General features: G+C 34.3%; 1 pseudogene; it reads left to right on the plus strand.

Annotated features, from left to right (window-relative positions):
* The first annotated feature begins 135,285 nt into the window (after positions 1–135,285).
* Positions 135,286–136,591, plus strand: LOC130885093 (alcohol dehydrogenase class-3-like; annotated as a pseudogene).
* The last annotated feature ends 7,588 nt before the right edge of the window (positions 136,592–144,179 follow it).

The following is a 144,179-nucleotide window of genomic DNA, read 5'->3' on the forward strand; positions in this document are numbered from 1 at the left end:
GCATTGATATCAGGAGTTTGGAATCTAGAGTTGCAGCTAAGCAATACAGCCATTCACAATGCAAGCCCCCTCCCAACCTGCTGAGGGTGAGAAACCCTTTTCGGTCACAGGATGTCAAGACTTTATTCCTCTTCCTTACTTTACAGGACTAAGGCTAAAATCGTAGTGTTGGGCTAGCAGTGGTTCTTTGTGACAACAACAAAGAAATGTGTGATCTGTCTGCTTTACAAAGGGTGAGGATGTAGCAGGCTGTAAGAGAAGCTACTGGCTTGGATTTCATGACTGATGTCCAATGTGCTATCCTGAGGCAGTGAGGTAACAACATCTCCAGGGAACTGAATCATCTTGTGGCTGGTACTATATAGCTAATATTTAAAATAAGATATGGTCTTATTGTAATAACAAATAAGTGAATGAGGAAAGTTACATGACAGAATAATAAAAGTTGAGTGGTCACAAAGCATCAGGCAGTTTATGCACATTGTCTAATTTTCACAAGATCTCTGAGGATTGTTCCTTGTTAATACATTACACAATACTGAAGAAACCAGTAGCATCTACCCCTGTATAAAACTCATAATCGAGATGATTTGTCACCTGTCTAAGAATGGTTTTAGACAAAAAAAAAATGGTTTTAGACATTGCTACTTGTCTGTTGGGGGATAAAATTGTCACACACTCACGCATACACACACACACAAGCAAACACCAAGAAATTTTTTATATGTTTCTATAAAATTAAATTGTTACTTTTCTCATTATCAAAGAAACATATTTTACTTCTAATATACCTAGGATTTTGAAAGCTTTCTTTCTAAATTAGTTTTCATTTTTGCCTCCATGTAAGGCTGTACACTACATGAATGCTGTGGCAGCAAAAGTCAGAAGAGGGCATCAGATCTACTGGAATTGGATTACAGAGACCTGGTAGCTTCTATGTGGTTGTTGGGAACTGAACCTGGTTACTTTGGAAGTAGAGCGAATGCTAGTAACTGCTAGATCATGTCTGGAGTTAAAGCCTACTATTATTCTTAAATTATTTTAAGTATCTGTTTCTGAAAATACTGAAAGGTAAGAAAAAATCCCATTAAGTTGTCATAGTTTGCAGAATTTTTAAGTTAGCCTGCATTGGACTGAGTTAGAACTCTGCATATACGTGGCAGTTTTGTAGCTTGGTTCTCTTGTGGGACTCCTAACAGTTGGAGCAGGGACTGTCTCCAACTCCATTACTAACTTTGGGACCCTATTTCTCTTACTGACTTCCCTTGTGCAGCCTTAAAACAAGGGAAGCTGCTTAGTCTTACTCCAATTTGGTTTTCATGTTTTGTTGATATCCAAGGGAGGCCTGCCCCTTTCTGAATAGAAATGGAGGAGATGGAGGAGTGTGTGTGGGGGGGAAATACAAGTGGTTAAAATGGTCAAAACAGCTAACCTTGCTCCGTTTCTTTCATACCCAAAATGCAATGCAAACTTAATGCCAGTTTTATTTCTCATTCCATGTGCTTCAGTTACAGGAAGAGTTCCCAGAAAACTGAGAGTTGTTTTCTGGATGGAACAATAGTAAAGCAGAAGGCGAAGTTACACAGTATCTCACATTTCTCAGGATCACTGTGGAGAAGCTTACTGAGCAATCAGGGTGCACAGCTCCTTCTCTAAATACTCTGCAGAAGAGAGGTTGCTCTGTAAGTGTTTATCAATATTGATCAAATAAATCACATAATCTCTCACTTGGAGAACTTTCAAGAAAAGACGTATGGAGCATGTAATGATGCAGACATGCTTAGAGCTGGCTGGCCAGCTGCCCGGAACAGTCTTCACTCTAAGCCTGAACTTAATCCTTAACCTCAGTGCCGAGTTTATATCAAGCTAAGAGGTATAATTTGTAAATATCAAGTGTCTGTATATCCCCAGAATAGTCACAGATAAACCATTGTCAGATCACTGAACACATATTAATACCATTAGTATATAAAGAGAAATAAAACTACAGAATCTGATCCAGAATCTCTTCCTGGAAGTTTTTAATAGAAAATGCCAAACTTCATATTTGAAGGTTTCTTGGTGACCATAAAATTAAATTAGGAAGGTTAATAATAGAAATTCAATATTTAATGTTGTCATATTAAATTAACCTCAGAAATAGATGATTACAATAGGTTATGATCAAATATCATGGCAGGAAATCTACTCTGCATGTGAGGTAATTTGTAAGATAATTCCATTCAGTTACATTGTACATTAATGTAAAATACTGTCACTGAAACCTCTGAATTCTTATTTTCAGACTGTTAGTACGATGTACCTGGAAAAAAGTATTGATTGGAACACAGAATTTTATCTGTTATTATATTGTTATAATTATATTTTATACTTACAATTTTGAATTCTATACTTACTGCAACTGCTATTTTTCTTCCATAAACAATAATTTGTAACCTGTTCTGATTTCTAGCTATTTAAAATTTGAGCTATAGGCATACTCATAATACACCTACAGAATAAAAATAAACAGAGAATCATTGCTATGCATAGTAAGACACCATTAATTTATGTAAAAGAATATAGAAAATATTGAAATAATTATTTAAAAAGGCTTCATTTAGAGATCACTCCTGTCTTATTTTTTAATGGAAAGTCATGCATTTCTAATTTTGTCATTTATTATCTAAGAAACTATAATTATTTGCAGCTATTATGACCAAGAAAATGGTGACAATGATAGTTTTATAATTTTCTTATTAATTGATCTTGATATGACCCCATGATCAATGTTACTAGGCCTCATTTCACAGATGAGGGACCCGTACTAATCTAAGTTTAATGATGTTCTTAAAATCAGAAAATTAAGAAGGAGAAACTGGATTCAGATTTAGGATTGTCATTATGTATTTCTTTCCTCTAGCAACCACGGTTCCTATTAAGGTTATATAGTGATGAAAAACTGTTGAGGGAGACAAGAGAATCACCAGTACTATAACTGCCTTCGAATTCCTAAAGGAAGTCTAGTGAAGTGGATTTTTTGAGTCCTTATCCATATTGGGAAGGGGCTTTTATTAATACTGCTCTCAAAGTTGATTGACATATTCCTGTATGTAAGCCCTGACCTATATTCCTTTAAATCACAAGACTATTATTGGTCCACCAACTGTACTTAGGTTAAATCTTTTTTTTTGTATGTCATTACCTTCTCTTAATGAAGAAAAACAAACATCTCAGACAAATTTACAATGATAATTAAATTTGTTATATTTCTGTTTGACTTTCTTATAGGGTAAATGACAAACACCAGAGCGCAATATGTTAGATTGTCTTATAAAACATTTTTAGAAAGGATTTTTACTATTTACCTTATATTCTTTAAGCTATGAGAATTGAATTTGTTTTCTGGTTTTAGATTTTAGATCTGTAATTAGATTAGGTACCCAAAGGCCATACAGATCTATATCACAGTCTTTATGAACCACAGTGAGAAAATGTCCAAACATGATATTTACATAAGAATGTGTATACTTAGATAATATTATCTTTACAAGTTATTAAACCATTTTATAATTAATACTAATCAAAATTAGTCAAGTAAAAGCACACATTGAGTGAGGGATAGCAAGAAGATTTAGTAACCTTGAGTAATTGATGCTGAATTTGGGGATATAAGTCAGTAAAGAGAAAGCTGACTTTGTTCTCTGACCTCATCACACTTATCATGGCTCTTGCATAATCATCATCTATATTCAAAGAATATGTATGCTTCTATAAACATACATACAAATATTTACCAACACACAGTTATTTAACACATTTTAATGCTAATAGTCATGAAAAATGGAATAAAAAGAGGGATATTTACCTTATATAAATTCTATATCTTTTGGTTCAATACATATTAATCTATGCTTTTGTTGGTTCAATATAGCATAGAAGAATTTTTTGATTCTAATCAAATGGTCAAAGGAATTGATATACCTTTTCTCTCCTTAATAATATATACAGTACCTAGATATAATACAGCAAAGCAGCTTTGTTAGAGATGTACAATAACAAAATATTCCTACATCCAAATACTAACCTTTGAACAAAACTTTTAGACACAGACATAACTATGAGATTTGGCCAGCAGTTTAGTGGTATGGGCAAATGTTTCAAATCTAGAGAATTGAAAATGGGTTTGTACTGAGCTTCAGTCAGTTCTGTTTTAGACCTAGATGATTTGAGGAAAGGAATTTTAGAAGTGCTTCTATTGAGCCATATAAAAATTAAAGATATGTGTGAAACTTTTCTCCAGATATGTGGACAGGAGTAAACATCCAGAGGGTAATCAGAGATAGTAAAAAGAAATGTGGAATACCCTAGATCTCTGGTTGGTAGGGATGGGGAACCTAGACATAAATAAATTCAGACTCCAGGCAAGTTTCACATCCATTGTTACTTTAAAAATATTAAATGTTCTTCATTCAGAGCAATAAAACCTTAAAATTACCAGAAATTAAACAAGATTGCCAAGGAGCATACTGAAATTAACTTTTATATGCAGAAAGTTCTGAGTACATTTTCTCGAGACAAATATAGTTGAATTGTGGAAAATATTTTGAAATATGATACCCCAAAAAGTTCAGGTATGTTGATCAGATAAGTGATCATTCAGTGATACTCTGAACACTGAGCTGAGCTTCCTACATTAATCTTAGCAATCCACAACCCAGGGTAATGCAACTATTTAAAGTAAAGTTGAATATGGGTGGAAGAGGTCTACACTATATAGCCTGGCAGTTGCTAAATTTTTACTACCGGAGAAAGACAGACCCTGTGCAGTACTTTTGGAAATTTATATAACACACAACTGTGTTATATAAATCTCTGTCTATTCCTGTGTAGACATGATTTATCATTTACTTTTAGTTGCTGTGCAAAAACACCATGACCAAAAGAGTGAAAAAGAGCTTGCGTTTCCAGAGTGGCAGAATGTAATGATAAGGAAGGCATAACAAAGGGCAACTTGCACAGAAAGTTGAGATGACATTTCCATTCACATTCAGGAAGAAGAGAAAGTGAACCAGAAGTGGGATGAGAGTATAATTCTCAAGGTCAGCTCCGAGGGATATACTTCTTCCATCTGTATCATATATCATAAATGTATCATAATCTTCCCAAATAAATCCAACAACTAAGCATCACATCTTCCAGTATCCGAGCCTGTAGGGTAAGCTTCTCACTGAAACAACCCTCTTTGACATATGTGTTTTTAAAACATAAGTCAACATTTGGAAAGTTGAACAAATATAGTTGTTCTTTTCCTGGAGAATCTTCAAATGGGAGACATAGTTTAATAACCTCAAACTTGTAATACTGCCATATATTACTGGACCAGATCTAATGCTTTTCATCGTCACTCTCTGCATACCTCTTAGAATATTTTCTTTATGAAATAAGCATTCTGAATACTGTGTTGGCTAATGTTGAGATGACTAAACTAAGTTCATTTCCTTTAGTCAATCATAAACCAGATTACAGAATTTGTCCAGTTAGCATCAAAACCAGTCAATAGATTACAAGCAATAGAAAATATCTCCTTTGTCATGAGAAATGATTAAAAATCTAGACAGAATAGAGCTGCATGCTGTTAGATTTACATGTTCTGTATTTTGTGGATGGTCAATGTATAGTGGTAATTCATTCACAGCGTACCCTTAGGGAATAGCCCCGCATTATCCATACAGGGTTCATTGCAGGGCTTTTAAAAAACACGCATGCTTCCCTCCTAGGCGTTAAATTCTGATTGTTTTGGTTAATCTAAGGCCAATGCTTTCTATATTTTTATATATTTGACTGAAGGCAAGGCGTCTAAACAATTGTTCTGATATTATAATTTAAGCCTGTAACATTTTGAGCTTATAACTAGATTTATAACTTCATTTCTGTCATCATCATCAAGGTGTCTGATATAATGGCTTGGGATGTCTAAATGACTCATCCTAGATTTATGCTTTTGTCAAGACAATAACAACAAGACTAATGACTTGCAGAATAAGACTAATTAGCAGTAAAAAAATATTTTTTTGAAAGTATATAATCAACTCTCTGTTGTTGAAGGTATGTATTTAATTCAGTATCCCAGATCCCAGAGGTCGCCCTTGTGGTTCTTCTGCAGGGGATTTGTCTATTTTCTTTCAAATTTTGTTAACATTGCTGCCATCACATAGCTTTTTAACAGCTATGTAGGTTATTGAGCCACACAGTTAGGACTCCAATCCTGAATACAAAACTAACACCATCCAATGAATATGAAGAAATCCACTAGGGGCCTTCATAGAGCTTTCACTCCTACTTTCTATCATTTTAGTAAAGGAAAGAATTCTAAAGGCTGTCCAAAGAGAACATAAACATCAAGTCAGTAAGGAACCCTTTGATATAAAATGCTGTCCTCTCTGTAAGATATTGTAGGGCAATGGTGTCATTAAACTTGTAGAAGTAACCAGCCAATATTTAATATTACTTAAGGTCAACTATAGGAAATTGAAACCATTGTCCTCAAAGCTTGGGTACCAAGAAATAGAGAATTCAATGGGTAAAACCAAATGTTACTGTTATAAAAAAGTAATTGCTACAAAATCACTTCCAAGGAAATTCTGCTATACTTATAGATCAGTACCTGGCTCAGCCATTTTCAGAGAAGGTTCCTCATGCAGTAGATATGAACAAAGACAGCGAGTCACGGCCAGATATTATGCAGGGAATGAACTTTGGACACTCAGCCATGAATAGTATGTCTTTTATGAATTCCCTATCTTCGGGACTCAGAGAACCCCAAGGAATGGGAGGCAGAAAACTGTAAGAACCAGAGGGGTTAAAGGACATGAAGAAAGCAAGACCTTCTAAATAAAATTGACCAAAGCACACATGAACTCAGAGACTCGGGCCACATGTACAGGTCCTGCACAGAGTCTGAACCACATCTTCTGCATATATTACCACTTCCTGTTTTGTACATTTTTATGTACTTCCTGATTTGCAAATAAGTGGGACTCTTACTCTTATGCTCTCTCATGGGTTGTCTTCCTTCTGTTTATCTTGTCCAATATCTATGTGTTAGTTTTTTTGTTTGTTGATTTTTCTTATGATTCCTTAGAGGCTTTTTGCTTCTTACTGAAAAACAGAAAGAAAATGCATTTGAATTGGAAGGAAGGTGAGGGAATAACTAAGAGTGCAGGGAAGAGAATCCATGATCATATCATAGTATATGAGAAAACATGTTTTATATGTTTTCTTTTTTAAAATTTTATTGATTTTTATTGAGTTCTACATTTTTCTCTGTTCCCCTCCCTGCCTCTCCCCTCCCCTTCAACCTTCTTCTTAGGTTCCCATTCTCCCAACTTACTCAAGAGTTTTTGTCTTTTTATACTTCCCATGTTTGTTCCTCTTAGGGTCCACATTGATGTCTAGGTTCTCTGGAATTGTGATTTGTAGGCTGGATTTTATTTGTTTTGCTTTATGTTTAAAAACCACTTATGAATGAGTACATGTGATAATTGTCTTTCTGGGTCTGGGTTACCTCACTCGAAATGGTGTTTTCTAGAACCATCTATTTGCCTGCAAAATTCAAGATGTCATTTTTTTTCTGCTGTGTAGTACTCCATTTTGTAAATGTACTACATTTTCTTTATCCATTCTTTGGTAGAGGGAATTTAAGTTGTTTCCAGGTTCTATATATGACAAACAATGCTGCTATGAACATAGTTGAGCACAAGTCCTTGTGGCACGATTGAGCATCCTTTGGATATATACCCAAAAGTGGTATTACTGGTCCTTGTGAAAGGCTGATTACTGATTTTCTGAGAAATCATCACACTGACATCCAAAGGGGCTGTACCAGCTTGAACTCCCAAATCTTTTCTGGAACAAAGAAGATTTATGGAAGTTCTGGTAATTTATAAATAAAGACTGTGTTCTAGTTAACTTTCTATTGCTGTGATAAAGGAAATAACTAAAAACAGCTTGTGGAAAAAGGGATTATTAGCTTACATGTACAAATCACAGTCTATTATAGAGGCAAGTTGAGGTAACTACTCAAGCAGGACAAGAATCTTGGGAAAGGAACTGAAGTACACTGTAGTGAAGAATGCTGTCCATTGGCTTATTCACTATGGTGTGCACAGTTTGCTTTTTTAGACTACCCATGACCACCTAACCAGGAATGAGAGGCTCCGCATCAGTAAGTAATTAGAAAATATGCCAGTAGAGACTTGCTACAACACAGATTGATGGAGACAATTCCTCAGATGAAGTTCCTCATCCCAGATCCCTCTGCTCATGCCAAGTTAACAAAAAACAAACAAAACTACAACTAACCAGCACTGAATGCGTTTTATTAGAGACTGAGACTGTACCTTAACTGGATATATTTCTGCATTCAGGTTCCTAAGACCATGAAAAATGTTTCAATAGAAATCAGATTTGGTACAGCTGTTAGAGCTGATATCACTATGCCTTTTCCTTTCTTTCAGTAATATGTATTAATTCTCCAGAATTCATCAAAGTAGATAACTTCATTGATGGTGAATGAATTATTCATCTCATAAGGAAAACATAATACCTATAGTTTATAGAAATTTCTGGTTATTATTAATTTCAGTCTAATGATTGACCCGTCACTGTGCTGTGATGCTTAGAGTGCTGACATGAGGTTACTTAAACCATCTCAGCTCTCATCTATATACTATTCGTCAGCAGTCCTTTAAAGACCAGGGTGCTCCCTTTACTATCGTGTTCTCACTGGAGGAAATGTCACACATGTCTTTGTGAAAGATGTGGATAAGGCATAATGACTTCAGTTACTCTGATATTACGGCTCCCTTCCTCCAACTGGCTTAGTCTTTTCATTAGTCAATGCTTTACTGGTTCTAAAAGCTGGATCAGACCCAGAAACTGAGAAAGGTAATTATTTTTTATTGCAGCAGCTGCCCTCTACCACCAGATCATCCATAATTTATTATTTTGATTAAATAAATTGAGCAATAACATTTTTGACTGTGCCTATGACATTTTTATTTCTGTAACCTTATTGGTGTCCTCCTGTATGTGTGTCCCCATTGGCTGCCAATTTGAGATAGTTTTTCTTATTGATTATGCATCACCACCTGGCCTCTGATCTATAGGGGATTTATCACCTTCTTAATGTAAGAGAATAATATATTTTACCTTATGACTTAGTTTATGCCTCATCGCAAAGGAGATTCATCATTGGTTTCCTTTAATTTGGTAGGTGCTCCTCTGAATAGGATATATGATACATATTTTACTCACATTAGTTATAGATCACTCATCTCATACTGAGAGCCTTCATTATGTATCTGGTTCTGCCCTTCATGTTTCTGGAACTGTTTGTTCCTTCTTTCATCATATAATATGAAGCAGTAACATTTCTGCTCCATGAAAGAAAAACCAGTTTTTCCCTGAATAAATATATTCATTCTCTTTTTGCTCTAAAATTTGTTCTATATAAAATGAGAATACTTATATATCAATGGTATCCATACCTTGATACTGTAACTTCTGTACTATGTTCCAGAATTTCTTGATACACACAAAATCTCCCAACATTTACCAGGACACAAGAATAATGTCATGTAGATCTTTAAGCCTATAAAACCTTTTTCTCACCTACAGACCCAAATCTCTATAGTTCTGTCACACAGTGCATTTTCCTCATTGTTTCAGATTGACAATAATTCAATTAATTGTTAAAAAGAGATTTTCTTCGTTCTTTTTAACAAAGGTGGGATGTTAATTTTGAGTATAGGAAATGTTTTTTGTTTATCCATAATACTTATCAAAAAAAATGAGTTTTCAAGTGCTGGGGTATGTCATTACAAATGATATCAATCAATGTCCTAAAATCTGTTTCCGTCTCAACCTAATTTTTCATTAATTAATTTATTTTTTAAAAAGCAAAACTAGCCCATTTTATGAACTAATTCCCTCCCCTCCTCCTGTTCCCTTTAGCGTGTCCCCAGCCTACCCCATCCACTCCTCAAAGAGGTTAAGGCTTCCCATGAGGAGCCAACAAAGTCTACCACATTATGTTGACGATGGACCAAGGTCCTCCCCACTATATCTGGGCTGAGCAAGTATCCCTCCAAAGAGAATGAACTCCAAAAAGCCAATACATGCAGTAAGAATAAGTCTTAGTCCTACTGTCAGTGGTCACAGAAACTGCTTCAGTCACACAACTGTCACTCATTTTCAGAGTGCCCAGTTTGCTTTTATGCTGCTTCCCCCACTGTCAGTATGGAGTCAGTAAGTTTTTTAAGGCTTGCATATGGGAAAAGGAAAAGCAGTTTAGGATAAATTAAAAATCGCTATTATATCACATAGGAAAATTAAGAATAAAGAGAATTAAAACACTAGTAAAGCAATTTCTGTTGTGTTGAATTTATAGCTGTAAAATTAAAAGGGAAAGTTGTGAAAACATTAAAAATGAATGCAAGAACAAAATAAAAGTTCTTAAAATATGTAATATAAATGAAGGTACAATAGGCAAAAAAAATGTAACATAAACAAGTAACCAATAAATAACTTTTAAATGACTAATCCTCAATTTCATAGAAAAAGACTCAGATACTAAACTGTCCTTAGGAAATAAAATATAATCTCCTCCAAAAATACTACATTGAAAAGACATAACACTAAAAGAGAAAGAAAATATTACAACTCATGGAGTGAAAAGCTACAATATTAAGAAAATAAAACTAACAACTATTGTGCCACCATTAACAATATAAAATGTAAAAACAAAACCTCATAAAATTGCTGAGAATATACTAAAGATAGAAATGACAAAGTTAGATAAAATATTATCCAGGACTTACTTATGAAACTTTCGTAACAGTATGAAGAAAAAGTTTGGAGTATTTCACAAAGGTGTAAATCTAAAAACAAAGACTTGATGAACAGAATGAGAATTGGTATGTTTATGCCTACATTCACCTAAAAGCTATTATATATTACATAATGATATTTAAGAATATTAGAAAAAATGTAAAGGAGTATCCACATCAAGTTGTGCTTCTCAGATAATTTTTAGATGATTATGTAATGTGTTTATTTTGTATGCCTTTATTGAAACACATAAGAACGTACAATACTTTAATAACAGCTATTTGGAGGATTGAAGGAGAATACAAGTCTGGATGAGCAGAGAAGTCAGGGGTTGCACAAATCAATAGGAACAGCAATACAGGGAAACTGCAGCACCAGCAACAACTTGGTAGAAGAAAAAATGTTCACAGTAAGCAAATGAGTTCAACCTAATCATAGAGGGAAATACTAGCATAATTTATAAAACAATTCAAATTGTTATTCAGTATCAGAAAATTAAGTGTTTGCCTTTTTAAAGTTGATACCTCACATACAATTACACCTACAATGTGATTTAGACAACTTCACAGCTGTATGTAATAAAAAGTTATTACAGGCCACTAAACTATCAAACAGCATTCATTTGAAAAATGGAGAAAAATTGCAGAGTAAAATTTAACTACTACTATGTGAGAACTAAAGACGGAATTGACTAGATAACTATGGTCTCCTTGTAGCCCTATATGTGACTGTGTATGTGATATAATGATTGGCAGGCATTTAGAACACATACTCGAATATTTCTTCAGAGTGTAGGAAGACAAAAATCTACCCTAAATTTCTATGTCCTTTATGCAAGAGAAGTAGTCATATGGAAGACAAAAATTAGTCAAGTTTTGGTTTGCTGCTGAAATTAATTTCTCTCTTTATAAAGTCTGAGAAAAAGTAGATACTATTAGCCACTGGAAACTGTATATGGTAAAAATCAAGAAAGAATTTACTATCCAGCTAATATTAATTAGACAACTTATGCTTGCAGCGAAAGAGAATGAAAACATTGAACAGTTAGAACTTCTTTGTTGTGTATACACTTTGTTATATTGTTCTTTTTTCATTTTCAGTGAATAATAAAAATCTATTTTATTTGTGGAATTATTTTGTTTTATAATCAAACATTTTGTGTGCATGTATAATCTCATAGCGGGTTTCTAAATATACTTGTTTGGAATGTACTTCTTGAAACTAGATCTCAAAGAATGAAATCATCAGAAAGAATGATTGATGCGTTTATAAGAGGGAGTATATAAATTTACAACAGCATGCCGGCTCAAAAAATATTTGCTAGCTGCAATGAAATTAGTCATTTGGTGCTGAAGAGATTCATTCTAAATGTAGCTCATAGCCTTAGAAACCCATTAACTCTTTTCTTTCCACTTAGTGAAACTATAATTTTATACTCATCTGTTCAAAATGTTTGTTAAAAGAAACTAATGCAACTGGAAATCTATTAAGATTCCATGTTTAAACATACATCAAAGAACCCAGCTCAGTTTGATTTATCTTCAGCCAAGGTCAAATTTTTGCTAACAATGAATGGCTTCTCTCCTCCTCATAGAGTTGTATCGATCAAATACATCTCCATGGAGAAGATCTTCATTTCTCATAGTAATTTGTAGATATTCATTACCAGCAGCTCATGATCAAAGTGGTACTTTTGTGATCTGGTTTCTTGTTATAAAACTGTAGCAACTGCACTCTACCTACAGGGAATAGTAAGTCTGTTTTGTAAGATGATCTAGCTAACCTGGTGATATCTAAACTAATAAGGGATCCAGCTCTTTTTGCTTTTTCATTGTTAAAAGAATAATGGTCCAAACACTCAGAATGGGGTCACACTCATTAATGGTACAGAGGACAAGAAATTTATTTATGCAATGCATGTATGCGCATTTGATTTTAGTAATTCCTGAAGTCATAAATATAGGAGGAAATTAAAATGTTAAGCCACTGGATAAACTCTAAAATCACAGGATGACCATCAGCTAATGTGTTAGTCAGAAATGGTGTAACAGCAAAGCTGAGTGAGTTATCTGTTTGTAAAATTAACAAAAAAGAGTTACATTATTTTGATAATAACCAATTATAGAATTTACATATTTAAGTTGAGTAGAATTAAGGGATGAGAGAGCAGAATCATTTGAAAGCTAGTTTGATGAACTGAGCTCAATCTCTTCTATGAAATTCACTTTATGATTTCATACATATATATAAAAAGATAATGAAAAAGCAAGATTACAGGGAACGTGCAAGCGATCTTTAGTTGTTATATTTACTTAACATTGGATCATTGATTCTTATAGTAAACTTTCTACAAATGTCTAGAATATTAAATAGTGATATGTTAGGTAGCCTTGTACTGGGAACTTGAAAGCAAGTACCTATGGGTTATTGAGTCACTTGTCAACCACTCATCATAAGTACGTAATATTTTCTGAAAGGAAACCTTATTTTTCAATAGAAACTTACATCTTTAAAAACATCTCAAGTTTTCAATGAAATAAAACACTATTGGAAAACATTTGAGTTTATTTATTTTCTAAGTTTACAGTCTCTCTTTTTTAAAATAGTTTGGGGTGTTCTCATTTCTAATTGTATAGTATTTATTATTTCTAATCTTGTATGGACTAAATTAATCTGAATATTTAGGTTTCTTTTTGTAGCATGAGCTTGAGTTGCTGTGAGCGGCGTCAAGGGTTTAGATGGCTGGAAATATGCCAAGATTCCAAGAAAAACAGTGTGAATGTCATCCCTGCATGCTCTCTGCTTTAGCTTTGCACTCTCGCTGACTGTATCAGAGGAGTGAGGCAAGCAAAAGCTAGGAATCTAACACCTGAGAACAGAAATGAATAAACAGGACTCACTTTCGTCTAAATAGGTTAGATCAACAGAGTCATACAGAGCAGGCTACTAAATTTGTGGAGTCAATTTGGAATTTAAAAGGGCCAGAAACTCAGAACAGCATACTTGAAAAAAATAGCAGAAATGCTTTTAAAAAAGTAATAAAAGTAAATTTAGATATACTTAAATATAAACCTCTGAACATGAACATATTATTGTCTTATTTGAACAGTATATTGAGGGGTATTTCGTCTCTAAGGAAAACTGGGTGATTAAAAGTCCATTAGCTAGATTCATGGCATGTGGCTAAATACCAAAGGCATGGTGTAGTATTGATGGCACAGTGTTGGTTTCTAATACTGGTACTTACATTTATTTCATCACTTCCACTTAATGAAGATATTTTCCTATACTATAGCCTCATTTCTGTTTCCCAGCTCTCTCCTCCTCTCAGTTCTTCCCTACTCATTCTCATATCTGGATCCATGTACATTTTCTCATTAGGGAAAAAAAGACTTCAAAAGGATAATTATAAAATAAATGCAATAAGACACAATGAGATCAAAATCAAAATTTAACACATTAGATTTGGTGAAAATAAGCAAATGGAAGAAAAAGAGTCCAGAGAAGGCACAAGAAGCAGAAACCCACTTATACACTGATTCAGGCATTGTGTCACCATTGCCCTCAAATATCCTGCAGGTGGTAGGACAGAATTTTATATCAAAGGGTCCATAGCTGGTTTGTTGTTTTTTTTTTTTGGTATCAAAGATGCTAAACATAGAATGAAAACTCTTATGTAAGCATCAACTCAGCTTTTTTCTTATTGAATTAGTGTTTTACGTGTTGTCTTTAGCAATGGGGTTTGACTGCAGTCAAACTGTACAGAGCAGCCTACAGTCTTGGCAACATAATAAATTGCTTGGGATTTCTTGTGAGGCTCCTTTGGCCAACAACTCCATTGGCTATAACCAAACCCTTAAACTGCAAGCTTCATATGGTTGAACATATGATTATTGGCCTACACTATGGTTTGGCAATTTCATTTAGATAATTTTCATATATTTTATATTTTATGAAACGTCTCCTGTCTTAGATTCCAAGCTATTCCTCAAATGACCCTTAATTTTAGTTCTTTTCCAGTTTCACATCCGACTCCCTCCCTGCTTGTTTCTCCCATTCCTGCTATCAAGAAGCCATGCTGAACTCTATTCTTTTCTATCCAGACCAACTTTCCAAGCTCTCTCAGGCTTTGAAGTAGATTTGGTCAGCCCCATGTTGGCATGCCTTTCTGTTGACTGAGGTTTCTGTCCTGCCGGTTGCCGCAGTCATTAAGTCCCAAAGAAACAAACAGACGTAACAGACGTCTATATTAATCATAAACTTATTGGTCTATTAGTTCAGGCTTCTTATTTATTCTTTCGTACATCTTACACTAAACCCAATAACCCATCATTTTTGTCTGTGTTAGCCATGTGGCTTGGAACCTTTTTGGCAAGGCAGTCACATCTTACTTGCTCTGTGTGTGGCTTCCTTTGGTCTGAGTGACAAATGCGGACTGAAACAACCCACTTTCCAGAATACTCATTGCTCCACCTCTACTTCCTGCCTGGTTGCCCTGTCCATATTTCTTGCCTGACTACTGGCCAATCAGCATTTATTTAAAATACAAGTGACAGTGTACAGACCATTGTCACATAACATCTTCTTAAACTCTATCAGTTATATTTTATGTTGTATCTACTATAGAGAATGAATAACCTTATTTTGTTCCTCATATTAATAAAACTCCCTTAATTTCTATCCTTTTACTTTGATGTTGACTGTGTACTGCTGTAAACTGTATTCATTGTGTTGATGGATTGTTGTAATATGAGTGGCGGCAGGGCTGTATCCCCGGCACCCAGCCGCCCACATGGCTAGCTTATGCCCCGAAATAATTACACGGAACCTGTATTCTTTTGATCACTGCCTGGCCCATTAGCTCCAGCCTCTTATTGGCTAGCTCTTACATATTGATCTAACCCATTTCTAATATTCTGCGTAGTACCACGAGTGGCTTACCAGGAAAGATCTTAACCTGCGTCTGTCTGGAGTGGGAGAATCATGGTGACTCTCTGACTCAGCTTCTTTCTCCCAGCATTCTCTTCTGTTTACTCCACCCACCTAAGGTTTGGCCTATCAAATGGGCTAAGGCAGTTTTCTTTATTAGTTAACCAATGAAAGCAACAGATAAAATACAAGAACCACCTCCATCAATGGATGTCACTTGTATCTCTAGTCTCTCCAGGAGTTTTTTCACAAAGTGCTTTTGGATTTTTTCCATGGACTGTTCTTCACCTAGTGATATGATCATGTGGTTTTACCTTTCACTTGGCTTATATGGCTGATTTCATTTATTAATTTATGTTTGCTGAACTATTCCTACATCTCTGGGATAAAGCTTAATTGTTCAAGGTAGATTATCTTTCTGATGTGATTTTGGATCTATTTTCAACTATTTTATTGAGAATTTTACATCTATGTGCATAGACGATGTTGGCCTCTAATTCTTCTTTGTTGTGACTTTATATGACTTAGGTACCAGGATAAACAGGACTTTGTAAATTGAATTGAGCACTGTTCCTCTCCTTTCCATTTTGTGGAATAATTGAAGAGTATTGACATTAACTCTTCTTTGAAAGTCTAATATAAATGTATGCTTAACCATCTGTCCCCGAGCTTCTTTTGGTTGGGAAACATTTAATGGCTGTTTTTTGTTTGTTTGTTTTGTTTTTTTGTCAACTTATGGGTCTGATCTAATTTACCCTTAATAAGTGGTATATATAAAGAAAATCATATATTTCTTTTAGGTTTTCCAGTTTGATGAAGCCCAAATTTTTAAAGTATGTCTGGGTGGTTCTCTGAATTACCTCAGTGTCTGATGTTCTGTCTCCCTTTACCATTTTAACTTTGCTTGACAAACATTGATTTTTGTAAAAGAACCAACTCTTTGTTTTATTAATAATTTCTCTTGCTTTGTTTTCTTTTGATTGCTTTTTCCTATTTTATTGATTTTAGCCCTGAGTTTGGTTATTCACTGCTATCTATTTCCTTTGTGTATGTTTTTCTTTTCCTTTTGTTCTAGAGCTTCCAAGTGTGCTTTTAGGTTATTAGAGTGAGATCTCTGAAATTATTTTTATGCATGCCTTTGCACTATAAACTATCTACTTTCAGTTTGTTCTTATGTCTTAGTTAGAGTTTATAATGCTGCAAGGAGACAGCATAATGACAGGAAATTTTATAAAGGAAAACATTTAATTGAGTGTCTGTAAAGTTCAGAGGTTATGTCAATTATTGTCAAGGGGAAATGTAGTGATATGCAAGCAGACATGGTGCTGTAGAGATAGCTGAGAGTCCTACATCTTCCTTAGACAACAGAAAGTGTTCTGTCTCACAGGGTGCTGCTTAATATATGTGAGACCTAGAGACCACCTCCACAGTGGCACCTTCTTCCAACAAGACCACAACTAATCCAACAAGACCACACCTCCAAATAGTGTCACTCCCTTTGATATATATGGGTATGTTGTGTATTCATCTTTCTTTCTATACTACAAAGTCTTAAATTTCTTTCTTAATATCTTTCTTGACCTAGTTTTCATTGATTAGTGTTTTGTTCATTTTCTGTGAATTTGTAAATGTTTTGTTATTTCTATTGTTATTAACTCCCATATTTAATCCATGGTGGTCAAGTAGGATACATGGTATTATTTCAGTTATTTTTTGTGTGTTATGAGATTACTCTGTGTCTGAGTCTGTTATCAAAGAGAACGTTCTATGAGGCACTGAAACTATGGAATGTTCATTTGAGTTTGGGTGAACTATTCTATAAACATGTCTTGCTTCATTAGATTTACAACAAGAGTTGCCTCCCACATTTCTGCTTAGTTTTTGTTTGGATCGCTTGTCTGTTGGCAAGAGTTAGGGACTGATGACACATACTATCAGTTTCTGATGATAATATGAGACTGAAGCTGTGCTGGAATTTATTTTATGATTTTTATTTCCTCTGTGTTTGGTGCAGTTTTTATAAATGTCAATGTTCTTTTGGTTGAGTTTTTCCTTTAATGACTATGGAATGCCTTTATCAATATCTTTTGATTAGTTTGCTTTTAAGTCTATTTTGTAAGATATCAAAATAACTGTACCAAGCTTCTTCTTAGGGACATTTGTATGGAATATTTTATATCCCTTTATTGTAAGGTCACATACATCCCTGATATTAAGATGTGATTGTGTTCTTAGATGCAGAAGAATGATACATCCTACTTTCACATCCATTATGTTACAGCGAGTCTTTTCATTGGAGATATGAGACCATTAATATTGAGAGATATAAATGAGCACTGTTAGTTGATTCCTGTTATTTGTTGTAATTGTTACTGCTGTTGTGGTGGTAGTGGTAGTTTGGATGTGCTTCCCCCCCTTATTATTTGCTGGCACTGAGTTAATAATTCCCTGCGTTTTCTTGTATGTAGATAAGTTCTTTGGGTTGAAGCGTTTTGTTTTTTTATCCACCTTCTGTTTGGTGGATTTATACATTAGTATTGCTCTAACAGATCTAACTTTACAGGTTATAGCCTAACTGCTTCCCTTGCCTGAGGGGCTTGAGAATTTCTAGTGTCTTAGGGAATGCCTACTGGATTTGGTGCATGGAATAAAACAATATTTGGGACAGGGAAATTTAGAGGGGATCATTGTTGTGAACCACTCGAGATTTTGTCAGAGAAGAAGGGCAGTACTTGTTTTTGTGTTCTTTGCTTATTTCTCTCAACAACACTAAAGTACTGTTATGGTATGACATCAGTATGTGTTACATACTGGAAAATTAATAGTAAAGAAAGCTATATCAAATATCTTCTAAAATATTTCAAAATGTGTAAGAACATGTTCTTAGCAAAACAGGACAGAAAAATCCATAGAAAGTGTAGTTTTTATTGCTATGATTAGTCCCATGACTATCTTGCATTTATATCGACTAACAATTCTCTTTTTTCTCAATACTCAGCATTCACCTCAGCAGGATCTCACTTCCTTATTGAGAAATTTATTCCAGTTCCTTTCTTACCTGAAAATTCTGGGCCATTTATCACATGAGTAGGATTGAGTTGTAAGTTCTCCATTGACCTTATTCACAGATAAGTCAGCAAAAGTAATCCTGCATTTTGTACATCCTTTTCTTTAACTCCTTTGTAAAGTAACAATATAATCTGTCTCTGAAAAAACAGGACCATTTCACACATGTGTTCACAACAGTTCCGACGGAAAGCACAGACACGTATATGAGTAATTCTGATAAAATCATAACAAGAAGTAGGTCATGAATCCTTACTTTAGGTTTGGAATTAATTGCTATAGATAGTAGTCAGTGAGGCAATGTGCTGATTCTGTGAACTCATAACTATATCTGCCACAATTATGTGTTTTCCTGTACAGAATTAACAACCTGTTGGTTTCTGGGACTCCATTTTGGAGGGCCAAACTATTTTGGGGGCAGTCTAGTTTAGTTCTGTTGCTGTGATAAAAATTCCTGAAAAGGGAGCAACATAGATGAGAAAATATTTATTTTAGATTGCAATTCCAGATCTCATGGATGATTATGGGCAAGTCAAGGTAAAAGGAAATTGGAAACAGCCAGTTACCTCACACCTACAGTCAAGAGCAGAAAGCAAGGAGTGCACCTGAGCTTACTGCCTGAACCACTTAATTCAGTGTTCCACAGCACAGGCCCAAACCCAAGAGTTCTATCATACCCAGTCTTTAGTCTGGGTCTTCCCACATCCATTTATGTAATCAAAATAATCTCCCATAGATATGTTCTAGGGTGAACGTAATATACACAATGATATACACAATTGTATCAATGAGACTTGGGGTCAACCTGATCTACACAATGCCTCATTGAGACTCTGAATCAAGCTAATCTACACGATGCTTTATTGAGACCCTCTTCCAAAGATTCTACTTTGTGCTGCCAAAACAAATCACCAAACCTGGACTCGATGTCAATTCAGAATCCATGTCTATTGGATCTCAAAAGATCCGATTAATTTTTTTCCTCAATACACAGTCATGCTTGAAAATGCTCATAGGTCTCTTTGAAGAAGGATGAGAAAAAGAGTACCAGTAAAATTCCTGGTTTTGTGGGAGCATCCTTCCTAAAAAGGCCATGCTTTCTTCTCTTAGTGCAGTGTCTTTTACTTTATAAAGGGGCTAAAGTCTGAAAATTTGGAGAGGATGTAAAATTTTCTGTTGCTATACATTAAAATCTGTTTTTTTGCCGGGCGGTGGTGGCGCACGCCTTTAATCCCAGCACTCGGGAGGCAGAGGCAGGCGGATCTCTGTGAGTTCGAGACCAGCCTGGTCTACAAGAGCTAGTGCCAGGACAGGCTCCAAAACCACAGAGAAACCCTGTCTCGAAAAACCAAAAAAAAAAAAAAAAAAAAAAAATCTGTTTTTTTTTTTTTTTCTGGAAAAAGATCTGAATATAGATTAACCAAAGACATCAGTCATGTTATCTATTTTCTTTTTATGGCCACTGTGATTTTTAAGTTATTGGCAAAGGTCTACCTGAGTTTGTCTAATATGAGCACTGCTTAACCCATGCTATTCTCTACAGCATGTCTTTTGTAATTCACTGTTGATTCTTAGTCCTCGCTAGTCAGTAACCAATTAACCCAATGGAATTTAGAGTATGTAACCGAGAGCTGTGGTTGCCATTGCAGTGTCTAGAACATAAAACAGAGTAATTCCAGAAGCTTTAAAATCTTCAAGTATACTATTCTTTGCTCATAGATTGGTTTCTGGATATATTAGTAAAAAAACACATCACAAGGACCTTCCCACTGGGAAGGAGTACATTCTACACAGAAAATTTACACAATTATACAAGCCAAATCGTCTCTTTAAGGCTTTGAAATTTTCTCTCAATATTAAATCAAGAAATCAAGAGATAACAGGCTACTCCAACTCATTAACAGGCTTTTTTGTTTGTTTGCTTTTTCCCTTTTGTTTTTGATTTTTGTATTTTATTTTTTCGGACAGGGATTCTTTCTGTAGCTTTGGCATCTGGAACTTAATCTGTAGACCAGGCTGGCAAAAAACTCATAGAAATTCACCTGTCTCTGCCTCCTCAGTGCTGGGATTAAAGGCATGCACCACACCATCCAGCTTCATTCACAGATTTTTACCTTCCATGATTGTTACCAAAACTCTTGGTAGATGCCAATAGTAAGTACAGTTCAGTGCTGCTATCTTGTAAACTAAATAAAAAAAAAAGAAACAATTTAGGAGGAATAGATTAAAACATTAGCGCTTTCTAGGTAAAAATCACAGGAGAAGGGGCTTCTTATTAATGTTGTAGTTCACTATTTCTTAGAAGCTATTTGAGGGATTTAAGATCTGAGAGTGAAAGCATTATATTGGCAGTTATAGAGATCAATACAGCAGAAAGGGTACCTATTTGTCTGGATGAATTTCAACAATTTTTCAGGATCTTGTTTCCCAGGCAAAGTTAGAGTTCTAAGCACTAAGTAATCACTATTGTATCTGCCCTCGTATATCTGGTTCTTGCTTATTTTCACATTATTCCTCATCCTCTCAATAGTTCCAGCTCCTCTGGGCTGTAGGTACGTGTTCTCTCTATCAGACTTTGTTTTTAGATTAAGTGAAGCTTTATATCTATGTAAGACTGTCAATACAACATTTCCCTGCTTTGCATCCCTAACTTGTCTAGATTTTCTCTCTCTGTCTCTCTCTCTGTCTCTCTGTCTCTGTCTCTTTCTCTCTGACACACACACACACACACACACACACACACATGAACACACTTCATTCCTGTTACAACATGGTCCAATAATGCAGCTGTGCAAAGAGAATTCTGGGTGCTTTTGATAAAACATCAAGGAAACAGACAAGCATCCTGCAACCTCAGTTTCTTAAAAACACAGAGTTATCTTTGAAACGCACTTTCATGCTACTCCAAGTTATAGCTGATAGGACTGAGTTTATTTCAGCTGTTGTTAGCCATATGCCTCAATAGAAAACAGGTTTTTATGCTGTTTAGCTTATCCTCGTGATTTAATACCTTATCTGTATGATCTTCTTAACCCTCTGAGTTTAAATTTAATTCAATTTAATTCTCTGAATAAAAATGACTATTGAATACGAGTTTAGTCTGCCTCATTTTCAGTTCCCAGTTTCACATGCCAAAGAGAGCAATAAACATTTATCAATCTCAATTTGTGAGTTATAAATCTAGTGATCTTTTAAAAGTATTGTATACATTATTATTTGCTGACCAAACTTTCCCCTTCATCATATGATTGCATCATTACCAACTAACATTCAAACATAGGCATTCTGAGAAATCTATTATGAAGATTTCTAATAGCTATGGAGGTGAATTTCATAGACACATAAACACATAGAAACCCCCAAAGAGTAAAGAAAATTTATGTACAATAATTGCTGTTTTGTTATTGCTTTGTCACAAAGGAGAGTAGCTTCATCAAGAAAACAATATGTCAAGTAATTCTTTTGAAATATGTGATTTAATTTAAAATGAAGCAGCCATATTATTATACTACAAGAATGGTTTGATTTAGATGTGTTAATAGTATAACAAATCGCTCTATTCTATGTGCTCTATTAGGCCAATAAAAAACATCTTAGGGAAGGTCAGTACAATTAATTTATCTTCCATAAGCCAAATAGATACTGGCATATGCTTTTCTCTGTGATTTGATAAATTGTAGTTGACCTCTGAAAGTTAACTATGAATTTTGTATTTATATTCCAGTTCTTTACAAGTAAGAATAATAATATAGGGAAGCCAGAGAGAGAAAGCTGAATTTGATTTCTTCCAGGGCCTATCTTTACTCATCGAATTGGAATATTTCAGTGTGCCAATAACTGATAATTAAGCCACAGAATACTTCTTCCAATATGCTGGGCATTATGTTCTCAATAATTTCTTGAAAATTGTGTGCAAAAAGGTGCGTGCTTCTGTCTATTTAGAGAAAATTATTTATTAAAGAGCTTATGCTATGGAATATATACATATTAGAGTACTACTCAGCAGTAAAAAACAATGACTTCTTGAATTTTGCATACAAATGGACGGAAATAGAAAACACTATCCTGAGTGAGGTAAGCCAGACCCAAAAAGAGGAACATGGGATGTACTCACTCATATTTGGTTTCTAGCCATAAATAAAGGACATTGAGACTATCATTCGTGATTCTAGAGAAGCTAAATAAGAAGGTGAACCCAAAGAAAAACATATAAGCATCCTCCTGAATATTAACCTTCATCAGGCGATGAAAGAAGACAGAGACAGAGACCAACATTGGAGCACTGGACTGAAATCTCACGATCCAAAGGAGGAGCAGGAGAGTGAGCACGAGCAAGGAACTCAGGACCGCGAGGAGTGCACCCACACACTGAGACAATGGGGATGTTCTATCAGGAACTCACCAAGGCCAGCTGGCCGGGGTCTGAAAAAGCATGGGACAAAACCGGTCTCGCTGAACATAACGGACAATAAGGACTACTGAGAACTGAAGAACAATGGCAATGGGTTCTTGATCCTATTGCACGTAATGGCTTTGTGGGAGCCCAGGTAGTTTGGATGCTCACCTTAATAGACCTGGATGGAGGTGGGTGGTCCTTGGACTTCCCACAGGGCAGAGAAACCTGCTTGCTCTTTGGGCTGAGGAGGGAGGAAGACTTGATTGGGGGAGGGGGAGGGAATGGGAGGTGGTGGCGGGGAAGAGGCAGAAATCTTTAATAATTAAATAAATTAATTAATAAAAAAAATTTATTGTAAGTGTGTGAGAGGTAGCATGTGGATGAACCATTGTAAGTATGGAGGTCAAAAGACAACTTTAGTTACTGTTTCTCATGTGCCACATTTTTCTTTAGAATAAACCTCAGGTTGTCAGGCTTAAGAGTGAGTACTTTCAACCTCCACCCCCCAAACCAAGTCACTATCCCAGTGTGTGCCTTCAACACATAATTTTAAGTGTGTGTGTGTATATATATATATATAAAGTTTATCTAGAACAGTTTTAATTAAAACCTAGTGACAAAGTTTAGAGTCATATTAAACATACTCCATTTAACAATTTTGATTTATTAGTCAACAGAAAGAATTTTCATGTCAAAACTGCTTTAGAATACTGTACAATATTTCATTAATGAAATTGATGCTAAATAAAGTGTCCTTTAGAAAGGAGTATATGCAAAAGAACATCTGTGATGGAATAAGTAGAATTTATGAGGAAAAACTGTTTTATGCAATGGAAGCCATCATGAATGGAATCTTCATGTTCAGTCCAATTCAAGGGATTTACAATTATACAAGTTCAGGTTAAGATTAGAAAAATATTTATTTTATTTATTGTTTTTAATTATTTTATTTTAGTTTGGTTTTTCAAGACAGGGTTTCTCTGTAGCTTTGATGCCTGTCCTGGAACTAACTCTTGTATTCCAGGCAGGCCTCGAACTCACAGAGATCTGTCTACCTCTTCTTCCTGAGTGTTGCTATTAAAGGCGTGCACCACCATCACCTGGTTTAGAGAAATATTTTTGCTACTAACATTGCAAAGCTAAAGTTCTTTAAGAAAGGCAGGAGATTTGAATAAAATTTATGGTTATGTATAATTAGGACTGTAAAGCTAAGCATGGCGTAATAGCAGGAGAATAGATCACCGAGAACAAGATACATGATGCTCATTTATTTTCCATAATCACAAGAGTCGTTTGAAGGATAAGTAATCTGTTCTTCAAGCAAAAATTTCAGAGATTAGTACCTTCTCCCTTGTTAATCTTTTTCTTTCTTTCTTGGTATATTTTTGAAATAGTGCAATTTAGAAATTTGTGCTTAGATATGAAGAAGTCTGAGGAAAAGTAGCATGGTATTAGAAAATGATCTTGTGGCGGGATTAAAACGAGTTAAATGATTTTTGAATAGAAGTGTCAAATATGATGAGAATAATTCCCTTTGTGATTTGATAAATGCACTGCATGCTGTCACAACCTGAGACAATTGTTCATTTCCTTCCACTAAGCTCTTTGAAATGACAGTGCACATCGGAACATGTCACGGCTCTGTTACCGAGTAGTAACTACCTTACCATCTGTAAGCAGATTTCAATATACTCTCGAAATGAATGAAGCTAAGGAGACCCAAGCATATACAAACATTGAAAAATAATGAAGACAGAACTGTTACAGTAGTATTTTGACCCTGATGGCTTAAATGAAAAATTACTAACAAGTGAATATTAATTTTTAATGAAAGAACAGCGCAAAAAACACACAAACTTCACGCACTTTTCAGGTGTAGTCATAGAGGACTAATATAATCACCTTCGTACACCTGTCTTAAGAATCTGACAAGGGTTATGGTAAAATTATTGTACCCATTGATATATTAAAAATGTAGAAAAAATATGTTTAAGGTGAAAACCTATGTTAAATATTTAAAGCGTAATTGCTTAATCTGTAACACAGTGGTAGAAAAATATAAAAATCTACAGTGGAAGTATAGTACATCTGACTTGAAGAAAGCCGTACTAGATAGAATGTAAGTATTATATACTTTTTAAAAATTCAAAAGCATTTAACTATAAACGGGGTTCTTAAAACCTTCTAGTTGAAAAATAAACAGAATATAATAAAATGGACAAGCATTATAAATTCATTAAATCTTCCACATTTTTAAGAATTTCATATGTGAATGCGGTATTTACATCATTCCAAGATGTCCTCTATCTCCCTCCGTCTTCTCTCATGTCGCCCACTCCCTCTCATTATTGGCATCTTCCTTATTGTTGTTACTCACACACACACAAAAGCACACTTACACACACGCACAAACACACCCCCCTAAAATAAGGTTTAGTGCATTTTAGCTTTGTGTTATTCTTGTTTAAAACCATTAGAGAGTTTCCTTATGCCATAATTGGAAACAAGATCATTCATTGAAGCACAACTAATAAAAACTCAGACACAGAAACTGGGATTCAACCTGAAGACCCAAAAAGCAAAGAATCCAGGCACTGACTCTTACTTTGACCTCACTTCAAAAACTGTGATCCTGCCTTCAGGAAATCTCAGAATGAGACTATGTTTGAGAGCTATCTCCTCCCATTTTATAATCCTCTCTAGTTCTGGATTAAAGGCGTTCACCACTACTGACTTGTTTCTATAGCAAGCTAGTGTGGTTACTTGGACTAAAGATGCATGTCAGTATGGCTGCTTGGATTAAAGTTATATGTCATTGCTGCCTGGTCTATCTATAAGGCTGGCCAGTGTGGCCGTTATACTTTTCAGATCCTCAGGCAAGTTTTATTTATTAAAAAGCAAGTGAAATATCACTGCAATTCACAAATGATTTGTCATTCCACGGGAAGCTACATTTTTTTCACACTGTTCATAGAAATAAATTCAGTCTATATGAAGTCATTAGATATATAAAACTAAAAGACAAGAAACTGAAAATGGTGTTTATTCTGTAACTGAGACAAGATACCCAGAGATTTCATATCTATTTTCCTTCATCTTCCTGTTGACTAAGGGTGGACTCATCTTTGTTTTCAGCCAGGTTCTCACTTCATGGAATATATAATGTGCTCTGATACATCATTACAACTTCTTACTCATTTGTTTGATTGATACTAATTACAAACATTAAACGTGTAAAGCACACAAGTTTATATGTACATGTATGTCAATTTAACAAAATTTACATAAACACATATTCATATACCCATTGCTTCATATATATCATGTCTTATGAGAAGAAACACACTTAAAATCACCTTAGAAAATTTCACATTTACTGTAGGTTATTATTAGCTGTAGTCAGCATATTGTAGAATAAATCAGCTTTAAATAATTAAACAGTGTCAATTTGAATGTGTTATTTATTTTTAATCTTTGAAAATTCTATCTTCAAGTGAAATTAAAGCACACATTTTGTGCTTAGGTGAACCACGGCAATAATCACTAAGATGTCTCTTTAGAAATGTGCACTACATCTTTTGCACATGGCATTTGGGATCAAAAAGACATGGTGTTAAAATCATAGCTGGTACACTACATTTGCCTTACTATTGTGGATGGTGAGTCTAATTAGAGCGAGAGCTTTGACATATTTTTAGTATCAGACACTTTAAAGAGAAATTGTAGCAATATATGTCATTTTTGAACGAGTGTAAATTGTACCTACACTGTCAGAGTAAACGTCTTGAAAAACTTGAAAGAATTTTAGTAGCATGAATTACCTTTTTATTTGGAGTTAGAGTCATATAAGAAGTATCTCTCAGAATATTTGACCATATGGAAATGCCTTATGACAAATCTAATCAGAAGATTGTTTGCTTAGATAAACGAGTTGCAGAAACAAAACCATAAAGTCTTGCCAACATGATGGCCCAAAAGTGAGCTGAACAAGAGCAACAGCAGTGATCATGTCAAATACACAAGACCTGTAAGTCAATTATAGTTGACTGAGAAAAGAAAGAAGAGGGGAGGGAGAGAGAGGGGGGGAGAGAGAGAGAGATTGTCTTCTTCAGATGGAGCACACCTATTGTTTGACCAGTGTCAAATGGTCAGTATTGAAAATCCTCATAGGAACTGAAACATTATATGAAATCATTTTATAAGCTGAATGGTTATATTGAGGAATATATGTGTATACATACTTGAATGCCATAACATTAGGAAAAGAGAGGCCATAAATTTGAACAAGAGAAGTGAGAGTTATGTAGCAAGGTTTGGAAGGAAGAAAGGGAAGGGACAAATGTTGTAATTATATTATAATCTCAAACAAACAAAAAAACTCATCCATACAGATGTGCTTATCTAAATACCAGTAACAGGGATTGGTAGGTAAAGGCAAATCTGGTGATGTGAATTCAATCATGCGAACCTACTTAAAGGTAGAACAAGAGAAAAGTGATCCTCTGACATCCATAGGCAAGCTATTCATGCACACAGATTTACAATAATTTTTTTTTAAAAAAAATGGCTCAACCTGTAGGAGTGAGATTCAAAAATTAGCATTTTAGTTTTTATTGGTCAGTTGTTTAATACTCTGAAGTTGGGATTATGCATGAGACTGAGAGGCTATGACATCTCTCATGTGAAACGTCCCCTGTGTTTTCATTCCTTGAACACTTGGTTCCCAGTTTTTGGCATCAATTTGACCATTTGAGAAAGTTTTGGCAAGTAAGGGATAATAGAAATAGATAAACCCTTTAAGGCAACACTGTTGGCCTCTGTCTAAACCCTTTGCTTTCTGGTCTAATGGGACAGATGTAACAGAGGTCAAATTGAACGCCCCTTCCTAGCACAGAGCATGGCTCTACCTACCATGCCTTTCTATTATGATAGGCATTATCGCTTTCTTGTCAGATGTTTTACCTATGTGAGAAGAAAAATTAATTATTTATCTTATACCAAAATACAATCAAGAACATGGAGTTTTGAAGATTTGCTTGAACTTTCAATGTAATAAAAATAATTACACTTGCTCATCATTCTTATCTTTCTTACCATGCGTTTTTTTCAGTTCTTTCACTGGTAAAGGACTTTAGAAGCTTGGAAACTCTGCTCGTTTCTTTTTTTTTTTTTTTTTTGAGTGTTTTTTTAAGTTTATTTATTAAAAATTTCCACCTCCTCTCCTCCCCCCATTTCCCTCCCACTCCCCCTACTACCCTTCCCCCTCCCTCTCCAGTCCTAAGAGCAGTCAGGGTTCCCTGCCCTGTGGGAAGTTCAAGGTCCTCCTTCCTTCATTCAGGTCTAGGAAGGTGAGCATCCAAACCTTCTAGGCTCCCACAAAGCCCGTCCATGCAGTAGAATCAAAACCCAGTGCCATTGTCCTTGGCTTCTCAGTCAGCCCTCATTGTCAGCCACATTCAGAGGGTCCGGTTTGATCACATGCTCCATCAGTCCCAGTCCAACTGGCCTTGGTGAGTCTCATTGTCTCAGTGGGTGGACACACCCCTCCCGGTCCTGACTTCCTTGCTCATGTTCTCCCTCCTTCTGATCCTCATTTGGAACTTGGGAGCTCAGTCCAGTGCTCCAAGGTGGGTCTCTGTCTCTATCTCCATTCATTGTCGGATGAAGGTTCTATGTTGATATGCAAGATATTCGTCAGAGTGGCTATAGGATAAGGTCAGTTCAGGCACCCTCTCCTCTGCAGCCCAAGGAACAAGCTGGGGACATCTCCTTGGGCACCCGGGAACCCCTCTAGAGTCAAGTCTTTTGCCAACCCTAAAATGGCTCCCTTAATTAAGATATCTACTTCCCTGGTCCCATATCCACCCATCCTCCATCCCAACCATCCCATTCCCCCAAGTTCTCCCCAATCCTCCCCTTCTCCCTTCTCTCTCCCCGTCTCCCCTTACGCCCATCCCAACCCCACCCCTGTGCTCCCAACTTTTGCCTGGCAATCATGTCTATTTCTAATACCCAGGAGGCTAACTATATGTTTTTCTTTGGGTTCACCTTATTATTTAATTACCTCAAAATCAAGTACAGACCTGTGTTTGACAGCTCTGGTCTGTGATTGCAGTACATGAAAGGCTGAGATAAAGGGATTGCCTCAATTTCTAGTATAACCTGATCTAGTTAGTGAGTTTCAAGAGAACTCTTTATACCATGTCTGTAGATTTTCACAAAGATATGTAATCATAACCAAATTTATAACCAGCTATGTACATGATTGAAATTTTGGGAAAACAGAATATTGTGGAGATTCATCTTCTTTGTAATCTGAATGGGGTTGGAATAAACATATACATCTGTGTTAATGGTTGAGGGTTTTCCCACAAAGGTTTTACTGAAGAAGGAAGACACACACTGAATGGGGCTTCATCCATTGACTGGGGTTTTGAACCCAATAAAAGCAAAAAAAATAAATAAATAAATAAATAAAATAAAATAAAAAAAGGAGATGTATGTGCATTAGTTCCCTCTCTCTGTATTCTGCCAGCAGATGCAGGATGACAAACTGCTTTCTTGTTCTGCCCCATCATTGTAACCCCTCAACCTGTTAGCCAAAATCAAGCCCTTTTTCCCTAAGCCAACTTTAACCAATAATTTTTTTTTCAGTGACAAGAACATTCTCTAATAGAGAACATTAACTATGCTGTTTTAGAAGACAGAAGACAATAGGAGAAGAGTAGGAGAAGCTGATAGAACAGAGGTTAGGCAAGTCAGGAAGCTACTGCTGAGGCATGCAGTAAACTGAATCACACTGCAGAAACTCTTATTAGCAACACTTCCAGAGTGTGGCTGCAAAGGTTGTCACTCTTGGTGTGAGACACCTCAGGCAACATTGTCAATGAACACAGCCTCCAGGGAAAGACTTGAGCAGCAGCAGCAGAGGAGCTTGACAACCTAAAAGAAGCAGTGGGAGTTACAGAATCCCCTGCTAGCTCCTCCTGGCAAATAAATAATTGAAGCAGCCCAGCCTTTCAGGGGCGTTTACCAGGCTGTATTGAGCTTGTCACTCCCACAAGCCCCATTCATCATAAGAACTGCCATATCATGCCAGTGCTTATCAAACTATTTATGACTCAAAACGATGAGGAGGAACTGTCTCTCAAAATCTAACAAGAATCAATATTCTTCTTAAATGCCAAACAAAAATTAGCCGAATTTGAGAAGTAAATGTCAAATACAAGCACCACTTTTTATTACTATTTATTAATATCCATAAAAATGCCTTGTAACTTTGCTAAAAGGGTTCTGAACAGAATTACGTTCTCTTCCTGCTGTATTTCATTGAGGAACAGTACCATATTCAGAGAGATATACAGATTATAATCTACAAATCAACTTTGAAATAGCAGAAGATTTCTACTTCTTAACAGACTTTAGAATTTCAGCTTAAATATTATTTTCAGTCTTCCTAAAACTTCCACATCATCTTTGCACTGTTCTACTTTCCACATTTCATTATTTACCTTATTAGCGAAACAACCCTCAATGTATCATGAACTTTCCCTCCTTTGCTTACCCATTCTCTGAGGGATGCCTCAGAGAATTTTGTTCCCTAACAGTCTCTGAATAAACTTCAAATATTCTTTACCAATCAAGAAGTTCACTTCATGATATTAGTCTAGTTTCTGTCACCCTGAATTAATATTTCTATTTGTACTTTATTTTCATTGTTCTGTACTAGTTATAAGTATTTTTTTAGTATTATAATTTTATATTTGCATTTTGGTGAAAGGCATATCAACTGAACATTACATAGGAATGAAACTGCATTTATGTATTGAAATAGATCAATCCAAGTAGGCAGACCTGTCAAAAATCTAGTTTTTGCTTGGAGAGATTCTCTTCTGATTCAAAAAGACTCCTAAAGTCAGTCTGCAAAAGAATACCTGGTGTTCAATGACTTATTGAAGTAGATTTTTAAAGTGTATTAGGTATATTTCATTTCTTTTTTATTTCAAATATCCATTATTTGGAAACGCACATTAACAGCACACTGACCATTTATTCTAGAAATGGGGATATTTCAGGATTGAGGATATTTGACAGTTATTATATTTCCTGGTCTTTGGAACATTGCCTAAGAATCTTAGTCAGGAGCAAAAAAGTCTCTCATTAATCTATGGAAGATATAGAAAACAGCACATTCATGAGGAAAGTAATTATAACGAAACTCCAGCTGCTGATTAGGCAACTTGATTTCTTATTTCCATTTTGCATGCATGAATATAATCAATATTCTCACTGTAGAGTTAGGGTTGAAAATTGTACCTCAATCAGGACTTGAAAAAAATGCTCTTTTTATTGATTTTACTGTTGAGTCACATGTGAATCAAACCTTTTTTCTATTTTCATAAAAACACTTATTTTATTTGTTAGTACTTTCAAAATATTTATTAAAATAGTAATAAAGAGAATCAGAGATTTAGTGATTACCCCTCACTCCTACCTGGCCCTATTTTTCTGTTTTACGTGTAACTTAGTTCTGATTTTCTCTTTTTGGTTAGTGCACACGGGAAGATGAATGGCTTTTCAAATTGCCCTTCATTTTCTATAATAAATTTAGCTCCCCACAAAGATATATAATTAAGCTGGGCACTGCAATCTGATTGTCTGTCAAATATAAATGAGTTTCCTCACTACATTCAGGTACTAGATCACTGTTCCTCCAATGAATTAAAACACCCCACTCTCAGATGTAAAATTGATAATAACATTTCCATTCAGTCAGCATATATTTATTGAATGCTTGCTGGATGCCAAGTAATCTTGTACTTGAAGAGCAGTTTTCAGATAAATTTTACATATTTTCTTCAACATAGCCTTAGATTCACTCTTCAGTCTACACATATGAAAATGCTGCTCTCCATTTACAGGGGAGACAATGGGTAGGGTGAATTTATAATACCACGTGGTTTGAAATTATGTCTCTGTAAATAAAGCTCAGAACACCTGATTCTGTCAGTTTGTCGTTTCACAATAGCCAGCTTGTTTTCTGCATGGTAAATGGTACTTTGTTAGAATTTATTTTTTATAAAAGTTTTATTATTTTGGAAAATATCTACTTTTCTATTTCTAGATGATTATTCATATGAGAGTCCCATAGCAGTCATATTATCAGTGTGTCTATGCCTCACAAGGTTTTAAAATAAAGTAAGTAGATGTTACAAACATTTCCAGAGAATTATCCACTTGAATCTATGACAAAAAGCTACTTAATGTCACCAACAATTATGCAGCCACTAAGTTGTTAATGTCCCCATGTATTAGCTTAATAAATTACTGCCTGGTCATATCTTCCCTAGTTGTTGCTATACTATCCTTGCCGATCTTCCACTCGCAGAACTATTACCTTATAGAGGTTATGTTATTCTGTGCTCATTGTATAGACACGTCATTAATATCCTATCATTTCCATGACCCCCATCTAGAACCATCTTTTTGTTGAATCCTAGCAATCTCCAATCATAATGAATCTCCTTTGGCACTCAGTATATTAAGGATGCACCTCAACAGGATCTATTTATGCCTGTTCTGCTTCACATTTCAGGGACTCTAAAATTCACTTCATTATGGCTTTTACCCACAACACTGAATATGTTGATTGTTCTATGGTTCTATTGATTTTGTCATTAATCAAATACTAACTGGTTCAACCAATTCTCATTTTTCATTTTATCAAACATCCTTACAGTTGAAAATGTAATTGTGTCTTGAACATTCTTTGTTCTTCATTCGACTTACAATATATTCCTAATTGTCTTCATTTTCAGTACCAATTTCAGCTCACCTTAAATTAATGAAACTAAATTGTGAAGCTCTGAAGCATACTTCTAGAACTTGGTTGGTTCCTTTCTTAAAACAATCCCATACTGAACAAGCAAGTACATTTTTTCATAAATTGTATGAATAATTTTATTGTAGCTATTCCAGACTACATGAATTAATAAGAGTATTTGATATATATATATATATATATATATATATATATATAAAATGATCTCTGCCTAAAACATGTCTTATTCCACTTGAATACACATATTCTAGAATATTTAGCCTTCACTAGAACCAGTTCATCTTAATTTCAATTCTCAGTTCTTTTCTACACCCCATCAAAAAGCATAACATTGGTTTGTTTTGACTATTTGATGAGCTAATTAAAATAATTTTATTCTGTTTGGAATCATGTACTTGACTTTAATAATGGCTTAAACACATATATTATCCTATTCATAGTTGCTCAAGAATTCGGTTGTCTAGCATGCATGGATACCATTGTGTTCCCTACTGAAGAAATACTTTCTTTTAGTTATCAAAATTAAAAATTGTAGGAATTATTCTGTGTGCATCTGCAGTGCTTATTTGGTAAGTCTCAGCACTGTTTTTGAGGGTTCTATAGTTTTTGATTTTCTACATTGAGTATTTTCTAATTATCAGTTGACAGATTTCATTGCTGTTAGGAAATATTTTATACTAGAATTCTTTAAATTCATTTTATAACCTGTGGTTTATTTTTATCTCAATGCACATATTTCAGAACGGGCCTTGGGGATGAAGTCATACTGTATTACCAGCATGACTTTCTTATCTATGGATTCTCCATAGAAAACAGGTGAAGAGTTCAGTAGCATTGATTCTAGATAGCTTCATAGAGGTTAGTTCTTTATAAGGAGTCCTCTGAGCATATTTTGCCTTCAATAGCAGATAAGCCTTACTGACTGATTTGTCCTTCTCATATGGAACTCCATTTAAACTCCAAAGATTCATAGGAATAAGCACTTTTATTATCATATAAATAAGGAACTGATGAGTAAGAGGACTACTGTCCTTGTAAAATGTCAAATGACTACCAAACAGGGAACAGCATGGAGTTAGGCCATGTGATAGCAAATTCCACACATGTAATTAAATTTGATGATATCTTGCCTGCTACAAAGCATGACCACATGAATTAAGGTGAATATTTTACAAATAGAAACTTTTTTTTTTAGTTTTATTGTGAATTTCTCATAATCTCAATAGTAAATTTCAGATGAGATGTAGACCATCACTATCTATATGGCAAAGCACTTAGATCTATATACTAGGTATGAAAATTACATAAGTTTATGGGAATAGTACTAGTCCATTCAAAATTATGGATGTGATATAAAATGTACCCCACAAGAACATTATAATGTTTATGAATTTGCGTTTGCTAGCAATAACCAGAAACTTTTTCGCAGATGCCCTTCTTGATTCTTTCCTTTGAGTCATCATTTTGTACTGAGTACTCACACATCACTTGGTTACATATTTATTTCTTGGATTTCAAAATTTTTCTTAAATAAATAAATAAATTGTTGTCTAGATATCTAACCTAAAACACCTGGTGCTTCAAATGTTATATACATCCCCCAGACTACAGGCTTCATCTGAGGGGAGAAGAGTATTCTATCCCTCCATTAGAAAGAGCCTCACTATTTAGACTTAGCATTGCAGCAAGTTTTTGTTTATGTTGTGCACTTAATGCCATGTGACAGACTACTGCAAACAATAGAATTCAACATTTGTTCTGCACTGTAGTCCTTCTTGCTAAGGTTGTTCCTCATTGATTTCTTTGGTTGATGAAATATTAACACAAGTGATAAAAGAAAATTGGAAAACATGCTTACTTCTTTGGACTTACATGGAGGATATTATAACTTTGAGTTGCTGGATTAACAAACTGAGACTAATCTGTAGGGTAGTAAAAGGCCCAAGTCTTCTTATTCCCTCAGCAAACAACCAATCAATTCAGAGAGACAGGGTGCTGACAATGAGACAGCTGAAGGCAGGTTTAAGTGAGAATCTATCAGAAAGCTGCCAACCTGTTTATCTACTTCACTTGCTGAGCTAAGGGAAAAACGATTTAGCTTCTCAAATAATTGTCAAAAGGGAAAATAAATAAATAAGTAAATAAATACTTTAAAAACTAAACTTGAAAAAGAAAGTATGAACTAAATAAACTGTCATAGTTTATGCTATTAGTTGCTTATTGCTTTTAAGTATGATGTATCTTCATTTATACATGTCTGCATGCATGTTTGTGTTTACACAAGCATTGTGGGTACATACAGACCTGCATATAACATGACAAATGTGTAGAAGTTATAGGATGACCATAGATATCAACCTTCATCTTGTACCTTTTCTGGTGGCTTACTTGTTGATGAGTAAGAGTGGGTGTCTTACTTGTCTTTAATTATTTATGCCATGCTAGCTGACTTGTGACATTCTTCAGATTCTTGTCTCCAACTCCTATCTTGCCTTATGAGCACTGGAATTACAGGTAAGTTCTAATAGTTAACTGTAACTAAACTTATTGATTCACCAATAAATGAAAATAAATAATAAAATAAGAAGACTAGCTGTGTGGGTCAAGAAAGGTAATAAAGGATTGATTAGATTAAAAAACATATTAAATATCACAATGAAAATACTATAAGGATAAAATATATGTTTAGTGACACTTGAGAAAAGACTAAGGAATTGAATATAACATGATAACTTCTGAGGTAAGGATGCTCATTTGAACAGTTCCACCATCAGGTTTAAATTGGAATCTAATCATTTATATATTATTTAAAGCATAATAGATTAAAATATTTTTCACTTATATTTTGTATGTTTAGCAATAAAGTTATACAATAAACCAAGTTTTCTGAAAAGCTACTTCTGTTTAAAATATTCCTTTTCAATTGTCAAACTGCTGTTAAAAACTTTTTATATGTATTTCTTATACAGAACTCAAATATCGTGTAGCAGTAAAAGCTAAATTTGTTAGTGATATCATTAAATAAACAAGACAATGCATATTTTTTGGGGTGTTAACAATAATAAATGAATGGCTTAGATGACCACAATCCTGAGACTAATTAGGAAAGGGATCTAGGTTTAAAACCAAATACTACTTTTGGAAAGAAAATAAAAAGGTAAGTAAGAAAGGAAAGAAAGAGGGTGTAGGAGGAATGACAGAAGGAAAGAAGTAAGGAAGGAACAGCTTTAAAACATATACAAACAATGTTCTCCTTTATTCATAGATCAGCCATCATCAAAGAAGCTTCTGTTGCAGCAATTGGAAATTAATATAGAGACCACATACACATCACGCAGAGAATGAGAGATCTTGGAATTCTGGGTTTGAAAGTGGTGTCTCCATCAAATCCCGCCCCTCAAGGCTCAGGGACTCTGTAAGTAAGAATGTTACTAGCGGGAATTGAGGAAACCAAGAAAACAAAGGCTACTAAGACCAACAGGACTGATGCACATTTGATTACACAGAGACTATTAAAGTAAGCACATGTACTGCAAGGATCTTAACCACATGAGGTCGTAGAGCTGAAAGGATAACTGGTCCAATATCCCCATCCCTAACCCAGTAGCTATCTCCAACTGAAAAGCACTTGCAAATGAAAAAGACGTCTTCTCCAGGGCAGCCTCAGTAGAGAAATAAACTACTCAAGGGTAGGTCTTCGCTTATATCTCTTTCATTTACCTTTCTTGAGCTCAGTTGTTTTTGAACTAAGTCACTATTGTTCTAATTTTCAATAAAAACTAGGGTATGAGATACTGTGCTGAAAACCTGCTAGATCAGAGATTCAGAGAAAGCACCCAGCTGCTTTCTCCTTTGCTGTCATCCAAGAAAGAAAGCTTTCTACTAAGTCATCTCAAACAAAACTCTTCCTACCAGATGTTCTTCCCTTCTATGTTCTTTGCCTCCCTGTCTTCATGCTCCTGACTTCCTCCTTTGCTCTGTGGTTTTTAGTTCCAGTCAACTGCTTGCTTGCTTTGCCTTTGGACCAATGGTTGATTTTTTTTAAAATGCTGTTTACAATATTCAAGTTGAAAGTTCTTGGAATAAAGGTATGTGCTAGGTTTTACCTATACCACAGCTATAAGCAGGCTTTTCCAGTAAACACAATCTTGTGCTTTAAAGTGTGATCAAATATACTGGAAGAGTCTCTCTCTCTCTCTCTCTCTCTCTCTCTCTCTCTCTCTCTCTCTCTCGTTGCTTTCATTTTTTTAAATTGTATTTTAATTCCATTTTTAGATTAATTATTATCTGTTATCAGCATGCTTGTTTTCTTACGACAGACAAAGGGATTTAATCCAGATGGGAGGGAAGGCAACTAGGATGAACATAGAGGAAGGGAAGGAAAAGGAAGAGAAACCTTAATTAGGGTAATCAGGATATATTTCGCGAGGGAATAAAGGTATATTTATAAAAAAAAGTATCCAAAATCAGGAAGTGTTAAATACTGAACATTTACAAGTTCATAAGAAATTTTAATTTGTTTGCCATGTATTTATGTAACCCCAAAATGTGGTTACATAGTTAAAGCTAATTTTTGAAGCATGTTTATTTTCATAATGCTTATAGATACTCTTTTTCACTTCCAAGTATTTACTTCATCAAAATTTATTTTTTTCTTGCAATTAGTACAGATTTGTCTGTCTATGAATGGGACTTCCATAAAGTTACAAATATGCAAGGAATAAAATTTAGTCAAGTGAACCCTCACTTGTGATTATTTGGACAGTAAAAGTTTGCAAAAGTCATAGAATTGAAAAGAAATCATCAAGTTCCAAGACAACTGCTTTTGAAGTACTGAGGTTGCTGGTAGTTGGAATGCATACAACCATATGTCACATGTACTATTCAATGATTATATGAATATGTATGTTTAGAATGACTTAGGAATGGCTTCTATCTCATGGCATAACTAGATAGTGTAACTGATTACATCATTTTATTAGAATCAATTGAAAATATGAAGAATATCCTACGTAGGTACAAACAGCAGACACAGAAGTCTTCAATGAGGATATAGCTCTGGAAGTGTACAGAATTTAAAATTTGAGGTAAAGAAATTGTTGATTTCTGTCAGATCCAGTGCCATAAAATAGCAGTTGACTAAAGATAACACAATATAAAAAATGCAAACTTGGTGAGAATATTTAAAACCCTAACTGATATGGACGAACTCAGAAGGATAGGATAGGAGAGAGAAAAATGATAAACCCACCTCCACATCGAAATGTTATAATAATGTAGCAACACCAACATTTTAAAAATCATGATCTGTGCTGAGGTTCAAATATTCCAGTCATTCACTCTTAATAATGCAGCCTATGGCACGTAGGAGATCTGGCTCAGAGCTCATAAAAGTGGGAGCACTTGGTCGCTGCACCTCGCCTGGGAAACAAACACAGTAGAGCTTACCCCAAAGGTGAAGGTTTGGGACACCGAACCCTGAGCTCCTGAATACAGAACTGGCCCCACCCCTTGATGATCAATGCTAGGAGTGAACTAGCTAGGACAACGCTGGAGAGCTCATCCTGGCCATGAGGATTGTGGAGAACAGTGGGGCTGAAAAGCCTGTAACGTCCCAGGCCCAGATCCAGGGTTATGAGTAGCTCCACCCCAACATCTCCCCATCGAGAACCTGCTGGAGCATATGAAGGGGCACATGGTGCAGACCAAAGCTGCGAAATATCCAGAACACAGAACACAGCAGAAATCCAAGAGACATCCCATTGAGGGCCCAGTATTGATAGTGTAGTAGAAATCAGAGGCCATGAACCAGACCAATGACTCCTTGCAATGAACACTTGCAAGCAAAGATATATGGATAAAAGAGTTTATTGCACGACACCGTGTCACACTTCAACTTCCAGTATGATATTTTTTCCCTTTAAAGTTATTTATGTTGGGAGGGGAGGTTGCAAGGACAGAGAGGATGGATAGAAAGAAATGGACAAGTGGATGGGATTGAGATGCATGATGTGAAAGACACAAAGAATAAATAAAAAAAGAGTTAAAAAAGAAATAAACAAAGTATTAAAAAAGGGGCAGATCTATGAGGAGTTGAGCATGAATGTTATCAAAATATATTGTATATAATTATGAATTTTTTTAAAAAATTAGCATTATATTAAATCAATATATTAAAGCTATATTAGAATTCCATATTTTAAATTAAAAAATAAATAATAATTTTGAAAGAGAAAATCACAGACAAAATCCAGAGATTTGTCTATGTGTGGTTATAAAGATGAAAATGATACTCTAGAAAACAATGGATTGACTTAGACGTAATACATACTCGAATATTATAGAGCATTATTTTATATCATATCTATAAAGAGCACTATTATAAGTATTGAGTTTGTTCTTACTATAAGCTCATGTGTCATGAGAGACAGAAGCTGAGGGCATCAAACAATAGGAAGGAGTACTTGTTATACCCTGAGATGTTGAGTGAGCATTTCATGAGAAGAGTTACTATGGGCAAGGGAGCGTCATTGAAAATGTAAGAAGAAAAAATAAAGTTCACAATTGAACCTCTGTAGAAATTTGAGGGAATGAACAAACCTTGAGGTTGAAATGTTCTAGTGGAGAAAAAGGAGGTTTTAAGCTTCAGAAATGCAAATATGGTGTGAGAATGGATGAAGCAATAATGGAAGATGGAATACGTAAGCATAAAGTAGATATGAATAAAATGCTTGCTTCAATACCTTCTCTTCTTAATGGAAAGTACATCTAAATTCCATTGCTGTGATGCTGAAAAATTTAAAGAAGGGAAACTAGAATAGAGCTGCACATACCGACTGTTAAAACTATTAGATGGAACAGATACTAATTCTGTTCTCAGCTGCTTCTGTGAAAGCGGAGCATTCTTACAGCATTCATGCTGGCTGTAAGACTTTCTGAATCCCTAAAGACATAGATAAAACTTGATTCTTATTAAATCCAGAACCTAAGGACATAGGCTTCTTCACTAAGGAATACTCTGGTACATCTCCTAAAAGCATAAATTAAATGAGTGTTTTTTCACCATGAAAGGTCTTATTGAAACGGAAGTATTACATAACAATGCATATTGTACTTGGAGGAAACCGTGGTGTGTTATTTCAGGAACTGTCTTGATTTACTTGGAGCTTGAGGTGAAATCTGTGACTTTGACAATTATATAAATTCCACCATGTCAGCTGATGCAGAACAGGATTAAAGCCATTTTCCAAAGGCTTGAGGTCCTTTAAAGTGAGCGGTGCTTTTACTTCACAGCAGGACTTCCTTATAGGAGAATAAAATAGAACTTGCAAAGCAACAATAAAAATGATACCAAATAAAAGTCTGTGCTTTGTTGAGTGGGGTAAAAGCCCAGAGCAATAATTTAATTCAAGCATAAAAGTAAAAGTTTCACATTATTGGTCCAACATACCACTTCATGCTCAAAAAGACACATCTCTTCTCTGATGAATATGTGCATAGCAAAGGAGTTTTTCTCTGTTAAGTCTCTACTGCTGAGAAAGAGTTTTTATAATAGTGAAACTTTGAACATATATAGGTTTCTACATAAAGGGAGAAAAGAAGGCATGAGTTTTAGAAAGAAATTCTTCAAATATCAAAATGATGTTCTCTTTAGTGACTAGTAAATAAATTAACAGATTTTCTAATATCACTGTCTTCCAAGATCTAAGTAAGCTTGAAGTCACAATTATGAGAACAACCTATCTGGTAGTGTTGATTTTATTACCACAGACTCTAAAGTCTCTATTTGGTAGTCAAAATTTCCTCCAGAAAATTAGGAAAAAAATCCCTTATAACCATACACTTACATACAGTACTGTCTAAAAAATGAAAATTTAAGGAGTAAAGAAAATTTTTCAATCTTCCAATAGACAAATGGAGCTAGACTGTTGAAACTTAAATATTAGGATTACTTCACAGTTGAGGCAATTTCCTTTAGTCACAGAACAACTGCAAAGTCTAAAACTAATATGTCTTATTAAAGCTTTGGTTTGTTGTCTTGTTATCCAACCCACACATTCTCAACCCACCTCTGTCCTAGTTCCATGCAGGAAGTCTATTATTATCAACTCTAATACTTAGCTGGAGTGTAAAATTGATACCCAACACTTTTCCATAACCCATTTTTTAAAGCAAATGACAGTGTATTTTTCTGAACTATCATTATTATGGAAACTAATGGAAAATTTGTATTAGAAAACACAATTTTAAGCTGTTTTTGTCTGATGTCTAAGATAGTTTTCCAATCAACCACAGCCTAAAATGAGTTTTCGCTATTAATGTATTTAAATATGTGCTAATAATACTGTATACAGGCATGAATTTATGGTTTACTGGGAATGGAACTATGATTTTTATCTTTCTCATGTATTTAACTGCATTCTCTTATGAATTATAAAATATGGACCATCTTAAAAACAGAAATCATCTGGATTGTAGCAAGATAGAGGATTTTCTTATGCAATGTCCTGATAAATAACATTCTCTTTCATTTTTCCCTGCCTCGAATATTCTGTATACCTTATTTAAGAAGTTCTCATAAAAGACCTAGTTACAGAATCAAAGTCAAATAAGTGCTTAAAACTTACAAGTATGAAAAAATTACTGAATTCTGAAATATATCCTTTTATAGAGATAAAAACAATTACACTTTTTTGCTATTATATATTAACATGAATATTAGTGCTTTTGCCAGATACACAGAATATTTTCTCCAGCATTGACATTTTCATTATTTCCTTACAGACTGAAAATTAATATCACCCAGTTGTACTGACATGATGGTTCTTAAAGGCAGATTCTTAGTTCATCTGTATCACAATATGGAATAATTAAAACCCAAACAATGTGTGGCTTTATTTATTTATTTATTTATTTATCATTAAAAATTTCTGCCTCCTCCCCTCCTCCCACTCCCCTCCCCCTCCCTCTCCAGTCCAAAGAGCAGTCAGGGTTCCCTACCCTGTGGGAAGTCCAAGGTCCTCCCCCCTCCATCCAGGTCTAGGAAGGTGAGCATCCAAACAGACTAGTCTCCCACAAGGCCAGTCCATGCAGTAGAATCAAAACTCAGTGCCATTGTCCTTGGCTTCTCAGTCAGCCCTCATTGTCTTCCACATTCAGAGTCCAGTTTGATCACATGCTTCACCAGTTCCAGTCCAGCAGGCCTTGGTGAGCTCCCATTAGATCAGTCCTATTGTCTCAGTGGGTGGACGCACCCCTCCCGGTCCTGACTTCCTTGCTCATGTTCTCTGTCCTTCTGCTCCTCATTTGGACCTTGGGAGCTCAGTCCAGTGCTCTAATGTGGGTCTCTGTCTCTATCTCCTTCAATCGCCAGATGAATGTTCTATGGTGATATGCAAGATATTCATCAGTATGGCTAAAGGATAGGGCCATTTCAGGCTCCCTCTCCTCAGCTGCCCAAGGAACTAGCTGGGAGACTTCTCCATGACCACCTGGGAACCCCTCTAGAGGCAAGTCTTTTGCCAAGCCTAAAATGGCTCCCTTAATTAAGATATCTACTTCCCTGGTCCCATATCCACCCTTCCTCCATCCCAACCATCCCATTCCCCCAAGATCTCCCTATCCTCCCCTTCTCATTTTTCTCTCCCCATCTCCCCTTACCCCATCCCAAGAATTAGATAATCTTGAACATATGTCTCTTCTAAAAGCACTAAAATCTTTTAATTTTTAATAGTTTTTCATTTGTCCATTTTCATCATGAAAATATAGCTATGTGTGTCCCCTTCTCACTATCTTGTTTTTCCCTTATTTTATTTTCACTCTATAAGATTTCCTATGAATAGAGTAACAATTACAGGCAGGTTAGGTTTGGGTGTTTTACTTTGTTCATTCAGCCACAATTTGTATTTTCATGGCACAATTTACATTCACACTAATTCTAGACACATTTCTCTATTTTTCTTGTTGTTGTTACAAAACTCTTGGTTGTTTGCTTCTGTCTCACACCTCAGTTCCCTTCTCTTTAACTTAAATATATATATATATATATATATATATATATATATATATATATATATATATATGTACTGCTACAAAAGCCCTGTTTTAATAGCACCATGGAGGCTTAAATACCCAGCAATCAATGGCCAACAGGTGAAAATCCCATCCTCTGATCCTCTAGGCAAGGCACAGCTTTTAGTAACTCCAATCAGAAGGCTCTAGACAGGAAAGAGCAGCTGAAGGCCAGGACTCCAATTGGTCCCAACACTTAACTAGCAGAAAATATGTTTAAAGTATACTTTGGATAAAGAACTGTTTCTAAAATATACAGAAAGCGAATAGCCAGCATTCCAAATTAATATCACCTTTGGAAATATAGGCAGATATTTCACTAGAGAAATGATGCAGGATTACTAAACATGTGACAACTCATTCATTGTCATTAAACATGATCATCTGTATAATTCACAAAGACTGCTAAGTGATTATCATAAAATCCTTAAGAGAGTTAATATTTTAAAATATTGTTAGTAGTAGTAGTAGTATTTGGTAGCATCACTAATGGGAGCAAATTTCCTGTTGAATTTGAATTAGATGATAACCTGGATATTAATCATACAAGGAACTAATAACAAGAAATCTAAAAGCTATTGGCATATGCAAAACTCAGGGATTTTGCATACATACCTACATGTAAGTTTTTTGAAATAATTTCTCTGAATAACTTTGGTGCCTGTCCTGAAACTAGCTTTTGTTGACTAGAATTACCTTAAACTTAAAGAGATGCACCTGCCTCTGCCTCCCAAGTTCTGGGATCAAAGGCCTGCACCACCACCACCTGGCTATTTCTCTTAAGATAGTAAGCAGTGCCGGGTGTGGTACCACGTGTGTTTAATCCCAGGGCTGGGGGGCCGAGGCAGACTGATCTTTATGAGTTCTAGGCCAGCCTGGTTCTAGGACAGAATTCCAGGACAACCAGAAACCCTTGTCTCGAAAAAAATAAAAAAGAGAATAAACAGTGTCATAATAAAACAAAAAGTGATGTTTTGAATGAATAATTAAAAAGCTGAAGAGTCCATATAAGTTCAAATATTAGTAAACAAAATGAGTATTACTGCTAAACTAAATTTACTCTCTGGGTCACAGTGAGCAAATACTAATATATCTATGATAAATGATTAGAAACTCAAGTCAAAATGGATTAAAGACCTCAATATAAATCTGACCACGCTGAACCCGATAGAAGAGAAAGTGGGAAGTAGTTTGCAACACATGGGCACAGGAGACCAATTCCTACGTATAACCCCAGTAGCACAGACAATAAGAGCAACGATGGATAAATGGGACCTCCTGAAACTGAGAAGCTTCTGTAATGCAGAGGACACTGTCATTAAGACAAAAGGCAACCTACTGAATGGGAGAAGATCTTCACAAACCCCACAACAGACAAAGATCTTATCTCCAAAACATATAAAGAACTCAAGAAACTAGACATAAAAACTCTAATTAACCCAATTTAAAAATGGAGTACTGAACTGAACAGAGAATTCTCAACAGCAGAAGTTCAAATGGCCAAAAGACACTTAAAGTCATGCTCAACCTCCTTAGCGATCAGGGAAATGCAAATCAAAACAACTTTGAGATTCCATCTTACACCTGTCAGAATGGCTAAAATCAAAAACACCAATGATAGCCTATGTTAGAGAGGTTGTAGAGTAAGGGGAACACTCATCCATTGTTGGTGGGAATGCAAACTTGTGCAACCACTTTGGAAATTAGTGTGGCAGTTTCTCAGGAAACTTGGAGTCAACCTACCTCAGGATCCAGCAATTCCACTCTTGGGAATATACCCAAGAGTGCCCAATCATACTACAAAAGCATTTGTTCAACTATGTTCATAGCAGCATTATTTATAATAGCCAGAACTTGGAAACAACCTAGGTGCCCCTCAGTAGAAGAATGGATAAAGAAGGTGTGGCACATATATTCTTTAGAGTTCTATTCAGCCATAAAAAACAATGATATCTTGAACTTTTTATGCAAATGTATGGAAATAGAAAACACTATCCTGAATGAGATAACCCAGACCCAAAAAGATGAATACGGTATGTACTCACTCATAAGCGGATTCTAGCCATAAACAAAGGACATTGAGCCTATAGTTCGTGATCCTAGAGAAGCTAAATAAGAAGGTGAACCCAAAGAAAAACATATATTTATCCTCCTGTATATTGGAAGTTGAAAAGATAGTTAGGAAAAAGTTGAGAACAGGGTGTGAGCATGGATTGGGGGGAAGGGGAGATGGGGAGAGAGAAGGGAGAATGGGAGGGTTGGAGAGAGCTTGGGTGAATGGGATAATTGAGATGGAGGAAGGGTGGATATGGAAGCAGGGAAGAAGTTATCCTAACCAAGGGAGCCATTTTCGGGTTGGCTAGAGTCTTGGCTCTAGAGGGGTTCCCAGTTGTCCAAGGGGATTTCCCCAACTAGTTCTGTGGGCAGCAGAGGAGAGGGTGCCTGTACTGGCCTATCATCCTACAGACACACTGATGAATATCTTGCATATCACCATAGAACATTCATCCAGAGACGGAGGGAGATAGAAACAGAGACCCACATTGGAGCACTAGACTGAGCTCCCAAGGTCCAAATGAGGAGCAGGACAGAGAACATGAACAAGGAAGTAAGGACCTTGAGGGGTTCATCCACCCACTGAGACAATAGGACTGTTCTAATGGGAGCTCACCAAGGTCAGCTGGAGTGGGACTGATGGAGCATGTGATCAAACCGGACTCTCTGAATGTGGGGGACAATGAGGGCTGACTGAGAAGCCAAGGACAATGGCACTGAGTTTTGATTCTACTGCATGGACTGGCCTTGTGGGAGACTAGTCTGTTTGGATGCTCACCTTCCTAGACCTGGATGGAGGGGGGAGAACCTTGGACTGCCCACAGGGTAGGGAACCCTGACTGCTCTTTGGACTGGAGAGGGAGTGGGAGAGGAGTGGGGGGAGGGGGGAGGGGGAAGCAGGGAAGAGGCAGAAATTTTTAATAATAAATAAATAAATAAGCCATACATTAAACAATTATTTTTAGAATGAAATACTCACAGATAACATGAACTATAAAATATTTGAAGTGTTCTTGAATGACTCAGAGCTATAATTGGGGTATTATTTATTTTTAACTTATCTAAATCAAATAATTGCATGTCACTAGAAGACAGTCTTTTGGACAATGCAGATAAGAGTATTTTATTTCTCCTTGCTGTCTTAATCAATCTCAAACTGTCAGTCTCGAGTGCAGAACTGAATATAACATACCAGAACTCTCTGATGGTTTGTGATAGACTTTGGGCATAAGGGAGAACAAAGGCAAGGTGCTTTAGAAAGATTTTGTGGAAGGAATCTTTATGAAGTAATTTCTACCTAAATGATGGATCAGCAAATCATACATAAAAGCAATAGATACAGAATTATATATATATATATATATATGTATATGCATAATGTGTACGCAATGACAATGTTTGTATGTATATTCTATATAACATATAAAGACAGATGTGCATGTATCTGTATGCAGTTGTTTGTAAACATGTACAAAGCATATGCTTAACAAATTATGAAACTATAAATTTAAAGACATTGATGTAGAAATCAAAAGAACTAAAAAATAAGGCTGAAACAGATACTACAGTAACGAAATTGCTGTATCAATTTGACCACCACATTTCTTGTAAAGAAAAGGAGGGAACTTGTAATATAATCCCAGCACTGAGAGACAGAAATAGGTTGATTCCTGGTACTGCTTAGCTAGGTAGGCTGGCCTGCATGATGTCTTTTCAGACAGTGAATGATAAGGTTAAAAAAAAAGTGGTTGATGTCAACTAAAGAACAATAGCCAAACTGTCCTGTGGCTTCCATATGCACACATACACATCTTGCCCAACCATTAACAATCTTGTAGATGTGCACATGCACACAAACATACATAAATTGAAAAATACCTCTTGCTAAAGAGAATATAAATGATAAAATATATATAATCTAACACATAAATATGAGGATATGAGATGAGTAAATAGAATTTATTATAAAGTTAGTATTCATTTATGATAAAGTTAGTATTTATTTAACATTTTTGAGTCTTGGTATGGGTTTTTACTATACAGAACTAACACCTGTATTTAAAAAGCACTTATATAGCTTCTCTAGGATCACGAATTATAGGCTCAATGTCCTTTATTTATGGCTAGAAACCAAATATGAGTTAGTACATCCCATGTTCCTCTTTTTGGGTCTGGCTTACCTCACTCAGGATAGTGTTTTCTATTTCTGTCCATTCGCACGCAAAATTCAAGAAGTCATTGTTTTTTACTGCTGAGTATTACTCTAATATGTATATATTCCATACTTTCTTCATCCATTCTTCCATTGAAGGGCATCTCGGTTGTTTCCAGGTTCTGGCTATTACAAACAATGCTGCTATGAACATAGTTGAGCATATACTTTTGTTGTATAATAGGGCATCTCTTGGGTATATTCCCAAGAGTGGTATTGCTGGGTCCAGGGGTATAGACATCCTCCTGGATATTAACCTTCATCAGGCGATGAAAGGAGACAGAGACAGAGTCCCACATTGGAGCACCAGACTACAACCCCAAGGTCCAAACCAGGAGCAGGAGAGAGTGCACGAGCAAGGAACTCAGGGCCATGAGGGGTGCACTCACATACTGAGACAATGGGGATGTCCTTTCGGGAACTCACCAAAGCCAGCTGGACTGGGTCTGAAAAAGCATGGGATAATACCGGACTCACTGAACATAGCGGACAATGAGGACTGCTGAGAAGTCAAGAACAATGGCAATGGGTTTTGATCCTACTGCACATACTGGCTTTGTGGGAGCCTAGGCTGTTTGGATGTTCACCTTAACAGACATGGAAGGAGGTGGGAGGTCCTTGGACTCCCCACAGGGCAGGGAACCCTGTCTGCTCTTAGGGCTGATGAGAGAAGGGGAGTTGATTGAGGGAGGGGGGAGGGATATGGGAGGCTGTGGTGGGGAAGAGACAGAAATCTTTAATAAATAAATAAATTAATAAAAAAAGAACATATTCCTTACAAAAAAATAAAAAATAAAAAGCACTTATATCACAGCAACTTAACAAAGTTGCTAGCTCTCCAATTTCCTATCGTGGTTCATTTCATGATATTTTTTGGTTGTTGCTGACATTTTGTGTCTTGTATCTTCAAAGATGAAAACACTTTTCTATCTTCTGTTTCTCTGATCATTCATTGTTACACGTTGAGGATCCAGCAATTATTTTCGAGGCAAGTGTTATTGCTTTCCTTACCTTGGTCCATGACTTTTATCCTACAGAAGCCTCATTCACTGATTCTCAGTATAATTGCCTGACACTGAGATGTGGATCTATAATTATTTGTCATCTGGATTAATGTTAAGTGTGGACCACAAATAGCCTCTTGCTGCTTTCAATAGTTCTTATCACTCCACTTTATTCTTAACAGCCAGGCAGTAGGCTTCAAATAATCTACTTAATGTGATAGGTTTTCTCCTGCTCTAACATATATTAAATTTTTGTGTAAGAACTTACAATTCATCAACACTGATCTCATCCTTCTTTGTCATTTACAAGTGATCCTCCATTCTACTGGTTTTATGGTATAATTATCTCTATCCTCATTTAACCTGTGTGAAGACTGAAGATTAATAAGGCTCAGTCTTTGTCACAGATAGAGCTCAGGCTAAAATCAGACTCTGAATCTCAGTGAGTCATTTACAGTGTGACAGTGTATGCCAACCACTAAGAATACCTGTGGCTTAGAATCAGATGTGAAGAAGGGAATAAGAGAACTTGCACTTAAAATTTAAAAAATAGAAGTAAATAAAGAATATTCCCTCTTCAGATAACAGTGAGAATCACTTTTTTGAAGGAAAAAAAACCTAGCAGTTCTGAATAAAATAATACAATAAAAATGGCCAATAAGTTATAAGTAAAAAAATGCATCACTAAAGCCACAAGGAGAATCAAAGCTAAAGGAAACATTTCTGAGAAACACACTGTGAAGAGAGAAACATAGCAGAAGTAAAAACAAGTTGCTGTTATTGAATTTATTCTCTCCATGTGTTATCATTTCAAATGCTGATGTACCTTTAAACTCATGATTTATTTATTAACAATCTTTTCAGTTTTGCCTTTGATCTATATTTCTATCAATACTTTAAAAATATGATTTGAACTACACATGGGTATGTGCGTTCTAGTTTATGTCAAGTTATTTCTAAATTTTCAAATTTTCTAAGAAGGAATCTCTTATTTCTCACAGAACAAGTTCTCAAATGTTCTTTTGCCTTTAAACTGAAAAAATTTTAAATCATTTTTGTTATTTAATCATCTTAACATTTAAAAAGTACTATAGGATTAATTAGTAGTTTATCAATATTGGTTTGACTGAATTGTTTGTATTTATTTTTATTATCATAATCATTATTATATTTGGTAGTATTTTCTTAATTTCATTAAGAATATAATTGTTATGATGTAAGCTTATTGTGTCATTAAAAATATTTATGATAAACTTGTAATGTCAATGTACATAGTTATCGGTGTATTTCAATTCTTCTAACATCAGTGAAATCTGTTGCTTCTGCTCTGTAAACATCTACCCCTTCAATTAAGAAAGGATTTATGGTAAGAGTTTTGAGACAAGATGACATCTTTTTTTTTTTATCTCATTAGATCATTCATATACTAGTATTTTCTCTAATCAGTTGTATGTATAGTATATCATTTTCCAATTTTCTCATTTATTTTAGTTTTCTTAATGAAGTTACTATTGATGTGAAAGAACTTTGTGATAGGCAATCTATTCTGTTTACTTTAGTCAAGGAAAAAAGAGAAGATAGGGAAGCATAGTTGATGTGGGACTCCCCTCTGTGTACTGTGATTACCATTAATAAATAAAGAAACTGCTTTGGATCTACATATATTACATTGCGTTTCAATGTATGTACAGAAATAATAAAGATACAAAATTAATATATAAATGAATATAATCTAGTTTATTCTTCAATTTCTTTGTAGAAACCAGTGGGAACTTCAATTATTGTGACTTACTCTAGAAAAATAACTAAAATTTCAAAATAAAAATACTAAAGAATGAAACATAATATAATCAAACTTTAAAACCAACTGAGAATATTCATAAACTCCATGGCAAATAAATGACATAGATTAGGAATATCTATTTTATTCTATTTACTATATAATTATTCAATGTAGATATCAGAAATAATCTTAAAGGTATAGAAAAATAAAATATAAAACACAACATTGAGTACTCAACATATATACCTAAAAAAATCTTGGCTATGCATCAGTAGACACTATCCTTAACAAGCACATGTTAAATTATTACATGGTTAAAATAGAAAAGAGCATAAAAGAATATGAAATGATAACAGTGAAATGGAGACTGAAAATAATAGAATAAGTTAGGTTAAATACCCAGAAAAAACAAAAAATAAATGTATAATTTTGGTAAAAGGAATTTGGACTGTAGTGAGGGGACACTTTGCATAAGGAATGCTACAAAAAGGAGAAAATAATTTTGCAGTGGAGAAGTTAGTTTTACCCTTAATTCAGGAAGAAAACACCTTTATTTTGTGAATGAAATGCATCCAAGTAGACTGAAGAAAGCAAGAGTAAAGGGATGCCTCCGTCTGAAAGTGAGTCAAATCAACTCTTGGCAGATTCTGAGAGGTAGGCATAAAGAAGAGGTTCTGTGCTGGGCCAAGCAGAGGGTCAAAAAGCCATGGTCCAGGGAGTAAGAATATCTTAATTACATGTTAGTCAAGGTGATCATTTTGTAGAGTTTGATCAGAGGACACAAATGTTCAACTAATCATTTGCAATGTAAAGAATGCCTTTTGAAGGATCGGCTTCTGGCTGTGTTACTGGACAGGCTCTTTGATCCTCATCCAAAATCACTGATGAGCTCAGAGATGGAAGGGCAACTCTTTAATCACCACTGTTTCCAGGGTCATGAACTCCAGAAATGTTCAATGCCATTGATTGTTAAAGCAATCATACAAAATAGGAAGAAAAGTATAAAATAATTCATGTTTTGAAGCTCACATGGACAGTAAAATAAGGGTGTAATGTAAAATGACCCAATATTTACTTTTCACGTGCTGGAGGCCAGGTCTTCAGGAGTATATAAGAGATTAAGAGTGAAATAATGTCTATAACTTCAAAGTACTTCTTATCCAGCAGGGGGAATTAATACTGGCATAGATAATAGCTATGTTACCATAGACCAAACAAATTAAATGTTTTGCTGCCCTAATGAGAAAAAATAAATTCTATTTAGATTTGAAACTCAGTTTGTTTCCTAAAGGGAGTAATTTAGAGTTAGCACAGGTAATAACTTTGTGTATTTCGATTTACTTTTACTTAGGCATTTCTTCTTATGATCATAAAACATTAATGTATCATTACAGGATTTCATTTCTCCATCCCACAATTGGAAAAAAAATGTGGAATTAATTTTGCATGTTCTTTCTATGTGGATCGCTAGTAAAATGTTTGATTTTTTCCCTAACCTTGATTATACTTTAAGTACCTTAGAGGTTAAAGAAAATGCAAAAAAGAATATATTTTATTAAGGACTAATAGAAAACTTAAAACACATGTTGTTATAGAAATAATCAAGGTAAAAATGAGTATCTCTGGCTCTAGGGTTTGAAGAGATGAACAGTGAAGAAATATGGGAAAGTAAGTAAGAATAAATCTGATTCTAGCTTGATCCAGCACTCTGGAGTTTGCCCTTGGTGGAGTGTTCGCATCTCACAACACACATTCTTTTTACTTAATAGAGCTCCAAATCAACTCCTGTTTAAAATTGTTGAGATCTGTCCCTTGGTTCTCACTGTTGTCATTTAACTATAATTTATTAGCAATTATCCCAGTATGAATTTTAAAAGGATATTGATAGCAGTCATGAAATCCGAACAATGATAGACTTGTGTGTTACAAATGTACTCAGAAATAATATAATAAACAATGGCCTAATAACTATTGCAAGCCCAAAGCTAATAGTACTAAATTTCACTCAAATATAATTGTTGAAATTAAATTTTTAAGTAAATTTCATATATATAACTGGCATGTAGCAAATGCTCCAGATTATGTGGAACATTAATCTTTCATAACTTTACCTCTGACTTTTCTCTCTGAATCCTAAAATTTCATGGAAAAACAGAACAATTTTAGCAAGTGGTGAAGTAAATTATTCAAGACTGTGTTCAGGACTTTTCATCATTTTCTTGATTACACCTGAAGGAAGCAAATGTGATTAATAATATTCAAGGCCATGCAGTGTTATTAGATAAAAAGAATCCCATTTTTTTGTAAAATTCAATCAGCCACATAATTGATTTTTGTTTATCAGAAAGGCCTCTATTAAACTAGATGGTTAAGTATAAGTTAATCATATTTTGGTAAACAAAGAATTGTGATGCAAAAGAATACTAATCAAAATATATTTTAATGAGATTGATATTTTTAATTAAATATCATAGTAAACACAGCTTCTCTGACTGCAATAAAGACTAGAAAAAAATTAAAGGTAAAATAGAATGATTCCGTGGAAATCCAGTGCAATGTACAAGGAAATTGAACTGATATTTACAATGAGCTCTGTCTTCCCTATAAAAGATGAAAATAAGCTGCAATAGATATATCGAAGTAAAGTGCTGACATTCTAATTTTCCAAAGGCTTGTGGCAAGTACCCTGGTTCGCGGACTCAATATCACTACTAACTTAAAACACTTCACAAAGATCATACACATTGATCAAGTAGGCTTCATCCCAGAGATTTAGGGATGTTTCAACATATAAAAACCAATAAATGAAATCCACCATATAAACAAACTAAAAGGAAAAAAAACATAATCATCTCATTAAATGCAGAAAAGGCCACAGACAAGATCAAATATGCTTTCATAAAAAAGTCCTTGACAGAATAAGGATAAAGGAGACAATACCTAAACATAATAAATGCATTTTTAGCAATTTTATGAACAATATCAAATTAAATGGAGAGAAACTCAAATAACTCCATTAAAATCAAGAACATTAAAAGGTTGTCCACTCTCTCCATATCTATTCAATATAATACTTGAAATTTTAGTTAAAGCATTGTGACAACTAAGAGATCATGGGGTTACAATTTGGGAAGGAAGAAATCAAAATATAGTTATTTTCAGATGATATGATAGTATACATAAGTTACAGTAAAAATTTCACCAAGGTACTCCCATAGCTGATAAAAAAAAAAAAGTGAAGTGGCTGGACACAATATTTGTTCAGAAAACTCAGTAGCCCTCATTCATATAAATGACAAGTGAACTGAAAAAGAAATCTTGGAAACAACACCTTCCACAATAACCTCAAGTAATATTAAATATCTTGGGGTAATTCTAACTAAGCAAGGGAAAGAAAGATCTGTATAATTAAAACTTCACGACTTTAAAGAAAGCAATTGAAGAAGGTATCAGAAGATGGAAAGTTCTCCCATGTTCATGCATTGGTAGGATTAGCATTGTATGAATAACCATGCTACAGAAACAATCTGCAGATTAAATGCAATCCCAATGAAAATTGCATCACAATTCTTTACATAACTTAAAAGAAAATTTATTGAGTTCATAAAGAAAAACAAAACAATATCTGAGGACAGCAGAAACAATACTGAACAAGAAAAGAACTGCTGTGTTTATCATCACTCCTGATTTCATGCTGTACAACAGAGCTATAGAAATACAAACCACATGACATTGGGATAAAAATAGGCATGTTGATCAATGGAATTGAAAACCTAGACAAAAAATCTACACCCATATGAAGACATAATTTTTGATGAAGAAGCCAGATATGCATACTGGAAAAGGACAGGATATTTCTCAAGCGATGCTGGTCAAACTGGAGGTCTGCATGTAGAATAATGTAAATAGATCCATATCTCTCACCATAAACAAAACACAAGTCCAAGTGCATCAAAGACCTCACCAGAAAACTACATACACTGAACCTGATAGAAGAAAAAGTGGGGAAGATCCTTGAACACATTCGTACAGGAGACAATTTTCTCGGCAGAACATCAATACACAGCCACTAAAATTAAAATAATAAAAATAAATGGGATCTAATGAAACTAAAAACATTTTGTAAGGAAAAGGACATCATCAATATGATAAATTGGCAGCGTAAAGAATGGGAAAATAGTTCTACCAACTCTGCTTTCAATGAAAGAGTAATATCAAAGGTCTATAGAGAACTGAAGGAAAATTAGATACTTTAGAAAAAACTAGAAAAAATACAAATAATATAAATCAAAATGGGAACAGAGGTAAACAGAGAATTCTCAATAGAGTAATCTCAAATGGCTGAGAAACACCTCAAGAAGTGGTTGGCATCCTTAGCCATTAGAGTAATACAAATCAAAACTACCTTGAGATTCCATCTTACACCTGCCAGAATGGCTAAGATCAATAACACAAGTGTTAACACATGCTACTAAAAGGTGTGAAACAAGGAGAACACTCATCCATTGTTGGTGAGAGTGCAGACTTGTACCGTCACTATGGAGATCCATATTGTGGGTCATGAGAAAGTTGGAAATCAATCTACTTGAAGGCCCTGTCCAACCACTTTTGGGTATAACAAGAGGACATACCCAAAGAACACTTCATTCTAAGTCAAGGGCACTTTATCAGTAATGTTCAACATGGCTTCATTCATAATTTCCAGAAACTGCAAGGAACCTTTGTGGCAATCAACAGAAGAAAGGCAAAGACTATTATATAGTATATTTATATAATGAAGTATTGTTTATCTATTAAAAAAATGATATCATAAAATTTCCAGGCAAATGGAACTAGAAAAAAAAAACATCCTGAGTGAGGTAATTCAGACACAGAAAAATGAACATGGTATATATACCTATGTGTATATTAATATTAAGTAAATGATTATCAAGCTACAATCAGTAGACCCAGAGTGGTTAGGTAAAAAAGAAGACAATGGTGGGGGGAGGAGACAAGGATTTCCTTTGGGATGGGAAAATAGAATAGTTTTTATAGGAAAACTGGAGACAGGTGAAAATGAGAAGTAGGGGTAGAAATCCATTGGTGGAAAGATGCAGTGCTCTGGAAAGTGCAGAGAGAGAGAGAGAGAGAGAGAGAGAGAGAGAGAGAGAGAGAGAGAGCTGGAATTAGTGGCCATTCTAGTCTTGGTGTGGAAACAGTGCAGCAGAAACTTCATTGAATCTTTGAAGCTCTTCCTAAAGAGGACTCTTAGTAAAAACAGATGTAGATTCTCAACTAGTCATCTCTTGTTGTCAGCTAAAGCTTCCAGTGAAAGGAAGGGTGTGCATTCCACAGAGTTTTGGACCAAGGAGAAGCCGTGGAAAATCTCAAACAACTCAGGCTGTTTCTAAGACAAAAGGCTGATATCTGCAAACTGACACCATGGTCCTGTTGCTGAGGACAATGCCAGCACAAGTCATTGAACAAGAAAAATTCCTTCTGGCACTTAGGTGAAGCCCTCAGCCTTATGTTCTAGTGTTTTGATTTTGAAAGGTACCCCATAGGCTACTGAAATAGAAACTTGTACACAAATCCACTCCAAAATCTATGACTTACCATCTCATCTGCCTGAAAAAATATGCAAGCATGATGGAGTGAAAGAAGTTGTGGGAGTAACCAGCCAATATCTCTCTTATTTGATCTAAGACACCATCCATGAGGAGAAAATCATACCCAATACTGCTTGGATAACAAAGAACCAGAAACTACATATACCAGAGTTGTATGGTACTACCAAACATCCTGAATCCCCCCCAAAATCAATAAAATTATATTCTGCTATAATCATAGATCAATACTTTATCTATTCATCATGAGAAAGGTTTCATTTGGCAGCAGCTAGGAACAGATGCAGAACCTCAAATTTAGACATTATACACACATACATACTTGCACACAGAGAGAGAGAGAGAGGGAGAGAGAGAGAGAGACTAATTTGGAGGTCTCCATCAAATCTCTACCCTCAGGGTTCACAGACTCCACTCCCTGCTGTGGAATAATGCTTTTGTACACAGTAAAAATTTGTCACTCATATTATTTTAATAAAATGCTGATTGGCCAGTAGCCAGGCAGGAAGTAGAGGCAGGGCATCCAGACTAAGAGAATTCTGAGAAGAGGAAAGACAGAGAGTCAGTTACCACCCAGATGCAGAGGAAGTAAGATAAGAATGATGAGGGAGGGGGACTTGATTGGGGGAGAGGGAGGGAAATGGGAGGCGGTGATGGGGAGGAGGCAGAAATCTTTAAGAAAGAAAGAAAGAAAGAAAGAAAGAAAGAAAGAAAGAAAGAAAGAAAGAAAGAAAGAAAGAAAAGAAAGAAAGCTGTACTTTAAAAACTTACAATCCATGTGACTAAACATAGACTAAATAGAAATCTTACTTCATTTAAGAAGTAAGAACTTGCTAGAAATAAGAATGAGTTAATAGTCCAAACAATGTTATAATTAATATAGTTTCTGTGTCATTATTTGTGAAATGAAATCACAGAATCTATCTACAAATATTGTTTCAAATGTTTGACAAGAATTTCCAAATAAAATCTGAGAAAGTTTTAACAAAAGGATTCTAAACAGATAAAATGAATAAAGTTAAGCATGTTCTCTTGTTAGCAGCATTGTTTTGTGTGGACTCTCTTTGCTAGAAGTGAGGGGAGGCATAGTTCTTTTTAGAGAGGCTTTCTGACTGAGTATCAGCAGCAAAAACCTTGCAGCTCTTTTAAGAGGCCCTGCCACCCAACCCTTAAATGCTGTTTATCATCAGCTGCAGACATGCTTCTTGGTGGTAGCATGAATCTTGAAACTCCACGGAGTTGTGGTAAAAAAACCTGGCTTCCACCAGTACCTGTGCCATGAAGCTAGACTCTCAGGAAACCAAGGAGTGGGGCAGATCCAGCCACAAAAACTGTGGCTTTAATCCTAGCCATACTGCTTAGCAAATTAAAGACTCCTGTGGTCAGAAAATGAGAAATATACAGTAACAACAGATTAAGATAAACAAACAAACAAACAAAAACTCTAAATATTTTTACAGTGTGTTTAAAATATATATTGGCTTGAGAGAGTGAGAAAGGATAGAGAAAGTCTTTAAAATAAAAAAGAAAAGAGTAGTTGGGGGTATTGACACATGTCTTTAGTCAGAGCCCTTCGGTGACAGAGGCAGGCAGATCTTTGTGAATTCAAGGGCAGTTTCATCTACAGAGTAAGTTCCAGGACAGCCAAAGATACACAGAGAAACCCTGTCCCAAAAACAAAAATAAATAAAAATAAAAGAAAAAGAGTTAAAAAAAAAAGAAACTATTAACATTACATCAAGATGGAAAATCCACAGAGAATCTGGATACTGTATGTTATTGTGCTGCCTTTCAGTTGTTTGATTGCTGAGAAAGGGCCAAAACTCCTAAAAGGCATTTGATTATAAATGTTGCTAGATTAATCCAACCTATATATTTTGAAAATGCCTTGACTTCAAAATTTGAGACAAAAGATATCTTAATGTAGAGAAGAGGTTTTGCTTTTGTTTACACTGGAAATGAGAGGCTATGGATTCATTCTGGCTTAAGAAAAATAAGGTTTGATCAAGGAAGTCACCCTGAAAAATACCCATTGAGAACCGATAGACCTGATGATCTAATGTTTCAGAGCACCCTCTCTTGCAGCTTCCTCTGAGTTCTACATCCAGAACAGATAAAAGACTGCTGGCTGAGATGATCCAGGCACACAGAATACACCAGTTAGGACTTGGTCATAATCCTAAATTTTCTTTAAGTCCCTATAAAATTAACAGTATTCTCAATCAGCAGGAAGTAGCCTAGAAAACTGTGCTGTATCCCCAATTCCAACAAAAATGGATTATGGATGGTTTGTCTTTGTTGATAACTAGTGGTTATTGATAATAGTAAAGAGAAAAAATAAACAAAGGAGATTAGATTCAGAGTTCTTGTTTTGGAAAAAAAAGCAGGAAGTACTGTGGAATAATGCTTTTGTACCCTGTAAAGGTTTGTCACTTGTATTATTTTAATAAAATGATGATTGGCCAGTAGATGGCAGGAAGTATGGGAGGGGCAACCAGACTAAGGGAATTCTGGGAAGAAGAAAGGCAGAAAGTCTGTTGCCAACCAGATGCAGAGAAAGTAAGATGAGAATGCTGCACTGATAAAAGGTAACAAGGCACATGGCTAAACAGAGGCTAATAGAAATAGGTCATTTAAGGAATAAGAGTTAGCTGGAAGTAAGCCTGAGCTAATAGGCCAAACACTGTTACAATTAATATAAATTAATTTAGTTTCTGTGTGATTATTCAGGTTTGGGCAGCTGGAAACAAAAGTGCATTCTCCATCTACAACTCTTTCCCAGATTTGGAGATGAAGGACATCATAAGAAAAATGACCTCTGAATCAGCTAAAAAGGAGCATATGAGTTTAGAGAGACTAAAGAAGTAAAAATAGGGCATACAGGGGTCTGCACCAGGTCCTCTGGATAAATTTTAGAGCTATTTGTTGAATACTTTCTAGGAGACTCCTGACTCTGAGAACTGGTAGGTTTCTGACTCTTTTGCCTGCTCTTTGTATACTTTTCCAACTGATAATTTGCTGTGATAGATTTTGCCTAGTCCAATTTCAATATGGTACTTTTTGCTTCATCTTATTGTGTTTTATTTTGTCATTTTTCATTTTTATCTCTTAGAAACCTGTTCTTTTCTACTGAGTGACTAAAATGGAGTGAATCCAAAGGCAAAGAGAGATGGGAGAAGAACTAGTAGGAGTAGAGAGAAAAGAAGCTATAATCAGGACATATTTTATGAGAAAAGAATCTATTTTCAATAAAAGAAAAAAGGAAATGCACATAGATTGATAGTCACATGGTTGGGTAAGTTAAAAACCCTAAGAATTAGTTTCTTATGTATTTTCTGATGGCTAGAGGCAGAGGGATGATGTAAAGGGATAGAAAAATGAATAGGCTTAATTCACATAATGTAAATGTCTCATAGAATAAATAAAAAAGAAATTAAGACCTATATGTGTAAATAACATTTTCCGACTTTGTACATTGTCTTAATAATATAAGCATTCTATACTCTAGTATGTAAATTTAGAATGAGGTAACACAAAAGTTATGTCAATTTATTTTAAATATTTGTCAACAAAAGTTTTCTTAAAAACAAATATGTTCAAAGATCCTTATTGAGCAGATATCCAAAGGCATTTGAACTACTTTACTATCATTATCTATGGAAAAAGAGAAAGGGAGACAGTGCTAACCATATCAACATAACACCTAGAGTTTGATCCTAGAAACCCATTTAAAAGTCTGGTTCAAATACTATTCTTGTAATCTCAAGGTAAGAATGGTGGGAAGTGAATGATCTCTGAGTATCACTGGCCATCCATCCTATGCATCCCACCAGTTTACCAGTAAACAATCAATGGTAATTCTTGTATATTTTCTTTGCTTTGCTTTGCTTCTTCAGATAAAACTGAGATGGGCATTATGGGTCACATATTATATTGGATGAATAGAAAATTACCTGCTCAGTTGCTAGTGCCAGTATTTTTTTTGTGTGTTAAATTTCCTTTTGTGTCATTTAGAGTGACTCAAATATTTCAAAGCAATACAATTTAGGAGACTGTAAATATGCTTCAGTGTCTATAACAGAAAAGAAAATTGTTTTTATATCCCATTTCATAATTACATGTTCAGATTTATATTTTATTGGTATTGTATATACCTTTCATAGTTCGAGAGGATGGTGACAAATATTGTGGTTACAGGGGCAACCTTTATTCCTTTATGGTAATAATGTATTAAAAAGGAATTAAGCACTAACAACATTAAAACTCTGTTTTCTTTTTTTAAAATTTTATGCTTAGAGATCACATGTTTATGACTCTGAAAAGCTTTGTGATTATTTTTTTCAATTATAATCAAAGCCAATTGCAAATTTTGAAAGGAATCAACAAATCTACTATAATTTTATCTTCTATTTACATCAGTGTAAACATAAAGTGTTGTTTAAGACAAAAATATCCCATTCATTTCACAGTTAAGTAATAAAGTCCAAAGATATAAATGTGTTGTTACCATACATGACACACTTTCCGGCACTGGTATCACATAGCCCTCAGTGGAACCATTATCTTGTTTTCTTTACCTGGAATCCTGATTATGAGCTCAAATTCTTTGTTTTTCTTTCAAAATTATTGGTGAATTAGAAAATAGAAACATAAAAGTTATAATTATTATAAAGCACAAGAAATTAGTATTTATCTGTAAATACAGAATATAACAATAGGAAAGATTCACAACTTTGGAGTAACGATTAAGAATTGCAAGTAAATGATGATTTGGAGATGACAACAATACATTTTATAATCAACAACTCAGCAATGTGCTGGTAAAGGTAGAGAGTCTTGAAAAAGGGAAGGAAGTTGTAAAGGAGAAACAAAGGGAATGAAGGAGAAAGATGGTCTCAGATGACTACACCTGTAATGATATAATATGGGATTTATTTGTCATTTAAAATTATTTCCCTTGTATGAAAACAATCTTGAAGTGAACTGACTCTACTATTCCTTCGTAATTAAATATTCAATCTTACTATAAATATTTGCATCTTTACAATTCTAGAATTTCCCTGATGCTTAATAAGGTCAAGAACATACTGTTAGGGGTTATAAGAGTAAAATCTATGAATGACAGTAACTATCATATCAACAGAAAGACTTAGATATGACTCCCAGGTACATTGTAATAAGCTAAAAGCCTGTGTGGTCTTTACCAGATTATAAAATATTTTCAGTAAGTACTCACACTAAAATATTTAAAAGAGAATATCTCACACCAGGCTTTCTGAGGGAGAGGTGAAAGTTACTAATTCCCATGAAATATATTTTCATGTGGTTAGAAAACAAAAGGGAAATGTTTGCTGTTAGTATTACTTACATTAAAAATTGTGTAATCATTCATATAGCTTCACATTGTGTAAACTTCTGTCTTTTTTGATATCTTTTTCATTTCCCTAACATATTGTGCACATATTCACTGAATCAACCTCTCATCTCACCTTTCCTCATTACTTTGTCCCTTTCTTCCTGAATACTTCCTTTCCAAGGTATGATTCTCATGTACTTTGGAAAGTCATGCACAGGCTGCTATGTTTGCAAGTGTTTTATAATAATTTGTGCTTTCCTTAATTCTATAAAATTACATTTTTCAGAAACAGAAAATTATGTTTAAGAAATGATCATTTTTCAATTTTAGAGACAGTCTAATATAGTCCAGGCTTTCCTTAAACTCACTATGCAAAAAAGAGTTTGACTTTAAACTCATGCTTCTCCTTCCTCAACAAGCCAAATCCTAAGAACACAGATGAATGGCACCACACATAGCCATCAAATATCTTTCATAGTCTTTTGATTTTTGGTTATGCAAAATCGAAAACTAACAGTATGGGGAACAAATGTTGAATGTAACCCATTACTTGTCAAATAGAGTCTCCTAATGTTAAGTCATAACGACTAAATTATAAAGATATTTACTAGGAATGCTTATTTTAACCCCAGCCCAGATTTTACACGAAAAGTAAATATAGACCCCATAGAAAGTAAATATAGACCCCATAGAGCTGTTGCTATTACTCCAAGACATACAAAGGTAAGAGAAAGGAAAGCATTTTATGACTCAATTCCTTGCTTGAAATCAACTAAGTTTAATATAAGTATATATTTATTCTATAGCATTTAGATAACAGAAATATCTGCCACAGTTAGGAAAAAATACCTTTAAAAGTAAAATCTACTGGGCAGTGGTACCTTATAATCTTAGTTCTTGAGAGCCAGTAGCAAGAGAATCTCTGTGAGTTTGAGGCCAGCCTGGTTTATAGTGTGAGTTCTAGGACAGCCTGTGCTAGAGAAACCCTGCTTTGAAAAAAGTGTAAAATGTTGAAATGTGAGCGGCAGGGCTGCGTCCCCGGCACCCAGCCGCCCGCATGGCTAGCTTATGCCCCGAAATAATTACACGGAAACTGTATTTTTTTAATCACTGCCTGGCCCATTAGCTCCAGCCTCTTATTGACTAGCTCTTACATATTGATCTAACCCATTTCTAATATTTTGTGTAGCACCACGAGCTGGCTTACCAGGAAAGATCTTAACCTGTGTCTGTCTGGAGTGGGAGAATCATGGCGACTCCTGACTCAGCTTCTTTCTCCCAGTATTCTCTTCTGTTTACTCCACCCACCTAAGGGTTGGCCTATCAAATGGGCTAAGGCAGTTTTCTTTATTAGTTAACCAATGAAAGCAACAGATAAAATACAAGAACCACCTCCATCATTTCCCCTTTTTCTGTTTAAACAAAAAAGAAAGGCTTTTATTTTAACATAGTAAGATTACAAATAGCAAAACAGTTATTAGGCAAAAATTACAGTTATAATATTTATATCTATTTTATCATAACTAAGGAAAACTATAACTATCTATCCATTTTTTAACTCCATCAAAGACTCCAGAAGGATATAATATTACCTAAGCAAACAAGAGATTTAAAACTCTAGAAATGACAGAGACATCTCATTGCCTGGACAGTCACCCAAAGTTCTTTTGTACTGTTGGGGCATCTATCTTTAACCTTTAGGCCCATAGTATTCAGCAGACATTTTTATCAAGCAGGAAATTTTAAAGATAGTTTAGTCACTTTTTGCTGTGTCCTGTAGAATGTCTCGCAGACTCTTTTAGGAGTCAGGAACCCCGAAAAGCCATCTCACCTTTAGGCAAGTTCAGCAGTCCTCTTTCTCTGCAGGTTCTCTGTGTCCAGTTTATGCAACAGTCCAGGCAAGAACAGTTTCTTGCCCAAATGGCTATCAAACTCCATAAGGAGCCTCTTCGATGCCCATCATCCTCTTGAAGTAGATTGGTGCTGCCAGGAGCAGACGTGTCTTATTGTCATGAAAAGCCCTAAGTTATTAAAACATTAAATGCCATATTTTGCAGTCTTTGAAAGATATGAAGAATGCCTATCTAGCTGAAATATATCTATGCACATCTAGAAAATTTAACTAACATGACTAAAAACTTGACAATTATCGATGATTATCCATTAACAACCTATATACATTACATTTTTAAAGGAACTATACAATCACAATACCTTAATCAAGATTAGAAATATGCATATACATATAACAAAATTGACCTTCAAATCCACACCAATGTAAATTATTCATATCTATATCATATCCCCCTTTAAATGTAAAAAAGAACATTTATAAACAATATATGTATTACCACACTGGGCACCACTCTGTTGAAATGTGAGCGGCAGGGCTGCGTCCCCGGCACCCAGCCGCCCGCATGGCTAGCTTATGCCCCAAAATAATTACACGGAAACTGTATTTTTTTAATCACTGCCTGGCCCATTAGCTCCAGCCTCTTATTGACTAGCTCTTACATATTGATCTAACCCATTTCTAATATTTTGTGTAGCACCACGAGCTGGCTTACCAGGAAAGATCTTAACCTGTGTCTGTCTGGAGTGGGAGAATCATGGCGACTCCTGACTCAGCTTCTTTCTCCCAGTATTCTCTTCTGTTTACTCCACCCACCTAAGGGTTGGCCTATCAAATGGGCTAAGGCAGTTTTCTTTATTAGTTAACCAATAAAAGCAACAGATAAAATACAAAAACCACCTCCATCAGTAAAATCTAAATAAAAATATGTTACTGAAAATATTATTCTAAAGCACAAGACTTAGAACACTAAAAAATATAAAGCACATTTAGATTAGTTAGAAATAGAATATTTTGAAAATATTTAAATCTTATAAATGTGATATTTTAGAATGGTCTTTCAGAACTACTCAAAATAAAATTAAAAAAAAACTGTTATAAAAACCAATAATTAAGCAAATCTTAACAGTTAAAGTCTCTTCAGAAAATATAATTAATATTTCTTATGTTAAAATGAATAACTATGATTTCAGTATGTAGAAATATGATGTTTGATATCTTTTACTGAAAATTTGATCTTTTGATTTATTATTGCTGTCAGAATCTGTCTTTAGCAAGCTCTCCTTCTGAATGAACTCTGTAAGTGAAGTTGTGGTCCCATTTCCTCCCGTTAGTCTCATAAGTGGGATAAATGCATGAAAGTGTGAAGAAGACTTGGAGAAGTTCATCTCTCTGATATCTTGATGATTCAATTTTGAAATATTTTCTTCCTGCTAGGACACTGAACATTTCTAGTTTAATTCCTAGGGGAATCGGGTTTTCATCAGGGAGAGAGTTATGGTCTCTCTGTAAGCTGCAGTTGTAATCCACTGAGGTTCGTTACTCCTGCTACTGCAGCAGCTGGAAATGGGGGCAGCATGTCTTGGCTAGAGTGATCCATCCCGTCCCCAGAGAGGAAGTGTGGTAGCTGTGAAACAGTGAGTCCCCATCATCCTGTTATTATGTTCTAGAAACAAGGTGATACTTATAGGGGTCTCACAAGTTTCCTATAACTAATACTGATGAGCAATATTTTCTTTAAAGCATTTTCACTGTGCTACTACCATGTTTCAGAAGGGGAAATTTAGGTCTAGGTACAAAGCCCAAGCCATTGAAATATAAGCAATCAATTCTCTAGATGTAAGAAATCTTTCTGTATTCTGTTAATAAGAAAAGAGGTGAGTGGTAGTTTCCATTGTCTTTAAATTATAGGCAAAGTCTCTCTCTCTCTCTCTCTCTCTCTCTCTCTCTCTCTCTCTCTCTCTCTCTCTCTCTCTGTGTGTGTGTGTGTTTGTGTGATTTGTGTGTGTGTGTGTGAGAAAGTGAGTAGGAGGAGTTCCCAATTCATTATCCACTTTCTATCTGCTTTTTCCCTTTTACTAAAAATAGCTGTTTTTAACATGTAGTGTATTGCTGGATTCTGTGGTGCACTTCAGGGAATCACAGGAAACCACATTAGAGATGCAGGAGTAAAGTCAAGTGATGATGGAGCAGGAACTGGAATGATGTACTTTGAAACTGAGCAAACGGACTACCATGCAAAAGGAAGTAGTCATTTATAAGCAAAGATGGCCAAGAGATGAAATGTTCACCAGAGCATATAAAGGGATGTGGTACAGAGGACACCTGGATCTTCATCAAAAGGAAAAGACTTTTAATTTGACACCCACGACTACTGGAAGAAAGTTGTATTGTTTTAAGCCACTAATTTAGTAGAACAGACATATAAAACGAACATGGTTATGACTCCAGTATGTCTGAAGCTTCTGTGACTTTATATTTATTTTACAGTACATGAACATACTCCTTCAAGAGCAAATAGGAATAAATTATATAATATATAATTTTGCATAATCTTTTATAATGTCTCTAGACCTTAAAGTGATACTCTTCATGCACATTCATTAATTGTACAAAGATCAGCTAGTTCTTCAGGTTAGAACCAGGATTCTTTTTAGTAGATAGAGTACAATATATACGTTTGCTGAAATGAAAATAGAGATACACTGAAATCTAGTGTTTAAATATGATTTATTATTTTCTCTTAAATTTTCAGAGACAGAAATATTAACAAATATATTTTCAGATTAATTATTTTAATTTCTTTGAAGCAACATGAACGTTAAGATGCTTTGTTAAATTATACTCTATAAAATACACGTAACATTTTGAATTTTAAAATAATACTTTCACTAAAAAAAAATTCCAGTAAAATAATAAATAACTCATTAAATAGCTATGTAGTGAGTACCCCCAGCTAAATTACAGGCATATATATATGAAAACACAATATGCAGTAGTTTTAATTTTGTAAAAATAATAAATCTTAAATTATTAAGCATGACATGCAAACTACATTTATCGGATTTAGTGGAGAATGAAGAAAGCTGAAAATTTGAAATGTATCAAGAAGCAGTAAGTGGGAGGGTTTGGAGGCAGGAAAACGAAGATAGGAAAGTAATTGTATTAGAATTTCAAATATAAAATTTAAAAAATGTAATTCATCTATAGAGTAAAAGTATTATAAAAAGTAAACCTATGATATGTTTATTTTTAACACAAAATTGTAACAAACTGAAAAGGTGCAGCAAAAAAAGTCATTCAGTACAAAGTGAGAACATTCAAAATCTCGTCAAAGGATGACAAAGTAATCATTTTCCTCAGCATTCTTATACTCAATGGAAATAAACTATTCTTTTTCTTTAGGAGTTATCAATGCCAAATGAAATACATATTTTGCAAAGAACCTTGAATCTTTACTTTTCATTCAAAGGCATCTTAGATTTATAACATATCCCTTTTGAGCATGTTGCTATGTGAGTAATTCATCATTTATGATGACATCACAGTGTTGTCAAAAATTTGCATTTGAAAAGTGAGCAGAGATGTTATTTAGACAAAAGATCAGGAATGGGTAAAAATATACTTCTAATATTTTTGAAAAACACTCATGCATGTACAAATACTGTAATATTTCATAAACATTCTGGATGAGATCTCTTGGCAATTTGAAAATTAGTTATCCTATTGAAATGCAAATATGTAGACATATGTGTTACATGTGTGTAAATTATGTGCATATACAACAGTTTGCTTGCATATAAATCCATATATGTCTATATGAAAGGAGAGAAAAAAGATAAAAAAGATAATCCCAGTCTATTGATTTACCGCCTTACACTTTACTGTTGTGTGGGAGCTATGCAGTAGGCAGAAAATTCTATTTGAAATCTGATTTTTAAAAGATATTTCATATTGAATTATTATAGTTTCTTTTACCTTCTTCAAATCATTCCCATGTTCCCTGAAACTCAAATGATTAGTTCCTTCTTACTTTGATCACTATTATTACATATATGTACATCTGTGCATAAATACACACACATACATACACACATATAGACAACACAGTGAATCCATGTTTTTGGTGGTATGTACATGGTTTAAAGAATGATGTATTTGTCTGATAACAAATGAGGATGATGATACAGGGAGAGACTGCTCCTTTACCTGACATTCATTACTTCCTTATATTTCTTTGTCTAGTTTTTAGAACTCATACATTTTCTTCATTTCACAATGACATGTCCATTGTATCTCTAGAAGATTGCTGCTCTGTGGAAGTTTTCCTGGCATTCTTTCTCCTACAATCTTTCTGTGATCTTCCCTGAGCCTTAGATTTAAGACTGTGATATAGATGCACACTGGAGATGGTCTCCCAGCAATCTATTGATCTCTATGTTGTATCCAGTTACAGTTTTCTGTGACAATTTCATATGCTCTATAAAGAATTTTCTTTGATGAGGAGTGGTACCAAATCTTATATGTGGGCTTAAGAATAAATTTTCGAATGTGGTAAAGAACTATGCTTGTCTAGCGACGTGGCAGTAGTACAGACATTATTAATTTTTGACCTTGTTATCCCTGAGAAGCTATCAGGGTTCCTGTATAAGACATGATTTCCCTTTTACTGAGTGGGTTTAAAGAGCAATTACTCAGTTGTTGGTTGCCACCAAGATGCAAGTGCAACTGATTATCCTTTAAGAATCCCTTGCCATTCTGGTAATTGTCAAGGCTCATAGATGTGACAGCTTACAGTCAACCATTTGGTAAAACACTTTAGTAGGTGTCGTAGTTCATAGTTGTTAGAGCTCACAACCAACCATTTGGTAAAATGCTTTAGTAGGTGACATTAAAATTATTTTCTGAGGCTAACTTATTATGTCCAGGAGTTTGGAAGTGATTTCTATTTTAAAATCTTTCGTGATATAATTTATCTTTTATGTAGGATCAAACATTTAAATAAACTTGGCATCTGAAAAGTTTACTTTTCATTCTTTCAGTAATTTATTTAGGATGTGATATGAAATCATGTTTATTTCCTGCATTGTATCTCTACACATTAATGAAACGCCATTTAGATGTGGAGGTCTGGCCAGATGATTAGACAGTAAAATGAAATTCTTAACAGTAAAATCAGTGTCTTTATAGAGCAGACTATTTTCCTACTCATATGCTTATGTAAATGAAGAACCTAATATTATGGTATCAGTATATAATATCTTCATTTATAATGAATATATCAAGTCATAAGCCTAATAAATATTTGAATATCTTATACACATATTATATTACAATATAATATAATGCAATAATTGTTCTCATATATGTAATAATTTATGTATTATGTATATATAAACATATATGTAATAATTATCCTAATGTGTATATAAGTTGTTAAGAGTAAAGAACAAAAAATAAGTTAAATGGTATCTTGGGGAACAATTCAGATAAAATGATTCCTATTTGGGAAAAATACTGGGGAATGTGAAAATTATGTTTTCCTTGCAGATGAAAGAAATACATAAGAAAAGCAGTTAGTATATTGTAGGCATTTACTAATTTGAGACAAACACAGATTTGTGTTTGTGGTTAGCCTTCTCATCCTTTTATCCCTATTATTATAGAGTAATGAATTTTTATATCTTGCAACAGGGAAGAAGAGAAACCGTATCTATGCTTAAGAAAATAAGCAATTGAGCCGGGCGGTGGTGGCGCACGCCTTTAATCCCAGCACTCGGGAGGCAGAGGCAGGCGGATCTCTGTGAGTTCGAGACCAGCCTGGTCTACAGAGCTAGTTCCAGGACAGGCTCCAAAGCCACAGAGAAACCCTGTCTCGAAAAACCAAAAAAAAAAAAAAAAAAAAAAAAAAAAAAGAAAATAAGCAATTGGAAATTTTGTATATCTTAGCTATAAGATGTGCTTACTACCATCTGTATTTATACTGTTCCGGTCTGGAAGTATACTCCCGAATCTCTCATTTATAAGCCACATACGATTCTTCTCTGGACACTATCAACTGTTCTGCAAAAGCTTTCACTCTGCCCAGTGTTAGGCAAGCAACAGTGAGCGTCATGAAAAGTCAGTAGTTAAATAAGAAAAGCTGGTATGTTCAGCGAGTCCGGTTTTATCCCATGCTTTTTCAGACCCAGTCCAATGAAGGCTGCTGAGAAGTCAAGAACAATGGCACTGGGTTTTGATCCTACTGCACGTACTGGCTTTGTGGGAGCCTAGGCTGTTTGGATGCTCACCTTCCTAGACCTGGAAGGAGGTGGGAGGTCCTTGGACTTCCCACAGGGCAGGGAACCCTGACTGCTCTTTGGGCTGCTGAGGGAGGGGGAGTTGATTGGGGGAGGGGGAGGGAAATGGGAGGTGGTGGCGGGGAGGAGGCAGAAATCTTTAATAAATAAATTAATTTAAAAAAAGAAAAGCTGGATTAGTCTTGGCACCAATTTCAATGTAAAATTAGAACCTAGTTCTAGACCAATGTGTTATTTCTGGACAGTCCTCTCACAAGCTTTCCCTATTATTGTATGATGCACTGCGTTCACTGTACCTGTGACACTATGACCTCAGGAATGATTTCTTTTACACCCATGTCCATGCTAAATCTTTCAGAATGTACAAGTGTCATTTTTCCTCTTCATTTTCTGACTGAGTGGCTTGTCCCAGACTCTGGGCATCCCCAACCTGTGTAATCTCTTTTGGTGTGTTTCTACACCATGAAATATACCTTTGCTTCAGTGTATATTCTGTTTAGGAAATAAAATCACACAGAAATTATTTATACATTTGAATTAATATTCTCATATTCTTATTTCAAAAACTGCTGCCTCAAAAAAAGATTAAAATAAATATATGTAATATGAACCATTATGAAAGTTAAATAAATATCTAGATATGTGGTCATGCACTTTGCCCAGCTAACCTATTTGACAACCAGTTGAACTTTCTTCATGGCTCACAGGCTGTTTGAAATCTAATTTCCCTCTGAAGGCAAAACAAATTCCTTCAAACAAAGAAACTAGGAAATGAACCATAATGATCCTGCCTGTAAGAGAATTTTCCTATGATTAGTATTTACATATTTTAGAAAAATGTCACTAGATAGAACAGGCACTCTGAACAATTCAAATCATTAATTTTCTCTAGAAGCAAACTGTTTAAAGAGGATTGTATTTCTATAAGAAGGGTAGAGTACATAACACCGCATGTTAGTTTATATAAGTATTGTTTATATCAAGTCTTCTACAATGCCTGGAGCCCAGTTTGGGCATGTGATGAACTTCAGCAAGATAATCTAATGTACTTTGGGTAAAAAGCTTTTCTAAAGGGCAGATGGTGAGAATTCTCAGAAAGCAAAGGCCCTGGCATGTAGGGCACACTCCTGCAAGCAATAAAGACTTATTGTCATTGGAACCAGCTGTCCTGGCATCTGTGCCTGCTTCCAATGAATGTAAAAGATGAGGAAATGGCAATGGTGAGCTCTCAAAGTTGGTACTTTTTCAACAAAGACTACTAGAATTACGACTTTAAGAGTTTTTCTGAGATTCTGTATTGTTAATGACTATAACCACAGAATCAGAAAGAGGAAGGGAAAAAATAAACCCTTTATGACACAAACAATAAGATATTTCCCTACTGCAGAAGATATTCAAATGCCCAAGATGGAATAAAACCTCCCAGTACTTATTAATCATACCACACTCATCCCTAATCAAATATTTTCTAGTGTGGTTCCCTAGGTCTTTTGGGTAAGTCCAGAGTGCTGGCAAGCTTCTCTAAATATGAAGAAATACATTCAACATGTTTATCTTTAACCAAATTCCCAAGATGGCATTTGTCAAATGGCCCCACATTGTGTAACTTCATTTCCTTTCTTTAAATCTCTTTTAGATTGAGATTATATCATTTTCTGAATGCTATTTCCTCTGCAGCAGATTTTTCCTAAATATTATTATATCTATGTCATATTTAATAGCTTCATCTTGAATACAAATTAATTTTTATTTCAGAACGTAGAATAATACACTATAGTATAAAACAAGAAGGATCAGAAATTCAAAGCCAAGATGAAATGGTAGAAATTGAGATTTAGACTTAAAACTAGAAGCAGGTATTTGAAAAATGTGATGATCATGAATAATAATCAGGGAATAATCCAAAGTATATGATTTATGTATCTTCCCACTGTAATAAGAGATTATTGAAGTATATCCTTTGAAACTCCAAGAATTCATGTTGTTTTCAATTATAATGCTTACATAGAATACGATAATTCTTTTGGAATGGACATGTCAAGAGTTTATCAAATATGTACATATGCAAATTGATGTACAGTCATGACTACAACAGAAAACAAATAAAAAACATTCAAATGGTTACATTCTTTAATGTTGGATCATGTTATTGAAAAAACAATTTTAAATTGAGTTTTAGGAAAAGTGAAGAAAAACATTAAATTCTCAAATAAGTAGTACCAGAAGGGATTGGTCTTTTAAAGGTTACAAAGATCTGAACATAACTTTGATCACCTTGTTGTCACATTTATTTTTAAAAAAGGAAATAAAAATAAAGAGACTAGGGCAAATAAAAGAACAAAATCCACATTTTAGGGTAAGTTTCTTACATATGCTCAGTTGCTTTCTGAGGACCCAATAATGGTCTTCTGCCCCATCATTCTGGATCCTGGAAATTCTAAGCATTAATATTTTAAGTAAATTAAATTTCTAACTAAAGATTTAGAGAGTGATTTTTTCTATTTTTTTATAATTTATTTTTTCCAGTACAGATATACTATATTTTCCAACCCTCCTACCCTTCCTCTTTGACTCCCTTCTCTTAGTCTGCTTTGTGTACCTAGATAATCATGTGTATACCTCTGTGTGCTGCATACATAAATCCTTTTATTTTTTTTTTTATTTTATTTTTTTTGGTTTTTCGAGACAGGGTTTCTCTGTGGTTTTTTGGAGCCTGTCCTGGAACTAGCTCTGTAGACCAGGCTGGTCTCGAACTCACAGAGATCCGCCTGCCTCTGCCTCCCGAGTGCTGGGATTAAAGGCGTGCGCCACCACCGCCCGGCCATAAATCCTTTTACATACTCATATAAAACTTAGAAAACACAAGAGGAGATATGATACCTGTTCTTCCAAGAATGATTCTGTGCTCTTAATATAATTATCCACAGACCTATCCATTTTCTTAAGAAAGGAATGACTTAATTCTTCTTTATGGCTAAAGATAAAACATTTATACAACCTGTTCTTTATCAGTTTCTGTGTTCATGGATATCTGTGTAGCTTCCATGATTTACCTGCTGTAAAGGTTGCTGCACTAAACATTGATATGATGTCCAAGGTTCTTTATTATAATTTGATTTGAAGTTCTTTGAAAAAGCACTCAGAATCAACTGGTAGTTTTCACAGGTCAGAATTTATCAGTTGTCATTTTTCTGTGTAATGACTCTGGTTCCTAATGTGCAATGTTCTTTTCTACATATGCATTGCTTTTATTGGGTAATGAATGAAGCTGTTTGGGCAATGGCTTAGCTCAGTAAAGCCAGACAGGTAATTAGAACAGAAATAGAAAGAGACAGAGAGAGAGAGAGTAGGGAGAGTCAGGGAGATGCCATGTTGCTGATGAAAGAGAAAGCTGCTGCCAGAACCTTACTGGTTAGCCATAGCCTGTGACAGTAAAGAGATTAATAGAAATATGTTTATTTAAGATGTAAGTGTTAGCTAATAAGAAGTCTGAGCTAACAGGCTAAAGAGTTTCTGTATGATTATTTGCACCTGGGTGACTGGAAAGCAAACAGTCTCCTTTTATGTAATGGCACCAATGTGGACCAACTACATCCACATAAAACCTGGGTGAGCTCAGGAAGGAATTCTCGACACAAAAGAACAGAGTTAAGTACAACTTCTTGGTAACAGCATTTTCTCAGGTAGGCTCTGTTTCCATGAGGCAAGCAGAGGTGCTGTTCCGTTAAGAGAAGGCTTCCCTGACACAGCATTGGCAGTAAAAGTTGCATGACTACCTTAAGAGATAAGGTCCTGGTTTGTGCTGGTGGCATAAATAGCTTTGGCTCTTTCAGGAGGACCTGCACTTAAATGTGGTTTGTAAAGAGCATGCTAGTAGTTGCTTGATGGTGACATAGACCTGCTACATCCATGGAGCCAGAGCTGGAGCATCAGTGATTATACCTCTGCCATGTTGGACAGGATGATGCCAACAGGCAGGGTCATGGAGTTGGTCCTAGACATGCCTTCTTAGCATATTAAAAAAATGCACTCTTGGTCAGAAAATGATTAAAGGTATATAATAAAGACAGATTCAGATAAAAAAAAAAAGACCTCTAAATGTGTCACAGTATTGAATAAATGTACATGGGATTATAAGAAAAAGGAAAGTATAGAAAAAGTCAAAGATTGAAGGAGTAAAGATAATTACATATTAAAAAGCAATAGAGTAATAAATGAGCCATGTAAAGATGGATAATACACAGAGTCTGGATTATGTACATTACTGTGCTTTCTTTTAATTTTTTAACTGTTAGTGGGTTAATTCCAGAGATGTTTGCTTATTGGGACTGCAAAGTTAAAGGAACATAACAGTATCTTGATTTCAAAATTTGACTCTAATGATTTGTTACTTTGGAAAAAGATTTTACTTTTGTTTCCACAAAAGATACAAATCTATGGATTTCTTTCAGGCTAATGTTGTTTGATGGAACAAGACATTGGCTGAAACAACTTCTTTATTAACCAATGGTAATAAAACATACTCACAGCATACAGAGTTCATGTTACTCATCATCAGATAGTAACAACAATGCAGTCTATATAATAGAAAGAATTAATATGACATATATTCAGAATGTTTGATATATATGCACTTCCAAATAAGACCTACCATTACTTCTACCACAATCGTATGACACAGAATTTTTCTGAGCATTGATGACAGTGGAATGAAGCTGGACATTAGATGTAAGAACTTCTACAATCTTGAATAATTTCTCTTTAAGTGAAAGCTTTAGTAACCTATTATTACCGTTGAGTTAAGTGGGCAGTACTTTTTCCTTTTGAATACAGAGAAAGTTTATTCAACTGTCTTGAATTTTCATGATCAGGTATGACACATATAATTTATATGCAGTCTCTCAGGAGACTATTATGCTTTCTGTCAAAAACTTCTTCATATTGTAAAATAACATTTATATAAGGCTATATACACATTGTATACAATATAAACGATGTAGTTTCTTAATCATGTGTGTTCATAGTGATACGGTTGTAATATATACATCCATAAAATGATACTTTCAAATAAATCCGAATACAATACTTTTATGGTTTAAATAAATATTATGAATCAATATCCAATGTGTAATTATGCTTTCAAAAGTATTTTTTAAAATGTTTATTTTTCCTTCCCCTGAGAATTATGCAAAGAGAAAATTAAACTGAAACACGTTCAATACTGTGTATTTGGTATAGAAAAACCTACAGGCTTCTTATTATTTTTATTCAACTTTTATTCTATGTACTATTTGTTCATCCTCTGTGGGGAAAAAAAAACAACCATCAATCTTAGAAATAATGAAGGTTACAACATTGTGGTCAGTGATTCCACAATATGTGAGATTGCAGAGTTTTACACTGTGCTCTTTGGGGGTCTCTGGTTTTATTTATTTATTTTTCTGTAGTGGCTGTTTTGAATCACCAGACTAACTCACAAATATTTATTTAGATAATGATCAATGGCTCTAAGATATAGACAAACAGTCCCTATTGTTAGGTACTGCTTATCTTATCCAATTCATCTCTGCATTCCTGCGGGGTTTTATGATCCAAACAGTTTTTCTGTAAGTGAAGATTATACAGAGAGATGAAATAGCCTATATAAGGCACCCATCAATCAAGTAGCAGTCAGAATGCATTAATGTTTTCATTTATATCATCCCAGAATATTCTCCATTACAAGAAATTCATTTACAAGTCTGAATATGAAATACTGTACTTAGAGCTACAGGTAATATATAGTAATCCATAAACATAATTCTTTAGCCATGTTTTGAAAACTTTTAAATGGAAGGCCTTGGTAAGACTGTGCCGTAATAATAGCTAAATATACTAATCCTTTAAATGAATGTCTCTTTTTAAACAAATTAAAGATTGGTTCTTAAAATTTCTCTGTGAGACTTATGTTGAGTGAAATAGGCTTCAAATCATAAAAGCAAAAACTCTTAAAATATTCCCCCAAAAATATTGAAGGAAAAGCATCAATTTAATTTTTTTACACTGCCAGCAAATTCTTCAGAGACGTTCTCTGATACATTTACAAACATCACTTACATATATATTCTGTGGGTAAATAAAACCACTACATAGAAACAAAGAATGTGGACAAATTTATCTTCATTATCTTTAGTAACAAACTGAAAGAAAAGCATAATTTCCCATGTAATAATGGGTGACATAGCAACTATTTAAGCGGAGGTGATATTTGGACTTCAACAGTGTCATTTCTTCTATAGGATCAACAGAATGGAATGAACTCAGTCTCCAATGTGCTTCCTCAAAACCATGAAGAGACATGAAGAAGTGGATGAAATAAAAGTTCCTAGATGTACAACTTAAAAAAAAAAAAAGGTAGCCTTAGATTCTGGTCAAAGAAGAAAAATTTAATTCAGAGAAAATATCTTATATATAAAAGTCCAATCACAAATCACCAGAAAGGAACATTCTTTTCTAGACCATTACTCTTTATCCCAATATGTAAATCAGAAAATTTAAGAGATCACTTTTCACATTCTTATCAGTTTTGTGCATTCACATCAGATACCTAAAAAGTCACCAAATAAGTAGCAAAACAGCTTTTTTTTTTGTCATTCACACTATTCAGGCTTTTTGATTATTAGAGGATATTTCAAATATATAATAAGCCTTATAAAAGATTTCTTCTCAATCCCTAGTGTTCAGTAATCTTCATAAAGCAAGCTTTAGAATATCCTATGATGAGTCCTTTTTTACACAAATAAATATTATAATTTTGTACTGGATATGAGAGAAATGAGTCCTTTTTACACAAATAAATATTATAATTTTGTACTGGAAATGAGAGAAAAACCAGAGCCAGGGGAGATAAATTTTAGATTTGAAGGGATAAAAAGCCTAAGCAATATTAGTATAGTTATTTATAATATTTGAAAAACAGAGTGAACAGAAAACATTTGAAAATTTTAACACCCATCAAGGATCATCAGTAATACATACACGAATACATATCGGTATGTGTTGAAGCAAGAAAAACAACACCACGTGAATAGACACAGAGTTAAGAACTGTAGAAGGGTGTTTATGAATTGATGTGACCTTGAGTAAGGTAAGTTGGCAAAGGATTCCGAAGGGAGAGATTCACTTTTGTCCGAGTGATCTGAAAATGTGAATTCATAAGTAAAAAATTAGTTGTATAGAAACGGAAATGAAGTACATTCTTTTGTGATTGGTAAGTAAACTGCAATCACTCACATTTACTGATGGAAATGGGTTGTGTTGTCATTTTTTTCTGGAACGCACACTTTTTGTTGTGTCTGTGTATGGCTCTGTGCAGTGTTCCTTTTCCCCCTGCTCTATCATGGGCACAGATTGACCTTGTCTGATCTCAATGTTCTGTGAAATTGTAGATATTTCAACAGATAAACAACATGGATCAGTCATCCGGGCAATCTCCCAGGGGAACACCATAGCATAATGCTTTTATTTTTCACACAAACTTCCAGGGGAAAAAGCTACAGAGAAAACATACAAGGGAACATGAACAGCGAGAATGGATTGTGACCAAACTACAGAGTTGACAGAATAGACATATCACCTTCTTTTTTATAAAAATAAACTTGCTTGCATGCAACAATAATTAAAAATAAAAATCCATAGATTTAAGTGAGATCAAAATGGGCAATGAGAGGTGCTGGAGCAAGCAGAATGAAAAAAATGAGGAAACCATGTAATTGCAACATAATCTCAAAAAAAAAAAACCCTCAAAATGTATTTGGAAATATGTAAAATAAAAGCAATTATAAAAGCCATAATGAGTCAAGGGTTATGTTCATAATATAAGACAAGATATATATATATATATATATATATATATGTATGTATGTATATATTATAAGAAGCATATACTTGAAAACTCAAGGTATTTTAAGATATATTATGTATCTTGATTGATTTAATGTTGTACTGTTTAAATAGATCTATGAATAGATAAACAGTTTCAAAATAGTTTAAGAAAGGATTCTGTTTCCTTTTGTAAAGTATCAGCAAAAAAGACTTATTTGTTAAATATTTGGGATAAGTTTAGTAAATATTATAAAAATATTTTAAAATATTTAAACACTTTAGTAAAATATTTAAATATAATAGATAGAGTATATTTTTGATGGCTAGCTAAATCCAATTAATTGCTGAAATATTGAGTAATATATATTTATATAAAAATGGTGGGATTTCAATTATAATTACTTTGATTTCTAGTATAATAAAACTAATTATGCTAAAACTGACAAATTTTTCAATAAAATTATAATGCTTATAAATTTATGATGTTGTTTAAAATAAAGTGAACTACAGGTGATACAATAAATTGTCTCTTAAAAGTAAACTCTGGCAAGTATGCACATGGTGATCCTTAGGAAATATTTCATTGCATTATTGTTGAAGAATGGAGAGACTGGAAACAAAATACAAAAATCTAATTATAACCCAGCAAGATGGCTTAGTGAATCAAAGTACTTGCTTCCAAACCTGAGGACCCAGGCCATCTCCAGAAACTACATGGTGTCAGACAACCACGGTCTGCTGCCAGTTGCTCTCTAAATTCCACATTAGCACTGTAGTTTGTGTGCTTGCTCCCCTACCAAACAAGTAAACGGAATCAAAAAAATAACAAAAGCTTAATTGAATGTCTTTCTCTGTAACCATTTATACATACTGAGCATCAATATCCTCAGGTAAGAAAATGTTTTCAGTCATCTGAAAAAAAAGAACACATTTTCAAAGCTTGTGTCTGAAATACTAGTTAATTGATTTCTACAGGGATAAATTTGTACTGAAAATTGCAAATAGGAAAATGAAAAGAGTACTTCTAATCAGAAACACAAATATCATCTAAATATGTTACAAAATCAGCCTCTTTAGATATAAAGGTATAGAATGCAATCACTATCAACAACTGGTCCAAGAACAGCACGATTTGTGGTTGTAAGGCAGCTGCAGAAAAGTTAAGGATGCCTGACAGCAGACTTGATATTTTCCTCAAGAGAATAGGGAAATAGATGGTAATTCATGAAACAGAGACTTATAACTGTGTTCAGCCTTTCCATTTCTCAGACAAATATAGTTATAAATGAAAGCAATGCTATTCATAATAGGCAAGTGCTGTGTATTATAGATCTTCATTCTCTCTGGTCTGTCTCCTGTGAAGTTTACTAACAACGAGATTTGATGGCGAGCTCTGTGTGAAGTGACAACTCTAGGCAACACATGACAGGTACATGTATCCAGTCTCATCAGCTGGGCTTACCTGCACAAGACTTGTATCAGATCAAGCTGGTTGGAAATCCAGCCTTTGCCCTATTCATAGGAGGTATTGGCAGGGCATCAATGTCTGCTAAGGAAGGGTCACTTTCCTGCATGAGCATGAACAAAAATAGTTTTGCTCATAGTCAGGCACAGGGTGCTATTCACAACACTAATCAGATGAAGCAGATTATTAATACCAAAAAAGAGTAGAAAGTTCCAAGGGAGATGAAATAGTAGTCGTGGGAGAATTGGAAGGAGCTAGTGGTAGATGAATATTATCAACATATATTGCAAATATAAAAGAAATTTTCAAGTAAAAAAATCATTACTTATAAAATAATTGACTTCATTATACTTTTAAGATTATAATATTACAACACTTCTCACTTTTCTTTCCTCCCTCCAAACACTTTCATATACCTCTCCCCACTCTCCATAAAATTCATGGCCTTTCTAATCAACTAATTGTTATTGTTAAATATATATGTATATATTTGCACATATTTTTATGATATGTGATTGTAAAATAACTGCAGCATATATATGACATACTAAGGCAAAACTGAACTGTATACAATGTATTCAAATCAGATATACTTCATTATATGAGGATATAAAATATTCATCCACATTTTAACTTCAAAAGAATATACTAGCTATTGAAGAATGTTTAATAAAATCAAAGTATAATATGATAGTTTTCAATATCTCAAAATTGAAATATTTTAATTTAATTCCAAGTCAACTATATGTTCCTTCTGAGTATTTAAATATTGAAATATAATATATAGTCATGTAAGCAAAAAAATTAAATTAAATAATTTAAATATAAGGCTGCTGTTACTTTGGGAATCAATTTGATGACTCGATTTAGGGACTGTTTTACAGGAACAAAAGATAATATAGATGTTCATTTTAAGAAATTTAAGCAAAACATATCTGAGATCAATATATAACTCAGTGTCCACAGGACAAATATAAACAGCATCATTTAAAGCCTCATTTCCATATGAAAAGACTTGAATATATTTAGGCATTAGTTATTTTGTGCAGAGAAGTATCTACCAAATGAAAACAAAATAGATATTTATGTTAGCACTGTTACCTACTTCTTATTACATCATAAATTATTAAAAAATAACATTTTGAATAAAAATGTTTACACACGTAGACAATCCTATGATCTCAGGTGGTATATTTATTGTACTCAACACTACAAATCTAATCTTCAGCTGGTGAATATTTTTGAGTGTATTTGTTTTGGTGTGCTTTCAGTTTTATCATTTCACGCAGTTTCTTTGCTTTGCATACTGGTTTTCTATTATCTGTATGTCTCTGGGGTAAGGAAAACATCTTACTTATTATGGATTATGGAATCAGCTCAGCCCTCCTCCTGAGCTCTTTCCAATGCTACTTCAAGGCAGCGTGTTGATAGCTTTTGTTTAGCTTAGCTGGACAGTTCTTCATCATCTATTGCTCCACCACGCACTTCTAAAAAGAACCACTTGTTATCTAAAATGCAATTAAGCCTGCCTTTCTCTGATGTAATCTGTCCGTTCCCTGCCTTTTTTGCCCCTGAAATTCTGCTGAGTGCTTTATTTACTTCCTGCTGTAAATCTGTTGAAGGCAAAATAGAGATAATCTAAAATCCTCTTATATGGACACGTAATGGGAAAAAGGGGGTATAAAATTATCTAACTACAGGGTCTGTGTAGATAATTTTTTACCACTGTTTTCTTATAGCAGTCTTCAAGTTTCTAAAGTTCACCTTTTATTATAGAAATGCTACAGTTTAACAAAATTATTATGAAACACCATATAGAATTTTTAAAGTTTTCTATTTAATGCTTTTTTTTTACATATGCGTTTTCAAAACACTAATGTCTTACACAAACCTGTGAGGAAGTGTATATTAAGGGTGTTTAGTCATTAATAAATATAAATTATTGCTGATTTGATGAATAGTTTGAAGATCCAGACCATAATCTGTGTTCTTATTTCTGGGAATTGGAGAAAGAAAATTGTTTTCAGTAAATTATTTCTAGAATAAAAGCAGTGATAAAATAGTGAAGTTAAAAAGACAAACTTTGACTTGCACCTTATTAAATAGCTAGGACATTCAAGGGTAAAATTATAATGTTTTGCAAACACCAGAAAGAAAACGTCCAAAGATGTATATTGTTGTGAGTGTGGTAACTAGAAGGGATTATGGATATTCAGTTAAGAGTATAGGAACAGGTCTAAAAATAAGCCCAAGAAGGAATCATTTAGCTATACTGCTGGTTTTGTGATAGAGCTTTTATGCCATCCTAACACATATTTTACAGTTTAGGCATTCTGCACAATCAGAATGAGATTAAACATACCCAGTACTGTAAATTTAATTAAGAGCTCCTGCCCCTATTTATCAATAAAAATAAATAAGATGAAAAAAATCACATCAATGAATGATATTGGAGCCCAAAGAGATGGCACTATAATCAAAGACCCACATGTTAACATACTTGGGTTCCTATAAAAATACTAAACTGAAAGCTATTCTATTTATCAGCAGAGGACTTAATACAGATCTGTGCAAGGTCTGTGCTTGCTGTTTCAGGTTCTGGGAGTCATATGAGCTTTGCTTGATTGATTTGGAGGGCTTTGTTATTCTAGTGTCCATTTTCTTTGACTCTTACACTGTTTCTATTCCTTCAATAAATGACCTGACCTATGAACAGAGAGATTTGATGGAGGCATTCCACTTAGAGTTTGTGTTCCAATGTCTCTCTGTCTATCTCTGTCTCTCACCCCCCATTTCCTTCCATTCCCCGCCTCTGCATAGTGACTCTTTTCTGTTTTCTGCCCTTGTTTTAATCTACTGCAGCACGAAGCTTCACTGATGCTGGCTGAATAAGGCACTGATCTATGAGTACAGTGGAGTACTATTAGGAAACCCTCTTTTTCATGCCTTTTTTATCTTAAGACCGGTAGTATTTGGGTTTACTTTAGGTCTCTGGGCTATCCAGTCTCAAGTTCTTTGTCACTAAAGAAGTGTTGGGTATGGGGTCCTTCTTGTGGATTGGGCCCTACTTAAGTCAAATCAGAAATCAGTTTGTTGCTCCCAAGAGTTATGTGGGATTGTCATACTGAAAGTATATCCATATATACAAGTATCTATAGGTTAAAAATGGTCACTGTAGAAGCCAAGAGTTCTTAAGTGTCCTGAGAAGTTTGGCAATTGATAGAAATGTAACAAAGTCTTTGCTGCTAATGTAACAAGCCAAACATGGTGGTGGAGAAGCTGAAGAAGTTGCATCTAGCAGGGGAAGTCAGACCTCTGGTGGTCACAATGAGAGGTAAGATACAGACCTAAGTCTTGTTGCTGTGGCAAAAGGGCAGAGTGAGAAATAAGTAGATTTTGTTGTAAACTTAAAAACATCATGCTTGTGCTGACCTTCTGTCATGGTGGCTAGTGTTCATAGTAGAGGGAAAGTCCTCAGGATGGAAAAGATGAAAATACCACATAAGCAGCTGTGATCCTTCTGAACTACAAAAGTAACTGGACTAGTAAGATAGTCTTTGTGCGGCACTAAGTCATGCAGGGAATAACTTTCATTACTTTCTGATTGTACATACTCCTTCTTCACACGAAGAAGAATATATCCCCATACCTAGTATAGGAATTCTTGTCAGGAGCTCATTACTTAGGAGATAATGGGCCCTAGGGGTATACCTACTATTTTGCTAAAAAGACACAATTTAAAAATACAGGCTCAGTATGCATCCTGTACCCACGGCATAGTGCATTTCTCAGTTCACACCAGAAAAGCAGGCTTTTACAGGTGACCATAGTTAATCCAGAAATTGACAACTGGTAAGCACAATTGGAATGCTCAGCTGCACATGGGGCATCTATTTAACACACTCTCCTTCAAATGCTGAAGCTATATTGTAGAATATGGGACAGAAAAAAAAGCCAAAGTTCAGGGATGATCATGCCCAAACTGTAATTTCTAAACATACAAAGATTGTTGAACTCATGAACTCACAGAAGCTATGGCAACTGAAATAAGAGCTGTATAAAATTAAGTCATTCAGCATTCCATTATAGATAGGTGAAGGGCATACAGTGCTTGCTCCTAGCTGGGGAGCACTGGCAATAATGGCTGATAGAGTAAATATGTTTTCTTTATGGGTATGGCCCTTGTCAGATTTACCATGAAACAGTCACTGACCTCACATGTACATACCATACGTTGATAAGCAAAACAAATTGTATTCAGTATGTTACAAAGCAAATATGGACATAGAGTCCAGAGGGGAAGTCGGGGAGGAATGAAGGAAGTAGTCAGAATGGAAAAGGTGAAAATACCACATAAGAAGTACACCATTATAGATACACCATTATAGATAAAGGGTTTGTGGATGTCTTGTGAGATTTTCTTGTGAAAGCATGTAGAAGAGTTCTCTGTACCAAAGATGCTGGAACACAGAGGTGATAACTCTATGTATCTCCATCTTTAGTGAGTTGTGTATGTATTTCAAAGCTTCTGGGATTAACCAACCATTAACAAATCCAATTTAAGACACTCTCCACAAGACTGAATCATACCTGGCACTGCTTGGGGAACCAGGATCCTGAGAATATATATCCTAGTTCCCAGGGTGAAAAAAAAAAATGTTACTGACTTTTAAAAAAAAAGAGAAAAATAATGTAGTGATAAAATAACTCCTAGTGATATCCTGCTCTACTCATGATCAGAGTACCTTATTCAGCCATCATCAGAGAAGCTTACTCCTGCGGCATATGGAAGCAAATATAGAGCCCCATGGCCAGAATGATGCAGGGAGAAAGAGAGACTTGGAACATCCAGCACGAATAGATGTCTACATCAAGCATTCCCCTCAACACCTGAGAAACCTCAGGGAAGAAGAGCCAAATGAGGAGCAGAAGGAGGGAGAACATGAGCAAAAAATCAGGACCACGAGGGATGCACCCACCCACTGTGACAGTGGAACCGATTTATTGGGAGCCCACCAAGGCCAGCTGGTCTGGGACTGAATAAGCATGGGTTGATTCCGGACTCTCTGAGCATGGCAGTCAATGAAGGCTGATGAGAAGCCAAGGACAATGGCACTAGGTTTCGATCCTAATACATGAACTGGCTTTGTGGGAGCTTAGCCTGTTTGGACGCTCACCTTTCTGGATGTAGATAGAAGGACCTTGGTCTTCCCACAGGGCACGGAATTTGGACTGCTCTTCAGTATCGAGAGGGAGGGGGAATGGAGTTGGGGGAGGAGAAGAGGAGTGGGGATAGGGGGAGGGAAGTGGGGGGAGGGGGCAATATTTGGGAGGAGGGGAGGGAAATGGGAAACGGGGAGCAGGTGGAAATTTTAATTAAAAAAGAAATAAATAAAAAATATAAAAGAAAGAAAAAAAAAAAGAATATAAGAGACATAAGCCATGGAGGACACCAGAACAAGTCCTTCTCAATAAACATGTAAAAAGATCATAAGAACTCACAGAGAATAAAGCAGCATCTGATGTGGGAGTGTCACATATTAATCTGTTGATTTCATTGGTTAAGTAATAAAGAAACTGCATAGGTTAGAACATAGGTGGGTGGAGTAAACAGAACAGAATGCTGGGAGAAAGAGGAAGAGAGCTCAGACTTGATAGCTCTCCTCTCTGGTGCAGATGCGATGAAGCTCCGACCCAGGATGGACTTGGGTAGAATCTTCCCTGTAAGCGCACCTTGGGGTGCTACACACATTATTAGAAATGGGCTAGTCCAGGTGCGAGAGTTAGCTGAGAAGAGGCTAGATATAATGGGCCAAGCAGTATTTAAAAGAATACAGTTTGTGTGTTGTTATTTCGGGGCATAAGCTAGCCAGACTACCAAGAGCTGTGGCAGCAGAAACACAGCCCGCATCTCCTACTACAAGCATCCACAGGGCCTGCACAGGTCTGCACCAGGTTCTCTGCTTATATATTATGATATGAACTTTTTGTTTAGTGTTTGTAAGGGATTCCCAAATGTGCTAAGGGGGAGGCCTTTGATTTTTGTGACTGCTCCTTAGTTTGTCTTGTAAACCAAAGATGTGACAGCTTTTATTTTATTTTATTTTATTATAGTTTTTAAAAAAAGAATTAAATTCTATCCACTAGGGTAACGATTATCAACTGTACTGTCACTTATACTTCCTGAGAGAGGAAAAATCAATTTCCTCTGATAGAGTTACACTGTATATAACAACTATACTAGGACAAGCCTCATATTCAGGAGTACTGATTACCAGATAATAAGGTTTTTTTGTATTGGTTTATTTTGTTACAATAATATTTTGTGTTTTGTTTTTATTTCATTTGTAGATTTGATTTGATTTTGTTTTCTTGGATTTGTATTTGTTTTGGATTTTTGTTTTTTTCTTTGGAAAGAACTTAAAGTTGGATGGATAGGGAGGGAGATACCATCAAGAAGTACTTTAGGGAGGTGAAAAATATGATCAAAATATACATAAGTTTAAAATTACTTAAATGATAACATATAGTAAAAATTCAAAAACAAATACATTGAATGCATTTATGAAATTCACAAAAATACAATCTTAACTATGTCAGAAATAAAATAGGTTTTTTAAGGTATCCTTATAAAAAGATATCAGTGAAGGTTTTTAAGGGCAACTCTGCTTATCTGAGCTCACATTTAAAGGGTACAGTCTATTATCGCAGATATTCCATGAAAGGCATGACTTGAGGCTGTTGGCCACTTTGCATCCACAGTCATTTACCTTTTACCCTGAGAGCTATGGATTAAATTTTCACAAAATTGTATTTACAATTAATGTTTGCCCTTTGGAGAACTATTTGTCTAATTTATTAACCTATACATTGATTAAATGATTTTTGTATTTAAAGTTCTTTGTGAATTCTCTTGATGAATTCTCTGCTGCATGTATAATTTGAAAATATTTCTCCACTTTTGGGTAATAATTTCTGAGATTTAATAAATAATGAACATAGCTAGATCAGTCTTTTCTCTCAAAGAAAATTACTAACTAAAAGTGGATGGAAGAGAAAGGACAATAAAAATGATCATTAAGTTAACATTTACATTTAAGGGGATTGTGAAAGCTTTTAGATACAAGACAAATAAGTTTTTAAAATAAAAAGTGGCCAATGTTGTTTCAAAACAATTATCATATAAATAAATCCGTGAATCGTTTATTTTCTCTAAATTCAAGTACCAAGTCACCAAGTACTACATAAGGTCTAGTGACAGAGCGGTATAACAGCAAAAATAGCAAGGTTCTTTAATGCATTACACTCTACCTTAAATGTCAGCAAAAATGACAGAAAAGTAATAAAAATGTAAAGTGGAAATAAAGCAGTTTAAGGTTTAGAGAATGATACCAGAATCTTGACTTGTTTCTCTTTGATTTGGAAAGTTCGACAACAAATCTATATCAAATGGAAGTGCTTGGTAATAATGTAGTGGTTATTATCAGAGCAAACTACTTAGTATGGAAAATATATTTAAGAATTTAAGAATTCTTGTTGCTGAATGTCAGTGAATAGCAAGAAGTATCAAATAGTGTATAAAACTATATTCGTACAATGATGGATATATTAATAAAACAATAGCAAAATAGAGTATTGTGGTTCATGTAGATATTTTTCGACACAAATAGACATTTCATTTTGAATAGTGTATTTTTTTGCAGAAGATGCACTGTTCTGTGTATTAATATCCCTGAATTTCAGCCACAGTATATCATTAACCCACCATGTCTTTAAGAATGAAAATATTTCTAGAGATTGCCTAATACTACTACAGAGAAAGAAATTCCCTCACAGCTGATAATCACTCTATTTCTTGTAGATACAAGGGAGACAAAAACATGTATAATAAGTATCTTTCAAAAAATAAGCTGAAAAAGTTTTTTTTCCTAAAATGGATATGGCCTTGGAAAAAGATGATGCCAAGTTCTGGCTTGAACAGCTGGAAGATCAAATTACCATTCCTGAAATCCAAGAGACAAAAAAAAAATGGGATGGAGGACTATATATCATTTTAGGACTTATTAAATTTGAAATGCACTCAGATACAAGATGGAAGCTCAAAGGAAAGGCTTGGTGAGAAGATATAAATTTTTTGGATATATATGTCTAGATAGTATTTAAAGTAGAAGGAATTGATGAGCTTATTTAGAGAATAGCTACAGACGTAAACAAATCTGTCATAAACTGTGGGCAATTCAATGTGAAATATTAGGAAATAAAAAGATCAGCAATGGAGACTTTCTGACATGTGTGTATATTCATGCATTCTCACATGAATGCTCATCAAATCAGTTTTGTTTACAGTTATTATGATAGGAGTGCTCTCTTTTGAGTAATCCTTCTTCCTTCCTCACTAATCTACTAAATTTGAATCTGGTGGTCATTCAAAATTTCTCTCTCTTTACCTATAACGAAAAAGTTCTGATATAATGTTACTGTTTCTAGAGTCACTAATGTATGACAATATTTGTGCAGTAAAACTATGTTTTTTGTAGAAATATGTGCTACCCATTGGTATCCTTCTAGAGCATCTATACTTATGCATATATGTATAATATATAATGTATATGGAAATCACAAGATATGTATGAGAAAAGAAGAATGCCAAAATTTTCCACTGAGTTGCTTATGAAGGTGCTATGCTTAATCCTTCATGTAAAAATTGCTTTTCCCCCATATTTTACCTTGTGGATGAAAAGCCACATTGAAATTGCATTATAAAAAAGTAGTTAGTCTAACCTTTGCACTTATGGAAATTCTGATGCCTTAAGCTTTTGTCTGTAGAACAAGAATAAACCATGAAATTAAGCTGATATATAAAAAATTTAGCCAGCACTTGGGAGGCAGAGGCAGGTGGATCTCTGAGAGTTCCAGACCAGCCTGGTCTACAAGAGCTAGTTCCAGGACAGGCTCCAAAACCACAGAGAAACCCTGTCTCAAAAAATAAAAAAATTAGCCAGGTGAAATTGGCAAATAAAGTGCTTGCCATGGCAAGGCCGCTGATTCAAATACAATCCTAGCACCCCCATAAAGGTGTGGCACCTAGGCAACTTCTTAAAGATTCCTCTAAACGCTGCACAAGCCTATATCCTCTGTAGGCATCATATACACACAGAATAAACTGTTCATAATAAGATCAATCTTAAAAATAAAATTAATAGAACACTTCATAGGGTATTAGTGTGCTTATTTCAGGTCAGTGGTTAAAATTATTAGACATTTGCAATTAAGCTATATAGATTTTTTGAGTTAAATAAAAATTTACTGGTATAAAAACTATTGAGATGTTATGGTGATATGATGGTTTACACTAAATGTTTCTTTGGGAGATCCTATAGTCACCCAGGAACAAACCTTTTAGCGTGTCTGGAGAGAATTTCCAGTCGGAATAAATGATTTTGAATGATTCACTGTCAGTGTGATCTGATTCTAGTACCGAGGTACAGAAATGGATAAAAATGAGAGCAGATTTTGAGCTGAGCCTCCATTTCTCTCAGCCCACACTCCCGCCACAGTGATAGACTATGCATTCACTTTGGAACTCAAAAACCACCCTTCATTCCTGAAGCTGCTTGTGTCAGGCATTTTCTCAATAACAAGAAACTAATACAGATAAAGTAGTTATCATTGTTAGTAATACTCTGGTAACTTAACCTTTAACCTCAAAACTGTGACTTCTTTGTTTTGGGTTTGGGTTTGGTGTTTTGAGAACAGGCTTCTCTGTAACTTTTGAGCCTCTCCTGGAATTAGTTCTTGTAGACCAGCCTGGCCCTGCCTCTGCCTCCAGAGTGCTGGGATTAAAGGTATGTGCCACCAACTCCTGGCTCAGAATTGTGACTTTTTAAACTTAGAATTTGATAGTTATAGATTTACATAAAAATAGCTGAAATGATAATGAAAATAATCATATATTATTAGTTTGTACAGATTTCCCTAAGGATGTCACCTTGCATACACATACACACAAGCACATGCATATACATAAACACATATGTATGTGTGTGTAGTAGTAGTTGCCATGATAGAAATGTAAAACACAAATCTTATTTAGATGTGATTAGGGACATACATTTTCATGTGTTTGACTGTATATGAGTGTTCATATGCATTCTTGTATGTATTGATATAATTCTGTCATATCTGTTTGATTAATGTGAAATTTTCAAAGCATCTGAAATTCTTAGTAGAGACCTGTTTCATCTAGCTACTTAAAAAAAAAGCTCTACTTCTAAGCATTTATGTTCACCAGTCCAGAAAACCCTTTGACCTAAATGAGTTCATAGTTAATTTAAAAGTAATTTTGAATGACTTGAGGTAAGAACTTGGTGGTAGAGATGGAGGACACTCAGCATGCTAGTGAAGTAAGTGGAGCATACGGTAGAAAATAAAATAGCACAAAATCATCAAAGAAAGCATTGCTAGAAATTAGCCAACACATTTCTTACTGTATGGGTAGAGTTGGGTAAAATATAAACCATTAAAATACAGCAAGTAAAATGTCAGTAATGATAATATATTGTCGTGACTGACTAGTACTTGTTAGTGCTTAATAATGATACAATTACATTTATGTCTATATCTACTTCATATTTCTTGTATAAATATATAGTAGGCAATGCAGATAGGTTAAAAAAGCATCTCAAGCTGTTCACATAGTATTAAAAAAACCTGTGTTCATTTCCCCCAAAAGACATATTGATAAGATGTCCAGAGGCAAAGAAAAAGAATATAATTATGTGGCATTCCACAGTAGAGATGGAAAATTGGTTACCCCATAAACATGGGAGGTTACTGATGAAAAAATAAATATAAAAAGAATAGGCTCATAATTTTGCAAGGAACAAAACACTGACTTCTGGGAACTGGGCTGACAGAGAGCAAGATTTGTAGCAGGGAGTCTGAGGAGTTAGTGTCTGTGTCCTAAAGCCTGGGGCTGTACCATAGGATTCTTGATAGAAGTGAGAGACTGACATTGAGTTTCAAACCTATGATCAACACATCAAACTGCCAGAGATGACAGCTATACTCTTGTTTTAATCTTGCATTTCTAGGGAACACTGAAGCTGAAAAAGACATAAATGAATTTCTTTTATCTATACTTTGTAAGATCAAAGAGCTTTCCATTTTTGTAGTTACATTTAACAAGATTCACAAATAATACCTGAACACAGAGGAAACTGCTTGTGCAGGTACTGCTAAATTGCTGTGTAATCAGGGTCTGATTGGGTCTGATTATGGAAGTTCTCCTTAATGAATACAAATGTTTGCTAGACTCTTAATACCTCTTCTTTATTATGCATTCCCTGTGCAATGGGTCTTGGCAAGGCACTAAAGAATGTCTATTATATTGTGAAAATACCACACCTAAAATCTCAGTTTAAACAATGTCAAAATACATGATATTAATGAATTTTTACAGTATCTTTAAAATTAATTAGTAAACTGGGCCATCACTATACATACTAACAGTCACAATAAAAATAGTTGCAAATGCCATCTTAAAATATTTCCTGCAACTTAATCCTGCATATGTAGGTCATCTAATATCACACACAAAGATGTGTAAACATCAGTGTCCTTTTAAGTTGAAGAGATTGAAGCTCTTTAACCTTAACTAGTTCAAATTTCTGGCACACAAAATAAATTTAATACTGAATAAAAGTAATAAATCAAATGAAAATTCTTTTCTGCTGTCGGATAATGCTCTTGTACACTGTAAAGACTTGTCACTCGTATTGGTTTAATAAAATTCTGATTGACCAGTAGCCAATCATAGAATAGACTGGGCAACCAAGCTAGGAGAATTCTGGAAAGAGGAAAGGCAGAGACACAATTGTAATTTAGAATCAGAGGAAACAAGATGAAAATGCCTTACTGAGGAAAGGTACCATGCCAAGTGGCTAAATATAATTAAGACTTATGGGTTAAGTTGTTAGAGCTAGTTAATAATAACTCTAATAGGCCAAACAGTTTATAATTAAAATAAGCCTCTGTGTGTTTCTTGGGACTCAACAGCTGCAGAAAGAGGCAGATGGAAAATTCCACATACACTATGTGGTATGATCATTCTACTAGTTAATACTAAAGGTTTAACTGACAGTGATATGGCAAAGAAGCAACAAGAGTGGTGAGCTCCTAAATTTTATAATCCCTTATTTAAGTATACTAATTTAATGTACTCTATTGTCTCTTTATCATTAATTGCTTTGGTACTTTGTCATCTTTTCTAGCCTTTGGATGCTGACTTTTGAAATTTATGGACTCTCTCTCTAGCAGATTCCTCTAAAGTATGCCTTTAGCACAGGTTTATAAAAGAATTTCTGTTATCTCGATTAAACCATAGAGAATATATTTAAGTTTGTAGTCTAAGTACGGATTCCTATGTGTAGTTGATAACAAGTGTTCTAATTTCCTTTCTATAACAGATAAAATGGGATAGAAGGTAAGCTATTTACATAAGAGGTCGGCTGATACATATATAGCCATTAGTCCATGAACTGGCAAGTAGTAAAATTCAGTTGTACATATAAACAAAGAAGAAAAAAAACATTCATGTATAAAATAGGTAAGTTAAATTTTGGGTTTTATTTCACAAATTCAAAGTTTGAAGTTGTAAACATTTCCAAGAAAATATTCATTATCCCATCTTCTTTGATTAAACATTTTATATTTATATTCAATGCACTTATGATTTTATTGACGTGTGGTTTGCCATGTAACATACTAATTTCAAACTAACTTCATCAGACAGACAAAATGTAGGTTACATTAAAACATTTATTATTTTTGAACTTCAAATTAAAGTTTTAGTTGAATGAATCCTCACTGGACCTATGTGACTCCTTAAGACAATGCATTTTAGTTTTTCTTTCAACTACTACTAAATTTTTCTTCATAATAAAATTGCATATTATGAATGTAATTATGCCATCCAAATTTTAGCAGGTTTTTTTTTGGGAATTCCAAGATACCAATAACAAAAATTAATTGTGTAATTAACTAATATTTAGAATAATTAAAGAAATTGTTTTATTAATCAAAATAAGTGAAAAAGGGGAGGCTTGCTTCTTCTTTCATGCTACCCCTTGTATTCACCTTTTACCTAATTAGGACAGCATTAAATGATACTTTGAATATATTATTAATATATCATTAAAATCAAAACTATAACATATCTATGGTATATGATTTTGGAAATAAATTTATGACAGAATTGAATTTATTCTTTAGATTGTATCTTGGTATTCAAATAAATTGTAATGTTTGTTTTAGTTCAAAGAGAATGCAACATTACTTGATAAAACTCTTTTATTTATAGTTTCATTAAATACGTGAGAGTTTTTATTTTTACACATGATAATAATTGTGTTGGAAGAAAACTGATCTGTTGATTAAAGTATGAATATGTCAATTACAGAAATAATAAAGAAAATTTTAAAAAATTCTACTGGGCATGGTCTATGCAAAGTATCATTTTAAGAAATGTTATCAAATATTTGAAATAATTATGGCTCACCCATTTTCCTCAAAGGGACAAAATCTGACTATGTGAGAAGTTTTTACTAGTTACTACCAGAAATACCAATTCACCAGTTCTAATACAATCAGTAAAATTTGTGCATAATTTTCTATTTATCTAGTCATGTCAGAAGCTACATCCTCAAATTCTAAAGTTTCAATATTACTGACTAATCATAACTGAACAAGAAAACTAAACTGAATAAAAAGGTTGGAAAGTGCTCTATCTAACTTCCACATGAAGAATGAGTAATACTAAACCCTGCACACGGCAGAAAAAAGTAATGACATCTTAAATTTGCAGGAAAATGGATGGAGCTAAAAACATTATTTTGAGTGAGGTAACCTAGACACAGAAAGACAATTATCACATGTACTCTCTCATAAGTGGTTTTCAAACATAACCAGCCTACATATCACAAACCCAGAGAACTTAGACAATAATGAGAACACTAAGAAAGGTCTACATAGATTTAATCTACATGGGAAGTAGAAAAAGACAAGATCTTCTGAGTAAATTGGGAGCATGAAGACCTTGGGGGAGGTTTGAAGGGGGAGAAGAGAGGCAGGGATGGGAGCAGAGAAAAATGTAGAACTAAATAAAAAATCAATAAAAAAAAAAAAACCTGCAGAAGAAATAGTCATGTTCTGAAAGAAGACTTGGAGCAAGATCACATATAGGTAATCACAGAATGTGCTTCAGGTGTTAATTTTCAAGTATGTCTTCATTTTCTAGGGCATGGGACAGAACTGCATATGGAGTATATTAAGTTGAATTACATGTTCTCTAAGCCAGAAATACTATAACACTTCATGATTTTTAAATGGAAGTTACAGTTATTGTACCTCAAACATCATACATTTTTGGTATACAGTAGAAATGTACAGCATTTTTTAAAATTTGTTTAAATTTTAAACAAGTAAAACATGTGCTTTTCTGTATATATATCTACTTAAAAAACAAGCTTACCACATAAAATTGACAGTTGATAAAAGTTATAGCACAGTATTTGGAACAGTGGTATGTCACATTTTTAGCTAAGAAATAGGATGTGAATGACCTGCAAAGGCGATACATTATCATCACCATAAAACTTCCTGAAATATTATCCTTGCTGGGGACCACAGGGCATGCCACCCAAACAACTGCTCAGAAATGAGTTATGTGAGTCCATAGTACAGTTCAAAGACTAGATTATAAACACAAGTGAGCAGATCTCCTGCTGCAAAACTGGCCTCATTTCAACTGTAAAATTATTCATAAGAAAATTTTAAATTCTTGGTTTTTTTTTTTTAGTTTCAAAAACTTCATGTGACTTCATGAAAGTTATTCAAAAGTAAACTACCTGCTATTTTCTACTTTGCTCTATTTATTTTATTTTACCTGGAGTGCTTTCATAGAATAACTGGATCCATAGCAATTTATAAGTCAATTTATTGCAACAATCCAAGAACTAGGATGATTAATGTGGATCTCTTAATATATTCAAAGTGATGTGAAGCATGCAAAATATTCTTCTCAGTTCTGCATATAATATATGCCCTGACACTTTCCCAAGCACATAACTGGATACAAATTTGAATCCTAACAAATAAAAAATCCATAGTAACATAAGAGAGCAAACTTTTCCTTTCAAAGATCTATAAAGAATATGACCACTGACTCTGAAACACAGTTTCTTTGTCTGTGTTCATACAGATTTCACAATATCATGTTACAAAATGTGATATCCTCTTATAAAGGATAATTTTTAAAAAACTGAAAAATCATTTTCTTCATAGAGATAATGAAAAGTTTCTTTCTCTTTTTTATATTCCATACTACTTCAATAAAATATTTTAATAGCTTCTAAATCTGAAGACATAAAAATAAAGGCAACAGCATGACCACTTCCAATTTAAAGATAATTTTTTTAACTTTTTAATTTGAATTTTATAAAAGTGTAATAACAATGAATATATTTCAGCAGTTTTTAAATAAAATTTTCCTGGGTTCCAATTACTAGTACACATTAAATGTCTATAAAGTTTTCATTACATGTAAATATTTAATTTATCATGCTTTTTAAACTTCAAATTTTATTATGTCTATATTATATACAACATACTAATTAATGCATACCCTATAAGTGTCTGAGAGCATTTATACATTACAGATTTATAATAATAAATGTTATGGAAATGAAACAATCATAAAGGTATCTTTTTCACTATGACTTCACTAAAAAGCAAAGTTTCACATCCATCTGACTGACTTCATTACAAGGTCCTCAGAACCTATAACGATAGTGCATATTTCTTTGTTATTCAACGTAGTCCTAAATTCTGAAAGTGAATTTAACTCAACTAAATTTCAGGAAACCTAATTTCAAAAGGTAGACAATTTAATGGTAACTCTCAAAAATTTAATATTCTTTAAGAAGCATCAAATGCAATGAAAGCAAATTAAAATAGCACAGATTGATGCAATTCCCGAGCTGAAGCAAATGGGATGAATAAGGAGCCAATGAATAGAGGCTAATCAGCTGAGGTACAGCAAAGATTTTCTTCCTTTCCATTGGTCAGCACAGGAAAGACAGTTTGGGAAGAAAAGAATTAGGTTGCTTTGAAAAGACACTTACTTGGAAGAATATTTCTCTAGAAGAAAACACAAATTCTACATCATCTGATTAGCTCTAGTGATGGTTGACCACAACTCAATATAATGTCTAGGTTCACTGGAGGGTGGGCAAAAGTTTCCTCATAGCTCCACAGCTCTTTGATCATCTTACTCTGAAAAAAGTCACTCCCATTCCTTTTCCTATAGCTATGTACAGTTAAATTTAAAATGTGTTACTTCAGAAATATCTATTAGTGAGAATAGAGTTCTATATTGAAGACTTGTATCCTTTTAGATTTGAGGTAACAATGTCATAAGTATGGATATATTTTTGATTCTTCTATATGCAGTCATCCAAATGACTCCTAATGAATGACACATCATTGTGTCATGACTACAGAAGAGTGAAATGTTCATTAGGAAGCTAATTCTTCCAGTACATGATACTTAACAAAGAAATCTGTAACTGGACAATGTACAGAGACAGAGCAACTTTAAAATATGCAATCCTAACCAAAGCCTTTTACTCAAGGTGCATGGGCTTATGTACAAAATAGACAAATTTTAAGAGCCAGAGGTGACAAATAACTGCACTCATCACCGAAAAAAAAAATGTCTTCCAGATACAATAGAGCTGATATGATACATATGTGAACTTATGGAAACATTTAAAGTATGGATATGAATTGAACAATTTTAAACCAGATAAAATCTTTCGCCAGAAAAAAAGGAAGTGACACAAAGTGCCTCCCTATTTAAAAAGCTGTTTGTCTGGACTTTGGAAGTTCAGCACAGTGCTTTGCTGTGATCTCTGCCTCTGTTCCATCAGCTGTTGGATGAAGTTGCTTAATGGTTGACATTTAAGATATTCGTCAATCTGACTACAGGGCAAGGTCAGTTTGGGCACTCTCTCCAATATTGCTTAGATTCTTAGCTGGGGTCATCATTGTGGATTCCTGGGAGTTTCTCTATTGCCAATCTACAGACATAAAAAAAATTTAAAAAGCTTTTCTTGGTCATGATCTGGTTAAGGCACTGGGTTCAAGAAACTTTGTAGCATCAAGAGTTAGCTGGAAATAGGAACCTTTGCAAAAGTGAAGACCAACTGTCCCTAGCAGCTAGCCCCCTGTCAACACCAGCTTTATGTTCTAGATAAGAGCAGAAATAACTGCTTGAGAGGAGGGTGGCAGGCATAGACAGAAGCAGAAGTAGTCCATACCCTCTACTGCAGAAGTAGTCCATACCCTGTACTCAGCAAAAACAACCCCCTTGACCCTAAATAAACCTGGTTTGTGGTTTTTGCCTATATATGTCAACCCCAAATGAAAAACGGGAGCTCTCCCTACTGTTCTGTGTTCGTATGTATGGGAGACTCCCAGCTAACTGGCGAAAGATTAAACCTTGCTTTTGAATTCTGGACTTGACTGGATTCTGGTGGTCTCTCTGGGGGTCTCTCCACTTGGGCACAACACCAGGTTTCTTGCTAGCCCCATAATGGCTCCCTCAATCAAGATATATCTTTCCTTGCTCTCCATCTCTGTGCAGTTCAAAGTAGGAGAAGTGAGAATATGATCAAAGAGGTCAAAACAATGATGAGGACACCAACTAAAACAACTGACCTATGCTGATGGGACTTCACCAACTCCAACCACACAGGGAAGGAACTAGCAGAATACCAAATTAGGCCCTCTGAATGTGGGTGGCAGTTGTATGGCTGGGGCAAACTGCGGAGCCACTGACACTGGAACCAGGATTTATATCTCTACTGCTTGTACTGGCTTTTTGGATCCTATTCTCTTTGGAGGGCTACCTTGCTCAGCCTAGTTATAGTAGGGAGGGCCTTGGGCCTTCTTCAAAGCAATGTGCCTTACACTCTCTGAGGAGTGGATAGGCAATGGTGTGTGATGAAAGGTGGAGGGAACAGGAGGAGAGAGTTAGAACTGGGTTTGGTATGTAAAATAAAAAATATATTTTTAAAACAATACATATATATATAATAAAAAGAAGAATTTCAGAAAAACCCTTTAAGAGGCAAATTTGGAAACCTAGAAGATCATATTGCTATACATAAGCAATTATATGTACTATAAATAAGGAAATATGTAAAAATGTAAGATTCCCTTTACATTAGGTACCAATGCACACAGGTAGAATAAAGTCTGAAAATTAACAAAAAAGAAGATACTTGTAATTGATACCTTCTAGGATAAAGAAAAATCAGTTTTATCCAATATAATAATATACGCTATATTAAGCACATTTGAAGGCAAGGCTTCATGCCCAGTAGTAGATTCCCAACACAAAATGGATTATTCATTCTGATGTTATTTATTGTTTCATTATGGTATTTTTCATCCTATTGGATTTTTCTTTATTTTGATTTTGTTTTATATTTTAGTTGAAAGATATATTACAAGTCATGAAGTGGGATTAGTTCAGAGATGGGGAATATCTAGAAGGAGTTGGAAGAGGAAAACTGTATGATCAAAATGTATTAGAAAAAAATTAAATAAATATATACATATAAAATAAAATAAAATAGAGCTCCCAAGCTCTAAATGAGGAGCAGAAAGAGGGAGAACATGAGCAAGGAAGGCAGGACTGCGAGGGGTGCACCCACCCACTGAGACAGGGGGGCTGATCTATTGGGAGCTCACCAAGGCCAGCTGGACTGGGACTGAAAAAGCATGGGATAAAAGCGGACTCTCTGAACATGGCGGACAATGAGGGCTGATGAGAAGTCAAGGACAATGGCACTGGGTTTTGATCCTACTGCATGTACTGGCTTTGTGGGAGCCTAGCCTGTTTGGATGCTCACTTTCCTGGACCTGGATGGAGGGGGGAGGACCTTGGACTTCCCTCAGGGCAGGGAACCCTGAGTGCTCTTTGGACTAGAGAGGGAGGGGGAGGAAGATGGAGGGAGGGGAAGGAGGAGTGTTCAATTTAATAAAATTGAAGAAATATTAAGAGTTAACTTATAGATAGAATAGGAATAGATATAGAATTTTCCCTTGGATAATATATTTACAAAATATTATGAATGCTACTGTCATAGGAATTAATAAATTTTTAAACACATCCCATAAATGCATGGTGACTTTCATTTTAAAATGTGTTTTATTTTCATAACAGTAATGAAAGTATAACTTTTTAGAAGTTTTTGAGAAATGTTACATCCTATGGGTTAATATATATTTTAATATAATTTGTAACCTATTTATTAATATAACTATTAACATTTTCTTTGAGGAAATCTATACATTAACTTAATTATAAGATATTAGATATTTCTAAGTTTTAACGAACTAAATGAGGGATATTCTTTTCAAAATCAGTTTGTTCTACCTAAATTAGTTTATTGAGTTGATTAATATGATAACTACTGGCATTAAACTCTGTCAGCAGTCTGCAAGCTATTGAGTTAAAAATAACTAGCTAAGGTCAAGGATTCATTAATGAGATTCATAGTGACTCCCATATTACTTATGAACAGATGGTTTTGTTGTTTGGAGCTACAATTAACCTTCTCACCTAATTAATATTTTATATATATGTATATATACATATATATAATAAACACAATAAAATATAATGTTACTATATTTCTTCAAAATGCTTTTGTCCTTGATATGCATTTTTATCATTTGTTTTACAGAAAATTTCTGTTGACATGAAATAAAGAAGTTGGGAAAATAGGATGATATTCATTGTATAACATTAATATGATTAGTGATAAAGCATATGCATGCAAGTGAAATGTATGATTTTCCATGTTTCAAAATGGCACTTGTCTTCAGGAACTACACCATTTGAAATATGCTATTTTATCAGCTTCATTTTACAAGAAATGGCTTCTAACAGTTATAAACCATTGGAAACACATAGTTATATAAGCATTAAACAAAAAAATGTTTCATATTAATTTATGGTTCATAGGGAACACATATCAAAACATATAACTTAAAAAAGACAGAATTCTGGAATATTAAAAGTTTTGACATGTCATTACTTAACATATCCTAAGTTATTAATATATTTGTAATTCATCCTGTAACACTAGGGTTATGTGTCTCCACTACAAGTAAAAGAGGGACTCATAAGAATTTTAGAGCCAGTGGACCAACAAGTCTCCTATGAAACATTGACTTTCGTACATGAAAAAGAAACTGCATCCATGGAGTCTCAAAATTATGGCTACTTAAAGAAAATCTTCAATTAAAAATTTTAGCTGACATGCTCATGTAGATGAAGGAAAATCTCACAATGTCACATCCCTACATGAAGATCTCTAGGCAATTAATGACTGCTAAGAGAAGGAGAACCAGACTCTCTTCATGAAGAGCCCATTAATAGTTATCTAAAATAACATGTACAACCCTAAAAACATATACTTAAATTCAAAACAAAGTAAACTCAGGAAATTGTATTTATATATTATTTTTTGTGTATCTATGAGGCAAGAAAAAACAGAAAATAAAGAAAACAATAGTAATGATACAAATAGTGTAAGATGGAGTTGGGAGTAGAGCAAAGGGAGCAGTGGAGAAGCGGAGCTAGGTTAGTGTTGTGTTATTTTAGTCTTTTAATTCTTTTGGCTTTTTTGTCTTTTGACTTTTTCAGAGGTACACCATGCAGCTCCCAAATAAATCAATCATGCAGGGTCTTATTCTTTCTGATAATTGCCCAGCCTTACTTTGGCATCTTGACCAAAGTCACTTAGGAATGAAAGGCTTATACTTTTCCGCTGTACTTTGAGTTCCATCAGTGAAGAAAGATGGTGCAGGAACTCAAACAGTGCAGGAATGTGGAAGCAGGAGCTGCTTATTGCCTGGAACCACAGGGCCATATGTGATTCACTCTAACTGACTAGATCACCACACATTCATCACCAGTCAAGAAAATGTCTTAAAGACTTGCCTAGAGCCCAAATTAAAGAATTATTTTCTCAATTGAGATTCTTTTTCTCCTCAGATAACTCCAGCTTGTATCAATTTGACAAACAAACAAACAAACAAAAACCTATCCAGAATAGTGCACATTTTAGGTGCTTTTCTTAAAAAAAAAATTATTGATTTTATTGAGCTATACATTTTTCTCTGCTCCCCTCACTACCTTTCCCCTCCATTTCTACCCTCTCCCATGTTCCCCATGCTCATAATTTACTCAGATCTTGTCTTTCTCTACTTTCCATGTATACTAGATTCATGTATGTCTGTGTTCTCTGGGATTGTGAATTGTAGGCTGGTTTTCTTTGCTTTATGTCTAAAAGCCATTTATGAGTGAGTACATATGATGTTTATCTTTCTAGGTCTGAGTTACCTCACTCAGTATAGTGTTTTCTAGATCTATCAATTTGTCTGCAAAACTCAAGATGTCTTTTTTTTCTGCTGTCTTGTACTCCTTTGTGTAAATGTGCCATATTTTCCTTATCCATTCTTTGATTGAGGGGCATTGAGGTTGTTTCCAAGTTCTGGCTATGACAAATAATACTGCTATGAACATAGTTGAGCAAATGTCCTTATGGTATGACAAGAAGTTCAAAGCTCTGAAGAAAAACATTAAAGAAGACACCAGAAAATGGAAAGATTATCCATGCTCTTGGGTAATAATAATTAACATAGTAAAAACTGCAATCTTACCCAAAGCAATCTACAGATTCAATGCAATACCCATCAAAATTGCAGTAAAATTCTTCTTGGAATTCAAAAGAACAATACTCAGTTTCGTATGGAAATGCATAAAACCCAGGAAAGCCAAAACAATCCTATACAGTAAAGAAACTTCTGGAGGTATCACAATCCCTGATTTCAAACTCTACTACGGGACTACAGTAATGAAAACAGCATGATATTGGCATAAAAACAGACCTGAGGACCAATGGAATTGGATCAAAGATCCAGATATTAATCCACACACCTACAAATACCTGAGTTTTGCCAAAGGAGCAGAAATATAAAATGTAAAAAAAAAAAAAGCCTATTCAACAAATGGTACTGGCATAACTTGATATCAACATGTAGAAGAATGAAAATAGACCCATATATATCACTAGGCACAGAACTCAAGTCCAAATGGATCAAAGACCTCAACATGAAGCCAGCCACACTGATACAGAAAAGAAAGTGGGAAGTACACTTGAACTCATTGGTACAGGAGACCACTTTTTTCTTTCTTTTTTTTTTTTTAATTTCTATAAATGTTACTTTACCTCTTGTTCCATGACTTGCTGTGTGGCTGTGTGGCTGGTCCCTGATATCTTTCTGTCCTTGTTCTCTCATTGCTCCTCTTTACCTCATTTCTCCTATTAATTCTTTCATCCTGTCAGCCCCACCTATCCTTGCTCCTGCCTCACTATTGGACATTCAGCTCTTTATTAGACCATCAGGTGATTTATACAGGCAGAGAATCACTACTTCACAGAGTTAAACAAATGCAGCATAAACAGCAGCAACAACACATCTTTATATCATTAAACAAATGTTCCACAGCATAAACAAAAGTAACACACCTTAAAATAATATTCCCAGAAAGATAGGCTAATAGGTAATACATGATAAAGTATTTTATAGCCATGTTTTAGATGCTGTAAAGAAAGACATTATTTTAAATAATTAATAAAGGCCTTCTGAGTGCAGAGATTAAAGGCATAGGCCACCAATATACAGAAAGAGATAGATAGGAATAATGTCTTAGGGTTATATAATGCAGCAGTGAAATACCATAACCAAAAAAACAAATTAGGGCAGAAAGGATTTATGTGGCTTATACTTCCAATTAGAGTCCATCGTTGAAGGAAACATGACAGGAACTTAAATAGAGCAGGAATCTTAAACTGTAAAACTGATGCAAAGGCAAAAGAGGGATACTAGATATGCGTGACGTGCTCAACCTGCTTTCTTATAGAACACAAGTCCAAAAACTGCCGCAACTACAATGGCCCAGGTCTTTCCCTATCAATCAGCAATTTAGAAAATTCCCTGCAGCTGGATTCTATGGAAGACTTTTTCTCAATTGAGGATCCCTGCCTTGAGACAGCTTCAATTTGTTTTGAGTTAAAGTAAAACTGTCCAGCAAAATTGAACTTTTTTAGCTTGACACACGCACACACAAGTCACTATTAAACCACAATCTTCCTTTTATTGTTCACCCCAAGGATGACACATTAATAAGGAAATCACAATATAAAACATTTTATAAACTTAAAAAGTCTCACAGTCTTACAAATGCAAAAACTTTGAAAGTTGTCTCTTTAAAATATCAAGTTGCTTTTAAAAATCAAATTTCTTTATATCCCTCAAATCTCTTTTTAAAAGAAGTTTAAAGTCTCTCAACTGTGGGCTCCTCTAAAATCAAAAAGTAAGTTCTTCTTTACTTCTTGTAGGAAGAACCAGGACACAGTCACAATTTGAACAATGCAAAACAGAACTACCAACAGTGTAAATAATGCAAATTCCAAATGTGAGATACACTTATTAAATTCTGAGCTTGGACCACTTCTCCTGATTGGTCTTCTGCAGCATACACACACACCTTGTCTTCTAGGCTTTAATTGACTCTATTCCACTGCTGCTTCTCTTCTCAGAGGTTGCCCCAGGTTACAGGTATCTCCAAAATGATGGGTCTCTTGCTGAAAACTGAGTATGTTCTCTTATGTTTTCTTCATCCTGTCAAGATTCAACTTCTCTGAGTGACTCCTTCAATCCTGAACCTTTCAACTACCATAGAGTTTGCACATTCACCATTGACCTCTCCTGGTCTCTCACAGTCTCAAGCGTAAGCTACTTCCCATGATCTCTACATGTCTTTGAAACCAGCACCACTTGTGTGACTCTTCCAATGACAAATTTGCCTGCCAATATAAGGTACAATTTGGCTACCTCTGAAACATAGCTTTAGGGTACTGACTCTCTTAAACATGTGCTAGAAGATTTTAGCTCAGTTGTTTCTTCTTAATCATGTGTAATTTCTCATCTCCAGCAAGTCAGCATCAATTCTTCCAATAATACAAAGGTTTCAATTCAATGGTGCTTGTCTCTTATTAATTTCTGCTGATTCTTTAGGCCATACTGACCATAACCACAGACACTTGGTTCAAAATAGTAAATGATATCACAGAGTTTTTAAACTTCCCTTGAAACTTCACAAGCCAGGCATCTACCACACTGAAAGTTTTCAACATTCTTATCTTCCCAGTTACTACAGAACATCATAATGAGTTTTCAATACTTAATGATTTTTCTAGGTAAGAGTCCAAAGTCCTTTTCACAATTATGCCAAAAACAACATAGTCAGGTCTGCCATGGCAATACCCCACTCCTGGTACCAATTTGTCTTGGTGTTTCTACTGTCATGATGAAATAACATGACCAAACAGCAAGTTGGAGAGAAAAGGGTTAATCTGGCTTACAGTTCCAAATTGTAGTCCACAATTGAAGGAATTCAGAACAATAACTCAAATAGGGAAGGAATCTGGAGTCAAGAAGTGATACAGAGACCATGCAGGAGTACTCTTTACTGACTTACTTGTCATAGATTGCTCAGTCTGATTTCTTTCCTTTTTTTTTCTTGAAAAAAAAAAAAAACATTTATTTAAAATGGTAAAAAGGAAAAAAAAAAACACTAAAGTTGTCCATTAGTCCTTCTCTCTCACTCACCAATTAAGAAAATACCCTATAGCTGAATCTTTTGGAGGCATTTCACAATTGAGGCTCCCTCTTTTCAGACAACTTTAGCTTGTTTCAATTGACATAAAATTCATGCTCTTTGGATTCTTTGCCTTCTCTTGAAATTACATCATCCAGCCTGGAATGAGTGTGTCTACTTTGACTTATGTATCTACTTTTGTCCTGATTGGCTGTCTTCACTTGGAGGCCTGCTGTTTTCTGAAGAGAAAAAATAAAGTGAATTTTGGGGAGATGGTTGGGAGGAATGAGGGAATAAAAACTTCTGTGGTTGGGATGTATTGTTTGAGAGAAGAATCTATTTTCAATAATAAAAACTAAAGCTCTCCAGCATTACTGAAATATATTTAAATTTCTAAAACAAAATTCTTTTAGTAAAGCCTCTGAAAAACAAGGCATGCATGCCTATATGCAAAAAATGCCCTGGAGCTGCGCTGAAAATCAACTAGTACTGCTAATACAACTATGACTACGACTATGAATATTACTACTAATAATAACAATAATAATGCTGTTTTATCTGGACTTGATAGTGAATTTCCTCCTTTATCTATTCATCAGAGATTTAATCAGATATGACTATATCACTGTGAATATTCCACAGTGTTTAATTTTCTGAGCTATTAAGAGAGATGGAAGGACAAGGAAGAAAAATGAAAGACATAAAGGTAAAATAATATACCTTGCTTCTTTGGCCTCTTCTATAATACTAAATTATAATTCCTTTTTAAACATATTGTCCTTAAAAGTATTCTATGCTATCTCCCCCTTGCTAAATGAATAGGCAGCAAAATCAGAGTTACCAAGTCCTAAGATTGAGAATAAAAATCAACAGCCTCTTCACACTTGAATTTAGTCTTACACAGCACTTGGAACCACAGTGTTAGATGTATGCAGTCTCTTTTGTCACTTTAGTTATTGCATTTCCTACACTAGTCTCTGAGGCTTAGCTTACTAATTTTATTCTACACAATGTTTAACTGCTCCAGGTTTAATGGTATCTGCACTTGAGATGACCGAAATGCATTTTCAGGCTTTGAAAGTACCATTTGTATGAGACTCTTCGGCAAATATTTCATTACCATTTATTTCCCAACAAGTATCTGGTTAGACAGAGTAAGTGAGGCTTCTAGATTATTGTGAGAACATCTGCCATATCTTTGTCATTTTGTTGGTTATCACCATAAAATATCAAGCACTGTTTGGGCTTATCACCCCAAAACTTCAGTTTTATAATATTTTTTAGCCTCAGCAAATTAATTCTATACATATATTTTTCTGTTATATAAGCCAAGCAGACCTCCTGAATTATGTACCTCTATAAAAGTGAATTTTGGAAAAAAGAATAAAAGCTAAGGGTGATCAATAAGAGAAAGTGGCAACTCGTCTGCTTCAATGACTAAAGTCTGGACATGAAACTATGAATTACTAGGTTATATTTGTGAATTTGCTATCAATTTTTGTAAGACTGTTATCAAGAATTTTCTTCCAGTAATCAGTTTTCAGATATAGTTAAAGCACTTTACATAGATGTGTAGAGAGAGAGAGGAGGAGGGAGAGATGAGAAAGAGAGAGAGAGAGAGAGAGAGAGAGAGAGAGAGAGACCTTCAGAACTCAGTAAAAGAACCATTTTACTTTCTACAAATATTACATAATTTATTTCAGAGACCTTTTTGAGAGTTTGAACTAACCACAATGAAATGAATGCATTATGTCAGTTATAATAGTAATCAAAACATTAGCTTGAGAAATTGCATACTATTAAATGTTGTTCAAATAGGCAAAAAGACTACTAGACATGTTTGTATACTGTTATGTACAGTAGGAATTTGACACTGATTAAATTATTTAAGAGATTGTGGCAGCACTTAGAGACCAAGATAGCACCCAGAAAAATTGCTAATATCTATATTCACTTTACATCTTTTCTATTTTTTACTTTTATTCTTCCATTTGAATCATGACAAATCTCTGTTCTTTCTCTTCCTAGTATTTTACTGTCAATTATTCCCCAGCTGCAAGTAATTGTGTCTCCAAATCCATGTAGCATAGATTTTTCAGAATGCTTTTTGTTCTTGTTGCTTGCTTTATTGGTTTCTAAATCTTTTAAAAAATCCTAAATATTTTACAGGCCTCTCCATTCAAACAACAAAATCCATACATGGTGAAATTAAACCAAAGAAATGCTTAGGGAGTTGTATGAATCAATTTTCCCATTATGTATTCCTTAAAATAGTTCTGTATTTTTCTCTATGTGTAGGAAACACATTTATTTTCTATAAACAGAATCCTTTTCTGCAGTTATTGTCATACTTTTCTCAAAGTTGCCAGAAGTAATTATGGCGTGTTTATACTAAGTGTCCACGTCTCCGCCTTCTCTAAGGGATATAGAAGGAAGATAATGAAAAAGGCATGCATGATTATGGCAAATGCTTATAAGTCCCAGCTTCATGGGAGGCTGAAAGAACTATAGATTGCTTCTACTAACAGGCCCCAGAAAGTGAGAGATAATGCTTAGTTTTGTCTAAGTCCTTTATCTGATTAAATGAGGCTGACTCACGTCATAGAATACAATCAATTTTATTCAAATTGAACTTATTGAAATATTAATTAAATGAAAAATTACACTTACTGAAATATAATAAAATTATAACCAAATATGTAGCTATCGAGGCCTCATCTGGATGAAAAAGTCCGTCATGATGTGCCATCGCCTCACCTGCTCTGATCACTTCCCGTGGACCAGGTCACAAAACAGTGATGTACTGCTGCGATGGGACTGTCATTATCTCCTCTTCACACTTTCTTTTTCTTTATTTTTTACTGTTTTTTTAATTGATTTGTATTGAGCTCTACATTTTTCTCTGCTCCCCTCCCAGCACAACTACCAGCACCCAACCCTTGCCCTTTAGCGTTCTCATATTTAAATAAGTAAACGTAAAGGTATCTCCGAATAAAGTAGAAATGATTCAAGAAAAACAGGACATTAAAAAATGCTTAACACAACAATGGGTATGGGGAAAGAACTTTACCGATTTTGTTAATACTGTATTAGGCAGCATTCAATCATTCCTACTGACGGATATCCACAGTTTATGAAGTAATTTAAGAGTCAAATATCCTGAAGCTTCCATTTCACATATTTCCTGAAAATTATCTTTGTGATAGATTTGCAGTTTAGAAATATTGCTTGTTAATATGTTTAAATAAATGAATTTTTATTAGACACAAAACAAACAATCTCTCTATCTAGTTCCAAAACCGGTTTCATAAGCTCACAACTTAGCTTATTTATTATCAATAACTCCCTACAATGCGTTGGCAACATAGAATTGACATTTTAAATACACACATTTAGATTTTTCTATGTTAGCAACATCCTAAGAATGGGATTACTTAGTAATTGTTTTTTTTTCAATTCCATAATGTTCCAAAAATTATGTATTATATAGCATATATGAGTACCTGTCTTAGTTAGGGTTTCTATTGCCGTGGTGAAACACAATGACTAAAGAGCCATTTGGGGAGGAAAGGGTTTATTTGGTTTATACTTCAGCATTGCTGTTCATCATTAAAGGAAGTCAGGAGAGAAATTCAAACGGCGGGATTCTGGAGGCAGGAGCTGATACACAGGCCATCAAGGGGAGCTGCTTACTGGCTTGCTTCCTATGGTTTACACAACAAATCTTCTTAGAGAAACTACGTCCAGTAGACCAGGAATGACATCACCGCCACCCCTGTAGGCTGGGTACTCCTCCATTGATCACGAATTGAGATAATGCCTTACAGCTGAATCTCATCTAGACATTTCCTCAGTTGAGCCTCCTTCCTCTCTGATAACTCTAGTTTGTATCAAGTTGACGTACAAAACTAGCCAGTACGGTAGTTTACAAGATCTCTGTATCTGCACAATGCTGCATTATGTGTGTGTATGCAATCTTTTTTCTTGCAATAAACATGTGAGAAGCTTACATATTTATCCATTATACATAATGATGATATAAAGAAAAATGTGTGGGGTTTTGTAAAATGTACTTCGTCAGGGATACAAACCTAATAATCAATTACTATATTATTTGTCTAATTGTAAAAAAAAAAATAGTCCTATTGTTTCAGCACTATATGAGAAATTTGTTGAGTTTATTTTATAATATCATCATAAAAGAACAATTTGCTACTTCCCCCATACTTTCATAAGGAATATAAGTAATTATTGTAGATAGAAAATAGCTAATAAGTGTTAAGGAAGAAGCTAAATGTTATTATTTTTCTTACTATTAACACATTTCATGTTTAGCACATCTCCAAGGGATTTTCTCTAATATACACTTGTTTGTTGAATTCACATGATATCATATTAATATGAAATAATATGATTCTTGTAGGAATTTATCTAACATATTCAGCAGATGCTGAGACCTGCCATTATGTGTGGTTGATATATCCGGTGTTATTCCACTGAAGCAAACTAATTATCTCTCCTAGCAGTGAAGAGGTGAAAGCATCTTCTTGGTTGGGGATTGGATTTTTTGTACACTCCTACTTCTACTGGTCTTTTGTCTAGATTGTACTTGAACGGGTCCTGTACACGTGATCTGCATTGCAGTAAGCTCATATTTATTCCAAATAGAAATGCTGTTTCCTTGGAATTTTCACCACTTTTTGTCTCTTATAATCTTTCTTCCTTCTCTTCATTGATCCCTGAGACTTGAAGGCTGTTATGCTAGATAGGCCTTGAACGGCTGTGTACTTTCGAAACGTTCACATATTAGTTTCTGTGATTATTACAATCTACTAAGATATTTCTCTGATGAATGATGAGTAATTCTCTGATCTATGTCTAAGGAATATATAATTAGGGGTCATTTTGCTGATGTGTTAATAGAATAAAAGTATTAGGCTTTCTCCTAGGGAATATTTTCATGACAGATCTGGTTTCACATTGTCTGACTTATTAACAGTACCAGGTATGAATTTCTTCTTACAGACCAGTCCTTTAAGTCCAATCAGAAAGAATATGTCTACTTCAATTGTACTTGTACCATTATTGCACCACTGATATCTTTCAGTTTGCTTATTTAGCTCTCATTGTTTTTATATGAGTGAGATTTATATCATTTTCCCCTTCTGTAGTATACATAATGTCTTCCAGAATATGAATACTAGTCACTTACATAAAACTACAGATTAAGCACCAATTATCATTTTGTTCATGTTCAGTGTCATAAGTCCGTGAAGTCCTTATCAATGGTGTATTTCAGTAAAAAATAACCAGTGCTGCTAGCAATATTCTGTAATGTTTGATAGGCTTACTGGAGCCCTTCAGGCAATTATTTCAATAGATGTAACCTATTCTTGCTACTGAGGGGAAGTGTTTAATGCATAACATATAAAGTGTAGTTGTGATATTGTCTCTTTCTTTAGATGGTAACTCAATTTAAATGTATTTTTATGTAAATACTTTAGACAGGTTCTACAGTAGTTGGTTTCCACATGAATGTTAAAAGGCCTTAGATTTAGTTAGCCCTGTACGCATTCTGTCATCAGCTCTAAGTCCCAAATCAGTCCCTTTTAATTCACCTACTTTAATTTACTCTAAATCTCTTTCTGCTTTTCCTTTTTTAGAAGATGTGCTCTTTCACCAAATTTTGCTCTATTCTGAATAAAACACACACACCAGAAGCTTAAAGGCCAGCATTCATAAATAAGGGAAATGAAGTAATGCTTGCTTTAATATATCTGGGGTGCTTTACTCAAGGATTATTCTTTCAGGCTTTGTCTATTTTTCTTAAGCTCCATGTTGTCCTTGGTATGTGTGTGTGTTTGTATTTGTGTATATATGTGTGTGTGTGTTTATGAGTGCATGTATGTGTGTGTGTGTTTGGTTTTGATTTTTTTTTAAGAGCATGAAAGAACACAACATTTGGTTTTGGTTAAGGTGACTTCTGAAATGGTAAGGAAAAATAATATGAGCAAAATAGATCCCAGCACTCGAGAGGCAGAGGCAGGTGGATTAAGGAAAAGGTAAGATCCTGTTTCAGAATGATTCGAATTGCCCCATATGCTATGAGCTGACTCATTCATTTCTCAAATATATTTAGGGAATTTATCAAATGTATCAACCATAGGGAGTGAAAAATAAAGAAATTACAAACAGGTACTTTCCAGAGTTACTATCTCTTTCCATAGATACCCAAAGTAAAAATTTCCTGTTTTTGCCAAGAAGTGGGAATGTTATAGCCTCTTTCACCTTATAACTTAAAACGGATTAAATCGCTAATACTTTATAAGGAAAGACACTGTTTATTTCTGCTTTGATCTCCAACTTATTGAAACATCAGGATATTTTACTACTCTGTTGCTGTTTACAAGGTCTTCATCATACCACCTTAAGAAAACACTTGTAATGATCTGTTCTTTTATTTTTGATCAGTTCTTAATATTTTTTACATACTTGTATTTAGCAACATGTATTTGTATATAGTAAGTCTGCATGCAAAGCTGTAAAACAATAGAGTTTAGAAGTGATAATTAAAGTTTGATATTCATTAAACACTACACCAAATATAAACAATTTTTGTCATCACATTTTGTTTAATTTAAGGCAAAATTAAGGTTGTTTACTTGTTGAATTATAGCATTATTATATAGTTTTTTAATATGTAAAAATATTTATATTTTTAGTATATTTTCTTCATGTATTCAAGTACTATTCTTTAAATTTGAAAGTATAAAAGTACATATTAATTGTCATTTTAAGAAACATTTTCATTACTGTTTCTAAACAGAATCTTACATATATCTATTTCTTTGTAAAATTAACCTACAGATTTTAAGCCTTATATTGAGTTGAACTGCTTTTCTTGCCCTCAAATTCATTTTTTCGAGGAGACCTAACTTTGTGATGCAAAGGGACATACATTTGTGTGTTCATTGTCAAGGACAAGTGTGAATAAAACCTGTCTCCAATAAACTCCCCGGTTAATCCACTACAAATGCTAATATATGCAAATCAGAAAATAAATTATCCATGTTTTTGGCTTTACTAGACTAAAAACAATCACATACATGTAATATATGTGTATTGAGAGATGGTTCAGTAGACAATAAATGTCCTTGCTGCATCAGTATGAAGCCCTGAATTTATTCCCCAGAATCCAAGTAAAATTCACCTGACATCATCCTGCGGTAACCTCAAGTCTCCCATCTAGGTAAGCGGGGAATGGACGACTGCTGGGTCTTGCTAGATGCTAGCCACCCAGTCTCCAAAGAATTGACAAGAGAGATAAGTATCTGACATCTACCCCAGGCTTCACCCCTCATACAGGTGTATATTCTATACACAAACATACACATATAGCCTTATAGCCTAATGCTCAACAGTATTTTCCCATCAACAATGTGAAATACTTTGCAATAAAAATCAAGTAAAATTAAATTTATTATCTACTTTAAATCTAAAAAATATTGATATTTGAGTAGAATATGATCTCTTAAAAATCAGTGTCAGAAAGTTTAATATGCATTTAGGACACAGCTAATAAGATAAAAAGTAAGTCCTTCCATTAAAAAAGTTTCATAAGCTCTCAGCTAAATAACGGCATTAGTGCATTGTATATTATTGTATGATCAACAGACAACTTCTTCCTTTTCCTATTTCCTGTGTTCTGGTTTTATATCCAGGATGAAGCCTTGAGAACAGTTTCAGCCATTTTATTTGTCACACTACCTGTTCCTCAGAGACTTGATTTGCAATCAACAATTATGCAAATTTCTTATCAAGTTACACTTGCAGAATTACATTTTCAATAACACATGCAGCCATTACCACAGAAAATATGACAAAATGTCAGGGATGGGGACAAGATAGAGCAATCAAAATTGTGAGGCTCTGAAAGTAATTCAAACACCAGAAGGCTTTCTTTTTCATAGGCTCTAAACTCCTAGAGAATAGGAAAGAAACATAACTCCTACAGTTCATTGTTCACTTAATATGTAGCTAATGCCATGTTTCATTTACGTACCATGTTTTGTGAAGTTCTTAATAACTTAACCTGGGGTTTTATTAAACAATGGTGATAAGTTTATTTGGATTCATAGTAAATTGAAAATTTATGCCATTCTCACTATACCTGCTTTGGTTTTGATAATTATGTAAAGTATGTGATCCATTAAGTCATTAAATAATCTTGCATAGTTTTAAAATGTTATATAAATTAAATCATTACAAATTCCTTCATAAGAGGATAATACGTGCAGTGGATATTATAACTTCTCATTTTTTTTAAAATACAACACACCATTTGCTTACTTAGAATAAATATTTAACATTGTGTGTTTTGGTGTATAAAGAATATATTTTATAAATAAAGTTGCTCACTATTCATCTCTTTCATGTATAGCTTAAAGTAAAATTATGAGGATATTTGTTCATCACATTTTAGGGAGTCCTTTCTCTCCATGGAGGGTTCTTTGTACTTTTAAGAAAAAAAATAAACTTCCTCAAATATTTAATTACAAAAAGGCAACAATTTCTGTGGGAAATCTGGATTTCCTTCTTCTACTGTTAGGACTCATAGTGTAATCGGAGGAAACACTGCTGATCTTTGCTAATCCTATCTTCAGTTATGTTGTGTAATTATGAAGAATAACATGTTCTCTTTTGAAAATTTGAATCATTCTCATGTCACTTTTAAAATCTCTATTCTTTCATAATCTCTTCATGAGTTCCAGTAATAACCTGAGGCTGAAGCTTTCTTAAATAATATAGTGTTTGTACTACTTTATTTCACTAATGTTGAAAATTGTATACCATGAAAACTAAGAGCAATTGCTATAATTTTATTCAATTATATGAATTTTGGTTATACCGTGCAACTTCAAAAGAAATATTTAATTTTAATTAGTACTTTTTCTAACAGGAAGGAACTTAGAAGATGCATGAGAACAATATTTGGGGAAGCAAAATTTCCCACTATGAGGATTCCTTTATTTGGACAGAAAGATATTAGTAAAATCAACTTCTCAATATTTTACAAACTCTGGTCCCAGAACACACTGCAAGTTGGTCAAACTGTAGATCAAAGGTGTTGAATCTGTGTTGGTGTCCCCATAACTTCACTTGAGTTACAGAAGATGACCCATTCAGACTCAGTGACCGCACCCCCCCCCCCATTACTAGAAGTCTTTACTAAGTTTATCCTTGTGGATTCCATGGAGTTTCCATTACACAAGGTTTTTACCCCTTTCCTTAAATATGCCCCCAAATCCAGTTATTTTTTTCAGTATTTTCTCCCCCCGCCCACCTGACTTGATCCCTCCTGTTCCCAATCCTATAGACTCCCAATAAATCTGCAAAATTTATTCTACTTCCCCTTGCCAGAGATTTCCATGTGTCTCTCCTTGAGCTTTCCTGGTTACTTGCCTCTCTGGGTCTATAGATTCACTTAATAGTAACTCATAATGTACACTTATGAGTTACTATATAACATATTTATCTTTCTGGGCCTCAGCTACCTACTCAGGATGAGCCTTTCTAGTTCTAGCCATTTGCTACAGGTTTCATGATATGATTGTTTTTAACAGCTGAGTAATACTCCATTGTGTAAATATACCACATTTTCTTGATCCATTCTTCAGTTGAGGGACATCTAAGTTTTTCCTAGTCTCTGGCTATTATGAATAATGATTATATGAACATAAATAAGCAAGTGTCTTTGTTTTAGGATTGATTATCCTTTGGGTATATGCCAAGGAGACCAGAGAGACTTCAATCAGCAACTGATGGAAGCAGACAACAAGTCCCACAAAGAAATATTTGCTGGGCCTTGAGTAGTCTTATGGAATAGAGGAGGAATGATTGGAGGAACCACAAAGGTCAGGGACACCATGAGAACAAAGACCACATAATCTACTGACTAGGACTGAAAGGAGCTCACAGAAATCAGGGACCCTTTAGGTTCTCTGTATATATACATAGGTCCTATGTATATATACAATAATTGAGCAGCTTGATGTTCTTTAGGTATTTCTAACAGTATGACCGAAAGCTATATGTGACTGTTTTACCTACTTGTAGGACCCCTTTTCTCCTATTGTATTGCCTCATCCAACCTTGATGTGATGGCTTTGCCTGGTCTTATTGTACCATGTAAACCCATGTTTGGTTGATGTCCCTGGGAGTTTCGCTCTTTTCTAAGGGGACATGTAGTGTAGGGGTGGATAGTTCTGTGGGACAGAGGTTGAGGAAGAGATTAGGGGAAAGGGAAGAAGGGGAATTTGAGATCAGGATATAATATATGAGAGAAGAAATTTAAAAAAGAATTTGGGGAACTTTAATTTTTTTTCTTTATAAGCATTTGTGGAAGGTGTTTTAGTTAATCCTCATAGTAAACAATAGGAAGGCTTTGATTAATCCTAGTTAACTGATGAGAAAGTATTAGAGTAAATGCTTGCATCAGATAATCCACATTGTAGCATATGGGACACTATATTGACTATAGTGTATGAGACTGTGAAATAAAGGAAATCTAAGTTATACCACTTTAGGCACATTTTAAATGATTATTGCAAAATGTAAATATCTTTTCATCATCTGAAATGGTTAAAATATTTTCATTGAAAACTTATCTCAATAGCCACAAAACAAACAGGCAGATTCCTTTGAGCTCTTGATTCTCCTGGTTTACAGGGAGGGTTCAAGGACAACTATGACTACATAACAGAGAGGAATTTTCTCAAAAAAAAAAAAACTCACATAAAAACAAATAAAAAAAACAACAGAGAAACCCCATCTTAGAAACACACACACACACACACACACATATATATATATATATATCAGTAATATTGCTACAGGATTAATATAATTTGTGCTCTAGTTGTTCATCGTTTCTAGCATTGACAGTGTCTCCCACACGCTTAAGACATATATCAAAGAAAAGATTAATAAAGAACCAAGAACTATGAACACACATGCAAGCAGGGGTCTCACATTTCTGGCACTTGCTTCAGTGATATGTCATGAACTTAATTGAATGAGATATCATGAAGTTAGGGACTCTCACACATACATTACTGTCACAGAATATTCACCATCTAACTAGAAACTACAAAGTGAAATCCAATTGTTCTATTTCATGACCCTTACCATCATCATCACTTTATCCAATGTTGATTCTCAAGGTAACTCAAGGCCATTGCTTTATTTTAATACATAGTCTACTTTATTTCAATATTTATCCATAGATTCTATAATGCAACTTTTTATACTTGAAGTTATGTAAACTTTTATTATATCTAATCATAAAAACATCTAAAATTTACTTGATAATATAAACAATTAATATTCCAAAGTAATTTAAACACATAGGCCCAAATTTAAGGATTTTACCATGGGTGGATATAAACACACAGACAACCAATTCCCCAAAACAAATACTAATTCATGCACCTCTTAATGCTCAATGGAAAAACTGTATGGCCATAATAGCAAATGACTGTGATCTTATTACTTGGAAGGGCAAAATAGAATAACCAAAGTCTGGGCTGCAGAAGAAATCTCTCTCAAACAAATAAGTAAAAATGTCAGAATAGACAAGTAGAATGTGAAAAGTAAAATGAAAATGGCATATGACAGAAGACAGTACCAATCACATCATGAAACAGGTTTTAGATTAAGACATGAGCTCCAGACATTCTAACTATATACAGACTGAAAATTTAAAACCTCACAATAATGGTTTGCTATATATTACTGTGTTTTATACTTATCAACTGGACTCTGATGTTTCATTTTAAAAATAGTCATGTGATATTGCTAAATTCTAGATATGGAACATATAGATGCTTTCCTGATAGAGTCTTTATCAACTGGATTTTTGTTTTCTATTGTACATTAGTTCACTCACTATCCTAGGAGGATAAACACACATACACACAGACACACAGCACAGATATACTCTCTCACACACACATACACACAGATACATGCATGCATTCATACAGGCATACATGCATACATATACTTCAAAACTTCTAATTAAACTTCATATTATTGGAAAGGTTTCTGGTGTTAGCTTTCATAATTGATCTTACTGAGAAAAAGTTCTACTATCAGTTCTGAGAAAGTACCAAAAAGACAGAGTTGCATAAACTAAGAATGTGGTGAGAAAATACTGTATGTTCCACACTGAAAATATTGCTATAACATTGCAAATTGTGCAAGCTTTAAGTATAGAAACTTTGATGTTTAAAGGTATATTTAATTTTTAAAAATATATTTTGTTGCATAAGTAGATGTAGAAGTAAAGATGAAAATTTGATTATGTTCAAAGTATCCCCCAAGATGTAATAAAATAACTCCAATATGGTAATTTGAATAAAAAATGGCCCCATTGATTTGTATATTTGAATACTTTGTAATCAGGAAGTAGAACAATTTGGGAAGGATTATAAGGTGTGAGCCTGTTGGAGTAGGAATATTCTTATTATAAGAAGTGTGTCATTAGGGGTGAGATTGAAGGATTAAAAAAACATCTTTCTGTGGTCTGTCCATCATGGTGTATCTCTCAACTACAGCTCCGGTGTCATTAACGTCTCCAAGCTCTTTTCTATGATGAAAATGGACTAACCCTCTAAAACTGTAAGCAAGGTCACAAGTAAATGTAATCTTCTCTAAAAGTTTCCTTCCTCTTTCTCCCTCTTCACAACAATTGAATAATGGCTAACACCCCTCACAAAGAAGAAAAGTCTCATCAAAATGCAAAGCACAACGTTCTTTAAAAGTACTGACATCCTTCAATACGAGAGCTTTTACTTTGTTTTCTTGCATCTTGATTTGTGCTATTTGGCTGTTGTCTGTTCAAGACTGCTTGTTTCTGAAAAAGAAAGAGAAATAGAGTATATCTAGGGAATCAGAGATGTGGAGGTGGGGAAGGAAGAATGGAGAGCGTAAAAACTGTGGTTAGGATGTACTGTATGAGAGAAGAATCCATTTTGCTTTATTTTGATTTCATAATAATTTTCTTAGTTTATTGTAAAATTTAACTTAAAACTATTTAGAAGAAATAATATGGATAATGACTACTGAATACAGAAGCATTAAGCAACTTGGGGAAAAGAACACTAATTTTATCAGTCTTCTACATATTTATGTACATTATAGACTCTGGCTATTCCTGTGAGCTTCACCTAAACCTAGATGATAAGACCTTATTACTAAAGATATAGCACACCATGCTACCTTGATGCAGATAAAACACAATAAAGTTGACGGAAGCAGGCTTCTTCTTACTGTCTAGTTTTTAGAGTCTCAAGATTATCTGTAGATTTCTGTTGGAAAAAAAAATGTGTGAATGCTCTTCTTAGCCAGCTGTGAATCATGTGGTCTAAAAGTCCAACCAGTCAGGCAATATGTGCCCAAATATTCAATATCAGCGCTACTGCTGTAGGATTAAGCACCTACTCTGTTCACATTTGATACTGATTATTGGAGGGATTTCATGGTTCACAGGTAAACTGGTGAGAAGCTCAAGGTAGATGATATAATAAATCCTACAGAGGTATACTGAATAATGTTTTTCATCTAAGTTTAAAGCTGCATTTTTTTTAATTTTATGTTTCTAGCTACAGTAAAACAATGCTCATAGCATTAATCAAGAAGATCTGTCCAGTGAAAGATTATGAATAAAAAGATTCATGGATATACAATGTGCTGAGAATAAGTGATAGATGGATGTTTATCTCTAAAGAAGACATTTATACACACTGCTATAATGTTTTAGAGCCATTGGGGAAAGCAATGAAGAAATAATATGAAGTCTGAAGACATAGAGTAGTACTACAATAAATTATGATCTGGTCAAGACACAACCATTGCAGTCAAGGGGATATCTGTACCAATTATATTTTAGAATAGGTGTGCAGACACCCAGTTAAGGAAAGACGGATAAGCGGATCAGTGGATCTTCCCCTTTTTTGCTGTGTTATCCTACTCATAGACTCATGGAGAGAAAAATAATTTTCTTTAGTATAATTAAACTATTGACTCCACCAGATTTCAATGGCAGTTCCAATACAATACAGTTACATGGATGGCCTTAGAGCAAATGAGTCACAAAGACAAATCAAAAGTCATGATTATGGAAAAGAGATTAGTAGTAATGAAGAGTGGGTAGTAGGTTTAGAAATAATAATAAGAGTGTTAAGTAGACAGATGACCTGTATATATCATACAACATTATTAAATTGTCAAACAGCAAAATTTGTCATATATATATATATATATATATATATATATATATATATATATATATTACATGAGTATCTGTGCTGATGACCTATATCATATCTACAAATTCCAAGTTCTTCAAAGCAGGATTCCACCCATGGTTTGTATTTGGGTCTTATAAAATGGAAACTGAAAACCATACAGATAGCACAATGAGGAAGCACTTGACTCAAAACCTAAAGACTTGAGTTTGATCCCTGTCATCTAAGGTAAAGGGAAAGAACAGACCACTGGGAAAGAACAGACCCCCCACACACACACTCACATTAATGTATACATAGGTTACTATTTAAATAAAGGAATCAGGTAAAAGTATTTTTGGAAAATTTAGAGAAAAATATCTATCATAGTATAAATATATAAAGTATACTATCATAGTATAGTGTTTATTCATACAATTTAATATTCTAATATGTTTTACAGCATTGAAGAATAAGGATAATCATGCAATACTTTCAACAAGGGTAAGATAAAAATACCTTTTGCTAAAAGATATTTTCAAAATATCATTTTGGTTGTTTTTAAAAAATGTACAAATATACCATTATTAACCTATTTGTTAGAAAATTAAGCTTGATATGTTGTCTCCTTAATCAGCATTGACAGCAAAAATATGCTTAATTATCTGTATATTATTTAGCACTTAAGGGATTAATTAATGGTTGGCATTTTCATTATTCCAAAGGATGAAAATCATTGTTTATGAATTATAATTATTAATGTGAACAGTTGCAAGGGATGAAAGCACCATTTATGCATACATATGCCACACACATCAGCTTTTAGCTTACATTTCATTATGAAAACAGAAAAATATCATCTTGGCTTTACCATGGGTATAAAATCTGTTAAGAATCTATTCAGAACAGCATTGCTCATGGACCCCCAACATATGCACTAGTTTTCAAATGCTGGCTCCATAAGTCTTTGGTGGAATGATCAAGCTAAAATCATTTTCAGTATCCAACTTTAGTAATATTTAATGTTTGATAAAAAGGTATTTTGATGACATGAAAACAATATAGAATTTTCAAGGAATTTTATATTTACGTGTCTTTCCATAGGAAATCAAAACACAAAATTAACTATCAGTCATCTGGGTATCACATATTCCCTAGTTATGGCAACACTGGAAAGTAAGTTATTTCATCCTGCTACCTTGCCATTAAATTTAAATATTGAGACTTTGAATTTGGCTATACAGTGTTAGTTTTAAACTATAACTTTCTCCTCTATTATTTTAACTTAAAAGTGATCATTTAATGGAAATAGAATGTATGTAATAATTTGCTTCCTTTTAATTACAATTCTTTATACTTATGTAACCCCAAATGTGTTGATTGCAATGACAATCCACAATTGAAATAAAATGGATAAGAAAAACACATTTACAGTTGCTGGGATTACGAAGTGAACCGGTTACTCAGGAAATTAGTGTGTAGGGTCTACAAAAAGGTGAAATTAATCCATCATATGACCCAGTTATACCACCCCTTGGCATATGCCCAAAGGACTGGAGTTCCTGCCCCATAGACACTCAGCCATCTTCATTGCCACTATATTCATAATACTGGAAATTTATAATAATGGCAACAATCTAAATCCCCCTCAGCTCCTGAATAGATAATGAAAGGATGGTATTTATACACATTTATGCTCTGCTTCAAATAAAAATGAAATCATACTATCTTGAAATAAATGGATAGAACTAGAAAACTATCATTTTAAGTGGGTTAACTCTCAGACCCAGAAAGTCAAATATTGTATATTCTTTCTGATCTGAAGTTCTGAGTTTCAAATATTCAGATGTAAGTACAAAATTTGGAGTAAATGTGAAAACTATGAAAGTCAAAAGAAACAATGAGGGTAAGGGACAATACAGAAAGGGTAAACTGAGGTATAAGTGATCTAAAGGAGGAAATGGTAAAAATGGGAGAGTTTAGTGTAGAAGTGGTAAGAAGGAAAATAGAGCAGGATGAGGGTAAAATAAGAATAAGAGTATCTGAAAAATCATGAGGACACCTAAAATTCACTATCTTCCTAAAAATAATAATATGAGTAAGTTGGTATAAAATATATATTTATGGTTTAAATAAAAAAAATTCCCATTAGGCTACATTGCCGGTTTATCTAGGTTTTTGCTGATGGTTTTTATCAACTGTAAGTGTTCCCTGACAAAATTTTTAGGGATTTTTATGTATGCTATAGTAGCATCTGAGAATAATGATACTTTGATTCTTCCTTTCCAACTGTATCCCCTTGATCTCTTTTGAAATTTGATATAATATGTCATTACAGTCAGAATAACTGAGATTAGCAAAACAACTTTCCTCAAATGCTGAGAAGTAAGTGGAGAAAGAGGACCCCTCATTTAATATGGGTAGGAAGGCAAATTTTGTAGCCAATCTATAAAATATTATGGAGAATCCAACAGAGCTAAACTAAATCTCTAAAATGTTCAGCACCATGCTGGTATAAACCCATAGAATACAGCATACTTCTCCAGGGCACATTCACAGGCATACTCATCCTCATAATATTTTTAAATGTTTTCATTTTCATTTCCAGCTTATGTTTAAACTAATTATTTCAGATATCTCAAATGAACAACAGGTTTTATTATCTATATACATTTGAATATTCCAAAAAAATGTCATTGGGAGCTAAAAAAAGAATAATGGTTGAGAGTTTACCTTAATAGTAAGATATGTGTTTATTTTTTCCTGTCCTTTTATAAGAATATAGGTTATTTATTAATTTCAACTTTTATTTTAAAAAGAGTATTCATTTTATTCCATATTTCTAGTGGAAACACTGCAAATAATTCAATAAAATCACTAGCATGGATAGCATGTAGTGCCTGTTATTGCTACTTTGTAATATATAGTTATTCCTCCTCAGAGTATGGTTTTATAAGTATACTAGTCATAAAGAATTAGAGTCAAGTCAAAACAGGGAACCATATTGTGGCCTCTGAAAGTCAAGATCATATTTTGATTAACAGAGGCAATAATTGCAGCCTCTAGGAGGGTAGACTTTATTAAACTCTTTGTGTCTAGCCCTCGTTGCCTGGGGACTTTTAGCACTTCTGATACAGTGTGATTTTAGTTCAGCTTCCTTTTCAAGCTGAAGTGTGTGTTTCTTTAGGACCAGGGACTTGTCTTATTCATTCATTTATCATTCACTTTAAGCATTTCTTCATTTTTTTATTTAGGAATTCATCAATCTTGCAATTAACATAAGTTTAAGTGTGTTCACCATAAGAGCATACAAAATATTTGATAAATTAAAAAAGGCAAATAACTAAAAATTTGATAAAATTATTACAAGCTGTAAAATTAAACTTATATTAATTTTGAAAATGTGTCACTGTTTTCTAAACTCTCTGATCATTAACTCTGCAAACCTAGTAAAAACTCAAGGAACATTTGTTTAACAATTGTATTTTCTCAAATACCCTATAAAAAGTCATTTACTATTTAGTGTTTTTTTTATTGAAAAGAGATGTTTTCTTTCAATATATTCTGATTAAAATTACCCCTATACAAACTCCTCTGAGATCTACCACATGTCCCCTCAATACCAAGTACAAACAATTTCTTATCTCTCCTTAGAAAATAAACAGTTTAATAAAATAATAATGTAAAATAAGCTTAACCAAAAATGAAACAAAACAAAAAAACAGGATAGTTCATAATGAAAAACAAACAAATAAATAAAAAGGAGCCAAAGAAACAACACAGAAAACTGATATAGATGCATAACAAATTCATGCACTTAAGAATATCATATTCATAAAGGATCTGTAATGTTAAATAAAAATAAAGTCTGACAAAATATTATGAGATGAAGAACCTCCAAACATGATATTGAGTTCATTTTTTGTTGGCCATTTACAGCTTATAATTGGACCAGCTCCTAAGAATGTTTTGTATTCTCACTGATACTTCATTGGAGAGATTGTGAGTTATTTTCATTTGATGATGGCTTCTGGGTTAACCATGTAGGCTTTAATTGAGTTGATGGTAAAAGAGATCCCAAGAGAACCCGTCAAACACAGATTTGCCAATGATATTGATTGATCTCCAAAAATGGATAGTAAGGAAATTTTGTTGAAGACATCACCTAGACAAGCCATTGGACATTGACAGTTGGAGCTAGTACCTCCATGGAGCCTTCACCCCTACCCTACTCAAAAATGGTAATAGTACTGAAAAGTACTTTGACCACCACCAGAGAAGGTTATTAAACATCAACTAACGTACAAGCTCTTCAAATTTTTCGACAGTGATGGCATCTTTGTGCTAGGGTAATATTAGCACAATGCGTGTGGGACTAATCAACCAATATCTGATTGAATTTGAAGCCTATCCCATGATAAGGAGTCTATTCCCAAAACTGTCCAAGAGAAAAAGAGCTTGAACAAAGAGGTGGGGAACTATGGAGAAACATTGTATTCTTGCTCTACTCAGTGAAAGTAGCAACAAAATATCTCCTAAAAATATTCTTCTGTGCACATTCATCAGTACCTTGCTCAGATATTATCAGAGAAGCATCCTTTCGCAGCAGTTGGAAGCAAATACAGAGAACTAGAGCCAGACAATACACAGAGAATTAGAGATGTTGGAACTCTCAATTTTAATGGAATGTATTCAATAAATACTGTTGTTCAGGGTTCAGGGAATCATGCCAAAGAGGAGGCAGGAAGAGTGTAAGAGTCAGAGAGGATGGAGGGCAGCAGGAGAATGAGGTCCTCTAAATTAATAAGAGCAAAACTAACTCATATGAAGTCAGAGACTTCATGAACAGGCACTGCATGTGTCAGAGTAGATGGAATCCCATCACTGACAGAAACAAGGAGTCATACCTTAAAACGTATCTTTTAAACATTTGATTAAGGTAAATATCCAATAAAATGCTATATTCATAAGAAATATATAAAATTTTAACTATTTAAAATATACTCCATATTTTACCTTTGTCTTATCCATAAAATGATAGACTATCCTTTTCCACGTGTATTTTCATAAATAAAGACAAAAGAATATTTTAGTGGCCCAAACAATGATTACCAGATTGGATTATCAGGTTATTGAATAGGATGTATAAGAATTAATAAAACATTACCTTATACAATTGGTTCAGAGGTTTTCTTCAAGGTATAATGATTTGACTCTGCATATATCAAGTTGTGCTTAGAACACATAGTGCAGATTTCAACAAGATTGTTTGTCAAAAAGACTGGTTCTGAAACATTCATAAAAATGTACTTGTATACCAGTTTATATCCAGATACATTGCTGAAAGTGCTGGTGTGTTCTAGGAGTTTTCCAGTGAAGTGTTTAGGCCACCTATGCATAGTATCCTATTATCTGCTAATGGGGACAGTTTAACTCCTCCTTATCATATTCATATCCCCCATGTTGCCTTGTCTTATTTATTTCCTAGCTAAGACATTGAGAACTATGTTGAATAAAAGCAGATAGAGACAGTAGAGAGCCCTGCCTTGAAAAGTAAATAGATAGTCTTTTTATATTGAAGAAAAACCCACTGGGAAAGATAACAGAGAAGCAATATATCTTATTCAAGATAGTATTAAGAACAACCAAACAAAAAATCTCACTTGGAATTTACATAACCAAAAACTTCTCTATATATGTCATTTACCAAAATTAAACAAATTTCAAATAATCACTTTAAGTAGAGCTTCAACCCCTAGGAAATAGAAGCAGTCATTAAATATTCAAAAGAAAAAGAAAAACCCAGAGCCAGACAGTCTTAGCACAAAATTTTACCAGACTTCCAAAGAGGAGCTAATGCCAGTACTCCGCAAATTGTTCCACAAAACTGCAACAGAAGGACTTTGCCAAACTCACTTCATGAGGCCACAGTCACCCAACATTCAATTCACACAAAGATTAAACAAAAAAGAGAATTACTGATCGATTAGTCTTAAGAAAATATATGTAGAAATACTCAATAAAATACTAGCAAACTGAATCTAAGAACACATCAAAATGATCATCTACCATAATCAAATAGGTTTAATCCCAGAGATGCAGGGAAAATTAAACATATGAAAAATAGTCAATATAATCTAACATATATGCAAACTGAAAGAAAGAAATGACATCATCATCTCACTAGATGCTGAAAAGCCTTTGATAAAACCCACCAATCATTTTTTTGCAAAAGTCTTGTAGAGATTAGGGATATAAGAGAAATACCTAAACATATTTAACATATAAGTTAAATGAAGAGAAAAATCAAAACAATCTCACTTAAATCAAGAAAAAGACAAGCTTATACACTCTCTCCATATATATTTGATATAGGGATTAAAGTTCTAAAAAATACAAAAGACAACGGAAAAAGATCAAGGGGATAGAAATTAGAAATAAAGAAGTCAAAGTATGGTTACTTGCAGATAATATGGTAGCATAAATAAGCCACCCAAAAAATTCTTCCAGTGAATGCCTACAACTGCTAAATGTTTTCAGTAATGTGACTGGATATAATAGTATCTCAAAAAAATTAGAAGCTCTCCTATATACAAATGAAAACTTGACTGATAAAGCAATCAGGTAATCAACGATCTTTCCAAGAGGCATGAATCATAAAAAATACCTGGGGGTAACTCTAGCCAAGCAAGTGAGAAACTTGAATGACAAAGACCTCAAATGCTTGAAGAAAGAAATTGAAGGAGATATTAGAAAATGGAAAGCTCTCTCATGCTCATGGACCAGAAGGATTAACTGGTAATAATTGGTTTTACTCTAGATCTCAGGATTACCTATTGTCTAGTTCTTGATCACCCAATCAGGTCAATAGTCTGGAGAGTATTTCCCAATATCAAACAGACTAGAACTTTGGAATCAGGGCTGCATGTAGGCACCAGTCCAATTTCTCCATATTCAATGAGTTCTGTGGATGCTTTCCTTATCAATGGACCCCACCCTGCTCTCTGTTTGTAGAGAACAACCTTTTGTATGAGCAACAGCATAGGTTTTAGGGGACTTTCTGTGGGGCCATCTTAGATAACTCAACTGAATGCATTCCATTCCCATCATTAAAATCTAGCCTGGTACCAAGAGATGGGCAGTTGATACTCTGCATTCACTTTTACTAGGAATCATCATTAGAATCACCTTCTTAGATTATAGGAAGTTTCCACAACACACCCCAAATGGTACCAGTTCCAGCTGTCCTGCCTTGCATTCTCTCCTTCCACCCAGTGAGGCTGTTATAGTTGCTACTTGCTTATTGATGAAAGTTCAAGATGTTTTCCACTTGTAAGCAGGAATGATTATGGATTCTCTTACTCTAAGTCACATTTTTTAAATATTTGGTAGCATTGACATGAAAGTTACATTAAAGACACTTGTGTCAGAGACCAGCTTAAACAACTATACCACTTACCAGGGTAGGGGCATGGATGTTAGAAAAATAAGTAAAGAGAACGAAGATGCGAGTGAAAATAATAAAACAAAAATATAGGATAGTATCAGCAGGGAGTTCCTCTGAAAACTAAAATCAGCTGCATTTAATTCTCCATATACATTTATATCCTAATATAACTGGGGCATGGGAAGAAGGCAAATAACTGCTTTAACATGATACAAAGGACAACTAGAACAGTAACATGCTTCAATACTTTGAGATATCAAGACATTAATTTCTGAGAAAAGCATTCTGCTGCTTAAGCAGTGAACCCAACCTAGCTTAAGTATTCTGAAGGTAGCCACTCCCCAGGTCAAACCACTTAATTCAAAAGAAGGAGCAGTCATATGCCTGAATTCTCTGACCATTGGTCAGGGCGAAGAGGATATACCTCTATGGGTCATATTAATGTCCAAAATACCAAATAACCAGACCCTCGGTCAAATTGTGTAGCTATACTTGTTAACAACTTTGAGTAAGCTGAAACTCTCGGACCTTCAGACATGGTGGGAATAGCCTCACATTCTTGGGCCTCTACACAGTTGTATAGGTTTGGTTCTAAAATTGTGAAATTAAAATAGTATTAATTACACAAGTACATTAATAACAAATAGCTCTTACCACTTCACACATTACTGGAGGAATTTCAGTTTGCTTTTGTTTAGGCTTTTCAAATACTTAACTAATATTGTGAAAATATTTCTATTTAAATATTTTGAACAAGCGTTTCTGATGAAATTTAAAATAATTTTAAAATAAGAATTATTAGTACTGCCTGAATTAAAACAGCATCATTAAAGAAAAAGAAAACTTCTTAAAGGCAAGTTAACAATATATATTTTAATTACTGAATTTTATAATAGTTGCATCTGGTTTAATGGTATTTTGAATGGCTCATTGCCTTATACATTTGAAAAGATTCATTGTTCCTAATGTCTTACTACAGTTCAGAGGTCTATAATGTCACAGACCAAATTCTTTACATGCAATAGTTTATATTTTATATTAGTCATTTTATAGAAGTTAGCATGTCAAAAAGCATTGCAAGGAGATTACTATTGTATTGTGCCATAGTCAAAAGTGATAGGGAAGCAGTAAAGGACTAAGTGGGAGAGGGTTTGGATAGTAACTCTTTCTTATTAAATGCTATTTCTCAGCGTAACTTCATTAGGGATTAAATTTCCAATACATAGACTTTGGGAGATTATGTATTACTTCCTAATATAATTATGCATTATTACTAATAAATAATTGCCTTTGCTTATGATATGAAATATAATTATAGTTTAGGTATTTTTAGTTTCTTCATGTTAACATTTGGTCTATAAAAATGATATAAAATAATAAAACACAAAGGAAAAGTGTTAGTTGCTTCAGAAAATGGTGCTTCAAAAATGTTTATGCAAAGGTAAAAGAATAAGGCTCCACCATATTTTTCACTATTTGCATAACTTGACCCAGCCTTTATCAAAGAGTATATGATCCAATGAGTTTAGAAATAAGGACACAAAGATGGGCCTGTTGGGAAGTGGGTAAGTATGGAAGGAATCAAGGAAAATCTTGGAATATATTCAAAACACACTGTATAAATTATCAATTAGTTAAAAACTCAAAATCATAAAGTAGTAGAAGAAACTACAAAAACTGTATACAGAGTTATAGATAGAAAATAAGTCTGAAAAGTGTATGGAACCAAAAATGAAAGAATAGATGGGATTGCAATCAGTAAGAATCTTCTGCAAAGAAAATGATTAACTGTGACAGTACACATTGAAGAATGGAAAAGATGATTTCAAAACTATTCATCTGACACTAAATTGATACATGTTAGGAATTAAAATGTATCTAATAATACCCAATTAAAATAGGGAAATTATCTAAACAAGCACCTTGGAAAAGACATACATCTAGGCATACCTTTCCAGAAAGCATGTACAACATCACTAGTCAAAAATAGTAAATAAATGCCAAAATCAAACATCAATTTACTTCAGTTAGAATGACTGTAATAAAAAAGATGCTTTAAATCCTGTGAAAGATGGAGTGAGTCATCTTGTATATTTTATCGAGAAAAGCAGTGAATTTACAGAGCCATTATAGGAAAACCTATGAAGTTCCTAAGTAAGATAGAGAGCTACAGCAGCTAAAGTATTCTACATATATATCCAAATAAATGCAATGCATATATTGAAAAGATAACTATACTTATAGATAATACAGTATTGTCCATGGCTTGCAAGAAAAGAGAACAATTAAGATATTAGTAAATTACTGAATTGTAAAACATATTCATGATGATGTGCAATTCCCCTTTATATTCTATGAATATGTTTTATTACCAGTGGTTAATGAATAAAGCTGTTTCGACTATTGGCTTAGCAGAGCAAAGCCAGGTGGGAAATCTGAACAGAGATATATAGAGAGAGTAGGTATAGTTAGGGAGACACCATGTAACTGCCAAAGGAGAAGGACATATTGGAACCTTAGGAACCTTACCAGTAGGCTACAGTTTGAGGCGATACACAGATTGATAGAAATGTTTTAATTTAAGATGTAAGAGCTAGCAAGCAATATGCTAGTGTCATTGGTGAAATGGTGTTATAATTAACATTGTTTTGTGTGATTATTTGGGTCTGAGCAGTGGGGAAACAAAAGAGCAGTCTCTGGATACAATTCCACAATAAACATTTATTATGTCATAAAAAAGTAATTAAATTCTGCCATTTGTGACAAGGATGGAAATGGTTTGTATTTATAAAGAGAAATAAGTCAGATATATAAACAGAAATATTTCAAATATTCTCATTCATATATGGAATGTAAAATGTTAAGATTATAGATATAGGTGGGTTAGTAAAGGCAGATTGATTAAGAAATATTAAAATTACTTGAAGGTGGTAGTGCATGCCCTGTAGTCAGATTGATGAAGACCTTAAATGTCATCATAGAACCTTCATTCAGCAACTGATGGAAACAGATGCAGAGACCCACATCAGAGCACTGGGCTGAGTTCCAGTTGAAAAATGGAAGGAGTGAGAATATGAGCAAAGAGGTTAAGACCATGATGGGTACACCCACTGAAACAGTTTACCTGAACTAATGGGAACTCACCAACTCCAGTCAGAGAAGGAACCAGCATAAGACAAAACTAGACACTCTGAATGTAGGTAGCAGTTGTTTGACTGTGGCAGCAGCACCAGTACTTATTCCTACTGCTTGTATTGGTCTTTTGGGAACTCATTCTCTTTGTGTGGATACATTGCTCAGCTTAGATACAGTAGGGAGGGCCTTGAACCTTTCTCAAAGCAATTGTACCTTACCCCCTTTGAGGAGTGATGGAGGCTAGGTAAAGAGAATGTGAGAAGGGGAAGAAGTTGGAATTGGAATTGGTATGTAAAATAAAAAAAGACAGATTGTTTTCTTTTTTAAAAGCAAAATAAAATAAATTTTGGAAAATTTGGGAAACCAAGTCAGAAGGTGGTGGCACAATCCTTTAATCCTAACACTGGGGAGGCAGTGGCAGGTTGATCTCTGAGTTCAAAGCCAGCCTAGTCTACAGAGCTAGATTCAAGAAATCCATTGCTACACAAAGATATCCTGTCTCAAACAGCTAAGTCAAACAAAAAAACATTAGAATTATCTTGATTAAGGTCTCTTGAAAACAACACATAATATATAATATATCATATATTTATTGAAAAACCAATGCCTTCTGTTTCAAAATGTAGAGCATTCAAGTTTATTTGCTGTAATCCCCTACATGCAGGAAACATGTAAGAGATGTCAGGGATTAATTTATAAAACATTCCCAATGCACTGGGATTTGCTTTGCATACTTGGTGGGTTGTTCTCATAGTGGTGTAATGTAGTAAATAAGAATATGAAATTTAAAGAGAAGAACAGAGATTTAAGTCTGCTATAATGTTTACCAAATATAACTTAGTTATTAAAACCCTTGTAGGTTTTGGTTATTAGTTTGCTTGCTTGCTTGCTTGCTTGCTTGCTTGCTTGATGCATGCTTGAATTCTGATGTGTGTGATACTGAATATTTCTAAAAATAGTAAAACATTTTTCTACAATTTATTTTAATTCCCCACTTAAATGATTCTTCCTGCTTGAAAATTATTTTTTAAAGTTATTGCATGTTCTATTCCTTTAAAAAAAATCCATTTTTCTCTTGAAATGTCCCATCCAGACTACAAACATTGACAAGTAGGGTAAGACTTTCATAAGTGTCCTTCAATCAACTCTTGCAATTTCATAGGTAAGTATTTGGCTTGGCAGCAGAATGATAAGCATGTTAAGAAAATGTATGTTGCTTCAAGCACAGTCTATTGAAGAAGCTGAGTCTGTGTCATCCCAACCTATGTTGCTTGGAAAGAACTAGTATTCATGGGGTTAAAGTCTTGTGAATACAGCAGGTACTTCTTGCTATATTACAACAAGAGTCTAAAACTACTATAGGTGGACTATGTTCTTTTTATTCTAGAAAGAGAGCATCATACTCATAGCATGGACATTCTTCACACTGAGCTTATTTTTCTCTAAGAAATTTAAAATCATTATTCTTATAACATTATTTCTCATGCTTTAAAAATAACTATGACTTGTTTAAGCTCTGTTGATTGAAGAAAATATTTAAATTTGGTATCTTAAATCTTCATAAATCAAAAGAGTACATGTTTTGTTTATTATTATGCTGTTTTCATTTTAAAATATTAGTATATTTTAACAGACAAAAATTATACAAATTTTATTTGATAGGAGACACTCCTATTGCTGTTATTGTATTAATAATTAATTTATTTATATTAAAATAAAGATAACAAATATAAAATTAGAAACACTAAAATTAGAAACTTAGAAATTTTCATAGATGTATTTAGTTGAAAATATAATTAGTGTTTCATTTTAGCTACATTTGTTCTAAAACTGGAGTGATACTGAAGAGCAAAGGGGCTGCACTTCACTAACACACAGATTCATTAAGTTTTTCTTACTTTTATGTATGTCTATGTTCTACTTAATAGGTGAAGCACTTTATTTTGGTTCATGTGTTGAATGAGAAATCTAAAGCTACTTAGAAATATAAGATAAAGAAAATATTATTTAAAAGTGCCCAGAAAAAATTTAAAACAATCTTCTATTTAAAATAATTAGATACTTGAAGTCCAACATATTATCTTGATGTGAGAATCTCCTCTGTGTACTGTGATTACCATTAATGAGTAAATAAAATGCTTTGGACCCATAGCAAAGCAGAACTTAGGTAGGCAGGAAAAGCTAAACGGAACGCTGGAAGAAAAAAGGGAAGAGTGGGAGAAGCAGTCAGAGATGCTGAAAGTTTGCCCATGAGCCACTGACAGGTGACAATACATACAGTAATAGAAATGGGTTAAATTAAGATGTAAGAGTTAGTCAATAAGAAGTTAGAGCTAATGGGCCAAGCAGTATTTTAATTAATATAGTTTCTATGTGATTATTTCGGGGCTGAGAAGCCAGAAACTAACAAGTGGCCCCCTCTTCCTACACTATCTAAGGAGAAATAAATAAAACAGCTTTGCAAGGAAAAGGGATTTTAACAATTGTGTATAATAAAGAATAATAACTGAATAGTTATAACCATAAATTCTTTCATTCATTTAAGTTACTTATTTTAATTATTTTGTTTAAATTTAGTTTTGTAAAATCTTACATTGAAACATGAGCTTGTCATCAAAAATCCATTTAATGATAGGAACAGTGCCTTGAAATGTGTCAGTGAAAATTCCTTAGTAGAACTAAACAATGTTTGTCGTTAGTCTAGCACTGTATAAAAATCTTATTGATCAAGTCTCTGACTTTATGAAGATCCTAAAACTTCTTTCGATCTTCAACTCCTGAACACAACAGAAATTGCTAAACATTAAATTGAAAGAGAATGAATGATACTATGCTTAGATCTTTTCTAACAAGTCTTGGACATTATACTAATTAATGAAGAAGTAATTACTGATTACTTGGTCCAAAAAGCCTAGGTCTTCATAAAGATTCCCAATCTTTGATAATTATCATTTGATACTTTCTGTGTAAGATGGAAATTGGGATAAACAATTCAGTGTTCAGAAAATTTCTAAGATTCAGTTACATTAGCTGTAAATGTCTATTTTGAGGTAAAATTACCTTTGTTCAGATTATAGTTGCTAATAAATTTGTATAAAATACATGAAGTTGGGATAGAAAATGGAAAGGAGATAATGGGAGGAGTTGGATGAGAAGGAGCCAGTGACTGAATTTGAACAGAATACATTATATGCATTCATGAAATAATAAGAGAAATGAGGTATATATGTGTCTAATCTCATGTTTCAGAATGATTCATCCAATTTTTTCTTGGCTGAATTACCCGAGTTTATATGGAATGATCCTATTTAGTCCTACAACTGAGAGGTTCTCATACTCTCATAAAATGTAGCCTCGAGTTTATTTCACCACTCACAAGTATAGACAAATTGTCTTTATAAATAATTATATTAAAAATGTTTTAACTTTCTATAATTATAACATTTGTCCCATGTCAGAAAAATAACTTTTATTTTCTTCTTGCCATTGTGTACTTAGTTCTCCAAAAAGCATTTGAAGTAAAAATTCTCTTGTTTATAAGTGTTTATTGGTAAAGTAGGCAAAGGGAACCATAACACTGTGGTTCTTTACATCTCCTTTCTCAAAACTATGTACCAAGGGCAATATGCTGTGATTCTGAAATTTTACTGGGCTTAGTGAGATTTAACAAAAAGTGTATAGAATAAAAATTCTTAGAACAAGCTAAAAATATTATTAAAAATTGAATTAAATACAGGATCTAAGTATCCAGTGGTAGGTAATTTAGCATATTTTAAACTTTTAAGTATTGATAAAGAAAATGAGTGAAAACGTTCAATATCATCAACTTTTCCGGCCTGACAAATATCAGTCATTTTGTGCCAAATTATAAGCCACATTTCCTATCCTGATAATGGGAAAACAGGTACACAGACTGGTTTAATGTACAAAGTTTTGAAATAAGCACATCTAGGATCAAAGTCAAGTTTCAAGCTGCCAATTTAGGGAAACCTGAATGAGAATATTAAGATCATCCTCATGGATTTGGTGAGAATATCAAAGGAAATGATTTATGCAAAGCTTTCAGCAGGAATTGTCCCAAGTTAAAAGTTTACATATAGATGTAGATATATATATATACATATATATATATATATAAATTTAACATAATATATATATATAATATTTGTTTTCTTTCCATTTACACTTTCTGAAAAGATGAATCTTCTAGATCTATGATTTCCTGCAAGTAGACAGTACCCCTCTTCAAATAATTTCTGTTATCTGGCAAAATGTTCTTTGTAATGATTCAATGCAATACTAGACTTATGACATTTTTCTCTGTGAAATAATTTTTATAGACCATCAGAGCCACAATCCTTTCTGTGCAATCAAGAGGGTCAAGTGAAATACTTATAATTTTTCTTGAAATTTACAGAATAAAAGAATGCTGAATGCATGGATTACCTCACAAATGTAATATTCATTCTAGCATTATTTTGTTATAAATTTTATTAATAGTTTATTATTAAACTACTATTGTCAAAATAGGGATCTGTGTGACATCACTTCCTGTCGCCTTAGCTTCACATTCCTTCTGTCCCCAAAGTGATGCAAGTATTCTATTTTGATTCTTGTTCAAAAGTCAATATGAAGGCACATTTTCCCACAGTTCACAGTGATTGATAATTTCAACATATAGGGACTTTATTTTATAAAGTTTTTCCACTGTTCCTGAAGATGGCATACTCATTCCTTCCTATATGAAGTATAAAGAGAAAACATACACACACTCACACGGACACAGACACATACACACACACACACACACACACACACAGTAATAAGCATCATCACATCCTTTGGTAAAGGACATCTGACTCAGTCACTGAAATTAAACCATTCAGTCTCAGGATATATATGATTAACTTTTACTTCCACATTTAATGACTTTTGTGGAGTTTAATGCTTGTCCAAGTCTCTTAATGATTTCTGGAGTGGTGAAAGCACATTTATGTCTTGGTGAAAGTGTCTCTCAATTTACATTACCCTGCATTAACTCAAGGTGTGTAACCTCCAGTGGTTTTATAATCCTGTTTTAGTCATCCAAGTAAACAACTTTCTCCAATTACCTAGCCCTACCTAGGCCTTCTCCTCACAGAACATTTTATTTTTTATTGTCACCAGCTACACAGAAAGTGTGCAGAGATTGGGGAAATAGGTGAGGTGGAGGATCAGAATAGGCAGGCTGTGTAGCTGAATTATGCAGCAAATTAAAGTCAGTAGTTCACAAACACATTTCTAAAAAGTCCCTTTTCTACCCTGATGCACAAAGGGACTATACCAGCCACTTGCAATTTTTAGGTTACTTCTTTGCCTCTCATACTTTAATGCAGAGACAATATCAGCTCTAGGCTTATTTTTATATGACCCAAACTTATTAAGATTATCTGTGAAATAAAATACCCATCTATTGCTTTTAAAGTTTCCATCTACAAAGAAGGATGCTTAGCTTTTAAACAGAACTTCTTGTTTTTTTTAATCATTCCCTCTATTATCCCAACATCATAATTCCTTTGAATTTTTTTTTTCACATTTGAAATACAACTACAAGGTACTTTGCAACTTAATAATAAGCATAGAATATATTGCAGTGGTGTATGTTGTTCAGAGATAGCTATATTGGGGATAAAAAGCATTTCTTTATCATTAGACTCTATTAACAAATTGGTTTATTAAGGAGTAAATACAAAGTAATTCTATTACTTTTCATTTTCTTTAATTTTCTTCTGAGTATTTTAAAGGATTCTACTGCACATGAATGGTTATTAAACTAAGTTGAAGAAAGATGGTGAAAATTATCTAAAAATTCACTTTTAACAGAGGACAGTATCAAGTACCTTGGACTGCACACAAAGTCAGGATTTATATGGTACTCACTAAGTAAAGAAAAGAAGCTTACGTGCATCCCATTTACTTGTAGGCTGTAAAGAGTAACTATTGAATTTTTTTATTATTTAACACGCATATATAAAATGCATAGTTCTATTTTTTGTGTGATTCACTTGCTCCAATGTGAAAATTAATCACATATTTAGGCATGATAGTGACTTAGTTTTTCAAATTGTAAAACCATGAAATTCAATAGTTTTATATTTCTGGACATTATGGTTTTCAGTAATAAGACAAAATAGAAGCAAGAAGTATATATCATAATATTTGCTAACACATAGCTTTCAATATTTGCTGGATAATGTTGTTTTACAGATAGTCCCTTGGTTTCCCTTGAGTATTTTATTTGAGAATATCTTGTATGCATGTAATATGTTTGAGAATCTACACCCTGTTCTTTGATGACTGAGACTTTACCTCCCATCTTCATCCAGTTTTTCTTATACATTTGTGACTGTACGTGTTTTTTTGTATGATTATCAAGTACATTATTGTCTGTCTTTCCAGGACTGCAACCACATAGAAATCTCCACACTCTGTTAACAATCACCAATGACGAGTATCTTCTTATTTATGTATGAGACTTCATGAAATCCTCCCCCATCCATTCTGGAATTGGCAAACATGAGCTTATGCAGGTCATATGCAGAGTCACAGAGGATGTAATTTCATGTATGTAGGGGATCTGTCATTTCCTACAAAAACAAATGTTTCCAAATAGACACATACTACTTATGACTCTTACCATTTTCACCCCCTCTTCCTTGAGGTGTGATATATGAAACATTCAATACTGAGCATTTCACAGTCTTGTGTTAAATTTGACCAAGGTGTACCTCTGTATTACTCACCATCTGCTAAAAACAAGAACTTTCTCTGATGCTCTGATGAAGACTGAGAAATGAACCAAATTTTAAATATAAAAATAAGGATTTATCCCCCTCACGCACGACCCGCCTTCCCGGGATCCGCTAGTCTTGTTGCTTGACGTTCAGCTCACGAACCCCAACCTGCGGACATGGCGAACCAGGTGAGCAGATGCAAGGCTGCAGTCGCCTGGGAGGCTGGAAAACCTCTCTCCATAGAGGAAATCGAAGTAGCACCTCCCAAGGCTCATGAAGTTCGAATTAAGATCATCGCCACCGCCATTTGCCACACCGATGCCTATACCCTGAGTGGAGCTGATCCTGAGGGGTGTTTCCCAGTGATCTTGGGACATGAAGGCGCTGGGATTGTGGAAAGCGTTAGTGAAGGGGTCACTAAGGTGAAGGCAGGTGACACTGTCTTCCCGCTTTACATCCCACAGTGTGGAGAATGCAAATTTTGTCTGAATCCTAAAACAAACCTTTGCCAGAAGGTAAGAGTCACTCAGGGGAAAGGATTAATGCCGGATGGCACTAGCAGATTTCCCTGCAAAGGAAAGTCTACTTTTCATTTCATGGGAACCAGCACATTTTCTGAATACACAGTTGTGGCTGACATCTCTATCGCTAAAATTGATCCTTCAACACCTTTGGATAAAGTCTGCCTTCTCGGGTGTGGCATTTCACTGGCTACGGTGCTGCTGTGAACACTGCCAAGGTGGAGCCTGGTTCTACCTGTGCCGTCTTTGGCCTGAGGAGTTGGATTGGCAATGATCATGGGCTGTAAAGTGGCTGGCGCACCCCGGATCATTGGTATCGACATCAATAAAGATAAATTCGCAAAGGCCAAAGAATTTGGAGCCTCTGAATGTATTAACCCCCAGGATTTCAGTAAACCCATCCAGGAAGTACTCATTGAGATGACAGCAGATTACTCTTTTGAGTGCACTGGCAACGTGAAGGTCATGAGAGCAGCCCTTGAGGGGGTGCACAAAGGCTGGGGAGTCAGTGTGGTGGTTGGCATAGCTGCTTCAGGTGAAGAAATCGCCACTCGCCCATTCCAGCTGGTGACAGGACGCACGTGGAAAGGCACTGCCTTTGGAGGATGGAAGAGTGTAGAGAGTGTCCCAAAGCTGGTGTCTGAATATATGTCAAAAGAGATAAAAGTTGACGAATTTGTAACTGACACTCTAACCTTCGACCAAATTAACCAAGGCTTCGACCTGATGCACTAGGGGAAAAGCATTCGAACCGTTCTAAAGATGTAAGTTCAGAAGAGAACACTGTCCTTCCTGTGATCAGAAGAGAATAGACTGACAGATCTGCTTCAGAAACTACTAGGAGTGCGCGTAATCGTGTCTATAATCAAGGACAAGGCAAATAATCAATCACAAGTCAGTTTTTTGAACTCTCCACGTAAATAATTGCTGCTCAAGAAATACTTTAACTTAATAAAAATACTTTCTGCATTTGTGAGTAAAAAAAAATAAGGATTTATCCATTTGTAATCTATGTAAAACTATTTTTTATTTCCAGTACTGTATGAAGAAGTTAAATGGTTTCTAGGTGCCTTTCTGACAGTCTCTTCATTTGATAATGGCTAAAATGACCTATTCAGAAGATTAGCTACTTAGAAGAGAATCGATCATGTTGATGTTCAAATAGCAGCAAAAAAAAAAAAAAAATGCAAAAGGCCATAGAGTTATGTCTATTTTGAGAGACATCCTGTTGAGTTTATATACTGCAAAAGATAACAAGTTCAAGAAGGTCTCTACATGTTTGTCTTAGAGGAACCAGTTTCTGAAATTCCAATGAACTAATATTAAAATACTGCAATGGAGAAAATACTGGTATCATTATATGTTTTGTCAATAGCTACTTAACATATTTTTCAGTTATCTTGCTGTAAACATCTAGTAGACAAGTAAGTTAACTCTCAAACACATAAGAGAAGTTAAATTATGTTGAGATTTTTAGAAAAAAAAATTTTTGGATTGTCCAATAAATCTGGAAAAAGAGGCTTAAAAAGTTAAATTAAAAAAAAAAAAAACTTTTATTTTCTTACAACTTTTAAGAAACGGAGAGGAAAGCAAAGTTGCTCAACCCTTCTTTGGAAGACCCCACAGAGACATAGTATGTGAGTTGGATGATTGAACTATGTAATATTACAGACTGAATCAAACATTCAATGTTAATTTCTTTTTTATTATTTATTTATTTTTCCCTGACTTGGAATATGTTATCAATGTTAATTTCTAAGAGGAATTAGATGAATCATTATTTTACCCCATTTTGACTTTCAAGAGCTAAGGTGAAATAGCTCTGGAGCAGCAGTTCTCAAGGTATGGGGTGCAACATTTCTGGGGTCTGAACAACCCTTTCAAAGGAGTCCCCCAAGACTATGAGAAAACACAGATATTTACATTATGATTCATAACAGTAGAAAAGGTACAGTTATAAAGTTGCAATGAAAATAAATTATATGGTTGGTGGTCATCAACATCTGAAGAACTGAATTAAAGGGTCACAGCAACAGGAACGTTGACAACAACGGCTCGAGAAAAGCACAAGGGAGGATTTTAGCTACACTTGTGTAGATAAGCACAAGTCCTTTACAGCACCAGACTCTCAATAAAAACAAACTAACTAACTAACAATAAAACCAAGAAGAGAAACCTATGAACTTGTTATTACAGGGACAGGGAAAAGAAGAGGAGAAAAATAAAATTAATTAAGATAAATTAACCCTTAACATAAAAGAGTATCCTTAAAAGTATCTTTCGATCATGGTGGTGGTGGTGCATGCCTTTAATCCCAGCACTGGAAGTCAGGGGTAAACAGATCTCTGTGAGTATGAATTCAAGGTAAGCCTTGTCTACACAACTAGTTCCAGGAGAACTAGGGCTGTTACACAGAGAAATCTTGCCTAAAAAGACAATATATATTTTTCAATGATATAAGATTTTAAAAAAGGCAATTTTTGGTTACTTACAGAAAACATAAAATTATAACAAATGATGATTTTAGAGAAGGTGCATAAACTATTCCAAGGAAGACAAAAGAGAAGCTTTTTGATTGATAGGCAAAAAGTTATATATGCTTATGTCCTTAAAATACTGAGTATTAAAAGAAGCAAATTAGAAACTTTTATATAAGAACAAGAAAAATAACAATAGTTTACATTCACAAAGGAAGGCATGCTTATTCACAGCCATTTTCAACACAAATGAAACTAAAAAATAATGCTAGAAATTAAGTCTTTAAATTGGATTGTGACATAAACAAGCCAGAGGTTTAAATCAAGGAGGCATGTTGTTGAAGAACAAAGGAGGGAGCATAGGTATTTTGAAACAAGAAAATTTAATAGAATTTATCACTAACATATTAATACAAGAAGATAATTGCATAGGATACTTAAGCTTATTTTTCAACCTACTGACAGTGGTGGATAATTAGAACAGTAAACCATGATGTTAAAGAACGCCAGGCTATTTTTGTTTATAGCTCGTAATTAAAATACCTACTCAGAGTATGACTACCCTACCCTCATTTGTAAATAATAAGTAAAGTCAAAGACCTAACAAGATCCCCCTTTTATGGTGGTATTTTGCTTATCCTCAAGAGTCTCAGTTTTTCAGAATTATTATGTACACATTTATAATTTATCCTAGATATATTTTTATCTTTAAAGATATATATTTTAGTCTTTAATTAGGTGTATATGCATGGGTCTGTTTGTGGTTATACACATGTGAGTGTGGTGCCTACAGAAAGCACAGGCGCCAGGTCACCTGAAGTTATAGTTGTAGGTGTTTGAGAGATGGTCAGTATGTGTGCTCTGAATTGAAATTGGAAGAATTTCCTGTTTTTCCAAGTTTTGAACCTTTGAGCCTTCATTCTAGCCATTTGAGTGATTGTCTAGTTACCTCTATATTTCTACTTGACAGAGGGTTAAGTTGTCTGAGTTTCAACTGAACGTTTATACAAAATGGGTTTCTTGGAGGGGCCTATGAGCTATTGCTTTTACTGATGATTGATGAGATAAAGCCCAACTTGTTGCGTGGACCCATCCCCAAGCAGGTGATCATAAACTAACGACATAAGCTAACTGAACATGAGCTGGTAAGTCCTTCAGGAAGAGAGTCAGTAAATGGTATACCTTTATGTTTTCCTCTTCAAGCTCCCCCTTTAGATTACTGCCACGACTTTAAGTGATGGTTTATGACATGGAAGTGAAAACTAAATGAAAATTTTCTCCACCTAAATTGCTATTTATTAGATGATTTTATTACAGCAACAGAATTATCTAAAAAGGCGGTAGTGTGGGAGGGTTCCTAAATAATAAATGTGCCATCTTCCTTAAATCTTAGAATATTAGGATCCTATGTGTTCCGAGATAACAGAATTACTGCTTCCCTTTCATGGAGAATACTTTTGCAAAATCGTCACTTTATTTCATTGTTTTTCTATCTTTACATTTCTATAGGCTTTTTATATGTAAGCATATAGTGATTGTACATATATATAGTATACTAAACATTATACAAGATCACTGTACATTCAGTACATATTTTATTTATTTACTCATTACCCTCTTTGTAGTCATCATCTTTTTAATTGCTACTTATTTACTGTCAAAAATCTAATAATAACTGTTTCCTAGAGGTATAGTACAGTACTTGGAAAAAGATATTGAATAATATATCTTAACTCACACTTTTCCAATAGCTAATTTGACAGTAACCATTCAAAATGACCTAGACAATTGTTACATTTTAGAGTTATTTTATAACAACACATTTTCTTAGCAACACTGAGTGTATAAATGAATCTCTTTTATTGTAAGAAACAGACACATGAGAAGAAATCAAATAATTCTGAAAAACCTTAAATATAATCATAATAATGATCATTCTTATCATATTTGATCTTTAGCACCACATCTTTTAGCACGGATGGACAATAACATAACAGCATAATGACAGGACAGTTAATAACATGCCAAATCTTGTTTCCTTGTACTGTGATTTTCCTGCTCACTCCTGTCATCTTAGATGAGAACTTTGACTGAGTTAAAAGTGCCATTTGAACTTCTAAGATTTAGCTCTTTATTTAATACATGTCTAGTCAACATATCAATGTGATTTCTCCTAACATAGAAAAAATTGATTCTTAGGGTTATTTAGAGGGAAAAAAATCTTTGGATTTCAAATAAAATATGAATTTTAATAGAAGACTTCTGAGAAGAAACACTTACAAAGTTTTATATAAATATGCCTTTCAAATTTCTGATTTAAAGAATATAAAATTGCTATGGGATAATACTCTTGCACACTGTAAAGATTTGTTATTCATATTTGTTTAAAAAAAAAAAGTTTGGCCAGTAGCCAGGCAAGAAGTATAGGCAAGACAACCAGACTAGAGGAATTCTGGTAAGGGGGGAATGCAGTGACAAACCAGGCAAAGAGGAAGCAAGATGAGAATGCCTTAATGAGGAAAGGTAACAAACCATATGGCTAAACATAGATGAGAACTATGGTTCAATTTAAGTTGTAAGAGATTGTTAGTTTGAACAATAGACCAGTTTATAATTAATACAATGTTTATTTTGGACTGAGTGGAAGTGAAACCAGGCAGACAGAAACTTCCAACGATATAAAATTTTGTCACCATAAACAAGAAAAGAAATTATTTTTTTGGAAAATATAAATATATGGTATGTGGTATTTTGAATGAGTATGTTTTTACATAGTCTCAGACTTGTGAACAACGTCCCCAGCTGTTGATGATGTTTATGTAGGTAATGCACCATTGCTGAAGCAAGTATGTTGACAGGGGCTGCATTTATAATGTACAGACCCTTGTGATACTTTGGTCTTCCTACTTTGTGTTTGCTGTTGAAGATACGATCTCTCATCATCCTTTACTTGTTATTATGTCTTTTTACTTACTTCTATGCCCCATCACTATGGTGAGCCATCTGAATACATAAGACAAAACAAACTTTACAATAAATTGTTTTCAGTAATAGTGTTTGATCATAACAATATAAAAGTTGTTGATGTAAGTTGCTGTCACAGAGTGGGCTGTTGATTTGAAGAACATCACATTGCTGAGGTTTGAAAGGTATTGAAGGGATGTTTTAAACTTGGGTTAGAAAGTGGTAGAGTGCTTAGAACAGAGATAGAAGGGGCATTTTAGAAACATTTGGAAGGCAGCAGTCTGAGAAGCACTACGGACTATGGAAAATTAATTCAGAAGATTTCAGAGGTAAACATTATCAACAATTGGTAAAGTGGACTAGAGTTCATTATTTTCTTTTGATATTTTGACAAAAGAAAATCCACCTGCCATCTGCTCTTGGCCTAAGAACTAAACTAAGATTAAATTAAATAAATTAATTTAAAATTAAATTAAATAATATTTAACTAATTTCTTTGGCAGAGTAAATTTCAAGATAATATAACAATGGATTCATGGTATAATTATTACTGATTTTTCTTCTCCACGTCTACTTTTAAAAGAGGTCAGAAAGAAAAACAAATGTACAGTTCAAAAGCAAAATCCTCTAGGAAGATTAGTGTAGCTAAGGCTTGAGCTTGAAAGCAACTATTATTGGTAAGGGTATTAGCACAATTGAGGAGAGATCTCTTGCTATTCACTGGAACACAAGGAAGGGTAACTTTTGATCAAGACACTACTCAGTTAAGCTTCTATCTTGTGAAAGTGAGCCTTAAGAATAAAGCAATTGACTATAAAGCATGACAAAAAAGGTATGCAAGGAGGCATAATCCATCCCAAGTTAGCAAGCAAACTTGACAATGTCATACACATGGTACCAGCATTAGAGGAATAGAGGATGCAAAAGTGAAATAGTCATGGACTCTTCTGTATTTTCAGAGAGCCTTTAAAGCAAGAAGAACACTGTAGAGAGTCTCAGGAGAACATTGCATGAACCATCAAAAGTAAAATGTGTATTGCAGTGGATGCTCAAAGGTATTAGAGATGCCAATGTCATGAAACATCTGCAAAAGACAACTGCTTAGAGGAAGGGGACTATGTTCAACAGAGATACGGGGGAGGGACAGAAGCCCCTGGAAACTAAGTCACAGACAGCAGACATAGAGATAGAGCTTTTGAAGTTTTTCCTCTTGGATTTCCACCTTGCTTTCCTTCAGTATTTACAGTTTACCTCCATTCATCCCTACTAAAATAATAATGTGTGTTCTGTACTAATGTATGTTCAATGTATATAATTTGCTTCTTGATTTTGAGTTTCAGAATAAAATCTGGCATTTGATATTTAAATCATTTTTGAGACTCTGTAAGACCATAGAAACCTTTAAAGTGGAAGAAACAATCAGGCTTGATATGTCTGACACACTGTGGAGGACTCACAATCAGTAGTATGTAGAACATCCTCATTGGCTCAAATATTTGAACACTGGATTTTCAGTTGGTGATGTTATTTTTGTGTGGTGGTATAGCTTTGCTATAGAAAGTACATCAATAGGAAGATGATTTGAATATTCTTACCATCTTGTCACCCCCATTCTGCCCTCTCTGCTCAGGTGTTAAGTTTAAGATATGACTCCTGAGCTTTCACATCCTACTGCCCCGTCTGACATCCGCTGCCATGACTGTCTACCAGGATGGACTCTTATCATTTTAGTACCATAAGATAAAATAAATATTCTCTTTCTTAACTACTCTTTGCTCATTGTGTTTTATCTCATCAACAGAAAAATATCTAATGCATATAGAAATTTACATGTCAATATTGAAATTTCATATGAGTAAGATAGGTGAAGGTCAAATGTTACACTCAAAACTAAGTTAGATCATCACAGTATATATTCAAACACACGCCAATGAGTGATATTCTCATATGACACCAAAGAGAGCTTTAAACAATTAAAAGAAATTTCAGAAGAAAATTCATACTGTGTCATATTGAATTAAATATGAAGAACTTTTAAGCAATAGAACTTTTAAGGAGAATAATCACATTATGTTAGTAAGCACTGTTAATTTTAAAGATAATTACAATCTAGAAAAATATTAACAATAAATAAATATAATAAGGAAATCAATTACAGATATATTGGCTACTTAGTGCACTACTACAAATAACCCCAAAGTGTGAAAGTTTTCAGTAAGAATAATTGTTACTGGCAATTAAACAGTTGCTGTTCAGAGTGTTTTTTCTTCAGTTCTCTTAAGGACTTGATGCCTGAATTATAGTAACAAGTACATGGAAGATCTATGCCATTTACATTCCTGACCCACAGCTGCAAAAATATTGTTAAGCAGTAGTGCAAAAAGCTTAAGTTTTAGAATCCAGACACAATACAGTAGCAAAATCACAATTATGAAGGAGCAATAAAATAATTTTATGATTGGGGGTCTTTACAATGTGAAGAACTATATTAAAGGTCACAGAATTTGGAAGGTTGAGAACCACTGCTCTAGGGATTTAATTTGTTTTTTTTTTATATTTTTTTATTTTTTATTAAAAATTTCTGCCTCCTCCCCGCCTCTGCCTCCCATTTCCCTCCCCCTCCCCCGTTCCCCTCCTCCTCCCTCTCCAGCAGTCAGGGTTCCCTGCCCTGTGGGAAGTCCAAGGTCCTCCCCCCTCCATCCAGGTCTAGGAAGGTGAGCATCCAAACAGCCTAGGCTCCAACAAAGCCAGTACATTCAGTAGGATCAAAACCCAGTGCCATTGTTCTCGGCTTCTCAGCAGACCTCATTGTTCAGAGAGTCCGGTTTTATCCCATGCTTTTTTAGACCCAGTCCAGCTGGCCTTCTAGGGTTTTTTTTTTTTTTTTTTTTTTTTACTTATTTATTTTTATTCTTTTTTAATTAAAATTTCCACCTGCTCCCCATTTCCCATTTCCCTCCCCTCCTCCCAAATATTGCCCTCCCCCCACTTCCCTCCCCCTATCCCCACTCCTCTTCTCCTCCCCCCACTCCATTCCCCCTCCCTCTCGATACTGAAGAGCAGTCCAAATTCCCTGCCCTGCGGGAAGACCAAGGTCCT

Source organism: Chionomys nivalis, chromosome 12 (assembly GCF_950005125.1).
Source record: "Chionomys nivalis chromosome 12, mChiNiv1.1, whole genome shotgun sequence".
NCBI lineage: Eukaryota > Metazoa > Chordata > Mammalia > Rodentia > Cricetidae > Chionomys > Chionomys nivalis.